The following is a 144179-nucleotide window of genomic DNA, read 5'->3' as shown; positions in this document are numbered from 1 at the left end:
TGAGAGTTTCTAGTGGCTGACAATTCTTGTACCTCTTCAAAATATTGTGCAAACTCAAAACTGTACTTTGGACAGGGCACCCAGCTGACAGTGCTTCGTACGTCTCCTTGGGTACTTTTGTTTCTTACTGTAAAATATTAATTCATTAAAGAATAAAATGCTGACATAAGCAATAAAATATACTAAAAGGCTGATCTAGGAAACAAGGTTAAAATTAATTACTATCTTGGCAAAAGGCAGCTAGAGTAATTGTTAAATTCACATCCATGTATATAAAGGAGGAAAAGAAGTCTCTATTACTAAGCACATTAATAAACTAAAAGTTATCTGGATTCTGTGTGAGATCAGAAAAGCAGGACAAAAAAAAAAAAAAGGATTGTTTAATTTTACTGCAGCCTCTAAACTTAAAAACATTGGTGATTCTGTCATATCATGAAAGGAACCACCACATGCATTCGTTAGTCTTACAGTCCTTCCTTGACATTCACTCTGTATATTGTGTTAGTTTAGCAGAAACTTTCAGTATGACCAACACAGCTGTTTTAACGCCTTTGCATTCCAATTTAAAATATACACAGGAAAATCAGAAAGGGGCAAAACTTTAGAATACATTCCATTATATTTGCCTGCGTGACTGGTGAGAAGAGGAGCTCTCTTCTATTTCTGGTATCCGTCATCTAAGAAAATCCTCACACATCTGCTAATAAAAAATAGGCTGATTTCTAGCTAAAATCAATACAGAATTCAAGGGTGGTTTAGAAGATAACAGAACACTAGCCAGATGAGAAGCTATAGCCTTTCAGGAAAGGCATGGTAGCTGCTTTTTCTTTCACTGTGTTCTTACCCAAGATAAACTTGTTGACAGTACCAGTCTCATTGTAGTAGTGAAGAAAAATTCAATTAATAGATTAAAAGTCACCTGTCCATTAATGCATTTGTTTTCTTGGAAGGGATCTGATGGTAGAGTTCAGGGGAACCTGGCATATATTTTTTAATATCATTATTAGAAAAAAAAAAAAGTATATCTTAGTGCTAGAGGACAGATGGGTATAATCCCATAAAATGGAGGAATTTTGCCTGCTCTGTGCTTGTCACTTCTTCAGTCTTCACCAAATACTTCAAAACAGGAGAAAATATCATATTGAACAAAGACATTTATTTGGTGTTCTGATTACAACTACCACTTACAGAGTCTCACAGGTGTTTCAAACAAAAAGGAGAACTGTTTTCTGAGAGAGTGTTTTTTACAAAAATGTCTTTATGTTTCAAATTCACAAGACATGAACAAAAGGGGTACTTTTTGATTCTCAGCTAAACGATTTAATGTCCCTCAATAACTCACATAAAGTCTTAACATTTGCTTCCCCACTGAGGGAGGAAATTTGAGTTGATTTCTCCTTTACACAAGTTCAGAAAACACAGAATAACAATCTTATCTATTTGGACTTCTGCCTGCAAGATTTTAGCAATTTTAACAGTAATTTTTAGCTGTGCTTACATTGAGCCATGGTGGTTTGGAACAGGAATCAAGCTGACTGTTACAATAAGAAAATGTTGTTTAGAAAGTACATTTGAAATAAAACAAAGGAAATCCAGAAATATTTTTTCTTCTCAATTATTTCTTTTTGTATCCATATTTTCTGTTTTAGTCATATTTAGGTTACTCTGTGTATCAGTGAGAAAGGTGATCAGTCTAACAGTTGCAATTGTTATTTTCATAAATAATTTTTGCCACATTTTTCCTGATCATTACAAAAGACTGTATAGGCCATTTTTGCTTTTAAAAGACTCAAGGAAATAAACAAAGATACAGGAAAAAAAGAGGAACATGGACAAGGTATGACTGGGGGAGCCCCTAGAAGAAAGAAGATCATATTTTGATTCTCAAAGTGAAACTCATAAGCTGGAGAGAATTTGCCGAATAAGGCACTAACTCTCTATTCAAAAACTGAAAGATAGACTAAAGGACAAATTAGAGCCTTAATTATGTATTTTAGGAGGAGGAGGATTGATTTGCATATCTGAATCAACATCTCCTGAGAAATGTGTATAGCAGGAATTCTTTCTTGTGGCTATGATAAAATTTTACCTTGAAAAGAACATCTAGTTTTGGGTTCCTAGTCACTTGAAGCTGACAAAACATTAATTATGGGAAAGTAGAAAATAGATTTTTTTAGGTTAAGCACCTGATCATAGTATGAATTATAGGAAGGAGGGTGCGTGGATGAGGGATTTCCAATTAGGCAGTTCAGAATTCTACAGAATTAAGTAAGGGATGAGAGTGAATATCAGGCTGTGTGATTACACTTCAGTCTGCTGGACTGTGAAATGGTAGGCTATATGATGGAAAGTGGCCTAAAAAAAAAAGGAAAAGTCATTTTCTGGAACACTTAACAGCCAGGCATTTGTTAAATCTCATGCTTCAGGTAGTATTTATAGGTTCATGACAAAGATGACATTTAGCACTTGAACAGATGAAATGAAAATATTTTTTTTGTTAAGCTTGAAAGAAAGGGAAATAGAAAGGGTGAAGGACTGCAAGGGAAGGATGAACAGAATCTTCCCTATGGTCCTGGTATTGTAGTGCTGTAGACATTACCTAGGTGAAGTAGCATACTGGATCTCCAGGGGCCAGTAGAGCTCTTTCAGGGGCGAGGAATCTTTCAGGAGTGGCTTTTCTGGGTACAGTAGGTTAGGAAATAGAAATTTTGTGCGAATAAGGAGAAGGAAGAGAAAACAAGCTCCTCAGACAATTATTATATGAAGCTCAGTGGTAATACTGTATTTTGAAAAAGGAACATATCTAACTGTTCTAGGTTAAAAAAAAAAAAAGTGCAATGGAAGGATTTGAGTCAGGGAAGCTTCACTAAGAAGGCTAAAGATGGTGTTTCAGGAAAGACAGGTCAAGGAAGATAGTGATGGTAGGAAATGTGAAGAAGAAAGGAACAAAGTACCTGATTGAATTATTGTTATTAAATCTGCCTTGTGAATAAGGCAGTTTAGCGTTAATTTGTCAGACTAATGTAACTGTTTAACAGAATAAACTGAAGGGAAGGAGAAGGATGGGGCAAGACCAAAGAAGAAGAGACCTCAAGTCAGATAAGTGTATTCTGGAAGAATATGTACTATGTCTACAATGCAGAATTCCCAGAGACTCTACTCAGTGTTTGCTGACTCTACTGTCACTGTTCTACTTGAAATGAACTGTGTGACTGACCAAATCTTTTTTTCAGAATTAAATTGCTTACAGAATGAACTAATCATTATGATTCCCTCTTACTCCTACAGTCTATCTCCCACTGTCATATCCAAATGCAAAGTGTGTCCATGAAGAAGAAAAAGGCAGGATAAGACTGAGAAGGATATAGAAGTGTTTATAAGAAATTGGCAAAAGATGTGGAGTCTGAAGGAAAAGGGAGAGTCAGTTCAAATGATAGTGACTGGATCTTACAATGTATTTCATGATTCCTGAAAACTGTGACGATATTGATGTCAAACTACAGGACCAGGCAATAAAGTGCTTTTCTAATTGCAGAGAAATAAGGGCCCAGGACTGTTGTGAGCAGTGCTGATGTTGCACTGTGAGGCTGTGCTCTGCCCATATCCAGTATTTAGTAACAATTCCGGGCAAGTGGAAATCATTCTAACAGTGTTATGCAAGTGGCAAGATTCTGGGAGTGTGACAAGGGTAAAAAAAAGAGGGATGTCTTTGGATTCAAATGAAGGATTCTTTTCCCAAGATGCCTCATTATTCATGCTCTATAAAATTAAGGTAGAATAGACCACAGCAGAATTGAATATAAAAAATAATTCCAGCTCTGTCTGGAACACATTCAGGTGAATATAATCTATAAGGACATTTGGTGAAAATGTCTGCATTTATCAAGCCCATCAAAACAATCCTGATCAATCTTCTCACACATAGATTTTCAGAGTGGTTATGGCAGATCTGGCTCAAAATGAATGGAGGAGAAATTTGGGAACAGGTGTTTTGACGTAGACAAAATACATTTTGGAGGAGTGACACAACAGTTCTATGTAAGAAGGAAATAAATACCAGATAATTCTTTTCAGATTCTGGGATAAAAAGAAAGGGAATTTTTGATGGCATCTAAATCAGTAGAATCTGATGATCCTCAGTGTGATTCTCAGATAGAAAAGAGCCAGGCAACATGGCACATTTAAGAACAGGTAAGCAGATTACTGTTGTGATGCCAAAGTGTGTTTATGCTTGAGAGAACAAACCTACTATGGTCTGACTCTGTCAAAAATTAATATATTGCTGAAGAAAAACAGTTTGTGATTGTAGTGTGATATCATCTATGCATTTCCTAACTGACAGCACTTATGGTGTAGAAAGTAGGATCCAGATACCAATTTAAGTTAAAGAGAAATGACCTGCATGTCTGGCCACATGAAAAATGGGAAAATACTATTTTTCTCATATTAGGTACAGGCAACCTAGTGTGGAACCTGAACTGTAACACTGGATCCAGGAAGCGAAAATAGAAAACCAAATGTTAAAATGCTAGTTCAATTGAAATTAATTATAAAGCTTCCACTAATTTGAGTTAAAATTCCATCCTCTGGTTTTAATTTCAGTCTGGTTTCTTATGCACTATTTAGACTCATTGAAGTTATATTTACCATGACATCTCCAAGCTGTCTACCATGCTGTCTGGCTCTTCAGATTTCACATATATACGCTGGATTCCAAGCAGACAGATGGGGAAAGAGGCGAGAAGGACATGATCAAACGAGCCTGAGAAAGAAAAGCACGAAAAACTATAAATGCTGAGATAATTCTGTAAAATCATCCAGTGAGGGTGTAAGAAAAGATAAATGGGAAGAATCTGAATTTAAAGGGTTATATCACAGAACGTTCCTGTAGCAGGGGAAACAGTCATACATAATGCACACATAGAACCACAAAATTCAAGCATTCATATTTCAGACACTGACAAACAGACATCTGCCAAGAGGAACTGTTGTCTATCATTGAACACTGTTTTTTTCTGATCTCAGTTGTTTTCTGTATTGCCATGACTTTATGCAAATAAAAAATTGGAGATAGTTTTAACAAGAAATTATGGAGCTGACAAGTCCTGTGACATTGGTATGCAAAACATGATGGAAGTACCGTTTGCCTCTTTTCATAGTCTAATAAACTTGTGCTTTGTGTCCTCTTTGACATAAAGAGAAGACACCAAGTACCTAGCACACTTTTTTTTTTCCTCAAGTAGAGTGGAAATGGTATTAGCAGTACAGAATCTAGCCTTCACAATTTCAGTACTTATTTTGCTCAATAGGTGTGTGGGATGTGGGATTTCTTACTCTATTACATGTTTGTGCTCTGGATATGAGCAAGATTTTGTGACAGGAACTAAGCTGACTGACTTTGGTAAGAAAACATGGCCTACTGTTTCCTTGCTAAATAAAAAAAATGCATTAGCTTTTGGTTCTTTTAGGAAACTTTGTACATTAAAGAATTTGTAGATTATAATTTTGGGGGGTAGTCAATTTGATTGCTTGTTTATTTTTATTTTTAAAATTGTAGGATAAGAAGAACAAGAGATTGAGGTGAAATAAGCCAAGAAATTCCAGAGAAAATCTTGACTCAGGACCTGAGGAGACAAACATGCACAAAAAGAGTTAAAGACAAAAGAGGATAAACGCAGTCTGCCCCCTGCTCATTGTATAGCTTAACAGAATAAACCAGATAACAAAATTCCTTTTTTCAGTTAGTACCTTAGCTTTAGTAAGCTCAGGTATTTGATCAGTATCAAGAAAAAAAAGCTTTGTACTTGTTCTGCACCTTTACCTTTAAAATTTGGAGCCACATTCTGTTCAAATAACACATTAATTTTGATTTAAATAGCTTATATATAATGGCATATTTAGTACATACTATGTTGGAAAGTTAACTAAAGTTTAATGTAAATATGATTGTCTTTTAGACTGAAGATCATGATCCTACTTACTCCATGCTATATGACACATTGAATCTTGAATTCAGCATCCAGTCTCTAACAAACAGATTCCTAAAAAAAATGCACATGATCTGATATTTAGATACATGAGGATGAAGGCTCTGGGCAATATCATGCTCATTTTCATGAGCATTTTTTGTGGAATCACAGAATGGTTTGGTTTGGAAGGGACCTCTAAAGATCACCTAGTCCAACCCATGTTTGTGATGTTTGTGATGGGGCTGATGCTTAGGTGCAAAGAGAGGAACAGAGTTCTGCTGTGTACACATCTATTTTAACTCATTCTAACCATACAGAAGACCACCATGCACAAAATGATGCCTTAAAGTTGACATTTATATAAATCCACTTCTCTACAATTATATTGTATATCTCATCATTTTTATGAGAACAAGGTAATGAGAATGAAAGGAAGGGTTTTAGACAAAAAGTGGGAAAGAACTCCAGGGAGATATTACACAAGACAATGAATGAAGTATTATCAAAATGTGTGGTATTTTCAAAGAAAATAGTAAAAAGGAAAACTAGGAAGAATAAGAAAATAAGAAAAATGAGAATGACCAAGCAAAGGAAAAAAGAAAAAGATGAAACTCAGAAAAAAGGGAAGAGAATCTAATTCATAGGTGAGGAGGAAGAGGAGTCAGCATGTGGTTCTTTAAATCTGTGTTTGTGGGCAACATTTCTGTGCAGTATAGAATGTAAAACCAAGGGATCACTAAGCTTGGAGAGTGTTTAGAGAGATCCTTTGTCTTCGCATCTCATTCAGCTATGACCTTGTAACACAATTTAAACAATTGGTAATTCAGAGGTTGCTTACTCAGGAATAAATGGAGAACAAAGTCATAGATTTTATGTATAGATGTATCATAAATAGAGGTAGGAATAACACAGGCCAAGATAGATAGGGGACTGCTTGTGGAGCTTTGGCAACAGAACATCTGGGAATGCAATAGTAAGGCAGAAGGAGTAGAAGACATAGAGTGGAAGCTATGAAGAGACCTTTTGTCTAGCACAGCCTTCAACAGAAGGGGGAAATATCTCTGACGGCCTAGGCAGAAAACAGCACCTCAGAATCAGAGCAGATGACATGCCAAAATGTACTTGAAAAAGTCTCTTGAAGGGAACAGCAGTTGAATTTTAGCAAAACAGGATGTGGTTTGACATTTATTCAAAAAAAAAAAAAAAAGTTTAGATAATGCATCAGCCTCTCCTAACACATTGTCACCCCATCCTGTCCGGATGAGGTACAGAGTGCAGCTCCCTGTTCACCATATTACAGTTGGACAGAATAGTGACACAAAAGGGCCTTATGAAAGCTGGTGGTTTGTTTCTTTTTTTTTAATCCCATGTTATCACACAATCTTCTTGTTAGTGAACTCTGCAGATGGCTTTTGCATGTGCAGCTGCTGTTTCTGTTGTGCGACACACATAAAACAGAAGATTTGTGGTTTTTGGAGAGTTGCTGATGTGCTGTTGCAAATTAAAATAGCAAACCGAACCACACTTTTTCTAAGTATCCCACAATGATAATACAAGGTGATAAAAATCATACACTTGTAGAAAAACATTGATGGGAGAGGACTTCTGGAGGTGTCTCAATACAAATTGCTGTTCAAAACAGTACTGACTCCAAAGCTAGATCATGTTGCTCAGAGCTTTGTTCAGCTTATTTCTGAATAACTTCAAGGACAGAGATCTGACAGCCTGTTTGAGAAATCCGTTCCAGTGTTGAAGCACCCTCAACAAGAAGTACTTTTTCATTACATCTAATCAGAGTTTATCACAGAATCACAGAATGTTAGAGATTGGAAGAGACCTCAAAAGATCATCTAGTCCAATCCCCCTGCCAGAGCAGGAACACCTAGATGAGGTTGCACAGGAAGGCATCTAGATGGGTTTTGAATGTCTCCAGAGAAGGAGACTCCACAACCTCCTTGGGTAGCCTGTTCCATCACCCTTACCATGAAGAAGTTTCTTATAAGCTTTAAATAGAACCTCCTGTGTTCTAGTTTATGCCCATGGCCTCTTGCCTTATCGTTGGTTGTCACTGAGAAGTGCCTGACTCCATCCTCATGACACTCACCCTTTGAGGTCACCCCTCAGTCTCCTCCAAGCTAAGGAGATCCAGCTTCCTCAGCCTTTCATCATAATGGAGATGCTCCACTTCCTTAATCATCTTTGTTGCCCTGCGCTGGACTCTCTCAAGCAGTTCCGTATCCTTCTGGAACTGAGGAGCCCAGAACTGGTCACAATATTCCAGATGCGGTCTCACCAGGGCAGAGTAACAATCAATTCCAGGAGCTCAGTAATAGTTTTAGGAAAAGAAATGGGCAAAAAAATCCAAGTATATCAGTCTGCTTGCAATCTCATCATACTGTCCCACAATAGCCACAAGTTTTTCTATGTTGTAGCTATAAACAGACAAATCTGCAAGTCCAATCGAATGCAGTCAGCCTGTAAGGTTGTCATAAATTTATTCCTCAAAGTTTCAAACTCCATTTTAGCTGTCATATTTATTGGATATTGTTTTCTCTTACTGGATCAAAGTCCTGTTTCAGTTCTATCAGTGTAGTATTTGCTTTATCGAAACATTGGCTGTTAACACTAGTGGAAATACAACATTCAAAATTTCCTTGGAGATTTCCCACTTGCAGCAAGCAGATCTGCACCATCCAAGCAGCTTCTTGTAGGACATGCAACTAAACAGAATTCTCAGAAAACGTTATTTGAGCTTACAAATTACTTAACAAATCTTGACCCAAGAGATGTATAGGACTCTCTGGCAACTACAAGAATTCATCTGTTAAAACTTTGTTCCAGATTTGGCATTCCATTGGTCTCAATAAACAGCCTTTCTTTCATTCTCTCCCATGACCTCAAAAACTAGCACGGTGAATTTACTGAGAAGTCTCCTACAACTAGTTACCACAGAATAAGTCTATTAAAAAAAAAAAAAAAAAAGTTTAATTTCATAGCTTCATTAGATCTATGGATCCACTGTCAATGCCTTTAAATTTCAACCCTCAGACTCCTTCATGCAGTATTACAGTTCTCTAGCAGTAACATTACTGGGGAGGGGAATAAAACCTCCCTCTCGCCCCCACCTGAGATGGCAGGATCTTCGGCCCAGCATGAAAACAAATCAGTTTGAACTCCACATCAAAATAACCTGGCTCCACTCCACACCCAAATTAGTACCAGTCTGACCCAGAGAAGCACTGAGCACTCTGACTTCTCAAAGCTGACCAATGTGAAAAGACCGATTTCAGCAAGGAGGTAAAATGATTAGCTCTCTCCCCAGATGTGCCAAAACCTAGGAAACAAGACAGAAGCAAAAAGAAACAACACAAACAATGCCTGATTCAAAGCCGAGAAGCAATGCAGTGCCACAACAAGGATGGATGACAACACTTCAGGAAAAAGAAAGACAGAGCGGGGGGAGTAAAGTCCCCCTTTCTCCGCTTAGCAACAGGCAAACAGGTTTTTTCCTTTTTTTTTTTTTTCTTCTTTCTCTTCTTGCAGCAGTTTAGATATAGCCAAGGCCACGCACATGGCGTAATTTCTGGTACGAAGTGGGAGGCTCTGGCAAACTCCTCGGTTACAATCAGCTGAGCTTATCTTGTAGCTTGACACAGGCCTGAAATTTATGTTCAAGCACAGGCCTGGGATATTTTGCTTTTTAGTTTTTCCATTTCATTCCAACCATAATACACTTTGTATGCAATTCCAATTAGCTCAACTGTTGTTACATTCCTCAGCTCCATTTACCTTTTACCATTTACAGATGTCAAAAAACAGTATATTAAGCATCAATCCATTATTCCATTTTCCTAGATCCAAATCAGCTCATATTCTAGCAACTTTTAATTACAACCTCACACAATACCAAGTTCACGTCCATCATAGCATTTAGGTGTGTGGTTGTTTTGTTTTGTTTTGTTTTGTTTTGTTTTGTTTTGTTTTCCAATGCAAATAAGAGTTTAACAATTTAAATTCTTTTCTGGTCTCAAAATTACTAGATAACAATATAAGCAATTACTCTAATGTACAAGGATGCATCCTAAGGGGGAGCGAGACGGAATTTTAGCAGTGGAACTGATTCCTGATTTGTAATTATCTCCCCGAACAAAATTCTTTTGGCACCAAATATAAATATACAAATTAAAATACTGAGCTCAGATATGAAAACCAAATACCAAGTTCAAATAGTTACAGTTACACTTATTCAAGACAGTATCTCAATTTTTGCATTGCACCTTCGAACTGCTTACTGCTCAGCCAGGTGGAGGTACCGCTGGGTCTCCTTGACAAAACAGATCAGTGCACGTGCTGGAGCCCAATCGGCACCCACCCCCCCACCTCCTTCAGCAAGCTGGACTGGGCAAGGCTTTTATTAGTGTCTCATCGGGGGTGCTACAACTGTTATTCCAAATCCAGGATTCTTTACTTGGTGTGCATACAAAAAAGCCAAATCCAGCACATCGAGATGAGATACAGCCTATGACAGAGTTGCGCAAGTCTGGATATTGGAATAAAGCTAGCATGCTAGAAAGAAAAATAACAGCTACTACACAGAAAATTTTACCATCACAATCATGCAGTAAAGAACTAAACTACTCATGATCTTCTGTATTATCACAAAATGCACATTTTGAGTCCACGGATTCTCATTATTTAACAGTCTATGAACTTACTGTACCATATAACAGACAAAGACCTATTAAACTGTAATATTCTTAAACAGATACCTACAAAGAAACCAAGTTTATAAGGAAAGCATCTTGCAGACTTCAGCAAGTTTTCTGACCTGTGTGTTATCAGTTAATTCTCAGCTTGTTGAAGTTCAAACCGTTCAGCCTGTAAAACTGACTGAAATGATTTAATGATCTCTTGTAGAGATTTATTTTGTCCTGCTCTTCTTGCCTTAAAAACATTAATTGCAACAAAGTGTTATACTTCAAGATTCTATTCTCTGGACACTTTTCCCAATCATTTACCTTATACCGCAGCCACCATTAATTACAATATTTCACAAGATCTTCCTTCCTCATATTTTCAAGTGCTTTCCTATGTTGTAAAACACCTCCCAAAAACAATTTCTTAGGAACATGACTGAAAACAGTCATTCCTGATCCCATCTCACAAGTAAAATCATGAGAAGCGGGGCGGGAAGTGGGGGGGGGAAGCACAGAAGCACAGGGCTTGCAGCCCTTGCAGCACTAGTGGGAAACATGGGGAGAAGATTTTTTTATGGTGTACTTATACCACAAAGAAACAATTCTAACAACAAGTAGTAAAACAATTAACTCACATTCCTGACAAGCTGCTTGATTTTCAGAAAGGCAATACACAGAAGCATGTAATATGTACTGTAAAACTCGCAGATAACATGTTGATAGCAAACATTAGCATTCTCTACTGCTAATTTCAACACCAGTGCTTCCTTAACTTCTAAGTTTTCATCCTGCTTTTTGATGGCCCCTTGAAGATGGTCAATAAATTGCATGTAATTCTCTTTGAGATGCTGATAATAGTTATAAATTATTTGGCTGCTTTGTTGGTTTCAGGCACCTCTATCATAGCTTGAAATGCAAGGTCTGTTGACTGCCTCAGGATTTCAGAAACTAATAGCGCCTGTAATTGTGATGTGTCAATTAGTGTCTCTTCCAAGAGTTGTGGGATACCTGCCCCATTCAACGAGTCCCCATCATTCTGTCCTAAATAATCTATAGCTGTTACATTGTCCAATTTTGCTTGAGTCTTTCATGGTTTTTATCCGATTTCGGGGCAACACGTACATATACTCTTTTTCCTGTTAACTTTTGAAGAAAATGCTGCAAACCCCCATCCTCATCTGAGTCATCAGATAACACGAACTTGAATGGTGCTGGAGAATCATTAGTAACAGAGGGGTTCAGAACAGTGCACATTCTCGCCAATACTTTCTAGCATCATAATTATTCGTATAACCTGAGTCCCCAGGTGCACCCCCTTTCCCAACACGATCAGCATGACCACATTGCTGACCGCTGGATTCACTTGCTATTAACTGATCTAATCTGTCACACAGTTCTGTTGCTCAGTTCTTATCCAGTGACTCCTTCTGCTCTCTCGTGGAAGTTGGAGGGTTAAAAGGTGGTAAAGGCAAATACAAGTTGGTAAAAGGACTGATAGTGCACTTGTTTACGACTTTAGCATTTTCAGCTTTCACAGGTTCTTTGGGCAAATTGTCCGACTACAATCCTTTCGACTTGTTGTTCTCACCAGGGTTGGGCAATGGTACAGGAGGCCACCCGCTGGGCATTTTTCCTCCCCACGCCCCAGACTACTGAACCATCAGGGGTGTCGAAGGCACAGCAGGGGATGGAATAAGGAGGGTATCAAAGACATGAACCAGGTAAACTTCACAGCGACTTTCAGGATACTTATCAGGCTGCATCGCTGCAAAAATTCCGGCAGCAGCAGACCGTTCAGCCTTAAGATCTTTTAAGGTGGTAATTATAAGCTTCCATGTAGTTACTAATGATTTAGCTTCTTTATCTCCATTGCTGACTTTATCCCATAATTTCTGCCTTATATCGTCCCAAAGTTCAAGTTTAAGTTTTGAGTCACTAATGCTCATAACAGTCTTTTCAGGTTTTAATTGCTTCAGTGTAGTAATTATCAGTTTCCAGGAGGTTACAAGGCCGAGAAGAAGTTTTTCACTACGATTGATTGCCTTCCACAACACAGTTCCCACTTATTCTCAAGTCTCTATTTGAAAAGCTCCTAACAGGTCAGCAGGAAACTCATTGCCTCTGTAGCAAAGTAATAGTCTTTTGAGGTTACTCTCCTCATACTTTACCCCTCTCTTAGAGAGAATATGTGAGAGGAACCGCAGTATTTCTTCTTCTTCTTTAAAAATATTCTGCCCCATCTCCTCTCGCCCCCAGCTTCTCATCTCTTTGGGTGTCCGTTCCAATGATATCGGATCCTTTATCCCTCCTCCATTGCTTCTGTAGCTATCAATCAGGAATCACGCAGCCTGCAGACTATGTCCCGGTCACGGTCCAGTCCTCAGGCACCTCTCCCATTTCCCAAGACTTAGCAGAGATGATGAAGAGTGGCCTAGCAATGACTTCAGCCAGCTCCCTCAGCACCCGTGGGTGCATCCCATGGACCCATGGATTTATGGAAGTCCAGATTGCTTAATTGGTCCCTAACCCAGTCCTCATCAACTAAGGCAAACTCCTCCATTTTCCTGAATTCCTCTAGGGCCTCAGGGGTACGGGACTCCTCAGCACAGTCTCTGGCAGAGTAGACAGAGACAAAGAAGGCATTCAGTAACTCTGCCTTCTCTATCTCCTGTCACCAGGGCACCCATCCCATTCATCAGTGGGCCTACATTGCCTCTAGTGTTAGTTTTATCTGCCATGTATTGGAAGAAGCTCTTTCTGTTGTCCTTGACCCCTCTAGCAAGGTTTAATTCTAAGGAGGCCTTAGCTTTCCTAGTTGCCTCCCTACACCCTCTAACAACAGCCTTATATTCTTCTCAAGAGGCCAGCTCCTCCTTCCATGATCTATAAACTCTCCTCTTCCACTTGAGCTTACCCAGCAGTTCCCTGTTTAACCAAGCAGGTCTCCTGGCTCCCAAACATGACTTCATACATGTCGAGATGCTCAGACCTTGAGCTTGGAAGAAGCAGTCCCTGAATGCTAGCCAACTATCTTGAGCCCCTTTACCTTCAAGTACCCTTGCCCACAGGATTTCCCCTAGCAATTGTTTGAAAAGGCCAAGATTGGCCCTACTGAAGTCCAGGTTGCAATTCTGCTTGATATTCTGATCCTGCCACATGAGATCCTGAACTCCATCATCTCATGGTCACTGCAACCAAGGCAGCCCTCAACCTTTACCATTTCAATCAGAGACTCCTTGTGAGTGAGGATGACATCCAGCAGTGCTCCTCTCCTAGGTGGCTCATCCACCAATTGCATCAGGAAGTTATCACCAATGCACTGGAGGAACCTCCTGGACTGTGGATGGCTGGCTGAGTAGTCCTCCCAGCAAATATCAGGCTAGTTAAGATCCCCCACAACAACCAGAGGCTGTGACTGCGAGGCTGCTCTCAGCTGCCTATAGAAGGCCTCATCAACTTCCTCATCAACAAGGCCTCATCAGCTTCCTCTGGTGACCTGTAATAGACACCCACAACAGTATCACCCCTGCCAGCCTGCCCCTTAATTCTCACCCAGACTCTCAACTTGCTCCTCATCTACCTCTGGACAGTACTCAATACATTGTAGTTGCTGTCTCACATAAAGAGCAACTCCATCACCTCGTCTGGCTGGCCTGTCTTTCCTGAGAAGGACATAGCCATCCATGACCACATTCCAGCCATATGAGCTGTCCCACCATGTCTCTGTAATTGCCACCATATCATAATCACCTGACCGAACATAGGTTTCTAATTCCTCCTGCTTATTCCACATGCTGCGTGCATTGGTGTACAGGCATTTCAGGGAGCGAGCTGAGTACACTGATTTCAACCTAGGGGGATGGAAGGCCTCCTGATCTTTATCAATTCTGGAGTGCTGCCCCACTGGTGCAAGGGCAGCTACAACCCCATTCCCCTTCAAATCTAGTTTGAAGCGCTCCAAATGAGCCCTGCTAATTCCTGTCCCAGCATCCTTTTTCCCCTGTGAGATAAACCTTTCCCATAAATCACTGTCCAGACTGGTGTCTTATAAAACCAGTCATTATCAAAGAATCCAAAACCCTGCCTGCAGCACCAGTCCTGTGGCAAATCATTGTCACCTGAAAATGGAAGGAGGGAAGAGAAAATCACTTGTGCCCCAGACTCTTTCACCAACTGTCCCAAGGCCTTGAAATCTTTCTTCATTCCCCTCAGACTACGGGATGCATTTTCCTCCTCACCTGTCTGTATGATCAGCAGTGGGTAGTAGTCTGTTGGGTGCACCAGGTTGGGGAGTGTACAGCAGCTTGTTCACACTGACTTCCACTGTGCCCCTCTAAGACTCCAACTCTGTTTAGGCAGACCTAGGTTTAGGGACCTACAAGAAAGCTGGAGAGGGAGTTTTTGCATGGACATGTAGTGATAAGACAAAGAACAATGTCTTTAAACTGAAAGAGGGTAGATTTAGATTAGATATAAGGAAGAAATTCTTCACCATGAGGGTGGTGAGACAGTGGAACAGGCTGCCTAGAGAAGCTGTGGATGTTCCATTCCCGGAAGCGTTCAAGGTCAGCTTGCATGGGGCTTTGAGGAAACTGGTCTAGGGGAAGGTGTCCATGACATGGCAGGGGGGTTTAAACTAGATGATCTTTAAGGTCGTTTCCAAACCAAATCATTCCATGATTCTACCATTCTATGATTCTATGGACATGCTAACTGCATTCTTCCTAATGCAACCAAAACTGTAATTAGCCTACACTGCTGAAAGGGCTTGCTGTTTATTCATATTCAATTACTTTTATACACAGCTCCTGCCTAGACAGTCAGATAATATTTAAAGAACTCAGAAAAAGGTTCTTTCACCTTTTCCCCAGGCGATATGCCTGTAATCCAGTAACTCCGTTCCCAATGAAGAAATGCTGCGTAGTAATCATAAATTGAAATTTTCCCTTGAAGATCAGTATGCTTATACTGCACATGTGGTAATATAGATACTCCTTTGCCATACAGCATTTACAATAAATCTGACATAATTCAGACTGGTGTAATAATAATCTCAGAATGTGGATGTTGTGTCTAATTATGGAATGTTCCCATTCTATGGTCTTCTTTTAAACCAGACCAGATCGGGTAGTGAGGTGGACTGCGAACTGGCTGAAGGAAAGAAGCCAGAGAGTCGTGGTCAATGGGGCAGAGTCTGGTTGGAGGCCTGTCTCTAGTGGAGTGCCTCAAGGGTCGGTGCTGGGGCCAGTAATGTTCAATATATTCATCAATGACTTGGATGAGGGACTAGAGTTTGCTGATGACAGCAAGCTAGGAGGAGTGGCTGACATGCCAGAAGGCTGTGCTGCCATCCAGCAGGACCTGGGCAGGCTAGAGAGCTGGGTGGGGAAAAATTTAATGAAATATAACAAGGGCAAATAAAGAGTATTGCATCTGGGCAGGAACAACGCCAGGTTCCAGTATAAGCTGGAGAATGACCCATTAGAGAGCAGTGTAGAGGAGAGGGGCCTGGGGATCCTGATGGACAGCAGGATGACCATGAGCCAGCCCTGTGCCCTTGTGGCCAAGAGGGCCAATGGCATCCTGAGGTGTATTAGAAGGGGGGTGGTTAGTAGGTCAAGAGAGGTTCTCCTTCCTCTCTACTCTGCCCTGGCGAGACAACACCTGGAATATTGTGTCCAGTTCTGGGCTCCTCAGTTCAAGAAGGACAGGGAACTGCTGGAGAGAGTCCAGCGTAGGGCAACCAAGATGATTAAGGGAGTGGAGCACCTCCCTTATGAGGAAAGACTGAGGGAGCTACGTCTCTTTAGTTTGGAGAAGAGGAGACTGAGGGGTGACCTTATTAATGTTTACAAATATACAAAGGGTGAGTGTCAAGAGGATGGAGCCAGGCTCTTCTCGGTGACAACCAATGGTAGGACAAGGGGTAATGGCTTTAAGCTGGAACATAAGAGGTTCCACTTAAACTTGAGAAGAAACTTCTTCTCAGTGAGGGTGACAGAGCACTGGAACAGGCTGCCCAGGGAGGTTGTGGAGTCTCCTGCTCTGGAGACATTCAAAACCTTCCTGGACATGTTCCTGTGTAGCCTCACCTAGGTGTTCCTGCTCTGGCAGGGGGATTGGACTAGATGATCTTTCGAGGTCCCTTCCAATCCCTAGCATTCTATGATTCTATGATTCTATGAAACCCTTCCAAAACCCCCTGACTGGAAACACATTGTCAACCTCATTGTCACTGTCATTATATAAGAACTAGCAAATTATGCATGTGACTTTTACACATGACAAGGACTTAGTGGTTTCTTGCTTTAGAACAATTTGTTGTGTTATCATCATGAAATGCTTATAGCAAAGTGTACCTCATCCTGTCACTAATCCCACTGCATCAATGACACTATCTGGGACAATGGTGCTGCTGCAAAGACACTGGTAGGTCTTTTTGTGTGAGACACAAGACTCTTCATGCCAAACCTGAAATATTCCATTAGGGAGAGCTATATAGTAAATAAGCTGCATATAGTAAATAAATTTCATTCATATCCTGCTTGTTCATCCCTCTACATTTTTGTCTTCAAAATATGTATGGTCTCTGGAGCATATTAGGACTTACCTGTTCATATTACGACTTACCTCAAAGTCAGAGAGAACAACAAAACTTTGAATGAAGACTATCACAAAGTTGCCTGGGAAGAAAAAAAAACCTCAGAACTCATCTGTAGAGAGAAGGAATAAACCAGATTAATATAGACTGTTTTGCTGCTTATTAAGCTGTGAAAGAGGTAAAAGTATGAGGCATAAAGAAATAGATGTGACACACACAGTGGTATGTGCTTCACTACACAGCAAGAAGTAAACTAGATAATCAGAATGATTTCTGAATAAATGGAAATCTACCTGTTATTTTTCTTGAATGTGAATTCAATCTAAGTTGGATACTAGTTTGTATTATCTCTCTTCCTTATGTCTTGCACGCACATGTAACTTTAAAAGACTTGTGTCTATGCACTTGCAGACCATGATAATGGTTGCTCTTCTGTCATTTTAATCTAATCTGTAGCATATTACTTCTATTTAGCTTCTATTCTTATATCATCTTTTGTTCAGGCCCCTTCTCATTGCTTTTGATAACCTTGGTTCTACAAATTTGTTGTGATTAAGGTAACCTTTCCAAGCACAGTGGCTTTCACTGCTTGATGAAAGAGAGGGATGAAAGTGCACATACAAGTCACTATCTGTAAAGTATTTCAGACCTAGACATATGCATATTTCAAGTAACTGTTCTGTGTCAGATAAGAAAATTACTTAGGGGACAATAATTTGTGGCTGTGAAGATTGCACTCTCCATTTCCTTTCTTTTATGTCTGCATTTGGTTAACAATTTTATTGATGATTTAGAGAATAAATGGCTGATCAGGAAAGAAGAGTTCAGCAATTAACCTTCACTTCAAAGACCTATTCTGCCTCTCTTGTTCCAGTTTATCAGCATATTCTGGTTTGTGAATAATCTGTTGTCTTACATGCCCTTTTTCTGTGCTGAAAGCAGCTTGCTTCTGAGGGAAGGTAGTGGAAAGAAGTTTATGTAAAGAAAACAACTTTGAAGTGTTATGTCCAAAGTGCTGGTACTGAAATAAATAGCTGAATGGTTCGCTTTCACAGACAAAATATCCAAATAGAAGTCTGTGAGGTTTAACTGTTTAGCTTTGTAACCAGTGTGAATGTCACCCTCTTGTTCCTGGTTTTACACCATCCCTTGAAACATTCAAGGCCAGGCTGAACAGGGCTCCATACAACCTGATATAGTTGAAGATGTCCCTGCTCACTGCAGGGGAATCGGACTATATGACCTTTGAAGATCTCTTCCAATACGAACTATTTGATGATTCTATGATTTTACTTCTAGGACTACTAAATGTGGGCAGTTGGAGGGAGAAACATCATTACATAATCATGGGACTGAATTTGTTGGGACTTTCCGATGAAGCTGTAAAAATAAAAATATCGAAATGTCTTGCTGTGACTCTGAGCCTAACATCACCTGGGTAATCATTTGCTCAAAGTTGTGATAGGCTTACTTCCTTCTCAGTGGGAATTAATGTCTGCAAAATGGGCTTCATGAATTTGGTATCCAGGAACATATGACAGCTACATCTGAGGGTATATAAAGTAACCATTTTGAAAAACTACAGCACTGCTATCTGTGGGACCAGACCACTGAACACTGCTACATCCTAACAAGCTGTTGTACAAAGCTGGACCATAATATTCAGATACTATATGCTCTATGTATATAGGATACATGTGAATACGTTTATAACCACGTACCACAAATTTACCATTCCCCACAAATGCCATGATTATGTTTTTAGTTAGTTATTTTGAGATTTTCATGTGACTGAAGCTATAAGCTGTGAAAAAAAGTATTATTAGCAAGGTTAATATTCACAAGAACAAAACATGCTGGGAACATCTTCAGTAAAGACAAATACATTTTCTAAGAAAAAAAAAATTACACCCACAATTTTAAAAAGTTAAGCAAAAATACTGCTTTTTCCCCTAACTATCATCCTGTCCGGTAAAAAAGCTGAAGATGAAATGTAGAAAACATCCCTTTTTATATATATATATTCCTCCAATTCATTCAAAAATCAGTGCCACATTTGCCACCTTCCTGTCATAGGTATCAAGAACATTTTACATAAGCGTTTACACCTTCCTGTCTGTAAACCAGCTGTTTCAGAATTGTGTTGTCATAGGATTTTTATTTGAAAAAGATCTGATGATTTAGTATTTAGCAATTTAGTATCATTTGCTTGTTCCATAACCTCTTCTCAAGTCAATTCAATTTCAGAAAACACATCCGCTGAGGACCAGTTACACAAAGAAGTATTTCAACATGAGTTTCAGCATGGATTTCATCTATTTCATAGCATCAACAGATGTTGATAAATAATTTAACTCATTTGCAGGGTTTTTTTTGAGTGCTACTGTTATTCAAGGCTGTGTAATAGGTCTCGTTTTGGGATATCCTCAACTCATTGATAGTGTGTCTGCTTCAGTATTACCTGTTCAATGTACCTGAGAATCATAGAAGTTTCAGCATAGCACAAGACTGTTAGGTCACCAGCAATATAGATCTGGTATCCTCTTCCCACTCAGTCCTAGAATTTCAATCCACATTCATTGAGATGGTTGCTTTTTTCATTTGAACCCATTCCAATACAGGTACCTGTTAAGACTTGAGAAATCAGGTAGCCCAATAGTGGTGGGGCTGCTGCAGCTCTCTGTCTCTAGGTTCACCCACTAGCAAGGCTGAGTGTGTATTCCCAATAGGCATACAAACACATACACAATATAAATATATGTATACACCAAGCCAACCACACAAACCAATACAAACAGAAACACTCATGCAAACGGAGATGCTACTAACAAACCTGGATGTATGAACCCCTGAGGCCTGCAGCCCCATGACGCTTCCCGGTACAGACCCCCCTCACTCACAGATACAAACCTCCACACAATCCTTCACACACGCATGTGCACGCCCGCCCACACACACACTGGATCTCAGTAATTGGCCTGGGACACTCAATCTGCCCTGCAACTGGCACTGAACTCCCCAGTCCTCCAGTTACCTCAGACACTCACAGACATACTGGAACCCACACAGGCAAATTAGATAGATTGGTGCCTTGGGTAATCATCAATCATCAATGACATTTAATAAGAACAAGTACCAGATTCTGCACCTGGGACAGAGGAATAACAGACACGAGTATAAATTGGGAGAGGAGTGACTGGAGAGTAGCCCTGCAGAAAGGGATGTGGGGGTGTTGGTTGACAATGTAAGTAAGTCAGCAGTGTGTGCCCTGACAGCCAAGAGGGCAAACCATAGCCTGGTGTGCATTAAAGACAGTATAACCAGTCAGGTGATTGTCCCACTGTATACCTTCATTACTGTGTGCCATTCTGAGTCCCACAATTTAAGAAGTATGCATCCAGAGGAGGGCAACAAAGCTGGTGAAACGGCTGCAAGACATGTCCTGTGAGGAGTGGCCAAGGACACCAGGTTTGTCTAGTTTGGAGAAAAGGAGGCTGAGGGGTGACCTCGTTACTCTCTACAGCTTCCTAAAGAGGGGATGTGGAAAGGGAGTTGCTGACCACTTCTGCCTGGGATGCAGTGACAGGATGTGTGGGAATGATTCAAAGCTTCTTCAGGGATGCTCAGTCTTGACATTAGGAAACATTTATTTACTGGGAGAGTGGTCAAACACTGGAACAGGCTTCCTAGAGAGGTGGTCAAGCCTGCAAGCCTGTCAGTGTTTAAGAAGCATTTGGACAATGCCCTTAATAACATGCTTTAACTTTTGGTGAGCCCTGAAGTGATCAGGCAGCTGGACTACATGATCGTTGTAAGTCCATTCCAACTCAAATTATTCCATTCCATTGCATTCCACTCTATTCTATATTCACTCTGGATCTCCCAGAAACTGGCCTTAGACATACAGTCTTCTTGCTAGTGTCACAAAAGTGATTTGGATCATTCATTGACCAAGGAGGAAAGGAACACAAGGGTAAAATGACAAAAGTTTTATTTCATAACAATGAGACAGATACACTGCCTCCACAAGGGAAGGCAAGGTGTCCATAAGGATGTTACAATATGTCTTGAAATGAAATACTGAGCATAATCATCCAATAACATAAGAAAATCACATTCACTTCCTTTGAAGTATCCTCAAGGATTCTGCTATGTGCTTCCCATGCAGTCTGGTTGTTAAAACATGACCTTCTGTGGTACAGATGTTCCTCTTCACTTGACAAATATGAATTAATGTTTGTTCTTCTTCTCTAGGGCATCCAGCTCATGTCTCCAGTTGCTTGGCTCTCTGACTTGTGGTATCCACTGCCAGCTGCTGCCACTCAAGACCTTCACTTACTCCATCTGATGGCGTCACAATCACATGGGCCCATAGGACTTGTGGTCTGACTCTAATTGTTGGCAATTACACCTCCAGTCACACAGAAGTGAGCGCCCACTTAACCACAAAACCAGTCAGTAATTGATTTTAATAAGACAAGACAGACTATGGCGATCAGACATTGGGCATGGCCAGGCAAGTACACGAACTGGCAATCTGTTTACATGTGACTGGTGTCTTTTGTCCCCTAATTCCTCTATTTTCCCATGCTTCTTCCTCCCCAAGCCACTGTGATCCCTCCTATTCCCCACCTTTAGTTCCTCCCTTAAACCAAGGAACCATAATCTGATCAAGTTTTGTACAATACTCAAATGCTTCTCTCCTGCATCCTATGTTGTCTCAGACCCATGTAGGTAGCAACACTTGTGTCTGCAAAGTGATGCAAAGAAGCTGTCTCCTTTACTCACTTGAGTGGCTTTCATGCCTGGACAATGGTCTAATCACCTTCCTATGACAGCTAAATGAGGAGCTAAATGAGTTTGTGCCAATTTCTCCCAAGGTTAGAGGTAGTTCTCCTGCCTCTCATTTTTCTTCTGGCTATGGGATTGTGGAGATGAGCCTTTAATCATTAATGTAACTGTATACAAACAGATCAAAATGAAATGTACATTTAAAAACTAGGAAATTTATCTGTTCTGCTAGTCTGGGATTGAAATAATGATGTCATACTGAGAATGAATTTTTAAAGCCTTGTTATCCATTCACAGATGGATTGTTTCGGCAATTTCTGTCAAATCTTTCACAGTGGCTGAACACAGCCCTTTTGCTTTTCCACTAGTAACAGTCTCCTACATTGGAATGCATCATAATGTTATATGGCTGTAGAATGAGTCATAACACTTTACTGACCATAGAAAACTAACATGCATAAAACATATCCACAAATCAAAATTATTCATTTTCCATGTGAGGAGTAAGAAGATCTGGGTCACCCAGTAGTCCACTAATCATTAGGTATGAGGCAACAGAAGGGTGGGAACCTGTGACAGGAGATGGTGGGAAACAGGATTCACTCCCTTTGGTGATACCTTCTCTGAAGTCTGCCAAGTTCTAACATGAAGCTGCATTTTCAATTCATTATATAATAATATTAACACAGCTTAAAATATGTCAGATATAATGTACACATTTCCATGTTCTCTAATTATAAAACATTAGGAATTCTTTCTTGTTGTCTGTACGAACTATGTAGTTGTAATTTCCTTGGTCTTTCTTGTGGCAGGTTGGACAACAGTAATGGGCCTCACCAAGTGATACTCCACACATTAGAGAAGTTACAAAAAGTATGCCCTTTATGATGACAGGAAAACAATCTGCCCTGCCTTCCTCTAGCTCATCAACAGCAGCAGATGATTAGAAAATGACACAGATCTAATTGCAAGATTTTTCAGTTCATACTGGAATGTCTTATGCCTCGAAGAGCGTATCAGCACGTATATGGAATAAGGTCATCTTCCTCTAGAGGTAAGAGCTGTAAAATTCCAGTATGCACATGAGCTTCCAAGAATATGTGTTTCAGAGACAGGGCCACAGTGTTTCATTTCAGTTTTCCATGTTTCTCTGGGGTTAAATTTGGGGTTTTCTAATAGTTGGGGGAATGAATTACAATAATTCCTTAAAGGGACAAGGAAGTCTTCTATGGAAGAGAGGAGAAAGGAGGGAGGGAGGAAGGAAGGAGGGAAGGAAGGAAGGAAGGAAGGAAGGAAGGAAGGAAGGAAGGAAGGAAGGAAGGAAGGAAGACTGGTCTGCATTGCTGCTCCTGCACAAAGAGGCTTGCCGCTATTTGTATGCAGAAAAAATCTCAGCTTCTAAGAAGGCTCTGAGGGAAAGAAGTTGGATGTCTGAAGTAACTAAAATGCTACCTACAGCAGAGCCTTTTAATTCATTATATAATAGAATTAAGGATTGGATCCTGACGAACATTGATGAGGGTGAAAGAGAAAGAAACTGGCCTACTGATTGAAGCTAGGTCTGTTCAGCTCCTCAGAGCTGAGTAAAGGAGGAGTTTTGTTTGGTTGTTTTTTTGTTTGTTTTCTGTCACAGACGTTGCAAATGCTTGGTAATACTGAAGGCTCCTGGCACAATAATGCACACCTATGTGCACTAAAACCTGTTATCTGAGCTCCCTGGACTCGTTGGAACCACTACATGCAAGATTGCCTCTGCACTCCTCCTGTTAGAGAACTGAATGTGTCCACCTGTAAAAGAAAGAAAGAGAGAAATGAAGATGGAAGAAGTAAAACAAAACAAAACAAAACACACATACACACACACAAACCCACACCATAAAAAAAAAAAAAAAAAGGAAAAGGTCTCATCACAGCTCATAACTCTCATAACTCTCATTTCTGCTCATACCTACAGTCAATGTCATGACAAAAAGGAGAAGCAATGGCTATCCAGGTATCTTCATTTCCCTCAACATCACTGACTTCAGATAATTAACCTTCCTTCAGCCAATGAAAACTACAGATCAGTTGAATCAAATATCATTTCAGACCTTCTGTGTCCTCCTGTCATTTGTGGTATCCTTATGCTTACCCCTTATGTGCTCTACAATTTCCATACAACACCTCTTACAAATTACTTCCTTTCTCCCCTCTTCTTTTTACTTTTCCTCTTCCCACTCAAGTAAAACTCATCATTTCTAAAGGTGTTTTCTGTAACAACTAAACAACCCTTTTGCATCAAGCCCTGCCAAGCTTCACAGTTGTCATCAGACTGTAGTTTTGTTTGTCTCCAGATAACAAAGCAACCTTTTAAAATTTCGCATTATTAGATCTTCAGACAACTACTTTTTGTCATCTTATAAATGCTTAGGAACACAAGAAAGTCTTGGACTTCCCCCATCACTTACTTTGTCCTACAAATCCTACCTTCTGTTCTTTCAAACACACATCAGTATGAGATTATACTGAAGGCTGAAGGCCTCCTTCAATTTGGCAAAACAAAACTAGAACAAACCATGTTCTCCTTGCTTAGTAGTTCATACTACGCTACTCAGGAGCCATGAGCATCCTGTCCTGCAGAACTCATGACTCCTTGGGCAGTTGATCCCAACTTCTCTTATGGTTTGCCTCCTCTTTCAACTACCAGCATCAAACATGCAGGCCTACCACTTCTTTGATTCTGCCTAGTACACCAGTTTGTATGTGCTTTAAAAAGGAGATCCAGTGGGAGAATGGACAGCGTTATGAGTGGAATAGTAAAAGAGAAAGTTTGGCATAAACCTAAGTCTTCTTGTCTATCAACAGAGCAACTATGTTGGTGACAGAGAAGACAAAACTGGAAAGAGCACAGAGAGGAGACAGATACATTGTTTCAGTCAGAAGAGGGCTAGATGGAGGCTTAGAGAGATATCCAAATAAGAAGACAAGGAAAGCGTAAGTTTAGTGACTTGCAATACTACAGGCTGAGATGTAGCAAGTATATATGCATGTCTTTCACTTAATCAATATCTAACATTCAAAATATGAATATTGAATATATTTACTGTCACTGAAGTTAAAAAAATACTTCTTTAAATTCCTTGACACTCTGCAAACAATTAAGCTTAGTAGTTTTGCTTCCTTACAATATACAAATAACATATAGCCAGTCAGTGAATAAAGTGAGGGTCACACACTAGCAGGTATAAGAAACGTAAGTTGCATTTTATGAGGTCAGTGGGACTATATGGGAGGGGAAGGAAGTCTTTCTGGCTGACAATATTTAAGGTACTTTTAATTAACCCTTATCGCTACATATTTGATCATGCATCCCAAATGAGCTTGTTACTGGAAAAAAAAGTAACTACTACTAGTACTATATAAGTCACAACCATCCATTTTTACACTCTTCAGATTATTAAAAAAAACCTATTACGTACTGGCTAAAATGAACTGGAAGTTGGTTCTGCAGTTGAACATGGAGAGGAATTGGGCTGAATCTGAATTACATTAATAACTTTTCCAAGTTTGATGAGTGTAATCTGTTTATCAGACTGCTGTGCAACAATGCACACAAACTCTATTATATTTCATAATTCTTATCACACCCTGAGAAAATAACTTATATGGTTAGTTACACTCACTTTAGAACATTTTGCTGGCAAAGAAGAAGGGAGTGATAAATAAGGATTAGGCCCACAAATACACATATTTATGGTGATGTTCTGTCAGTAACCAGGCTACTTCTTATAAGAGAAAAATATCTCACAAGCTAAAGTGATAGAGGGACCTAACATTTTAAAGGTTAACTAAACATATAATGGGTGCCTACTAACGAACTAACACTTTAAGGCTTAGCCACACAATAAGTGCTTAGTTTAGAGCTTTATGTAAACTTATGTTAAGAAAAACAGAACCCCATCGAATGCCAAGATAAGAAGTTTTACTGGACCTAGCTGTAAACTTGAGGAGACAAGATAAGGAAGATTTACAGCAAAAGGGGGCGCCAGTCTGGTTTCAATCGACTTGGCAGCTTGGGTTCCAGTCAATTCAACATAATGAGCCAAAGCTAAAAAGGTCACTGTGACGAAGATGAAGGAGCCTTCATCCAAAGACCCCCAAAGACCCCTCCTCAAGACCACCAGATGGCACTGCGCAGGCGCAACAGGGCAGGGTCAAGGAGGAGGCTATGGAAATGATTACTTGGGACTCATTTTAATAAGAAGTGGGGAAAGGTTATGAATATGTATAATCATTCCTGGGGTCATTATGAATATGTAACACCTTACTGTATTTAAACACACCTCATATTGTTAGAAGTTGCGCATGAATGGTGGAACGATCTCCCTTGCGCCTGACGTAGAAATAAACATACGTGCTTTATAACTTTGTGAGTTGTAAAGTTTTATGACTTGATAGGTTGTAAAGTTGTTTCCGCGTGTCAAAAGCGCACATGCAACTTTACTGCTCCATTTTTAAACTGGAGTGCCTTGACTTTTTCGTAGAGAAAGATAAAGGACTTTAAATTAACATTAATAGACATTCATAACTAAAATATACATAGGCTTCTCCATAGCTTTAACACTATTGACTTTTACAGATATAGGTGAAACCACAGAACAATTCTTATAATCTTTTCTTTACAAGCTTTTGAAGCTGTGTGTGGCAGATGCACACCCCTCCCCCCCCGCCCCGTCTCTCCCCCTCCCTTCCTTCTATATTGAAGATGCATACACATCTCCCTCCCCCTCTCCTGCAATGGGGTTAACAGCTTCTTTTGTTTGACCCCAGAGCCTGTTGGCCAGGGTCGTTAAGAGAGAGGAGGAGGGGGCGCAGAGGTGCCAAGGAGCCACTGGGCACCCACAGCCAGAGTGGAGGTGCTTAGAAGCTTCAAGGCACCCCACAGCCAGAGTGCAGGTGCAGAGAAGCTTCTGGAATGCCCACAGTCAGATCTGACAAGGCTTTAAAATTAGGAACCCCGCCGAGGCTGTGCCGGTTGTTGTGTGGACCTCTTGGAGCGCGGGCCAAAGGCTGTGACCAAGAGCCCTCCCCCTTAGGCAGGATGGCTGCCTAAGGTAATCTCCTGGGACAAGGATTCCCCCACCGAGTCACGTGGGTGAGTGATAAAACTTCTTAATAATTCCTTGCAGGATCGCGGGTGCTTATTCGGTGCTTAAATATAAGCATGTGTATTTTCTTTAATAATTCCTTGCCAGATTCAGATAAGTGTATACTTCTTCCGGAGTCAGGGATGGCTCTGGCATTGTTTTTGGTGAGCCACATGAATGCACACTGTGGATCTCCATTGTTACTATTTGCTGCACCTCAATAATTACCTCGACTGATATTCAAACCTGTATTTATGTCACTATTGGAGAGCTAAAATCCCATTTTCCACCGGCTAATCTGCTGCACCTTCTTTCCCGAAAAAAAGTTTGTTTTGGACCCTGTTTCCGTCTAAACTAACTTTGGGGTGCCTCGTGACAAGCTGTTTAAAAGAAGCTAAAGAAGAATCTGGTGGACAGTGTGATTATAGGAATGTACTTATAGTGACATACATGTGATGATAACACAGTTTTATTTTAATCAAACTCTGAACTTTTAACCTAGAACATTATATAAGCCAATAAGTTCTTATGTGCAGAAAAATATTAATATAAGAGATGTAAAATCAATTAATCTTATTTTTTATGCAGTTAAATAAGATGATTTATGAATGGCTAGGCTGAATTTTTACCACTGCTTTCTTATTATTCTTATTCACTACAGTTAAACTTGTATTCAGATACTCTAAAAGAGATCAGAGAACGAAGTTATTTATATTAAACAACCATTAGAGTGTAGACTTGTGAGAATGTTATTTAAAGCTTTGGGTTTTTTCTATTTGAAGACCTTCAACATAATTCTGTCTCTAAAATACTCTTATATATCATTTAACCTTTTTGCTTGCCTTGATCTGAGGGAAGATTTCAAGTATATCTAGAACAGAATGCATATAGAGCAGCATTAAGATATACCCAGTGTTTCAATGAACTATTAAATCTCTTTTCATGGTCCATTTGGATGTCTGAAATTTACAGGACAACATACCCTGTGATTTAAACTTTATTTCATGAGATCACTAAGAAATGCAACAAATATGACAAACAACGGCTCAATCCCCCTTTGTCTAGACTAGTCTATCACATGAATTCACTTATTCAGCATTCAGGCCATAAGGTTTCATAACTTTTAACTCATAACTCTTGGTTCATGCATCCATAAGGAATAAAACAGTGGAAATGATTACCTAGCCAATGGTGAGAGTGCTCAACTGATCTCTTCCAACAGTGCAGGCGTTCCCTGTGTCACACTGGGAAGCACGAACGCCTCAGTAGTTCAGCTGCTGTTTGATCTGCTGCAAAGGCTTTTTTTGAGTAAGCTGAAGTTTTTATACCTTGCAGCTTAGTCTATATTCTTTCTATAAGTTAGCAGATTCTAAAGAAACTGCCAGACAAAGATGATGGCTGCAGGAGCCAGCACTCTACAGGTGATAATGTCTGCATAATGACAGCCACCTGTCCCACCTACATGGTGTTCTCACTTTAACCTAATGGTGCTGCTCCCACTGTGCATCAAGCTTTAGCATTAGCTGAGTTAGCCAAAATCTGAGCAGAGTTGAGTGAACAGTCGCAATGTCTCAATAAGAATGTAAGAACAACCAGTTCCCTGTTCATTAATAAAATTCAGCACATTAATACAAGCAGCATGAGTCAAAAGATGTTGTTATATATATTTAAGTTAATTGTGAGCCAAACTTGTTTCCCTTAGAGCACGAACACACTAGGGGCTTAGCTTTCTGTGGATTTCTCACTGACCAGCATTCCTTAGACTGATTATTGTTGTTAATACCATTATTATTTTCCCTTTCTGACCTATTAAACTGTCTTTATCCTAACCCAGGAGGTTTACTTTTTTTTTTTCTTTTCTCCTGATTCTCTCCCCCATCCCACTAAGGGAAGGAGTGAGCAAATGGCTGTGTGTGGTGTTTAGCTGCCTGCTGGGTTAAACCACAACTGAGGTGGATAAACCACATTCCATATACCCCCAAACATGGAGATCTTAGAGAACTCTCTCAGGAAGGAGAAGGCAGCTTTACGTATTCCAGTGAAACACATTTTTGAACGTAAAATAATATTAAAAAATGCACAAAAGTTGTCAGAGATATTGGCAAAAATCAATAAAAAGCCCTGTGATTAACTCAGGATTTCTTTGGAACTTGGCAGTAATTGTCTTTGTGATCTGAAATAAAACTCCTGAGAAGACTTTGGAAACGATGGATTCCTTTTCCGGTCAACTTCCAGGATTAACAAAAGCCTGTATTCACCAGGAAGTAGTCTGAGGCCCCTACCTTCAGTGAGGACAGGAAGAGCCAGCTGAAATCGGCAGAGCTCTGCTCAGCTGGGTCAAGGGCAGCTTTTGTGCAAGAGCTGTGTGCACTTGGCTCAGTATGAGACTACAGGCACCAGTAACACACCCCTTGTGTCATTATGGATGAAGGTCCTTGTGCTCACTGTGAACTTACTCTTCTTACAACTAGCCATGACATCTTTGTGCAGAATACTCACGCTATCTGGTGCAACACAAACCACCAGAGCTGGGAAAGCTTCCTCATGGGCTAACTGCTGGTTCATATAAGCCAGGGGTATTAAACTCATTTTCACTGGGGGACACATCAGCCTTGTGGTCGCCTTCAAAGGGCCAAATGTGATTTTAAGACTATATTCCTACGTAAGAGTAGGAATTCCTACATTTATGCAGTCCTAAAATTACATTCGGCCCTTTGAAGGCAACCACGAGCCTGATGCGGTCCCCTGTGAGAATGAGTTTGACACCCCTGATATAAGTATTGCCACTTTCCAAGAAGCTGGACTGATGCTCCCTGAAGCTGAAAAATGAAACGTGAAGGCTAGCAGATCATCTGAGAGTGCTCATCTGGAAGAAGGAAGGAGAAAAAAGACAGAAGACATACCTCTTGGTCCAGACAGCTCAGTTCTGTTTTTATATTCAGCAACTGCAAAGAGGAACAGCAACATCCATGTCAGGATTTTCCTGTCCTGCAACAGCACTGATCTCAGCAAGAGATATTAGGCCCTTTGAAGCCACATGTTCTATCTGTTGCCTTGATTTTATTTTTTCTCCACAAACCTTTCCATTTTCCAATCTCTGAACATTCCATTATTGGCACAAATGTTGCTAAAGCAAGGCTCACAGATAGCCATGAACACAACAAACAGCTGTTCTGCCCACTCTTGGGTGAGGTCTGAAAACCACAACCACTCCCTAGCCCAGAACCCTGCTTACTGTCTGCCTAGAGAGGCCTCTGACTGTTCCATAGAGTATTTATCTTGTTCTGGAAGTCCTGCTTATATTCTTAAGACCATTGCTAAGGTGTTCCACTACAGAGTTGAAGAGATCAAAGGTGCCATGTCAGCTTGGTGCTTGACATCACCAGGAGGCCTCTAAGGCTTCCACATTCTTTTCAAATACAGTCTTGTATTTATCTGAAATGGTAGCCTTTTCTTGAAGCTATTTTTTTTCTCTGAAACTGAGAATAATTAGTCAAGGCTGCAAACTTTTGCAGTTACAGACAGAAATCTTTTAAGCACATCCATGTTCATCTTGTTGATCGTGAAACCAGAAAGCACCTCACTGCAAAGCAGGGTACATTAGCAACTGTAAGTATGCAACAGCTGTATCATAAATTTACATGCACAAATTCTAAATATATCTCTATATTAAAATATATCTATATAAAATACATAAGCATATTTATTTGGATACCCTGGCCAACATGCTGCAAAGCACAGCCACGAGTTCACCATTTTTGCTCCCTTTTCTACAGCTGTTTATTGTTCACACCTTGTGAAAACTGTTACTCTTTTTATGCAGGAAATGAGCTTCAGTGCATTGTGGGAACAGCAGGATGTGCAGTTCCAGCTAAAGGACCTTGGACAGGTTATACAGAAGTATGTTTTTTATGAGTGTAAGGAGTGATAGCCCAGGCCAGTGAGAATGATATCTCGGGTCAGAAAACTGCCCCCATATGTAGGATGTGTGAATGTTGGGCCTGGGCATGTGAATGAGTGGATTGGAACGCCGCCCACAAGATAACACAGTATCACAGTATGTTTGGGATTGGAAGGGACCTCAAAAGATCATCTAGTCCAATCCCCCTGCTGGAGCAGGAACGCCTAGGTGAGGTCGCACAGGAACATGTCCAGGTGGGTCTTGAATGTCTCCAGAGAAGGAGACTCCACAACCCCCCTGGGCAGCCTGTTCCAGTGCTCTGTCACCCTTACTGAGAAGAAGATTTTTCTCAAATTTAAGTGGAACCTCTTGTGTTCCAGCTTGATCCCATTACCCCTTGTCCTATCATTGTTTGCCACCGAGAAGAGCCTGGCTCCATCCTCATTGCACTCACCCTTTGTATATTTGTAAACATTAATAAGGTCACCCCTCAGTCTCCTCTTCTCCAAACTAAAGAGACCCAGCTCCCTCAGCCTTCCCTCATAAGAGAGGTGCATGGGAATGTGACTGAAAACAGTCACAATATGAGTGTGGTGTGTATGGGATAACATTTTTTGAAAAAACATCCAGGCTTATATCTGTAAATCTATAAATTGAGAACTGTTAATAAAAGTCAGCTCAGTCTGGCTCAGCTCTGCCTGGCTCTGCTCTCACTGCTAACAAGAACTCTGTGCCTGTGTGTCTCTGTTTGCATCTGTATGAATCGTTCTCATCACTGCAGTGCATAGTTTTGTATTAACAGTATTAGAGTTTCTTTGCTTTGTTGAGGTGTAATATTTTTATTAATAGATCAACTGTATTTTCAGAAGGAAACATGGAAGTTGAAGCCTGCATGAAAAGCAAGATTACAGTCATGACAGCTGTTCTCTCTGCCAGACACTTTGGAGCATACTGAAAGGATGCAAATGAAATCTAACTATGTACAGTTCTCAGAAGCATAACTGTCATTGATAGGCCTTGCAAAAGTATCTCCACAAGATCTCCCATAAGAGCTGCTGTATTTCTAGGATGACATCTCCCTGCTCTTATCTGTACAATGACTGAATTGTTGTCTCAGTAATGCTAAGGGGATCTAAGAAGGGTTTCAATCAGTGTCTGTATTTTGGCAAAGTAACATAGCCTTGTGTCATTGGAAAGACCTTTAGCTGGCATTTCCTGAATGACACTCTGCCTTTAAAATGCTCCCAAGAATCTTTTTGCACCAATCCCGTGGTCACTAAGTAGGAGAGAAAGCATTTAGATGAGCCAGCAGGAAAGTCAACATGAGAACAGGCAATTTGTAAATATGTTCCATGGAAGATCACTAGTGCTTTTTCTAACAGCAAATGCAAAGTAGAATCTGCAGGGTAATGGTGCATCTCACCCAGCAACACAACAAAAAGCAGCTCCCAGGTAGGCAGTATGCAGCATCTCCTAGTAACTGAATGCACCCTGGCACTTCAAGGAGACTCCAATGTTGCACTCTGGTTTTGCTTTAGAAATCAACATCACCTTCCTTCTGCACACCTCATGTGACTTTCTTTAAAAGGTGTCTCTCCTAAGTTACTGGCTCTGGATGTGGACTCCTGCTGCCCTCTAGTGCTATATATATATATATATGTGTGTATATATATATATATATTTTTTTTTTTTCTGTCTGCAAAGAAGTTAATATTGACACTAGCTGAAGGGGCTTTGAATCATGTGGCAGTGGTGCGCAACTTTGAACAGATTTCTATGCCTAGATCCCTTGTTTTTTAAAGTGTTTAGTCTAGTCTTCATGTATGCATTTATAGACCAATTAGTTAGCACAAAAGACCAAATCCTTATAGTATCACGTTGTTAAATTTGTTTTCACCTGAAGACAAAGTCTCAAAATGAACTTTGAGATTAATTTTTTCTATGGTTCTGACTGGTAGATCAAAACAAACCACACAATAATTAAGAAGAAGCTGATAAAATGTGGAAGTATTCTGACATCAGGCCTGTGAGAAACTGCAAGAGTCAACAGCGTGACAACAAGCGTTGGTGGAAAACTACAAGAAGCAAGCACTGTATGCCACTTGATACATCAAGGACAGAGGTATTGATACAGGATTGACACATCAAGGACAAAGGGGTAGCTCATGATAGACAAAAAGTGCTTTTATGGCAGTAACTTTGGTGGGAACACAAAATATATCGCTTATGTAATGACCAACTTACCCCAAAGTACGCACACCAGACTTTAAAGGCTGTACCTTCTAGAGATTGTTCAAAATGTGCAAAATGCAGGCACTGGGCGAGTGAATGTCATTCAAGGGTAATATAAAGGGGGAGCCAATTAACCCTTCTCAGGGAAAGAGAAGGTGGGGGCCAGGACCACATGCCCCATACAATCAAATAAATGCAAGCGGAAATTCATGGCCCATGATCTCCTCCCCACAACATCTGGAAGTGCAGCGGTGCACTTGGCCACCAGCCAATCAGTGACAATAATTACTACTATAGTAGTGCTTATTCCCACAGGAGTGTGGTGGCCTTTAGGACCTAGCATGCATGCTTTGTTAATAGGTCGATCATCTGCTACCAAATTGGGTTTGTTTGTCTTACCTGGAGTAATTGACTCTGATTATCAAGGTGAAATCAAAGTTATGGCATGGACACCCGTGCCACCTTGCTACATCTCTCAAGGTCAATGACTTGCTTAGTTAATATCCTTCTATAGTTCTACCCCTGCAGGGAAAGGGCACCAAGGAGATGGTAGCTTTGGAAGTGCAAGTCAGCCCCAGATTTTCTGGTCAAAAACTATTCAGGCAGCACAACCTGTGCTTACCTGTTCCATAGATGGTTGGAAGTTTCAGGATCTCCTAGATACTGGGGCTGATGTCTCTATCATTTGCAGCTCTGAATGGCCTGTTGAGTGGTCCACTGTCACTCCCGCATCCACTGTTATTGGAGTGGGTGGTATTCAACAGGCACATCGGAGTGCATATCTGTTAACTATACTTGGGCCTGAGGGGCAGCATGCACAAATTGCACCATTTACCATGCCTATACCATGTACTTTATGGGGTAGGGATGTATTAGGCCAGTTTGGCATTGTAGTACACATTGATTCTGAACAGCCAAAGTCTTTTTCCTATGGGTCATTTATCAGCTCTTCCAAACATCCATGCAGGATGTATGCAAATCGAAATGGACAACAGATATCCCAGTTTGGGTAGATCAATGGCCCCTAAAAAGGGAACGGCTGGAACAGCTACAGAAATTAGTTCAAGAACAGCTAGCTGCAGGACATATTTTTCCAATGTCAAGTCCTTAGAATACCCCAGTGATTTGTATTACAAAGAGAAATGGGAAATGGCTGCTTCTTTACCATATTGCTACATCCTGAGGATGCCCCCAGATTTGCATTTTCTGTTACTTCTCTTAATCAAGCAGAGCCTATGAAAAGATACTATTGGGCAATATTACCACAAGGGATGAGAAATAATCTAAACACTTGCCAGACAGTAGTTGCAGCAACCTTACAACCCGTAAGGAAGCTGTATCCCTCAGCTTGTAACTGTCATTATATGGATGATATTTTGGTTGCCATGACACAAGAACGGGAACTACAAGAAGTAATGCAAGACTTATGTAATGGTATACAAAAGGCTGGATTACAAATTGCACCAGAAAAAAATTAAAAAAACTGCTCCATGGAAATATTTGGGATGGCAAATAACAAAACAAGAAATCATTCCTCAGCCAGTAACTTTTAAATTCCATAATGTCATGACCATAAATGACTTACAAAAATTGCTAGGAGTCATAAATTGGCCCCCATCTATTTTGGGTATCACCACGGAAGAACTGCATCCACTTTTTATACTTTGAAAAGGAGACCCAAATTTATTATCAACTCGGGTTTTGGATGACAAAGCTCAGCATGCTATACAGAGAGTATCTGATGCTACTGAACAAAACCAGGGATGGCGACGCAATTTGCAACTGCCTATTTGGCTGGCACTCATAGCCAGTAAATTCCAACCATTTGCAGTACTGTTTCACTGGGACAAATCCTTAAGTGATTCTATAAGAGTGCTGGAATGGGTTTTTGTAGCTCACACACCAACAAAAACAGTTTGGACAATTAGCGAAATGTATGCAAAACTGAGGGATTGAAGGCATGGACTCAGTGCGGGTGAACCAAGAGACCCTTTATTTTGGCAAGGCACTTACATTTATAGTTAGTATCTGTTGTACACTCATTTAACTTTCTGATTTAATTGGCTTATGGCAGCTATCCATGCACTCAAAGTTATCTTACCATTGGTCTACTTAATCTTTCACGCGCTCTGGCAGTTTGGCTAACACATTGTAAATATCTTTTCTTGTACAAAAACATTCTGGTTTCTCATTCTATTTTGGTCAAGGTCATTCCAGTAACTCAAGATGACTGTCTGTAAGATAGTCCACAATTCCCCCTTTTTGTTTTTCAACTAGCCATAGACCTTTCATGTTGGCTAAAGTTACCCAAATATTCGTCTTTGGTTGAGAGGGAAGCCAAAAAGCATTGCTTATGTCCAACAATACTAAGATGATGCTTACTACACATTGCAATACTCACAACATTGACATGCTGTACAGATGATCAGAGAGGCTACATTACGTAGTCCCAAAGGGTTGGGACTGTCGAGGGTTAGATTGCAGGGTGACAATAAAACCCTGGCAGATGTATTGTTAACCCCCTCTCCCACCCACTTCCCCCTTTTGCGCCTTCCTCTCCCCGCTTTCCACTCAGGACAGGCGATCAGGAGGGAAAGAAGGACAGAGAGAAGAGAGTTGGAAAAAATTAAAGATGTTTTACTAATGCTACTAATAAGAATAGAGAAAATAACACAAAATATACAAAACCAATCTTGAAAGTCTCAGCAACTGCAGAGCCGGCACCCAAAGTCCTGGATTAGACTCTGCAGCCAACCAGAGCTGGATTCAGTCTCTCACTAGGCCTCAGTTCGCAGGGACGACTAGCAAGGTCCTCTCCTAATGTCGGCCATAGGGAAAAGGAAAAGGGACGAGATCCTCGTGATCTCCCACTTTTATATGAAGCATTCACGTGAATGGAATGTTATACACAGTTGGTCAGTTTCTTGGTCACTTGTTTCTCGTCGCCCCTCTCGCGAGATGTCCATCCATGCTTATCAATAAGTTTGCATTCCATTGCTAGGTTTACCAAAACATGTGTCTGGTTCTCCAGGAAAATGCAGCTAATATGAAGGCTTTAGCTGACAGGCAAATTCACTAAAAGAGAAACTTGTTTTTAACAAAACCAGGACATTCCACTCCTTATAATATGCCATTCACTGAATACTTAAACCTTATCAATACAATCTATCAATACAATCTAATTAATCACTACTACTATATGTATATATACATATGTACATATATACACAGGAGTAATTAATCAGTGGACCATCCTTTAAAAAGTTCATTAAGTTCATTTTGTCACGACAGTCTCCCAGGGCAGGAAAAATGGTACAAGTGCATCTCATGACCACTGTTTGTGGGTTAAAGACATCAACTTCGAAGAAGTTGTCAGGCGCCACTCGAAGAACCTAGCTTTGGTTTCATCATCACTGTCTTGATCTGAAAGACACTTATTAAATACTGTTAGTATGGCAATTCACATCCTGCAGTTCAGTATTGAATATTTTCACCTAAACTCAAATCCCCTTGAGGTACACACCGAACTTCTCCATCCTTAAGCATCACCCACCAGGTGCTGCCAGGTCCCTGGGCAAAAACAATCCCACGAATGGGCTTGCCTTTGCCTGAGGCAGGAGTAACCCAGACTACCTTTCCTAACAATTTTTTCATGTGTACTACAGGGACTTTATCTCCTTCTACAGTACGTAGAATTTCTGATTGGGCAGGCCCGGCTCGATTGGTTGATCCCCTGGTGTTGACCAACCAAGTGGCTTTTGCTAAATGTGAATCCCAGTTTTTAAAGGTTCCACCACCAAGTGCCTTTAGTGTAGTTTTTAGCAAACCATTGTACCTTTCAATTTTCCCAGAGGCTGGTGCATGATATGGAATATGATATACCCACTCAATGCCATGTTCTTTGGCCCAATTGTCTATAAGACTGTTTTTGAAATGAGTACCATTGTCTGATTCAATTCTTTCTGGCGTACCGTGTCGCCAAAGGACTTGCTTTTCAAGGCCCAAGATAGTATTTCGGGCTGTAGCATGAGGTACGGCATATGTTTCCAACCGTCCAGTGGTTGCTTCCACCAGTGTAAGTACATAACGCTTACCTTGACGTGTTTGTGGAAGTGTAATATAATCAATCTGCCAAGCTTCTCCATACTTATACTTTAACCATCGCCTCCCATTCCATACAGGCTTTAACCATTTCACTTGTTTGATTTCGGCGCAAGTTTCACATTCATGAATAACCTGTGAAATGGTGTCCATAGTTAAATCCACCCCTCGCTCGCGAGCCCATTTATATGTTGCATCTCTACCTTGATGCCCTGAAGCATCATGGGCCCACCGAGCTAGGAAAAGTTCACCTTTATGTTGCCAGTGCAAGTCCACCTCAGTTGCTTTAATCTTAGCAGCTTGATCCGCTTGTTGGTTGTTTAGATGTTCCTCGGTGGCTCGACTTTTAGGCACATGAGCATCTACATGACGAACTTTCACAGGCAGGCTCTCTAGCCGAGCAGCAATGTCTTGCCACAGTGTGGCAGCCCAAATGGGTTTACCTCTGTGCTGCCAGTTGCTTTTCTTCCATTGCTGTAGCCACCCCCACAAGGCATTTGCTACCATCCATGAGTCAGTATAGAGATAAAGTATTGGCCACTTCTCTCGTTCAGCAATGTCCAAAGCCAGCTGGATGGCTTTCACTTCTGCAAATTGACTAGATTCACCTTGTCCTTCAGTGGCTTCTGTAACTTGTCGTGTGGGACTCCACACAGCAGCTTTCCACCTTCGATGTTTTCCTACAAGATGACAGGATCCATCTGTGAACAGTGCATACTGCTTATCAGTCTCTGAAAGTGTATTATACGGTGGTGCTTCTTCAGCACGTTTTACTTCCTCATCTGGAGACATCCCAAAGTCTTTACTTTCTGGCCAGTCTGTAATCACTTCTAAGATCCCTGGGTGATTGGGATTTCCAATTTCAGCTCGTTGCGTGATCAGTGCAATCCATTTACTCCACGTAACTTCGGTCGCATGATGTGGAGAGGGAACCGTCCCTTTGAACATCCAGCTCAGCACCGGCAGTCGAGGTGCTAGGAGGAGCTGTGCTTCAGTACTGATCACTTCTGAAGCAGCTTGAACTCCTTCATATGCTGCTAGTATCTCTTTTTCAGTTGGAGTATAGTTGGCCTCAGATCCTTTGTATCCTGGACTCTAAAAACCTAAGGGTCAACCTCGGGTTTCTCCTGGTGCTTTCTGCCAGAGGCTCCAGGTAAGTCCATTATCTCCGGCTGCGGTGTAGAGAACATTTTTAACATCTAGTCCAGTCCGAACCGGTCCAAGGGCCACCGCATAAGTTATCTCACGCTTAATTTGTTCAAAGGCTTGTCGTTGTTCAGGGCCCCACTCAAATTGGTTCTTTTTCCGAGTCACTCGATAGAGAGGGCTCACAATCTGGCTGTAGTCGGGAATATGCATCCTCCAAAAACCTACAACGCCCAAGAAAGTCTGTGTCTCCTTTTTATTAGTAGGTGGAGACATTGCAGCAATTTTGCTGATCACATCCATTGGGATCTGACGACGGTCATCTTGCCATTTTATTCCTAAACACTGGATCTCTCATGCAGGTCCCTTGACCTTGCTTCGTTTTATGGCAAAACCAGCATCCAAAAGAATCTGAATTATTCTCTCACCTTTCTCGAAGACTTCTTTTGCTGTGTTGCCCCATACGATGATGTCATCAATATATTGCAAGTGTTCTGGAGCTTTACCTTGCTCCAGCGTGGTCTGGATCAGTCCATGGCAGATGGTAGGACTGTGTTTCCACCCCTGGGGCAAGCGATTCCACGTGTACAGGATGCCTCTCCAGGTGAAAGCAAACTGCGGCCTGCACTCTGCTGCTACAGGAACAGAGAAAAATGCATTAGCAATGTCAATTGTAGCATACCACTTAGCTGCCTTTGACTCCAGTTCAAATTGCAGTTCTAGCATGTCAGGCACAGCAGCACTCAGTGGTGGCGTAACTTCATTCAGGCCACGATAGTCCACAGTTAGTCTCCACTCGTCACTAGACTTACGCACTGGCCAGATTGGGCTGTTAAAAGGTGAGCAAGTCTTACTGATCACACCCTGGCTTTCCAATTGACGGATCAACTTCTGGATAGGAATCAAAGAGTCTCGACTGGTGCGATACTGCCGGCAATGCACTGTCGTGGTAGCAGTTGGCACCTGCTGATCGTCAACCATCAGCAGTCCTACAACAGAAGGATCATCTGAAAGACCAGGCAAATCAGACAGCTGTTCAATTTTCTCAGTGTCCACAGCTGCTATACCAAATGCCCTTTTGGGTCCTTAAAATACACTCTCCTGAGGTAGTCTATGCCAAGGATGCACGGAGCATCTGGACCAGTCACAATGGGATGCTTTTGCCAGTTTTTTCCAGTTAGGCTCATTTCAACCTCTACAACAGTCAGTTCCTGGGATCCCCCAGTCACTCCAACAATATTGATGGATTGCGTTCCTTTATAATTAGAAGGAATTATTGTGCACAGGCAAATTCACTAAAAGAGAAACTTGTTTTTAACAAAACCAGGACAGGACTAGTCCATTGTGGATCATCCCTCGTTGTCATCTATCTGAATGTCAGGTAGCAAATCCTTGTCACCACCAGGTGCCGCTTCTGCTTATTCAACTGTTGACTTCAGCTTCTTCAGGAACGATCTTCCACAATGCGCAGGCACCCACTGTGAACCTTAATCTATAACGACACAAGCATAACATTGACCACATGTTATCAATTGATGTGGCCCTTCCCATTGACCATTAACTAGTGATTTGACCATAACTAATGTAGGTTCTTTCTGATTTAGCATGTTTTAGGTCATACTTGTAAAGTATTTCATCACAGGGGGAATTAGGGCTGCACCACTTTGATATAAGTGATTCATCACATACAATGCTTTTGACAATCAGCTTTGTGGTGTTTCCCCTACTTCTCCCCCTTTTTGTTTTTACAAAAAAATTTCAGAATCAGATGCATGCGTTGGACCTTGACTATATACTCAGAATCACAAACCGAATTTAGAAGTTTCTCCTTAAAAACCTCCAAGTAATGTAAAGCTGTGCCAAGTTCTGCTATTGGGTTGAACCTTCAATAATTTTTAAGCATGATGCTAATTGTTATCTACACACCAGACCACTACAGCTTCATGAGACTTCCCAGAACCATCAACAAAAACTGTGCAAGCATGTGGGATCAGACCAAATACAAGTATGGTATGTGACCTGATGTCAAAGACTGCAGGTTCTGCAGCAATTTACATTTAGGCATGCCAAAAGCTGTATTGTTAAGAAAATCAGCTAGTGCAATTTACAAGGACATAGATTGCAAATTAAAAAAAAAAAATATCAAAATTAGACTTCACATATATGACAAAAGGATCATGGCTTATTAAGACTTAAATACATTCCCTGCATTTTTTGATCAGAGTAACAATCGGTATATCAGTCTGTTAGCAATCTCATCCTTCCATCCCACAATAGCCACAGGTTGTTTCTATGTTGTAACTATAAACAGACAAATCTGCAAGTCCAATCAAATGCAGTCAGCCTCTAAGGTTGTCATAAAATTATTCATTGAAGTCTTTAATTCCATTTTGTCTGTCATGTTTATTGGATATTGTTTTTCCTTACCAGATTGAAGTCCTTTTTCAGTTCTTTCAATGTAGTGTTGGCTTTACTGAAATTTTGGCTGCCAATACTGATAGAAATACAGCATTCAAAATTTTCTTGGAGATTTCTCGCTTGCAGCAAGCAGATCTGCACCATCCAAATAGCTTCTTGTAGGACATGCAACTAAACAGAATTCTCAGAAAATGTTATTTGAGCTTACAGATTACTTAACAAATCTGGACCTGAAAGATGTATAGGGCTTTCTGCAAATACAAGAATTCATCTGTTAAAACTTTGTTCCAAATTTGGCAGTTCATTGGTTTCAAAAAATGACCTTTCTTGCTTTCTTTCCCATGACCTCAAAAACTAGCATGATGAATTTACTTGGAAGTCTCTTACAACCAGTTACCAGAGAATAAATCTATTAAAAGTTTTTTGGTTTAATTTCCCAGCTTCATTAGAACCATGGATCTGCTAGGGATGCCTTTAAATTTCACCCTTAGACTCCTTCATTCAGTGTGTTCAGTCAGTTCTTCAGCAGCAATATTGCTGGTGTGTGTGGGGGCATAATAAAGCTCCCCTTTCATAGGCTTATTTGAGAACTAAATTAATTTTCCACAATGGAACATCACCTTTATGTCACTAGGATAATGCTAGCTTTAAATAGAGAGCACCCATTGCTTCAAAATACTTTCTGTAGCACTGGGAAGACCAGTAGTGTAGTAGTTAATGGTTATCCATAGTCACGTAGAATAATTAGTATCTTTGCAATGCTAGCAACACAGTAGATAGTTTCAAAATAATTTCTTTAGCAAGTTCAGTTCATTGAAGGAAATAAACCAATGCTGAACTGTGCAGTACTCATAAGTACCCTTAAACAGAGTTAATTTTTTCCCATGGAATGTGCAGAATTTTTATACACAATGCTTTTGTACCTCGCCTTCATATGAAGCATAATCTGGAGGACAGTGAAGCCTGACACCCCTGTCTTCAGGTTTTCTTATGCTTTGGGATGCCTGGATGTTAAGCAGCATGCTTTTCTATTCTCTAAGATGCCATTTCTGTCCACCGAGTAGCACTGTTCAATTACAGAAATGCACAGTAGCATCTTCTGGCCATAATACATATGTTTTCAACTAGAATTCCATGCTGGCTCGAAAGAACCAGAGAAATGCCAGAGCCTCCATTTCTGAGCCCCTGTATGCAGATTTAAGCACAAGGAAGATTGTATTACTCATTCTCAAACACCTCTGCTGGCTCTCTGTTCTCTTGAGATCCAGTTCTAAAGTACGTTCTCTTCTCCAAGTTCTTCCTCAATTCTTTTTGCCTATCTTTTTCACAGATCTTAGTTGTCATGGATTAACCCCAGCTACCAGTCAAGACCATGATAGCCATTCACTCACTTGCCATCACCCCCTAAGTGGGACAGGGGAGAGAACTGAAAGGGAAGGGAGAAACTTGTGGGTTGAGATAAAAACAATATAATAATAATAATAATAATAATAATAACAACAACAGCAATAATAACACTACTACTACTACTAAATGATACTCAGTGTAATCCCTCATGAAACTCCAGTCATGACAAACAGCCAGTCCCGGAAAGGCAACCAACCTGGTCCTGAACAGCTGATCCCAGAAAGAGAAAGCAAAAAGGCAAAAGGCAGAAAGGCCAAAGGACCAGCCGTAAACTGTCAGAATGACAAAAGTCCAAATTAACATCAAAATCCAAATGTAACAGAGCTCCTAAAAAGAAATAACCAAGCTAACTGGAAAACTTGAACTAATGGAACAGACTAGCCAGAAAAGCCAACTCCAATTATATATCAAGCATGACACTAATTGTAGGCAATATCTGATTGATCAACCTGGATGTCAGTTTAGGTGCTGTCATGTCTGTGTCCCTTCCATACCAATTTGCATCTGCAGCTGGATGGCCAAAGAAGTCCCTGGTCTCCCTGACAACAGCCAGGATATTAGTGAGTTCTCACATTCCTTTCATACCAAATCCCAAAGACTGGAAAGATACTAGAAGAAAATATTAACTCTGTCCTAGGGAAGAAGCAGCATTACCTCATTATTCTCATAGTGAATCTAAAACAAAAGACTGTGCTAGCTACTAAGTAGAAAAGATTCTAACTGTGCAGAAAATTAACTCAATTTCAGTCAAACCAGCACATTAGTTTTTTCTGTTCACAGCCTGGACTGTAGTACATACAAATAGGGGGATGAGAGGCTGGAGAGCAGCCTTGCAGAAAGGATCTGGGGGTCTGAGTTGAGGGCAAGCTGAACATGAGCCAACTGTGCGCCCTGGCAGCAAAAAGCATTGACCATGTCCTGGGGTGCATCAAGTGCAGCATAGCTAGTTTGTCAAGAGAGGTGATTGTTCCACTATACACTGCACTGTTGCAGTTTTGGGTGCCTCATTATAAGAAGGACATCAAACTATTAGAGTGTGTCCAGAGGAGGATGACCAAGATTGTGAAACGTCACTTGGTTTGTCTACCTTAGAGAACAGAAGGCTGAGCGGGGACCTCATTACAGTCTACAAATTCCCCTAGGGAGGCAGCGGAGGGCAAGGTGCTGACCTGCTCTCTCTGGTGACCAGTGACAGGACATGAGGAAATGGAATTAAACTACATCAGGGGAAGTTCAAACTGGACATTAGGAAAAGGTTCTTTACTGAGAAGGTGGTCTGCCACTGGAACAGGTTCCCCAGGGAAGAGGTCATGGTTCCAAGCCTGTCAGAGTTCAAGGAGCATCTGGAGGATGCTCTTAGTCATATGGTTTAGTTTTAGGTGGTCCTGCAAGGGGCACAGAGTTGGACTCAATGATCCTTATGGGTCCCTTCCAACTTGAGATATTCCATGATTCTATTATTCTAATAAACCCTCAGGAAAATAAGCAAGAGAGCTGAGAAGATTACAATAGATCATTCCCCACCGTGACAAACAGAAGCAGTTTTCAGTTGTTACTATTACCTTCTGCAAGAGAACTGCCAAATACATGGGAGTTTTATACTTTTCATATTACACTGTGGTTAAATCTGAGTAATTTCCCATCTCACACTCCCAGCATGTAGCAGATTTACTGAACAATGGCATTTCAACAATTTTTGGAGGGATTGTCAAGTTTAGCTTTGATTTCCTGTATAGTTTTTGAAGGACTTTCTTCCCTCATGTTTATGCTTGTTGGGAAGAGAACAGCTTCAGTTACAGACTGCAAGAGCAAGAGGCAGTGAAAACCCATCCCTATTATGGGATAATCAATATTAAAGGCATTATATTCTGGAGATTGGCATATCACAGAATCACAGAATCACAGAATGTTAGGGATTGGAAGGGACCTCGAAAGATCATCTAGTCCAATCCCCCCACCAGAGCAGGAACACCTAGATGAGGTTACACAGGAATGCATCCAGGTGGGCTTTGAATGTCTCCAGAGAAGGAGATTCCACAACCTCCCTGGGCAGCCTGTTTCAGTGTTTTGTCACCCTCACTGTGAAGAAGTTTCTTCTCAAATTTAAGTGGAACCTCCTGTCTTCCAATTTGTACCCACTGCCCCTTGTCCTATCGTTGGTTGTCAGTGAGAAGAGCCTGGCTCCATCCTCGTGACACTCACCCTTTACATATTTATAAACATTAATGAGGTCACCCCTCAGTCTCTTCCAAGCTAAAGAGACCCAGCTCCCTCAGCCTTTCCTCATAAGGGAGATGGTCCACTCCCTTATATTTGTGGATTTGCACTGGACTGTCTCAAGCAGTTCCCTGTCCTTCTTGAACTGAGGAACCCAGAACTGGACACAATATTCCAGATGTTGTCTCACCAGGGCAGAGTAGAGGGGGAGGAGAATCTCTCTTGACCTACTAACCACACTCCTTCTAATTCACCCCAGGATGCCATTGGCTTTCTCGGTCATAAGGGCACAGTGCTGGCTCATGGTCATCCTGCTGTACACCAGGACCCCCAGGTCACTTTCCCCTACACTGCTCTCTAATGGGTCATTCCCCAACTTATACTGGAACCTGGGGTTGTTCCTGCCCAGATGCAAGACTCTACACTTGCCCTTGTTATATTTCATTAAATTTTTCCCCGCCCAACACTCTAGCCTGTTAAGGTCTCACTGTCTCCAGACTGTTCAGGTCCACTTTAAACATATATCATTTGGCTTGCTGCTAAAAGGGACAGTCTTTTCTGTCCCTTCCCAACCTGCACATCCTCTGCCTTCCATACTCCAGTTGTAGCATTCATACAGCTCCATGAAGTCTCCTACTCATACTCCAGAATTTTACATATAACTTTAGCTGAAATTGTTTTCAGCGAGATCAGTTCCTTGATCTAGGTCACTGCACAAATCTTTGCTGCCAGCACAGGTAAGGTGATGAGGATACACAGCTGCAAGCAGAGGAAAGAGAGAGTAAGATTGTCTGTCTCAGTAGAGGCTTGTATTCTTGCGGAGTTGAAATGTTTGTGGGACCACAGCCTTAGAAGGAGCTCTCATTTTGCGCTATGGTGTTTTAAAGCTGTTTTCTACAAATATGTTGTCACCAGCAGGTTCCTGAGCATGCCAGTGTGTCCATGGGAGATGGAATGAGGCTTGTTCTGTTCATGAAACACTTTTTCTGCCAGCAGTTTTATGCATCTAGCTATTAATTTCCTTCTCTGAAGAGCTCAGGAAATACGTAAGTTAAACGGAGTGTTTCACAGTAAACAGAATTAATTGTTCTGACACTTCCCATGTTCTTTTTCTCTCAGAAACAAAAGAACATGCTGTGATACTGTGTGAAATAACTTTATTCTAATCCGAACTGGAGTTGTAGTTTGTCTTTTCCACTAATTTTTCCAGCCAAAAGCTAAGCTTATATTGTGGTCATTTTGTCTAACCCCTTACTGTAATCTTGTACAGTCTCAGAGACATTGTACTCTGACATAGAGTGGCGCAAGGTACCCAGATTGAGACCCAAAGAGAAAAAAGCCCATTGGTACCTTACATTCTCTTACAGAACCACAGCTCCCTTCCCTTTCAGCTTCTTGAGATTGTTTAACCTTCACCGCTTTGCCTTTTGACTCCAGTAACTTACTGTGCTTATTTTTCTGCTGGGCTTCTTAGAAGAGAAGAAGTTGTATGTTATGGGATTGTTTTAGCAATTTTGCCTAAATCCCAGGGTATTTAGGAAATGTAACTTCCCCTCCCATCTGCACAACTGTTGTTCTAATTGCTCTGCTTGAGCATAAGCATGCAACAGAAAACAGACCTTTTTGAAATATTAAGTAGCTTTCTGGAGTCACTCTACAGATGAGCAACAGTGACTTGAATCTAGCACAGATCTGCTCTAAGTATGGAATAATTCCAAACACTCTTATTGAAGCAACAAAACACTGTGATAATTGCAGTCTATTTGTCCCCTTCTTCCTCTCAAGTCAAACAGACAATATAGAAAAAAAGTACAGTGCTATTCCAACAAGCATTTGCAGTTCCTGTTCACAAATCCATCAGAAATTAGAAATCTTATGCTTGGTCAAGAAGCAGGGACATAGCACACCTCTAAAGGAAATGAGTGAAGCTTGGGACATGTATCAACAGAGATTAGCAGATAGAAAAGGCTAATCTCAGATGTTTGAAAGAATACAAAGATTGTGAGAGATGTATGTACCTTTATAAGAGATATACCTATACATTCATACTTTCTAGGGAGTTCATAGGATTTCAGTAATAACATACACAAGATAAATACACATCTCTCACTTATGGCTGTACATTTCTATTGCTAAGACGTGGCTGTGCGGTTCATGAATTTTATTTTTTCCTCCTTTTGCATCTTCAGAAAACCTGTAGTGTCTCATATCCCAGTAGTCTGCGAGTTAATGTACTAGGTCTGGGCATTTGAGTAAAAAAAGCCAGCAGCAAGTATTGAATTTACCCAGCTGGACTGCAGGTTGCTGACCGGGGGATCTCCAAAAACCACCAAAGCACCCAGGCAGAGGTACACAAGTGGGAACACAGGCACTGCAGATCTCAGTACTTGCTAGAAGATCTACAAGCCTGCTGGTTCCACCTGTATATCAGGGATTCATGCATGCGCAGTTTACAATGCTGCTTTGATCTTTGCCTGCAGTAGAGTAGAAATTTCAGGGATGTTCGATAAGGTGCCTTTTACAGGCCTATATTAACTAAACATAGAGGTTCTACTTGTGAAACACACAAGGCTAAAGAACAATTAGTGTGATATATGTGTTTTTCTGCTCTCTATCTGCAGTTCCTTTAATGTATTTACAATTCTTCTCCACACCAATCTTGGGTTATATTCCCACAAACTGATACACATACTCAGTAGTCATTAAAAATACAAGCGGGTGAATACTCAGCTTATGTACATAAGGGTTTTCCTCTCTCTGGTTTAGATTTATGTCCATTAAAGCTCAGGAAACTATGCTCTAAGCAGAAGTGAGTGATGGCAGAGAAGCAACAAAGCAGAGAACAAGTCTGCTCTCTAGGCAGAAACACACTGCTTATTTCAAGTGAGAACCAAAACACATAGGAAGTCTAGATATGGCATCCAGAAAGATATTATAAGGTTTTAATTTACTGATCTATGTGATGATTTTCCAGCAATCTGGGAAGGAAAATGTGCTATTTTAGACTTCTGAAGTGATAAATCTGCCATTGAAAAAATCTTGAAATTTTTATCCACTGAAAATAGTTCTACTTCAAAACTGCCTGTTAAACATGTCCTCTCATGTATAAATAGTACACTTCTTACTCTTCGCCTGCTATTCTATTTGCTGTTCCCAGCTTCTCCCTTTCTTCTTCATTCTCCTTTCCTTGTCTGTCTTCTATAGCTGCTGTGTGTGTATCTTGCTTTCTCTACCTCTGTCTCCCCGCTCTCTCTCTCACCCTATTTTTTCCTCTCTTTTTCCGTTGAAACTCTATTCCCCTTGGCTTAGCCTCACCCCTCTCTTTTATTCTCCCCAGCTATTCTTTCATGGGTGGTTTTCTTCACTTCGGCTTGTGTGCACATTCCAACTCTTTTCTTTTCAAGACTTAACATGTTTCACACAGTGAGATTACTTATGAAACAGATTATGCTTTGCTATTCTGACCATTGTTTTAATAAGTACACCTTCTTCTTTTGCTTTAAACATTATGAGATCTGTTTGTGTGTCTGGACCTTTGCAACTCACTATTGTGTAGAATTCTGTGTCTGTAAAATCATCTTTGTTTAAGTTGGAGCACATAATTGACTACATCAGTGTTGGAGACTTTTTAGTTCATGTACCTTTATTGGCAAAAAAAAAAAAAAAAGAGTATACACTCCCAATATGCATGTATTTACTTATTTATGAATTATATAAATGTACTACTGAAGTTCTAATATTTTTTTCCTACACCACAATGGGTCTTACACCTCACTGTAGTGATCACTGATCTATATCATGCATCCACACTGTTGCATAAGGTATACTGATTTTGTTACCTTTAAGATTGACCCGAGAATCTGATCTATCCATTGTAGTTTGGGATAGAGAGCTTTTGTTTCTTTATTTCTGCCATGTCTTGCCTGTGATTATTTACATTTTGTGAGCAGTGAATTTTTCTGGTATGATGTGGTAATCTGCTTAGTAGAGGAAGGTTTCAGAAACTGAAAAAATTTTTGAATGCATGCATTGCAAAATCCTGCAGCATTGAAGAAAGAACATTTAAACACTGCCTTAAAATTAATTCCTAGTAAAGGACTGAATGTCGTCTTGCCTTTCACCAAGTGCGATTTTAAACAGGGTTTGGATGTTGCATGAGCATGCATGTGTCCCTGTAGCACAGGAACTTTTCCGGAACTCCCCCATTCCGAGTAGCAGCTCACTCATTCTTGACCTTCATTCCACAAGAAGGCGGAGGTTTGGGGGGGAATATTCCATTACCATAGAGGGGAGGAAGTGTTTCTGCAGCTATTAACCAAAGCAGCTAGTTAACCTTTTTCCAGACCGCGGTGCAATGGTACAGTCCCACAGCTCCTTTCTAGGGACATAGGGCCACAGTACTGAAACGAGGAAGAATGGAAAACAAATGTGTAAAAATTTACTACCGAACTAAGTAAGGACCAGATTCCAAGAGGAGTTGAGCACCCTCAATTTCTCCTGAAGTCAGTTTATTTTAGAATAGAATGGGGGGGGAGGGGAGGAGGGGAAAAGAGGGGGAAAGAGAAGGAAAGAGGTCTGAAGAGGTCTGTTGTGACTAGTGTCTACAACCCCTACAACCCCCCACAGAGAAGATTAGGAAAGAAACTATACTGTCTGGGAAAATGTAGGTATTTCTGTTATTCTGCATATATATAGAACTGCTAGAAAAGGCTGTGCTGTGTAGAAACTAGCCCTAGCTTTTTGAGCTCTGATATGTATCACTATCTGCTGATAGTATTTTAAGCAGAACTTTATACATTTTATGATGGAGAGGGATGTCTAATGTGCATTTGTGCTTCTCTGTATGTACCAGTGTTTTACATTTAAGGGAATCATGGTCACTTTATTGTATGTAACATGAAGCTCATGCTTCAAACCAAAGTTACTTTGGCAGCAGAACCCCAAAATTCTCCTCTGTGCTGCGACATAAATATTTTCAAATTGTAAGCCCCTGAGTTTTGATATATTTTCCATTCTGTCCAAATGGGCACACTCTGCTTGCTCTGTAGCTTGCAGAACCTCAATTTTCTGCCACTTGTCTATGTAGCTCACTGAACAGTAGGTACAATCAGGGGGCTATGCAACATGTCCCATGCTCCAGCATTTCTCCATGTTCAGCCCAGTGACATTTGCAGATTGACTAGGTAGATTCTTGTTCTTCTAGTCGCAGGAGCCGGGAGTGACCCAGAAAGATGCTTCTAGTCCTTTGTTCCTACACTGGGAGCTGAGGTTGTCCTTTCAGGAGAACTGAAGAATCCTGGTTGATTCATCCACACCATTGCTGGTTGAGCTGAGGTGTGTTACTACCTAGAATCAAGGAAGCACCTGGGCTATGTGACATTCGATATTGAACATTTGGAAGTGGAGTGCAAGTAACCACATAACGAGGTAACTTTAAGCCACAACACAACAACAGCCACAAAACAACAGTAGGTGCCATATAGCAAAATGGATTTCAACAATGTCAAGAGAGACTGATCAAGGATGTTCATGCTGCTAATCCTGCACTGCCAGGATTCCTTTTGGCGTGAACCTAGCACGGAGCCTCAGCAGAAAAGACTCGAATCGTGGACGGAAGCCGGTGCCGCCCAGCGGAGCGGCTAAGGGAGGGGGATGGCTCTGCACCCGGCTCCATCCCTGCGAGCCCCCGCTGCAGCAGCCGGAGTCCGCGGCGGCAGGGAACGAGAGAGCGGAGACGGGGTGGGAGAGAGGATGGTGACAGCCGCAAAAGTGACAGGAGTGGCTAACCGCCGCCTGACAATGTGGAGCCTCAGAGCACAGACGCCCCCAACCCCCCAGCTACCCCCCATTTGCAGTAGCATGCTGCTTCGCTGGCCGGGCCTCTGCGAAAGAAAGCAGGTCGAGGAGGGAAGGGGGGGCTAGGGAGAGAAGGAGGGGCACGGCGAGAAGGGGAGGGAGGGGAGAGAGAAAGCGACCGAGCGAGAGGAGCCTGAAGAAAGGGACAAGGCGGATGTTAGGAAGCAGCAGGAGGAAAGACTCCTGCAGGAGAGGAATCCTTGTCGTTCCCAGAGAAGGGCCTGGAGAGGAGCGCAAGAATCGGGAGTGCTCGCAAGCATCCGACTTACTGAAGGCATCGGTTGAGGGCCAAGCCTGTGCCCGGGGAGCAAAGTTGCTGTATAGGTGCAAAGCGAGAGCGACCGGGCGCAGGCCTATCGAGATGGTCTTTGCCCATCTTTTCTGGTGCCAGGAGGCACGGCTTTAGCGGGAAGGGTTCCTGCGAAAACTGCCTGAGTAATGCTGGAAAGTGAAGGGGGTGTTTCTGGAGTCCTGCAAAAGGTATTGTAGCGGGTGAGCGGGCCGGTGGGGAAGTGCTTTGTGAGCCTGGCCAAAGAGGTCAGAGGAAGGGAGCCATGATTGGGGATATAGTTGGGTCTCTACCATCCAGGGTGGGAAGAGGGGGAAACAGGGAACAAATGAGTACTACTTTTGAAAGGGATTAAAATTCCTAAGGAATTTTTTTTTCCTCCTTTCCTGCTCTTCCTCTTTAACGGCTGTGTTAGTGGGACTTGGAGTGCTCAGAAGGACCCTGTCCTAAACCCCTGTCTCCTGTCAGATGCCATGTGTAGGCAAAGAGGGAAATGCTGTATGAAATTGGGTCACAGTTCTCAGCTCACAGAAATTACTATAAAACCCAGATATCTTCCACACATACGTGGTTTGTTTGGTCTGCTCCTATGCATATTTTTTTTCTTGCTCTAGCTACTTGAAGAGCCTTAGATAAATGGTGCTTTTGAGGTCCCTGAAGGGTTAGATGTATGCTGATGTACATTCCTGATTCTCGAGGAATGAAACAAGGAAGGCTTTGTGGCCTTCTCTGTGTGTAGGGTTGTTTAATGGGGACAGATGGCTGTATGAGTGCTTGTGGCAGAGAAGAGCTGTGTTAACCTATTTTTCAAGGAGATGATGCAAGTTACTCATGGTAAATAAATCTGAATGTGGGAGGGGCTGTTGTGAAGTGTAATTTTAAATTCACATTTCATGGATCCACTGAGATGATTTCACTTACTCTGAAGTTTTTCTTGCCATTGCCATGCTTGTTTGGCTGGGGAGAAGAGAGAATATCAGCTACCTCCCCTGTAAGTTCTAGAAATAAGAGGATAAAGATGTGGAAGCAAATCTCCCAAAGGGCATCCTTTCATTAGCAGTGATATCAAGTCATGCAGATTGATGTAAAATGGGAGTGAGAGGGCAAATTGAAACAACAAAGTCAAGACAGTGGGAATGAATAGATGCCACCAGACATATCTGTTACAGAGACAGGTCTGTAGCCTCACCTGGGATGAAGAAGGGAGGCTCCCTTCTTCGTTATGTGAGTTTTAATCAGAAACATGGAAACTGGAGGTGGGTGCATCTCTTGTTTAGTCACAGCTGATACACTGCCTCAAGCTGCTAATGCAAGATTTAGTGACTATTTTTAGGCCTTTCTTCATTCCCAGTTTGAAATAATTCCGATGCTGATGTTCATTGGGAGCAGGAAAGGAAGAGATAATCTACAATATAATAATCATTTTTTTTTTAATGTTAGCCAATCCCTGTGCTGAAAAAAAAGTGTTTTTCTCTAGAAGTTCATTCCCTTAATTCAACAGCTTGCACCATTTCATTTTAGTTTATTTTGCTAGTGTTTTGGCAAGTCGCAGATAACTGCATACAATCACATCCTTTACTGCCTTTTGCATGTATGTCCTCTTAACCAAATTGCACATGTGCAGTTTTTAATTCCTTGACTGGTATGTGTGCCCCTCTAGCCACTAAATGTTTTTTCTTGCCTTCTGAGTTCTATTTTACTTTCTTGCACTTGCGCTGAGCTGCACATAAGTGTTTGTATGGCCATGTGTTTTGATACTTGGAAATACTTCGGGACATTGGAGCTTGTATGAACCAGGATTGTATCCTTTCTACTTTAATCACTGAGACCCTGCAGAAAGGCATGTTTTCTTGCTTTATCCTGAGGTCTTCATCTCTTACAAGATGTTACCTGTGGCAAGAACAGCTTGGCTTATAGAAACTGATTTTGGAGAAGGCTGGGCAAGAGATGTCTCCTCTCTTTTGCCCATGGCTGCTACTGTCTTCAGCTTCTCTGTTTGACTTGCAGGCTGACCAGTGAAACAGTGAAAGTGCGTTCTGGCGGAAAGGCAGCTGGTAGCTCCAAGGAACCAGCTGTGTATTCTCCACTGTATTCCCATAGGGTGCCAGCAGATATGTCTGACAAGAGAGCTGATCCCCCCAATTCATTGAGAATTGTCTTCTTTATGCCTATACACATTCACTGTGTGGTGAAATTCTTTGTGGCCAGGTGCACAAATCTTCCCCTTCTCCCCTTTGCATGTGCCATATGCAGAGAATCATGTAAGAGATCACTATAGTTTCGCACGCCTTACCTTGTGAGCCTCCATTAAGATAGAGTTGCTCTGTGGTCAGCTTTTCTTCCCTGGATACCTGTACTATTATGAGATTATGCATGCTTTTCCTCTGACTTCAGGAATGCCTCTCTTTATAGGTCTGGTCCCCTTACTGTTTTAAAAAAGGAAAATTTGTATTTTGTTAGGAAGTTTTGTATCATCTTCCAGCAATACAGTTAATGTACTTTTTCCAGCTACTGACTCACAAATTCAGAAGTTTTTCAACTCTTTTCAACCTTATAATTTACCTTCTGCCTGTTACATATTGGGCTGGCCATCCCTCTTCTCTCCCTGTTTTCTCTCTTTGGCAACCATGCAGTGTCATGGACTACAAGGGTGTGCACAAATGTAGCTTATGTGGGTTTTATACATAGTTCCATAGATGATGTACAGCAGGAAACTACACCTCTGTTTCAAGTGGTGCTAACTGTGCTATATAAACAGACTCCCAAAAGGATAAACTCCTTAAATATTAATGTCAGCCATGGTACTCTGACATGTGAGCAGCAAAACTGCTGAGTAACAAAATGCCATTTCGTACTCTTCTTGCATTTGATTGATGCAAGGACTTTTAAACTTAGCAAAGAGAAGAACTACACTAGTACTTTCTTCTCAGAAGCACGTGGTACTTTCAAGAAATATTACTTTGCCACCAGGAATAGTATTTTGTTTTAAGTTTTAATACATGTGTTGTTTAAAAAAATAAATTTAAAAGTGTGTACTTTATGAAGGTACTGGCACAGTATTTTTACGGAAGATGCTGCCTTTCGTCTTAAAAAATCACCATGGAGCAGACTGATGTTCCTGTCGCAGGGGCTACTTGAAAATTGTTCTAGTGACGACTTCTGAAGCAGCTTTGGAAGTCAAGCACTTCTAGTTACTGGTTTCAATTTTCTGTGCCTCCAGAAGCCCCTGTGCATTCTACTACTCAGGCCTTGCTTGTCAAGAAAATTTTTATTCAAATGTTTCATGTGCACACACCCACACCCCCCCTCCATATGCATGCATACATGCACATGCCCATGTATGCACACAACAACAGTTAAAAAGGAGAAAAAAAGTAAAATCCTGGGCATAGAGAAGATGCTGGATATTATGAGAACATAGCTTATCCAGTCTGAAAACTGTAGCCTTACATATTAAGGCTGGATCCTTAAGGTCTTTAGTTAACCTCCACATGGGAATTCTTACCAGCCCAGACCTGTGTATTGACACATACATGACTTCATTTTCAGACAGACTCGCCCTTCCTCCCTCCCTCCCTTCTCCCTTCCTTCCCTCCCTTCTCCCCCTTCCCTTTTTCTCTTTCTTTCTTTCTTTCTCTTTCTTTCTTTCTTTCTTTCTTTCTTTCTTTCTTTCTTTCTTTCTTTCTTTCTCTCTCTCTTTCTTTCTTTCTCTCTCTCTCTCTCTTTCTTCTCTTTCTTCTCTTTCTTCTCTTTCTTCTCTTTCTTCTCCCCAAGCTTGCCAAGTAAATGACTCCTCTGTTGATTCTGCAGTTTCTAAGTGCAGTTTTTTTTTTCTCTGTGCCATGTCTCTGGAAAATATCCATTGTGTCTAAATCATATAATTAAACGCTGGAAGCTAGAGACTGAGAACTGCTGACTCTTCGTAACTTATTTCTGGCTTAGCATACTAACGTTTCTCCAAGTTACTATGAAGCTTTCAGAGGTCCCTAAATGACCTGATCTCTCTCCTATTTACTGTAAAATACTCACATGACATGAATCTGTTTAACCCTGCTGACCACTTCAGAGACGGTGTGTAGGATACAGATGACTGTGTGGAGGCATTTAGGATCAGGCTTACCACAGGTTCTCTCAGATCCTGAGGATGTCTACAAACGGAAACAGGATTCTGTGGCAGAACTTTCTTGCTAACTATTCTTTAAGAAGAGGGTGGTATATCACAAGAGGGATATTGTTGCTGAGATTTCTGGGCAGGTTTTAAATAATTTCAGTTTGGAAATTCAAATTTGACTTTTTATAAAACTGTTTACATTTCCAAATGTTAAGTTTTACTCACAGCTAGGATCTTTTTGATTCCAATAAGCAGAATTTGAAATGTTTTTTTGCACCAGGAAAATGTTTGAAAGTATTCCTTCTTGGTTTTGAGCCAAAAAGAAACTGCTGGAAGCACAGCTGGATTGGGATGCTTGCCTGCAGTTGTTTCCCAGATGGTTCCATCCCTTGCTAATGTCAGTAGGCTTTGAGCTGGTGCCAGTAGCAATGGGAATGCAAATATGTACTAGCATTTTCACTTTTCAGTGAGTTTGCTAATCCCATTTGGGATTTGCCATGTGTTGTTAATAAAGGGTCCATCATATCAGCAGTTGCCACTGCCATCATTATGGTATCAAGAAAGGAATAGTTCTGTTGAGGAATGTTCATTTAATTACTAGTGTCTTCTCCTCCAGTGTCTAAGTATGCTAGAAATTGATAAAGATGCAGTACAACATGATTAGAGAACAAATAGTGCTGATCTTAGTATGAATCAGTGGTCTACTCAAATCTAGAAGATAAATAGAGGCTTGATAGAGGGAATTTTCTGTCGTTTGCATGTGTCTTGGTGGTGTGTTCTGCTGGGACACACATGTGGAGTCAGATGCTGAGAAATAATTAGGTTTTTTTTTGGAGCCTTACTGTAGCACCTTTTTGCTTAGGCCTCAGGCTGAGCACCAGAAATACATTTGGTGAAATAATGTAATGGGAATGATGCATGACTTGTGTACTTTGCTTTAGTCAGAAGTCCTCCTACGCTGCATGGAAGAATTCTGTTCACAATTGCATGTTTCTCATGGATAATTTTACCCGTCTTGAATTTTAAGTGGCTCTGGATGGTCTCAGAGAGCTGAAGGTTCCTGCAACTAAGAATATCAAATTAGTGACTATATCCCTGTTACATGAAGAGAATGGCCTAAAAATAGTTTCCTAAGTAGATCCTTTTGATTCTGTCTAATTAATTACCCCCAAAACAATGTGTGTGGTGACAGGACATAAAGAAAATAAATCAGTCTTTGGAAACAGAGTAAAAATAAAAAAATTAAATTCTCTAAAAGAATCAAGCTAAAGCAAGTTTTACTGCCTTTAGTAAAATAATACCAACTGGACAACTCTAATTGAAAGAGTATCAATAGGCTCATGGAATTGTTGTACCTGTCTTGCTTCTCTTGACTGATAGTCTGTACCAGCCCACTGTGTCTAATAGCATTGTAAAGAGTTGTGTGAATAGAAATGAGAGTGGGAAGAGAGAACTTGACCAAAAACCTCAGAAAACTCTTCTAAAATGAGTTTTTAGATTATTCTTTTGAAAAAAGCTCTGCTTTCCCCCCACCCTCCCAGATCACAGCAGATCAGTCTAGTGTTTTCTGCTGTATTTTATCTGAACCTGCAGTGTTGAAATTCGACAATCCCAGATTTAGCACTAATGCAAATGCACATGTGCTGTTTGTATTTGCCTGTGTGAACTCTGCCACAATTGGGAGCTCAGTGAAAAGCAACAGAAGTGATTAGGAGACTATTGGGAATTTTGGACGTGTTATTAAGAAGAACTAGCTTAATGATGACCGAAAAAGGGTTGCTCTCGAGTTTCTGTAGTACCTGAGAGACTATTGATAGGGTCCTAGGCAATATAGCTAAAGTAAAAGGGCTGGCTCAAATTGCCCGAGGTAGATTATTTCAGGTTCAGTATTAAGGCGTGTTTTCTTCCAGCTAGCATCTAAGTAGGTTGTAGGAAGTCCTGGAAGCCCTATTACTTATGTCATTTAAAAATATAACTATGAAATCTTAAAGGCATATACAGACAAAAATCCTGGAGTTGCCTGGGGACTGTAGGCCAGATGTTGTCTAAATAAAGATGCCCATTGCCCTTTTTTAGTTCCTGTTATTACAGTCTCATCAGCAACTGGGGGAGGGACTACTTTCCTGACAGAAAATGCATCTTGGATCTGCTGTGTTATAAACAAAACTGGTTAGTATCCAAGGAAAGGAAGTTGTGTGTTGTACTTCCTCTGTTCTAGGTGCAATCCTTTGTATTTGAAGTTGGACGCGTCTGTAACAAGAGCAGTGAGCTCCAGCATCCACACTGAAATATAAATAAGCCTTTGAGGCATTATAGGAGTCAGGATTAGCTCTGAGATGTATGTGTTATTGTTTTAACCTCTGACATGAAAAGTAATACAAATGTGCATTACAAAGAGATGCTATGAGCCTGAAATATTTTTCTACTGTAACCTGCTTGGCCTTCCATTTTCCTCTTAGGACTTTTTCTGTTCTGCTGAAGGATTAGTGGCACATAATGTGCCTATTTCCTGAGGATGGAAACAATGAATTGGAAATGCAGGATGGAGGAGAAGGGAAGGACCTTAGAATGGAATTGGCTCCTTTGCAGGCACTGCCACTGGCAGGTTCAGATTTTTGATGGGGCTCCCTAACTCACACTACACACGGGCTTCATTATGATGTTTCACTTCACAGCTTGTCATTCCACCCAGTCATTCCCTTTCAAGTCATTTCTCTCTTCTTTGCAGCCTGGATCTCACTTCTCTTCTTCAAGCTGCCGTTTTTGTCTCATTGCTGTCTCAACTGTCTGCCAGACAAGACCCAATTTTGGGCAACTTGATTACCAAAATCAAAAGTGAGGGCCTGGTCTAAGCCTTGAACCAGCACGAATCATTAATGTTGTCCTCTAAATAAATATCTGTATCTCACTGATAAAAGACAAGTAGTGTTAAAGACCAAGTTGAATAGGAACCTCATATTCTCTGTTCCTGTTGCTCAGTTCAACCATTTTAACAGTGAGACCAAGGTACTATGAGGGAAGAAGACTGAGTCCGCATAAAGATTATGGATTTGGAGACTGGAAGAGAGCAAAACTGCAGAAATAATCTATTTTCTTAACATTTTCCTAGAATAAGTTTGAGGTGTCATAGTTCCTGCCTCTATATTCTTACTGTGATTTGAGAGATTGCTACCAAGGTAGCTCCCTAGTTGCTTGTTATTGCACAGTACAGTAACACTATCTGCAAAAATGGTTACAGACAGACAGTAGGTGTTGCTGTGCAGTTTTGTGGATCATGATCAGTGCAGTGCAGGATTATTTTGTAGTATTTTAGTGCCTAATGGGAGCATGAGACTCAAACCAATTGTGAGACAAACTGAACTCCCATTTAGACAAACAGTGGTCATGTAAGGATGAAAACTGGGTGACAGAACTCTTCTCTGAGCCATTTTCTCTCTCTCATAGCTTTCTAGTTCTGTGCATATATTTCCACATCAAATGCTCTAATTTATGAGCTGGAGCTAAAGCTTGTTTATTGTATAGCCTGTTGGTGCAGTTAGGAAAATTTAAGGGAATCAGCTTGACTGATGATAATTTAGTATTCCCACTTCCATTCAGGGAATATGTTATGTTGCAGGCCACTGTTAGGGCAAGTTTATAAAATCAAAAACTGAAATTTGCAATAGGTGTGGGGATATAATTGGATGGAAGCTAGCTGATAGTCAAATGCACAGATTGGGGCCGAAGGAGGAGGTTTGGATGGCAAGATCAGGTCAACTAACAAGACTGTGCTTCAGTGCATTTCTGCCTTGTTTTTTTTTTTTTTTTCTTTTTGAAGAAGCATTATTTCCTTGCTTCCCTTAAAAGGAATAAAAACAGTGATGATAAATGCTGCTAATAATTAAATAGTTTTAAAGGTTAATGTAGCCACTATATGTAAATGCATGCAGCCAGCAATTTAAGAACCAAGCTCTATGACACCCCAAGGCTATGAAACTGATTAAAATGGAAAAAAGTAGTTATAATTAACCCTAAATCATACAACACATTCTCTGAAAACCCAAGTTGCCTGCTTGAAGCCAGAAAGGAGGTTAATAAAAAGACCAGCACTTAAATGAAGATGTTTTAATATTATTAGTTCTTTCTATAGACTGTTTTGAAATGTTAGTTTCTCTCATGGAATGGAAGGCAATTTCAAAATGCAAGGAATTACCATAGAACAGGAATTATTTTCTTTTAACTGACTGTCAGTGCTTCCACTGCCTCCTAATGGACATCTTAAGTCTGGACACTGTGAATATGAATAGTATGCATTTTCTGCTTATGCTAAATATTCCTTACTGTAAAACTCTTATGAAGTCAAAAGCAAAATTAGAGATGAAAACAATAAGTATATTTTTTAAAAAATTAACACTCTTTAGTGCAGCCAAAGAAAGTCTTACTTGTTACTAAAGGGCTCGCAAACTTTTGTCCATAAATAACAGCTTGAGAAAATTATTCTCAGTTTGTATTTTGCCCTCCATTTTATGTTTTGAGTGTTTGTGTATAGATCTCAGTACAGAAAAGACATGGACCTGTTGGAGTGGGTCCAGGTGGCCTCCACCAATATGATCAGAGGGCTGGAACACCTCTCCTATGAGGACAGGGTAAGAGAGTTGGGGTTGTTCAACCTGGAGAAGAGAAGGCTTCAGGGAGACCTTTTTGTGGCCTTTCAGTACTTAAAAGGAGCCTATAAGAAGAATGGGAACAGACTTTCTAGCAGGGCCTCTTGTGATAGGACAAGGAGTAATGGTTTTAAACTAAGGGAGGGAAGATTCAGAGTAGACACGAGGAAGAATTTTTTTACAATGAGGGTGGTAAAACACTGGCACAGGTTGCCCGGAGAGGTGGTAGATGCCCCATCCCTGGAGACATTCAAGGCCAGGCTGGACAAGGCTCTGAGTAACCTGATCTTGTTGAAGATGCCTCTGCCCCTGCTCATTGGAGGTTGGACTACATGACCTTTGAAGGCCTCTTTCAGCCCAAACAATTCGATTATTAGTATAAATTTCCATTTTCTTAGGTTTATTCATATCTTACTTATGTAAACCACTCTCACTTTTCACCCCACCCAAGCTTTCAGGCCCTTTATTTCCTTTCCAATGTCCTGACAATGCCTTTAGTGCCCTTTCTCAGCTCTGTGCTTGGTTTAACTATGCAGATTTGCAGATGCTCTCACGGACTTGGTCAGCAAACGTCAAGGTTATTTGTCTGATTTGTGTCATTGCTTTTCTGGCCATTGCAAACACTGCACTTGGCCTCTATCATTTTCCGTCTGTCAGCAATCAGGTCTTGGTATATAATAAAACTTTAATTTCAGATAAAAAAGAAGCAAAATCAACATTTCTGAGTAGATGAGAACGTGATTTTACATAATACATCCTTTGTTTACTGATTGTGAAAAAGTTTTGGATAATCTGTAAGAAACAGATGATTATTCCAGCTAGAGGAAATCTCTTATGAAGTACAACACTGAGGAAGAATTCCTTTAAGATTAGTTATATATTAGCACCTAGAGCCTTTGTCTCAAAATTAAATTAATAAACTGAATGGACCATCAAAAATCCACAAGGCTTTGTTACAAATTCCACTCTTCTCTCAGATATTTTTGAATATTTTGGAGTCATTCAAAATAATCTCAAATCGCAACTGACGTTAGGTCTCCTGCAGGAACTGGGGGCTATGTGACTAATAGTTCTTCTTGCTGCCGCTGGTTTGCTCTAATTTCACAGAACTCAAAAGAAACAGCTGCATTCCATTCATGGAGAGGAAGAACCTCTCAGGGCCTCATCTTTGTTCAGGAGGCTTGTGCAGTGCCTGAACAATGCTAGTTTTTTTCTTAATCCTAAAGTCATGCCTGAATTCCTCTGGCAGAACCCAGACAGGTGCATGGTTCAGATAAATGCCTAACTGCTATTTGATGTCAGATTTTGCAGCTTCCCAAAGAACTCTTTTCCCTCACTTGTTTAGCTAAGAAACCAGGATGATGACGATTATATTCATCTGTCATATGGGAACCTTGAACATAATTAACTTTGAGTAATCCAGATACCATAGCGATGGTGCCAAAGTAAAAATTGTGATAGCGTTGTTGACTAACATAAGCAGATAACCTGGAGACTTCAATCTCTTCCATCTCTTGGAGCTAGGTACTAAAGCAAAGGTAATATATAACTGGTCTATTCTGACTGCTTTGGATCTTCACTGTTTGATATGGTTGAATCATTAAAAGACATTTGGATTCTCAGGAACTGTAATTCTTTTCAGATGCTCTATGATTTTCAGGATTTCCAAGGAATTGGAGATCATTCTACTCACCAAGGAAGTATATGCTGAAAAGTGGTTTTGAATCCTTTATGGAAGGTTTAGCATAAGAAGGATTGACAGCTGGTACATGGGTGGCAAGTCCTGTGCAGCTGGAAGAGGGAGAGGATGAGAAGGGGTATTTAAGGAAATCTGCTGAAGGATGCTGTGCAGTGAAGGTGTATTACTTTGCCATTGGATTTGGAGGAGAATGGAGGACAGTGAATTCTGTAGCAAGGAGTGGTAATCTGTCTGAAAGCAGTTTTGGAAGAAGTAACAAGATGAGAAGAGCATGGAAAGGTGTTTGTGTGGACAAGAGAAGAGTGTGGTTTAAAAGCTGGAATGGTTTGAGTTTTCTGTTTAAGTAGTTTGATGTGGGGAAGAAATAGTAGGCAAACTGAAGAATGAAATATTAGTGTCTTCAGGTGTAGTCACATTCTGCACACATCAAGTGCTGGGGGAAGGGGCAGGGCAGGGGTTAGCAATTTAGGGGCTTGGTACTCTTTAATTCAGAGAGGCTAGCACTTCCCTCCTAGTCTCCCTTAAATGCTTCCATAATGTTCTCTACAGTTCATTGTGGAGTAAGCATTTTTCATTGAGTTGTGGAAGAGGCAGAAAAAAAAAAAAACCAACAACAAAAAAACCCCACAACAACAACAACAGATTTGCCTTTTTTAACTGCTAAATCAAAACCAGCTTTTTGGTTCACCCACAATTTATCTCCTGGAAAAATAATTTTCCGGTGTAATCCAGACAAAGGCTGTATGATGCCTCATGAAGAGCAGTGCATGCATTGTTAGCGTATAAGGTCTACCAGGGTAAGCTGAACAGATGTTGTAAGAGAGATGTGCAGATAGGGAAGGAAGGAGAACAACTGGATACCATGGAGCTAGAAATTATTTTATGGCTGCTTCTTGGTAGCAGAGATTTTTTTAGTTATATCTGTTTTTTCTCCTTACACATTTCAAGACTTTAACCTGAGATTGAGCAGCCAGAGTTTGTTTGGGTTATATGTCCTGTTCTGCCACTTGTAAGTTATGTGATGTCGAGAAAGTCTGAAATGTGGGCTGTTTTAAAACCTTCTGTAAATGAGTGCAGTCCAATTAACTAAAATGAAAGTTTTCTTCAATTTATTTGACTCCTGTTGCTACATGTATTTGCCTTCTAAATTAATATTTAAAATGTTTAAAAGTCCCTATCAGGAGTTGGGTGATGTAAAAAAAAGGGGGTTTTAGGTGTTGTAATGTTATGGATTGACTGGCTGTCAAAATGTCTCCATGTAGAAGAGTCATGCAGGCTTGATTTCAGTGTCTTGTTTTTGGTAGCTCAGGCAGTATTCTTCAGCTTTGTTCCTAAAGAACTCTGCTATGTGCTTGGATAGTTATTTCTGTAAAGAAGGGGTTTCTGATCATTCAGCCTAGAATTTTCTCCTTTTTACAGTTATATCCACTGGTGTTTTTCTTCTGTGGTGTATACTTCCTTAATAAACCAGTATACAGTACCTGTGTTACATCCATCCTCCCATTTAGTCTTCATTTTTCGTCAGTTATACCAAACTGATTTTATTTTTGTTTTTTCCTCATAAATCAAAGTTTTTGCTTCTTCTTGAGGTCCCTTTAGTTTCTGTTTATTTTAGTGATGCCCAGGGTGCCTTTGGTTCATCTGTGTTTGGTGTTCTAGGTTCTTATTAGGGGCAGTGTAAGAGAGAACTATTCCATCCTGTCCAGTAGTTTCTCCACCTCTTTAGTAAAGCAAATCAGATTTCACTCCATTGCATTTTCTCATAGTCCCCAGGCTGTTTTTGTCTCTGCTACACTGAACTTGCTGAAATCCCCCATTGCTAGGTTTTCAGATAATTGCAGCAAGGCTGCCCATTTTAATTACAGCTCTTCTCTCCCTATGTCAGACAAGTTATTGAGACATTTCTCTATGTTGCCTGAGACATTTTTCTTTCTCCTTAGCTATGCTTCACTGTCTCACTGAAGACATTGAAGTGTTTTCAATGCTCTGTGCAAAGAGCACCTAAAGAAAAAAAAATAAACCGTAGTGGCTTTATGCATGTAACCTACATATTACTATCATATTTCTGTGGTGTGCTGAGGATTGGGCAGATGGAGCCAGGAATACCTTGCTTAGCAAAATTATTGTGCTGGATTGATCCAGTGCAGTGCTATTTTAGGCTACATACTGCTCCCTGAGTTTGAGATAAGACTTTCTGTCAGGTTCTGAATGGTGATGGTAGAGTTTTGTTTGGTTTTGTTGGGATTTTTCCCCACTTAAGGTAGTAGATTTGGATTTGTGTGCTTTTCCTGGCTGTAAAGCTGTCCCCCTATTTGACCTTAAATATTACAACGTTCGCTACCTCACCTATGACATATTAATGGGAAAAATACTGTTCAGCTTCAGCGGTGTTGTACAGCTGTATGCTGAAAGGGAAAAATGCCTATATCTGAAATGCAGTTCCATGTGTGTCAGCAGTGCAAATTTGTCATAAATGGTGAAAGCTCTCCTGTCACGACTACTGCCCTGCAGAATCCTGAGAACACAAAGTGTAATTATAAGAGACAGAATTTGGAAAGCATACAGGGAAAATGGAATGGAGACCTTCCAAAGGACATTGCCAAAGATGCAAAGGGTCAGGACTTAAGTAAGAGTACAGCCTATACTGTGGGACAGATTAACATCAATCTGGGAACTCTACCATCACTTATGCCACGAATGTCTCAAAATCTGTGTGTACTGTCAGTGTACAAAACAACCGGGACTGAAGTCTTGAGGGGTGGGAGGTATGGGTATGCGGTAAATACTGGGTCTGTTATCACACCTGTATCTTGGAAGCAGTAAACGCTGGAGTGGGTGTATAAAAACTTCCAGTTCTGTATTATTGTGTCGTCGTGACCTGATTTCTGTTTCTACCTTCTTCACTTTTTTTTTTTTTTTTAAACCAGTATTTCTGTGTGAAGGCCTCTGTACTCTAATTTGGAAAGATATTAAAACACTCCCAGAAATCTCTGACCATTTCAAGGGAGTGGTGTGTGTTTTTTGGAGATGATGGTATCTACAGAGAATCTTCATGGATTCTAATGCTGGCATCAGTGCAAGGAGTGTGACGGGAATGGGTTGGCTCTGGATGGTCTGCTTCTTTCACCTAGTCACGTCACTAGAAGGTAAGAAAAGATTTATATAATGTCATAACTTAACGAAATTTTTTCTAGTAAGAAAAAAAAAAAGTGTGCTCTCCACTATGTTTAACCTAGTCCAGATGAACATTTAAGCATGTCTTCCTCTTCGATGATTGATCCCTATCTCATGAGATGTAAATACATATTAGTAGTGTTTCTAGTGGGACAGGCAAACCCTCTTATGAAGGACCATTAATGAACATTTTCTATCTCAGAAGTGACAATCTCAAAGAATAAACCTTTTACCCTGGTAATAAGCTCCTTGTTTATTGATTGTGTGTGTTTGATTATTGTTGTGGTCCTGTTCTTGCATCATGTGGTTTGTTTTTTTTTTTTTTTTTGAAACAATCTGTTGATATTTACGCTGTTCTACAAAGCAGCATCCAGTGGGCTGAAGTCAGCCATTTTTGTCTCTGCCATGTGTCACAGGGGAGTAATTAGGGTTCTGTTTACTGCAGAACAGTTTTTAGATTTCTCAAAGTGAAGTGTGACTTAAAAGAGTTCACTGGCAGTATTACTCTATTATTTACTGCATGGGGGAAATATGCCAAGCCAAATGCTGCTTACTTTCTCTCCAGGTGCCTGTACTTGTTCATGAAGCAAACTTTCAGGCGTCTTCCCTCCCTGATAACCATTCACTCCAGAGTCTGTGCCCTGGAGCTCTGGAGGTAAACTTTCAGGCGAGGCCTGTATCCGTCACTGTGCAAACTTTCAGGATTCTTTCCTCCCTGATAACTGCTTGCTCTGGAGTCTGTATTTTAGAACTCCAGAGGCAAACTTTTAGGCAAGGCCTGATAGCCGTATGCAGAGCACACTTTCAAACAAACAACAAAATTCTCAGAAAAAAGAAGTTAATGGATCAGAATAGCAGGAGGGCTGGCTCCAGCTGAGTACCTGAGCAGAGGTCCACCCAAGCATAGAAAACTATAGACTTTTGTATTTTTACAAACCATATTTCACTTCGGGGTCTTCTTGCTTCTCATTGGATCTTTTTCTCTGATTCCACATGGGCCTTTGTGTTGTCAACTGTAGACACTGTTTATTGTCCATAGCCTTGCAGGTACTGTTTTGTGTAAATAAATCCTTTCCTCTCAGTGAAGTGCAAAATATGCCCTGTTTTGCTGATGTCTGTAATGTCTCCGTGTTAGCCTTGGATCGCTGTTTTTCCCAGTCAGTTCTGTTTTTCCCAGCTAAGTGCAAACTAGACCTTATCTTGCAAGTGTTCAGTGTAGTTTGTAGTTGCTTTTAGTAAATATGAGCAGAACTTTACAGCTTGTAATTTTAGCAAATCCACCTTACTAAGTAACATGAAGGGAGGCATACATGAAACATCATACAAGCTTATATCTCTAAATTCATTATGTTTAGTGTTCATCTACTTAAGCTAAATGATTAACATTAAACTTGAATTGGGCTCATCCACTGACCTGTTATTAGTAAAATCATTGCCATACAGCCCACTTATTTAGCAGGAAGAGCTCAAAGTGGGCTCATCTAGGCTGTTGTATTTATAGAATAATGTGGTTGACTCGTAGTCAAATTGCATACAGTAGGAAAGGTATGCACGAGACTCCTTGCGCCCACAAGTTACTGGTGTTCAGTGTGCTGTTCTGCTTCCTTTTGGGTCTCCTGGAAGGAGTTCTTAGTCTGGCTATGGCTCAGGCCCTGAACTCCCCTGGAGCCTGAACCAAACAGTTCTTGGTTTGGCTGGGGGAGGTCAAGTGCATCCACCACACCATCTGAACAACTTGCATCGTATAATAGACATGGAGAGAATGCTTTGCACTAACAAGAAGAGGCAGTTTGTGTTGAGCTAGCAGAGGAGAGGGAGCAGAGAGCAGTGAAGACAGGATAGAGAAAGGGTGAGCAGGGGAAAAGATAGGCCAAGAAAACTGGAGAAAAAAGGACAGATGATAGGAGGGAGGGTCATGAAAAGTGGGACGTAAGATGAGGGCTATGAACGAGAGAGAAGGGCAGAGGTATTGTAAACAATTATCTTGTTTGTTCCAAGAAGTCTCCTTGCAGCTACATGTGCTTGATGAACTGCACTGCTTTGTGATGAATGTTCATTTCCTACATACGTGAAAGCCTCTGAAAAAGGAGAGGAGGGAGAGAGGGAATCAAAGGGAGACAAGGAAGCAAAGACCTAGAGGGAAGGAAAGGCGAACAGCTTGACATCTAAGAAGAAGAGGGCAAAGACTGTGAAGAAAAAACATTGCTTTTTCTTCTTAATAATGAAGAGGAAAGCTTGTTAAATCACTGCTTCTCTTGATAGAAGAGGAATGGAGTGGGAGAGAGTTCAGACAGGAAAAAAATGATGTAAGATACAAATTCTTAAATCACTGCAAGTCTGTTAGTTGCTGACTGAAAAATGATTTTACAAAGTACTATGTTATTCCTTAGTATAATTGGTAGAGGAACTGAGACAGAAAAGCGAGAGAAAATGCCCATTCTCAGCAAATATGAAGTAACTCAGCGATGCCTGTAGGAACTAACATTTTTGGAATTCAGTGATCACTCCTGTAAGTTTGTAGAGATAAAAGAATTTTGAGGACACTGTGATACAACTTCACACATCACATGGGTGAATTGCCTGGATTAAAATAGGACAGTAAAATTCTGCCTATGCAGATGAAGCAGTAAAGGTGCCCATGAGCTGAATTTCAACACTCAATTCAGAGTCAGGGGAGTCAACACCTTGCATTGTGATGGTACTATATGGTTGTAGGATTGCACTCCAAAGCTAATTTAAATCTCAGAGGTATGTATTATTGTTGTGGTCAAAAGGCAAAGAAGAATTATACATTAGGGGAATGAAAGATAACTATATAGAAAGCTTTGCTTTGCTATAGAGTTATCTATAAGAAAAATAAATGCCTGTGTCCATTTTTTTGACTCATTATTGTATATAGTAGAAACTCGAAATTCAGGTTTCAGATTTAAGTTGAAAAATATAGGGAATATCCATTTTGGTCTTTAGTTTTTGTATGGTTTCTTAGAAGTTTTAGGTGGTGTCTAAAATATGTCTCGCCTCTACCTGAAGAGGATTGACTGAGCGGAAAAATTGATCAAGGTAATTTTTCTTCCAAGTGTTTCTCAGGCTTTTGGGTTAGATTTAAACAGTATGGATGTGAATCACTATTTGTCTCAAACTAGGCTTGGTTTGAAATTTTCTAATGGTGGAAAAACAGTGTTCATAAAATCTTAATGTGGATGGTTAAGGAAAGAAGGAGAAGCTGTAGAGATTAGAAGAAAAGTAGCCAAAGTATTTAAACCATCTTTCTATGCATTATGAAGAGAGTAAATACTTTTAATGCAGAATTATGATAGAAGAAAGGCAGTACTCTTTTAGAGGACCTAGCGGGACTTTAAACTCCTTCATGACTCAGAAGTAAAGAAGTTCTTGTACACAATTGAAAATGTTTTTGTTGTTGTTTTTAATGCATAAAAAGGAATTGTTAGGCTGAACTTATGTGATACAGATCTAGCATTTTGACACACTGATTTCACGAGGAATGATCGTGTCTGTCCAGAATTTTCCATAAACTACTTTTAGACTAGAAAAAAAACATGCGTGGGAAGCAGGAGGGAAAACTGTTTTAGAAACAGAAGACATTTGTAAACTTGTTATTTCAGCTTTATGAAATGAAACAAGATTGCACAAAAGTTTTCATTTGGATTGCATTTCCTGATGCTTATGACTCTGAAGAGTTTTTGAGGTTTTAGTTTGGGGAGCATTATTTTTGAGCTACATACTGGGTGAAAAATATATTTTTTTCCTTTTCCTCAAAAATATGTGAAGAAATACAAAGTAATCTTATTTCTGTGAGCATCTATATATATGTAAATACTGTATGCAGTTTATCGTTTCAGTTTTTTTAAGTTAACCTCTCTGATTATGAAAGTTAGTGAAGCACAGAATTTAAGAATGCCTGATGGGCGACGGTTGAAGTATCTGAGAGCAAGTGATAACTTGCTAATGAAATAGCTCTTACTAAGGCACAGAGTTGAATTTTCCATGGAATATTGATTCTGATTTGACTGAATAAAACTGTAAAACTTCAGTTGTAAACACAAGCAGTTTTAAAGGAACAATGTGCTCTTTATGTTAGTGGCTGCATTTATCTTATAACAAACTCTCCAGCCTGCAGAATGGCTGGACAGACAGCCTTTCTAAATATCTTTTGGAAGTTCAAGATATAGAGAGGATAATTCTTCTGCTTTGGTTGAAAATTTTTGTGTTCAGTGTCTCCTTGGCAAAAAGTGAATGTGCAGGAAAAAGGTTGTGTGGTCAGGCATTCTTATTTTTCTGCTATCTTTTCTATTAACTGTCATCTTAGATTGTTGTAAATAATGTATTGAGTGCTCAAATTGGCTGGATTTTGAAGTATAGGAAAGCTATATTTTCCTCAAAAGTAATGTTCAGAGTAAAAAATACAATTGCTTTTTGTTCTATTTTATATAAAGAATGTTATTTTACTGCAGGAAAAACAAACAAACAAACAAACAACAAACCAACAAACTTTACTTCAGTTGCTTGTGATTTGTGAGTTATTAAAATCCTAGCAAAGATTTTCTGTTATGTTCTTCCCAGTTCTTTCCTGATACTTCCCTGCATTCCAGAATCTTTACCACAGGCCTGGAAAGCCCAGAGCAGAGGAATTCTCGTTGACATCCGGAAGGTGAAAGGGACTGGGCTGGATATGCATCTTGTTTGTAAGGGGAGGGGTGTCTTAGTTATCCCATTGCTCGATCTCAGCAGCTCCACTTTATTTGCTCTCTCCCGTAATATTAGGTTGATGCAAAAGTAATTGTGTTTTTTGCATTGTTGAAATCGGCCATTTGATGTTGGAATACATTCTTAAATAACTGTGGTTGTGTTATATGTCCTTTTAATGCACTTTTCTCACTCTGTGTTTTTTTACTACTGACTTACTACTTGCAGTTTATTTTATGTTTACTTTAGACTATGGAAATTATGTTAGACAAAAAGCAAATCTGAGCGATTTTCTTATTTGAGTTTAAAATGGGTTGTAAAGCAGCAAAAACAACTCGCAACATCAACAATGCATTTGGCCTAGGAACTGCTAATGAATGTACAGTGCAATGGTGGTTCAAGAAGTTTCACAAAGGAGACAAGAGTCTTGAAGATAAGGAGCGCGGTGGCTGGCCATCCAAAGTTGACAATGACCAACTGAGAACAATCATCAAAACTGATCCTCTTAAAACTGCATGAGAAGTTGCTGAAGAGCTCATTGTCAACTCTTCTATGGTCATTCGGCATTTGAAGCAAATTGGAAAGGTGAAAAAGCTCAATAAGTGGGTGCCTCATGAGCTGACTGAAAATTTAAAAAAAATCATCATTTGACATGTTGTCTTTTCTTATTCTATGCAACAACAGTGAACCAAATCTCGATTGGATTGTAACATGCGACAAAAAGTGGATTTTATACAACAACCAGCAATGACCAGCTCAGGGGTTGGATCGAAAAGAACCTCCAAAGCACTTCCCAAAGCCAAACTTGCAATAAAAAAAGGTCATGATCACTGTTTGGTGTTCTGCCAGTCTGATCCACTCCAGCTTTCTGAATCCCAGCAAAACCATAACATCTGAGAAGTAGACTCAGCAAATCAATGAAATGCACTGAAAACTGGAACTCCTGCTGCCTGGCATTGGTCAACATAATGGGCCCAATTATTCTCCATTACAATGTCCAACCACACGTTGCACAGCCAGTGCTTCAAAAGCTCAACAAATTGGGCTACGCAGTTTTGCTTCATCCACAATATTCACCTGACCTCTCATCAGCTGACTGCCACTTCTTCAAGTATCTCAATAAGCTTTTGCAGGGAAAATGCTTCCACATTCAGCAGGATGCAGAAAATGCTTTCCAAGAGTTTGTCGAATCCCGAAGCACAGATTTTTATGCTACAGGAATAAACTTATTTTTCATTGGCAAAAAATGTGTTGATTGTAATTGTTATTATTTTGATAAATAAAGATGTGTTTGAGCCTATTTACAATTATTTAAAGTTTACATTCCAAGCCTGTGTTTACTTTTGCACCAACTTAGATTATTCTGTAGTCCCTGTACTAGGACATCCCCATTCCCAGGTACGAACCATGGCCCTGTGTTGAAACTATTCACAAGCTTCAGGCTGACTCTTGCTGCTTGGAGGACAGTTCGTGCTGCAACCAATACTGTTTATATTCAAAGCTAATTAAAACTTCAAAGAAAAGTAACAGCGCCCTTGTAATATATGATATATGAGACTTTCAGTATGTGTTTCAGTGAAACTTTGGAATACCCAAGCTCACTTAAAAATAGTCATTCATAAAGCTTAAAAGCTGTGCTACCTTGCAAATATCTCTGCATTTCCATATCCCAGACCATTTGGCTGTCATTTCTCTCTTTCACAGATGGTACATAACTTCTGATTTAGGTATGAGAATTCCTCTATGCGGATGACAACTTCAGTGTTCTGATAGTGTCAGCATTTTGCTCTGACATAGCGAGTAGTCAAAAAATATTATACTTCATGGAATTTGCTAAATACATATCCTATTGGCTCCAAATAGCTTTTTTATTAATTGCTTATCAGTACAGAAGTAATACAGGAGCATTCATTGCAGGAATGACTTCACAATATAGATTTATCCAAGACAAAAATAAAACTAATTAATCACATAGAGGTTGGGTTAGTATATATTCTCTTGTATTAGGAGGCTATAATAGTTTTCACTAGAGACTTGTGTAAAGGCCAAGTTGGAGTAAAAGCATTTGTTACTTCAGTTATACTTTTTAGAGTCAATAAGATCAACATTGAGAGAACTGTAAGGTGTTAGGTCCTACTGGTTTCGACATCTGTTTCTTATCTGGTGCTTTCTTCACTCTTGAATAGTGAACCTAGGCAGGTTGCTCTTTGATCTTGATTGCAGTAAAGGCCATCAGCAACCCCTGGAACAGTCCATTCCACTAAAGGTTGACCTGAAAAAGCTTTGACATAAACTTAATGTCTTGGCTTGAAAGAAAAGATTTAAGTTTTCCTTGGCTTGAGCCTTTACTCTAATTCTGAGCAGCACTAAAGGTAGTGCTTGATTCTACTTCAAATTAGTTTCTTGACAAATTTTATTTAACTGCTATTTGATTATATGATTCATTTTTTTTCTACCTGCCCACTTGCTTAAGGCTTGTAGGGAGTATGCAACCGGTCATCAATCTCTAATGCTTTGCTGAGTTGCAGCACTACCTGTGCAACAAAATGTGGACCTCTATCAGAGGACATCACAGTGGGTACTCCAAATCAGGGTATGATTTTATTTAACAAAGCTTTAGTTACTTTTCTGGCTTTTCTAGTTCAACAGGGCAATGCTTCTGCCAACCTTAGAAGGTATCTGTTAATACTAGCAAATACTGATACCCACGTTTTCTAGGTAGACTTTGGAGAAATATATTTGCTAATGTTGCCCTGGTACATTTCTTTTTCTAATTGTTCCTACTTGTACCCTATTTATACTATTAAGATTGTTTTCCAGACATGCTGCAAGGTATAGTTTACTGATGTTGTTTCACGCAGACACCCATCCAGAATCAGAGACATCACTCTCATATCTGTCTCTGTCTTTTCAGCAGCTTATGTTGCAGTATAGTCTGTCAATTTATTTCCAATTTCCTGATCAGTGTTTTCCTTTTCATGCTCCTTGAAATTCATGGTGGCAACTTTTCTAGTAATAGCACAGCTTCCAGCAATTAGAGGATCACGTTTAATCTGTTTTCCTTGTGCTGTTAATAAACTTTGTTCTTTTCAAATGGCTTCATGTGCATGCACCACTCCAAAAGCATACTTTGAATGAGTCCAAATATTAATCTTCTCTTTGTATAACTCTAAAGTTTGTGTGAGTGCACCTTTCTGGCCAGAAGTCCTGGGAGGCAAAGGTTTAACTTCGATTACCTTGTGGGTAGTTGTTACGGCATACCCAGCTTTGTGTACTCCTTGCTTTACAAAGCTACTTCCACTGGTGAACCGGGAGTCTTCATTGTCTTCCAGTGGCTGTTCCTTTAAATCCGGTCTTCCGAAGTAAACAGCTTCCATTGTTTCAATCGTGGGCCACAGGCTCTGAAACAGATCCACTAAGGAAAGAGGCTGGATTGACAATGTTAATAGTGACAATATTCACATCATCTTGTTCCACCAATACCACCTGGTATTCAGGAATCTTGAGGGAGATAACAATGATTACCTTTTTGTTCCGGTACTGTTGTGACTGTATGGGAACTAATACAGTCATTTTCTTTCCCATAGTGAATTTACCAGCCTCAAGTACAACAGCTGCCACGGCTCAAAGACATCCAGGCCAGCCTTTGCTCATTTCATTTAATTGCTTAGGGAAGCAGGCTACCACTCATTTATGAGGTCTTAATTGCTATGCTAGAACATTCAAAGCAATGCATTGCTCTGAGTGTGAGTACAACCAAAATGGCTTGGTGACATCTGGGAGATCAGGGCTGGTCACAGGATCTGTGTATATGTGACACCCGCAACTGGAGCGAGTGACCTTATATGAGTCTGTCATCTCTAGCCTATATCAAGCCAGTAAGTGGGTTGGGAAGCCAGTGGGAGATCAGAGAATCTAGGGGATGAATGAGATACCTGTTTGTATTTATGTGCCTCTGTGAGCAAGTCAGCTGGAGGAGCTATCTACTGAGGGGATCATGAAGTTCAGACCAGCTACTGGGGAGACCATAAATTCTGAGAGTTCTTTTAAAGACTAGTCAATATATTGTGTATCCCTGTGCAACTGCAGACAAGATGATCCAAGAGCCAGCTCCTGGTTTGGCTGAGTGTCTAAGGCCAGTTACTGGAGGGATCCATAGTGTGTGTGCCTGTGCACGTATGTGTAAGTGGAGTTCTGTGGAGTGCGGCAACGCTTCAGCAACTGGCTGCAGACCTTGGGGGCTCACATGTCCAAGTGCCAGCGACCTGAGAGAACAAGAATCCAGGGCCAGCTACTGGGTAGACTCATGCCTCAGACTGGTTAGTAGAGGATCCATGGTGTGCCTGTATGTATGTGTGAAGGGATGTACTACAAGCTTCTGGTGCTTATATATACAGGTGCCAGCAAATGAGGAGACCACAGATCCAGAGGTCAGCTACTGGAGACTGAATGTTTAAGAACAGTTCTTGCAGGGATCCATATTTTATATAGATACATATAAATTTCCCACTAACAGACCTTCATCCTGAGCAGCCTGAAAGGGGAGCAGGATGAGGCCATTGATGGTGCTGTTTCTGTTTGCATGACTGGTGAGTGTTTCTGTCTGTGTTGATCTTTGTAGCTGGCGATTTGTATATATGCAGTGCCTACATGTGTTTGTGTGTGTGCTTATTGGGAATACACACTCAACCTTGCTATTGGCTGGACCTGGGTACATGCAGCAGCCTTGTTTATGTGAGGTTACTGGATTTGGCAACCCCTAACGATATTTTTGCTCAAGACCAGAGAATGCTTTCTCTTTCCAGCACTCTTAGAGAGCATTCATTGTCTTCTTCATGTTCAAGGCATGATCATACAAGGCAGAATCAGCCCAGTAATATTTCAGTTGTTTTCCAAAAGTCTCTTAGGTCAGAGAGCTTTGCTGCTTGTGGCATTTAGCTGCAGACCAAAGTAAACTGAATATTACCTTATACCCTATTTGCCCTATCTACCAATATATGTGTACATTTGGATATATTCAGAATTTAACTGGACAAGACCTTGAGCAACCTACTGTAATTTAGCCTGGCCTTGAAATGAGTGTCGATAAAGATGACTTCTATACCTCCCTTCCATCTTGTTTCATTCTGTTTCTATGGTCTGGTGATTCCTAGCACCAGGTTCTAATCCCACAGGCGAAGGGATTCTTTCACTGTCTTCTCAGGATCAACTTTCTCTTCAGTGGCTATAAATTACCTAGACTTTTGTTCTTTAATTCCCTCTTGCACCACTCCATTATGAATACACTGAGGACAAGTGTTCTTCAGTCCAGAAAGCTGTTTGGTGATCTTTGCCTTCATGAAGGTTGTCCAAGGGTCAATCATCCTTGGGTGAATAGTCATCCTTTTGCATCAAGGGAACGTTTTGCCTGTAACAGAAGCACTGAAGTGTGTAGCGTGAAAGTATAGGCTAACCAAAATGGGCAATCATTAACATGCCTATTCTGAACAGCCTGATCTGTAATATTGTAGCAACTTCCAACCTCTGCCCAGTTGATCTTCATGCTGACATTATAGTATAGTGCAGGCCAAGAGATTGATTTGTGGTGTAAATATAAACTGGTAGTAGCATAAGTCTTTGCAAATTTTTTGACCCTTTCAAGGACAGAGGACACTGAAATGAGTGTGCAGTTTAGTTTGGGTGTGTTGTTTGTTTGTTTTGTTCTATTTTGGTGGTGTGTGTGTGTGATTTTTTGTTTGTTTATTTGTTTGTTTAGTTTATGGGAGAGAAATCTATTACAATCTCTTATCAGCTACTTTTCCTTGAACTAAAATCTTAATAAGAATCTTAATAAGAAATTGGAATCTCATTCTTCAAATATGTAATATTGAAACAGAAGTCAAAGAAGAAATGTAATCATTTTATGTGTTTAAAAGACTCCACATTGCTCCGGTATCTTGATTATTCCTAATTTTTAACCCAGAGTGGAATATTGTTCTGTTGATACTCTGAGGTTACTTCAGTAAGTGTTGTCTCTAGCAGTATCATTGACTGTCCTGTGTCTGGGTCCAATCTGATCTTAGAAGACCCTTGACTTTGAGCCAGATAGAAAGATTGTAAGCTATTTTTCTTCCAGGTTGGAAAAAAAATAGTGAGGGACTTCTGACCATAGTTCATCAAATGAGATTTATGCACAAAAAATTCTTGTGTACTTTTCTTATTTTTCTAATGCTTCCTGATATAAAATATTCACTGTGAGAAGGACAGTTCTGTTTGCTTCAGGCATGACTACATACCAGTGTACAGGTATAAGCCACTTTGTTGGTACTGAGGTAGAATTCCATGTCCTCAGTGTGCTGGGCCAGACTAGTATTCTGCTTTTCTTCAGTGCAGATAGCAATGATCTGTTCAGCTGAATTTACCAACCTGTGAAATGTTCATGTGCTTGATAAAGATTACCTTGCTCACTGGTGAAAAGCTGTATAGAGAATATGCTTTCTGATAGTCATGGAAGAGCCCAGGCTGCTGAGCAAGTCTTTTCTATTTTGTCTCTTCTCCATTCCTTTCTCACTTTCCATCTGCCTTCCCATGCCCTAATTACCTTTATTCTATTTTCACATAGGTTTTCCATGGGGTAGTTGCATTACATTAATACATTAGTAAATTGGAGACTCAGACCTGATTAGAAAATAAGTTCTTTGTTGGAAAATGACCTTGTTAATTATTCCAGCATATCAAAACCAGGTTTGGGAACCCAATGGCAGAGTACTGACATAACAGAGTGCAACCCGGCACTCTCTAAAAAAGAAAAAGAAAACTCACGGCAAGAAAGACATTGAGATAATGGGGAGAATTCAGAGAAGGACAACAAAGCTGTTGAAGAGTCTAGAGAACAAGTCTTATGAGGAGCAGCTGAGGGAACTGGGGCTGTGTAACCTGGAGAAAGGTGGCTCTCTACAACTATCACTCTCTACAACTACCTAAAAGGAGTGATAGGACAAGAGGAAATGGCCTTAAGTGGTGCCAGGGGAGGTTCAGATTGGATATTAAGAAATTTTTTTCATGGAAAGGGTTGTCAGGCATTGGAACAGGCTGCCCAGGGAAATGATGGAGTCACCATACCTGGAGGCAGTTAGAAGATGCATAGATGAGTTTCTTAGGGACATGGTTTAGTGCCAGAGATAGGTTAACTGTCGGACTTGATGATTCTGAGGGTTTCTTCCAACCAAAATGATGCTGTGATTATAACATCTGTGCAAGACTGTGCAATTGAGACAACAATGTGCATGGGAGAATGCCAAGTCCCTCTGCTGCCAGGACAGCCTAGAGGAAGACTATGCCTCAAGGAGGCATAGGCCTTTCTTAGATGTTTTGCTGCTCAGTGGAGCTCTCTAAGCTGAGCTATCCTCAAGTACTGAGCTGCTCAGCATTTCTAAGGTCTGTTAGGTAATTTTAGTGGGGTTGTGCTTTGGCTGTAACCAGTACTGGCAAGTCAGCCCAGGTATTTTGCACAGCTTTTAAAGCAAGGAACTGCATCGGCTCCTCAGGAAGATCTAAGAAATATTAATATATGATCTCCTGTAGGAGTATAGGAGACATAATTTCAGGGACACTGAAGAAACCTGAGGTCTTGATAAACTTGAACACTTGATCCTGGTTGCTTTCGGATAAGTCTAGTCTTTCTGCTGATTAATGTGGAGTGAATCCTCAGGAGCACTAATAGGGGCAGCAAAATCAGCAGTCCATTGGGTTTTGGGTTTTTCTGTTTGGGTTTTTGGGGGTTTTCCTTAAATGGTTGTGGTTTAACCCCAGTCCCCCATCACCAGCCAGCAACTAGAACCATGTGCTGCTTGCTCACCCCTTTCCCACATCTGGTGGGATGGGGAGGAGAATCAGGAAAAAGTAGTCAAAATTCATGAGCTAGGATAAGAACAGGTTAATGGAACAGTGAAAAGGGAAACTAAACTAAACAAAAAAACCCCAAAACCACAAACGAACAAAAAAACCCAATAGCAATAACAATAATGAAAGAACATAGAAAGCTAGGGATTCACAACACAATCTCTCACTATGTGGCAACATGGATGTGTGGCTTGTTTTCCAAGTAACTGTTCCTCTGAAAACAGTTCAGCTCACGCCGAAACCTGCCCCCTGTCTGGGACAGCAGCTCCTGGTTGAAACAGCAGCACTGAATTGTGATCTCCCAAAGAATATCCTGGCCTACCACACTCCTCAACAGTGAGACTTAGTGCCTCACCCCCTTACAGCCAGCCCCCAGTTTTAGATGGACCATTACCTTATATAGTATTGAATACCCTTTTTAGCTAGTTTTGGATCAGCTGTCCTGGCTGTGTTGTACCCTCAGCTTTCTGTGGAAAGATAACTCTATCTTGGTCGACGAAGCACATAAACAAAGCAACAAGATAGAAAAATGAAAATGACAATAAGCAAACAAGAGATTGACCTTCCAGAATTTAAGAAAAAGAAGTTAATTTGTATAGTATGTATCAACACATGTAAATACCTATTTGATGGAGTTGTTGTCTTTCCCTATGTCCTTACTATAAATTAAATGTGAACAGAAAAGTGCACATGCTTGCATGCTAGTAACTTCCAGGGTGGTCTCAGATCTTGACGTTCACTTCTGGAGAATACTATGTGTATAGCTTGTGCTTTGTACCTGAGCAGAGAATAACATCTCTAAGAGCAGTCAAGCCTGGTACCTGCCTCCAGTGGTAGATTTAATAACAAAGGAAATGCAGATAGTTGTTGGGATAAGTTAGGTCTGTGAAGTTCTGCATGTACACTACTCATGAGCAGTATGTTGCAAGAGACTATTTAATACCAATCTGATAAAACTGAGACTTGTACACAGGCTTGCAGCCTAGTGCCCAACTCCAGAACAAAGTGAATCCATTGCAGGATCCAACTGGGTCATCATCCTCAGCTCCCACAGAAAATTGGTTCCACAGCTGGAAACAAAAATATCTTGGCCTTGTGTCCACATTTACACCTATAAACAAAATGATCAACCATGATCCTCAGGAGACTAACATGCATTTATATAACTTATCTCTCTGTCCCACCCTTTCCTTTCTAAAAGAGAATGGCCTTACCTGTACTGCTCATTATGACAACTCTCCTCCACATTGTCAGTGTGTTTACAGTTTGACTGGGAAAGATTTTTGTCTGTCCAGAATATTGCCAAGCAACTTGCTAATCATGACTTAGCTTGATTATGTGCCCAGTGCCTCTGCTCCTGTCTTGGCCCTGCTTAATTTGTTAGCATGAACGTAGTCTGTCATATTTAATCTCAAAACATGAATTTATATTCTGTTTGTAAGCCCTCTACAGGATATATTTTGTGGTTTGGTTTCCTGTGTTTGTTTTTGTGTTGTTTTGTGGGGTTTTTTTGGTTGGTTGGTTGTTTTTGGTTTTGCAGGTTTTTTTTGTTTGTTCGTTCATTTGTGTGGGGACTTTTGTTTGTTTGTTTGTTTTTGTTTGTTTTATTTTTGTTTGGTTTTGGTTTGGTTTTGTTTTGTTTCTGGAGGCAGTCTTGTGAAGGACAGATAAGATTTTAGTCTGACTTTCTGACTTTTTTTTTTTTTTTTAATATATATATATGAAAAAACAGAAATACTTCTGGATACAACTGGAGAAACATCAGAGATTGGCTGGACCACCCACCCTTCTAATGGGGTAAGCATTTCTCTTGTCCTCTTGATTGCACCTCTGCTGGGAAGACATGCATGCAACTGATGAAGAAAGGGAAACTGTAACCAATGAGACTTTTAAAATGCATTTTGTACATATAACAATTTGAACATGGTATGTTATGCAAAGCCAGAATGTTCAACAGAAGGATACTGTGTGGGATACTATTGCCACCTCCTTATGCTTTTCTACCTTCCACTCATGAGGTCTCCAGCCATCCCTTCACACAGACTAGACTAGACTAGACTAGACTAGAATAGAATAGAACAGAATAGAAGTAGAATAATTTCAGTTGGAAGGCACCTACAACGATCATCTAGTCCAACTGCCTGACCACTTCAGGGCTCACCCAAAGTTAAAGTGTATTATTAAGGGCATTGTCCAAATGTCTCTTACACACTGACATGCATGGAGCATTGACCACCTCTCCAGGAAGCCCGTTTGAGTGTTTGACCTCCCTCTCAGTAAAGTAATGTTTCCTGATGTCAATTCTGAACAGGTCTCCTGTCACTCCCTAACAGCCTGTAGCCCTCCATCCTGGCACTCCAATTGTGTGACTCATTTCACCAAGTCTCACTAATACCAGCGATATCATGGCTCTGGGAACTGACCAATGCTTCCAGTTCATCCTTTCTGTTTTTCATACTGTATACATTGGTGTACAAGCATTTCAGATATGCTTCTGAGCCCTCCATGCTCTCAGGAGCAGCATAAGTGTTCCCACTAGCATTGCCACCCTCAGGTGATGCCCTGCCAGCCTTTGGCTTACCTTCAGCTCTCCTGTTGGTATCCCCTTCCCCCATCAATTCTAGATTTAAACTCTCTCAATTAGTCCTGCCAGCTTATGAGCAAAGATGCAATTCCCTCACTGGGACAGGTGGATCCTGTCAGGCCTCAGCATACCTTGTGCCTTGAAGACTCTTCCATGGTTATAAAACCAACATTTCGGTGGAGGCATCAGTCCTGAAGCCAGGTATTGATGTCTTAGGATCACCTGTTTCTTCCAAAGTCTTTCCCCATTACTGGGAAGACTGAGGAAAACACTACCTGTGCTCCTGAATTTTTTAGCATTCTTCCCAGGGCCCTGACATCTCTTTTGATCAACCTTAGACTTTTTGTTGCAACATCATCAGTACCCACCTGAAAGGGCTAAAGTGGATAATAGTCTGAAAGCTGTCTGGTGACATCACTAATCAGAGCCACAGGGAGGCATCAAACTACCCTGAAAAGAGGGTCAAGTCTGCAAATGGGTGCTTCTGTTTTGCACAGAATGGAATCACCGATGACCATAACTTGCTGCTTTTTCTTCTTGGCACTGGTCTTAATGCAGATCTTGTTGAGAAGATTTAGTTGATCTGACCTTGTCAAGAGTGCTTGCACTGGTTCCTCCTCTTCTATTTCATTATGCCTTTCATCTCTCATACCCAGGGTCTTGTACCTATTCTGTAAAGCTAGTTGAGAGGGTAAGGAGGGGTTTCTCTTACAGCTTCATGCAGTAGCCTGTTTCCACCTCTCCCTGTCCCTCCCTTGTGTGTTCCTGCTGGCACAAATCAGATCCTGGGCTTGCCCTCATAGTGGCCATCCTGATTTGGCTTGTGTGCATTGGCAATGACAGAGCACAGGTCCAACTGTGGTGAAGTTGGATAGGAGGGACTTCTGCTTTAATGTTTTATCCAAAGAACAGGGTCTTGTTTCTCTGTCTCATTTGTTTGTGTTGTGCATCTTGTCTCTGGAGATAAGAGAGGGGGAAACAGGAGAGAAGAAAGTGTGACTCTGATTTTAAGATTCTCAATACCATGTGACAGATTTGCATGAATTACATTTTCTGTCACAACAGTTCTTAGTTGCAGGCTTCAACAGCTCTTCTTTACAGGGTCATATTTGTCATGTCTAGAGCCCTACGCTGCACATGCCATCAGCAGGTTCAATGAAGAAGGCCTGTCCTATATTTTTGGTGCAGTTGAAGACTGAATCAATTTTTTTTTTTTTTTTTAACTATTTCTTCTTCCTTTTGTCTCCTATATATCCATTGTAGTGGGATGAGGTAAGTGTACTGGATGACAAGAAACGTCTGATCCGAACCTTTGATGTCTGTAACGTGGCTGAACCAGGTCAGAATAACTGGTTGCGCACTCACTTCATAGAGCGACGTGGAGCCCACCGAGTCCATGTCCGCCTCCGTTTCTCAGTGAGAGACTGTGCCAGCATGCGCATTGTAGCTTCTTCTTGCAAGGAGACTTTCACACTCTACTACCACCAGTCGGAGGCTGACTTAGCCTCTCAGGAATTGCCAGAGTGGCGTGAGGGCCCCTGGACCAAAGTGGACACTATTGCGGCTGATGAAAGCTTTTCCCAGGTGGACAGCACTGGGAAGGTGGTGAAGATGAATGTTAAAGTACGTAGCTTTGGGCCACTGACCAAGCATGGCTTCTACCTGGCCTTCCAGGACTCAGGAGCCTGCATGTCCCTGGTGGCAGTCCAAGTCTTTTTCTACAAGTGCCCAGCTGTTGTGAAAGGATTTGCCTCCTTCCCTGAAACTTTTGCTGGAGGGGAGAGAACCTCGCTGGTGGAGTCACCGGGGATATGTGTACCAAATGCTGAAGAGACAAGTACGACTGGATCTTCAGGTGTTCGGCTGCACTGTAATGGAGAAGGGGAGTGGATGGTGGCCATTGGACGATGCGCCTGCAAGGCTGGTTACCAGCCTATTGATGATGAACGAGTCTGCCAAGGTAAGAGACCTTTTTTCCCCACCTCTTAGGCAGACACTTCTTTGTTGGTGTTAGTAGTATTTGACATTTGCCAAAAGTTCACAGAGCTAGGATATTAAATAATTTTTCACAGAGAACGCTGATTGCAGCCTTTTCTGATACTTTTAGTGCCCCAGACTGCAGCTGGAGTGACTACTTCTTGGTGCTGAGAACATCGTTGGAAACCACACTCAGGCCTTAGTTCATGCTGCCACCACAGACAGCCTGTTGTGCTACATATACAAAATTATCAGGACTTGTAACTAGCCAGCTCTAACATAGTTCCACTACTTTACCAAGGGGCAAGAGCATTAAAGGAGAGACGCCACATGGAGCAAAGCTGAGCCTGGAGCTAATACACTCTACCATCCTAACTCGTTTTGGCCCTTTTTGCTGGTGCTGTTGGAACTAGTCATAAAAAAAAAAAAAGGGGAAAAGGCAGCAACCAGGGAACATATAGCAGGGTTCTATGAGGCTGACTTGGGAAGAAAAAACAGTTATAATGGCATTATCATTACCTCTAATGTGCTCTCTGCCCTGGGCTTCATGGTATTTTCTGTGAAATACTTGTAGGAATAAGTATTATTACGTGTCACTCAGTAATGACATTGGGCCAAAATCTGGCCAAGCGTGAACACCCAGTCTAATGTTATGACTGTCTTCCTTTGTCAAGCTGGAGACAATCCATTAGACCAAACTGCTTATGTTGGTTATATAATTTTCTTTACAATATTCTTCTGGTACTTTGTTGGTTTTAATCCACATCTACTCAAAATCTATCATCAGTGTAAAATGTTGCTGCACCACATGTAGTACCCTAAAAAATTAAATGTAATGTGGAACACAGTTTTGTCTGCAGACACAATTTTAAGATTGGATTGTAATTTATTCAAATAAGAGTTTGACTGGGACATTGAGAGTACAAATATTCTGATTAACACCAAGTGCAATGTGGATAGTTAATGGTTGTCAATGCTACTTTAAATTCCTGTTTCATGAAGTGATTGGGGTAATGCAAAATAACTTTATTAAAATAGAGTTCATTGTGCTGAAGGTGTATAAAACAATCAATAAAGGTAAGTGATTTTCATTTGTTTGAGCTTTGAGAATGATTAAAATGTGTCTGCGTTTTTATCCTGCTCTTTTCTGAGAGAAGTGTAACTACATCCATATAGTGCTGCTACTGAGACAGAAAGCTCAGACATAGAGCAGCTCTATAAGGCATTAGCTTTGCTGTGTGCATCAGTAGCATGATTACTTCAGTATCCAGGTAAAGTGCCAGTCAAGAATTCAGTATCAAATAATAGTTTAAGCACTCAAAAATGTGGAAATTAGGCTTGACAAATAAAAATAGGGATTTAAAAAAAAAAATTGTTTTCTTGAAGCGTTCAATGAAAGCTTATACTCCCTTGCAGCCCCATTATCATGGAAACTGTACATATATGAAAATGGTAAATATTTTAAAGAATAAATGAAATTATGGAAGTCTATCAAACTACAAAACACTGCTCCCATCATTTACTTGCTGATATTCCATAAGCAGCTTACAGTAGCCAAACACAACCATATGATGTGAAGCTGGTGAAGGGTCTAGAAACAAGTCTTATGAGGAGCAGCTGAGGGAACTGGCACTGCTTAGCCTGGAGAAGGGAGGCTGAGGAGATACCTTATTGCTCTTTACAACTATCTGAAAGGAGGTTATAGCATGGAGGGTTTTAGTCTCTTCTCCCAAGTAGCAAGTGATAGGATGAGAGAAGATGGCTTCAAGTGGTGCCAGGGGAGGTTCATATACGATATTAGGAAATTTTTTTCATGGAAAGGGTTGTCAGTTATTGAAACAGGCTGCCCAGGGAAGTGATGGAGTCACCATCCATGGAGGTGTTTAAAAGATGTGTAGGCGAGGTTTGTAGGGACATGGTTTAGTGCCAGTGTTTGACTCAGTGATCTTGAGGGTCTCTTCCAACAAAATGATTCTGTGTTTCTGTGATTCTGCCCACAAGCTTTCTCATCCTATTTTCTCAGTATGTCTTGCTGAGGAGGGGGAGTAAGAGAGTGGCTGGGTGAGCTTTTGGCTGTTTGCCAAGATTAATCCACCGCATGGCTTCTCCTTTCTTCTTTCGCTGGATGTTTCTGAGAGTATTGAGGAAGCAAAAGATCTGCCTTCTCTTCTGTAGGAGCTGTAATTGGCTCTTCCTCTGTAGGATGCAAGTATGTACAAAGAAGTCAGATGGAGAAGAGGATTCTATAAAATTGCCTATGACCTGTGGCTCTATGTAGTCCCTTCTGATTGCAAGATGAATCACATCTTTTTTATTGATAACTGCAGAAGCCAGTAACTGTGCACACAGCTGTTTGAGGGCTCATTTGGGAAGAATATTGCATGATTATTTTTGTGTTATTAAAAGATGTCCTTCCTCACCAGCCCGCATAAACTTTTTTCAGTATGTCAGGCTAAGGAAATGTCAAGATTTATGTTAAAGTATAAGCCTCAGTAGTCTGCTAGAAGTATGCATATACTATCAGTGAAAATAGAAGAAAATACACAATAAGCTTATCTCAAATTTTAATGGCTTAAAAGTTGCTTCCTTTAAAACCATACAATAAGTTACATTGCAGGGACCTGTGGAAGTCATCTGTTCCGACCCCATGCTCAAAGCAGGACCAAATTGGGTTCGGTCATTCAAGGCCTATTCTAGTCTAGTTTTCATTATTCATAAAGTTGAAGATTTCACAATGTCCCTGAGTAACTGTTCCAATGTTTGATGACTCCCATGATTAAATTTATTTTTCCTATATAGAAGATTGTAATTACATGTAATAAGATATTATTACAACTTCTGTCTGTTCTCCCATGTTCTTCCACTTTGTGCCTACACCTCTTTATTATCCCCCCATTTCGTGGCTGCCATAAGTTCCACCCCACCACAGCCTTATCTTCGGTGTATTTTTCTGCTCCTGAGTAAGAGCTTTAACTTAAAGGTAAACTCACTGTTGATAATAATGTTTGGTGTCTTGTGCTAGGTTACATATTTTTTTTCCTTACATTTTGCTCCTTTCACCAGCTTCTCCAGCCTTATGCTGCTACATGTACAAATATTTTTGTGCTTTTCAAGTAGTTTGCTTTTTTTTCTATATCTAGCTAATCATAGGTTTATTTCTTGGTGGAGTGGGGGTGGGAGGGAGTGTTTTATCTAAGAGTTACCTAGATTTTATTTTCTAGTGTGTCTTCTGCATGCTAGTTATGCCATTTTTCTTGCATTGTAACAACAATGTCTAAATTGTATTTCTACAATATGATCAATTATTAAATCCTTTCCATCATCCTACCCTCTGTAACTGCCGAACTCTGTCCCTCTTTGCAGTTGATTCAGCTCAGGGCTTACTCTAACAGTGCCTCCCATTATCTAGCTAAAGCAAGTGGCATAGTCCATACTGCATGCTGATCTTGCTTTGCCTAGAGTAATTTTCATTTGAGCTTTGCATAGCTCTGCACATCCAGTTTTCCCTAGGCCTCAAATTCGGTTATGTCCATTTATCCCTCCAAGTTTGAGTCCAATGACTGCTTTGACACTCTCTTCATTTTCAATACTTTTATGTCTAGTAATCATTCTTGCTGTCCCACAGTACACCTGGCAGCAGAACTCCCATATGAGAAAATGATTGCTTATCTCAGTCAAGAAGAGAGCAATTATGCTACTCTAAATGACTTCCTATGTCTCAGCTCAGTTCCAGATCATACCTGGGTACAAAATGTCAGAGTGTCACCTCTATCACATTCCCTGAGAACACTGCTGGGGGTACCTAAAGCTCTGTTGAAGTTTCCAGCTGCCCTTCATGGTCCTTCTCCCCTTGCTGTATTTTGTTTTGCTTGGAATGTTTTTTTGCTGCCCTTATTGTCCAAGTGAGCTTTTTGGTGACCTTTTCTCTCTCAACTTCTTTGGTTCTTGGTCTGTCCCCTCCTCATTTTCATTTTCTTCACACACAGCCCCCACTCCACGTTCCATTATTCCAGCACTTTTCTATGCCGGTTTTGATATTTGTTATTGTTACATGTCTGTCAGGAATTGTTCCTCTGTCCTCCCAAGTGGAACTTGTCTCCAGTGAGCAGTCGGGTCAATACAGGCAACACAAGGGCATGTATTTTAGAGGGTAGCTGAAGAAAACTGGGTCAGTGTCTTTGAGATGAGATGTACCCAGCTGTTGTGGCATTCTTACACGGTGTCAAGATATGAAAAGTGACTGAGAAAACCTGAGAGAAAAGCATTTGCACAATCTGAACTCTGCTTTCTCCTTTCTTAGTAACCTTGACTTGATGGAAAGTGGCAACTTGCTTTGCCCCCTGAGGTGCTAGCTCTGCAATCCTCTATTCTTGCATTGGATATTGTGAATGAGAGCTAAATCTGTGTTTTCTTGGAAAGTACTGGTGCCTGAGGGATGATCAAGTCATACTATCCCCAGTGACAAGGCTTGTGGTTTAACTTGTGTTCACAGAATCACAGAATGTCCTGAGTTGGAAGGGACCCACGAGGATCATCAATTCCAACTCATGTCCCTGCAAATGACAATTCCATAGTTCACACCGTGTGTCTGAGGGCATTGTCCAGTGTCTTCTTGAATACTTTCAGGCTTGGGGCTGTGACTACCTCCCTGGGGATCCTGTTTCAGTGCTTCACCACCCTCTGGGTGAAGAACTTTTTACTAATGTCTAAACTAAACCTCTGCTGGCACATCTTCCTGCCATTCTCTCGGCTTCTGTCATTGGTTGCCGAAGAGAAGAGACCAGCACTTGCCCCTCCTCCTTTCCTTGTAGGGAAGCTTTAGACTGTTAGGAGATCTCCCCTTAGTCTCCTCATCTCAAGGCTGAACAAACCAAGTGGATTTAGTCACTCCTCATACGGTTTCTTCTCCAAACCCTTCATCAACTTTGTAGACCTCTTCTGGACACTCTCCAGTAGCTTCATATATTTTTTATACTGTGGTGCCCAGAACGGCACACAGTACTCCAGGAAGGCCACACCAGTGCAGAGTAGACCGGGACAATCAGCTCCCTTTTCTGGCTGGCAATGCTGTGCTTGATGCACCCCAGGATATGGTTAGCCCTCTTGGCTGCCAAGGCACACTGCTGGCTCATGTTCAACTTGCCATCGACCAGAACCCCCAGATCCCTCTCTGCAGAACTGCCCCCAAGTCTGTATGTACAGCAAGGGTTGCCATGTCCCAGGTGCAATTTTAGGCACCTGCTGTTGTTAAACTTCATGTGGTTGGTGGTTGCCCATTTCTCCAGTTTATTCAGATCCCTCTACAGAGCCTCTCTGCCCTTGAGAGTGTCAACAGCTCCTCCCAATTTTGTGTTATCGACAGACTTACTAAGTATTCCCTCTAGTCTTATGTCCAAGGCATTTATAAAGACATTGAAGAGTGCTGGCCCTAAGATGGATCCCTGCAGAACCCCGTATGGACTGGTTGCCAGCCTGACATATCCCCATTCACTAGAACCCTCTGATCCCAACCCATCAGCCAGTTGCTCACTCACTGCATTATGTGTTTATCCATCTGTATGCTGGACATCTTGTTAAGGAGGGTACTGTGAGAGTCAGTATCAAAGGCTTTACTGAAATCCAAAAAGATCACATCGGCAGGACTCCTTCGGTCCACTAGGTGGATAACCTTCTCGTAGAACAAAATTAAATTTGTTAAGCAGTAAGAAGGGATTGTAAGGTACATGAAAACTGAAAAATCTCATAATGAGAGATGGAATCTGTCTGTGTGTGGAAAGACAACCCTAGGCTAACTTTAACTGCTGGAATAAAAGGAAGTGTCTTTTGCCTATTCTTCTTGCCCTCTGTGGGCTGAAGTCCTGAGTGCAGTGAGGTAGCATATCTTAGGGAATTTTGGAAAGAATAAAAGTGCTCATGGATGTAAGAAGTTCCTTGACTAGATGCAGAGGCAGAGTCAGGGCTTAGGTGGAAGCAGAATGCATGTGATAGCTGTATGGCCTGTGAAGGCCATTCTTTAGCTACATGGAGGCCAGTGAGTGTCTAATGTAGGCAGTCCAGCCTTATTTGCCAAAATTGCAAATGTTAAGTATAAGTTACTATGAATTTTAGGTCATAGTCTTTTTTTTTTTTTAAGGTGAGCTTTTAATTAGGAAGGTGGAGGAGATGTGAGTCATGTTTAATCACTGCAAACTGGCTTTGCTTGTGGTGTGCTGTATGATTTCATTTTGCTATTCTTCTTCTGGAAGTAGAAATACCCAAGGGCAGAAAGAGAGTTTCAAAGCATGATCCTTTGACCGTGTCTGCCATGCCTCCTAGAAATACCAGTATGAGTTTATAGATTTATGCAGTCATTTTTTTTTTCTCTAGACAATGCAAGAACAATCACTGCAGAGAGATCTTTCCTCCTAAGTTGCTCTGGATTCCACTCCATAGTTCTTTAGCTGTAATTTCTGTTGTCTGAGTTGAACTGGGCAGGTGAGTCTCTGCCTTATTGCTTTTCTTTACACTTTTTTCAGTCTCCTTTAAACTCTTTTCTTGTCCCCTCAGGGGAACTTCTGAACATCTGAAATGACATGTAGCCTAGTGTAAAGAACTTCCCATTCATTGTTCCCTGTCCACCCACAATCCTGTTGCTGTCCTCTTTGCATCCTTCCTTGAAGTATTTGTGTACATTCCTGAGGTGCCTGGAAGCCTTCTCTTCTCCAGGCTGAACGGTCCCCGGTGTCTCAGGCTCTCCTCCTAAGAAAGATGCTCTAATGTCTTAATCATCTTTGTGGCCCTTTGCTGGATTCTTTCCAGTATGTCCATGACTCTCTTGAACCGGAGAGCCCAGAACTGGACACATGACTCCAAGCGTGGCCCATACTATGTTCTCCAGGAGGATATTATGAGAGATAATGTTGAAAGCCTTACTTGAAGTCAAGGTAGTCACTATCTACTGCTCTTGCCTCATCTACCAAGCCAGTAATTTCATCATAGAAGATTGGTCAAGCCTGAGTTCCCCTTTGAGAATCCATGCTGGCTACTCACAGTTACCTTCGTGTCCTTCATGTGTGTGGAGGTTTCCAGGACTCATTTCTCTGCCATCTTCCCAGGGATCAAGGTGAGGCTGAGCTGTCTCCATTTCCCTGTGTCCTCTTTTTTGCCCTTCTTGGAGTGACATTAGTTTTCCTACAGTCCTCAGGCACCTCTTACAGTCTCCACAGTCGTTTAAAGATTATGAAAGGTGGCCTCAGAATGGCATCAGACAGCTCCCTCATGGACATATCCTATCAGGGCCCATAGAATTATGTAGGTCCAGTTTGCTTAAATATTCTTTCACCTGATCTTGCAGCAAGAGGAAGATCTTCCTTGTTCCAGACTTCCTCTTGGTCTTGCTAGTCAAGACTGATGTGAAGAAAATGTCCCTTATCAATTGCACCACGCAGCAGTGGGCCCACATTTTCTTTAGTCTTCCTTTAGCCACTTACGTACTTAGAGAAGCCCTTCTTGTTTTTGACATCCCTTACCAGTTTGTTTCCAGGTAGGCTCTGGCTTTCCTAACCATGTCTCTGCAGGCTTGGACAGTGCCTTCATGTTTCTCCTGGGTTACCTGTCTCTGCTTCCACCTTCTGTGTACTTCCTTTTTATGTCTTAGTTTAGCTGGAAGCATCCTGTTCAAACCTTCTTCCGTGCAGAGCCTTATCCCATGGGACTGCTCCAAGCAGATCCCCAAACAGGTCTGATCTGTTCTCCTGAAGTCCAGTGCTGCGAGTTTTCTTTTTACCCCGCTCTATCCTCTCAGGATCTTGAACTCCACTGTGTCATGGTCACTGCAGGCAAGGTTGCCGTCAGCCTTCACATTGCCAGTGAGCCCTCCCTAATTTGTGAGGATGAGGTCCATCAGGGCACCTCCCTCATTGCCTCCTATATTGCTTGGGTCAGGAGGTAGTCACTAGTGCTTTCTAGGAGCTTCCTGGATTGCTTATGCCGCACTGTCTTGCCCCTCCAGCAGACATTAGCGTGGTTGAAGTCCCCCTTGAGGATCAGTGCCTCCAAACATGAGGCTGTTTCCAGCTGTCAGCTCTCAACTCTATTCAGTTTTTCACATGTAAGCATCCAAGGCCATCTGAGACACCCTGGTATAGCCAAGACATCTACTCAGGACTTGCAGAAATGACACAGGAACAGCAGAAGACCCAGCACCTAATGGAGTGCTGGGTGGCTGAAAACTGATGGCACATATTAATAATGCCATCTGCATAACGGACAGAATGGAAACCAGGAGCAGCTGAATTTTTCCTTGGGTCTTTACTTTAGTGTGAGCCAAATTGCTCATTAGGTTCCACTGATTGGATTGACTGGCAATGGAACTGAGCAGCTTGTCATGGATATCTGCACAGAATATGGGCTGAATGTCACATACCAGAGATGTTCATGGGCTACTGAGAATACCACTTGACTGTGCTCTGCGTAAGTGGAGATTGACATGTACTGTTATACTAGTCTGCTCTCTTGATTTTTTCTTACACAGAGCCTTAAGATTCTTTCTCTCTGTCATGTGGTAACATAACTTTTGTTTGTTTGTTTGTTTTTTAATAGAAAACAAATTACCCATCACAGCCTGTGTTTTGTACTTGAGTAATCTTGTAAAAGTGACACATCTTTATAGAGACTTTAACTCACTGTTTGTATCCCACTTTCACCTATTTCTTTGGGTCACTGAGGAATATGTTAGCCAAAATGACATAAATTCCACCTCTTCTCCCAAAAGGGAGGAAGCATGTGAGGACAGAGAAGTATTAACTGAAATTTGTTTTCTTGCTGCAGTAGAATTTTATTTGTCCAGTTTACTCAGATGTAGTGTAGTGCTTATAAATGAGCCTGTGTGCCTGCTTTACATTCTGCTTATGTTAAATATGGGATAAGGCATTCAGTCTGCTACTTTGCTCTCAATGGCAAAATCTCTTCAGAAACAGGCCCGGTTCCTTCATAAATGTGATTAGGCACCTTTTTTTTTTTTTTTTTAAATTAATGTCTGCTGCTTGTGTTGAAAGTCTTTCTCAGAAGCCTGTTGCTTCAATTGGTAGAAACATTGTTCTTATTTAAACCCGTAATTTGCTGTAAAGTCACCTGTTTTCATGCTGACAGTGCTCTTCATCACAAACAAACAGTTTTTCGTTCACTGACTTTTACTGTTTTGGGATTACATTAAAGAATAGATGCTGCCTCAACGAGTTAGAAGGAGAATAGACAACAAGAAACCACCTAAGTGTGACAGCACAAAAAGCATAGCACATTGGGCAGTGCTATGGGAGGCAGCAGTAACCTGCCTTGCAAGTGGTGCAAGCATATAAAGGAAAGCAAGGTGCATTGATGAAGAAATTAGATTTTGTGAGGCAAATATGGGAAAATAGCTGTATGGATTTGATCTCTAGCATTTGTTAAGATTACCTTTTCCAAATCATTGTCTCTATAGTATTGTACTACATTTGTGGTATAAGTAAATAACATCGTTATGCATTAGCAGTTGCCATGTCCCTATACAAAGGTTTGCATTTTTGTTGTGTTGCGTGACTGGTTGGTTTCTACAAGCAGCTGTTGACTGCATCTGGTCACTTGGAGTGACTGTCCACAGCACTAATTAAATCTTGCATAGCCTTTTATGCAATACACTTGCTCTGCCTTGCATAAACTGGCTTTCTTTACTGACGTAGTAGTGCTGCTGGGATGTTCATTCCATTACATAAAACCTACAACCTTGCACTTTTGCTTAATACCTTTGTCGAGCTCATCAGCAGTGTGCGAACCCTTCACACTTCATCCCTGTATCCCCAGGCTCAACAGCAAGTTGCCGTTAGACTTCAAAGCACCATGTAAAATTAAAGATTTATTTTTAACACAATCATGTTTATTTTAAAATAAATGTTATTTACTAAATTTCAGAATTCCTTCTTCATTCACGGTTTTGTTTAGCTTTCTGTATGATCTGCAGTTTAGCTAGAAATTAATATACCTGAATTCTCTTAGCACTGCCCTTGCAGGGTAAATATGGTTTTTGTACTGCAGAGCTAAAGTGTGTATCCACTACAGATTTCCTTTTAGCATCACACAGACTTCAGGCATTATCATTATCTGTTCATTTTCACTATTATGACTAGAAGCAGCCATTGTTCCATTTCATGTCAGACTCTAGTCCTGGATTAAAAAAAAAGAACTATTCTCCAGAGTCTACCTTGAGAAGTGGAATGAATGTGGCATTAATTCTAAGCCTTGCCAAAAGCTTGAGAAGTGGTTTGATGTGAGAAAAAAACGGATGAGATAAAAAGACTTGTAAGAAAATAAAAACGCTCACATTCAGTTCAACATTCTCAGATTTGAAATAAATAAAGGGAGATCCCTGAAAGTGATAAGTTTTGGTTGAATGACTATGCAGTGAGGTGGATGAAAACTTCACATTCATAATACTCATAGTTTCAGTACAGATGCATTTGTCAAGGAATGTGAAAATTATATTCTACATCAACAACTGTTAGCAGAGCCTTAAACTGAAAGGGACATAATTCATAAAGTGAACAAAAGCTTACTTTTTTGGCCATAGCAACATAGGAACAGATCTTTCCATATGAGAATAATTTGATTTTCTGATGTATAAAGGCCTGAAGGCAAAAGCAGTTGCTCTTTTCTTACCTTCATGCATCATATGCAAATTTACAAACTCTTCTTCATTCCTTTCCATATGACAATGTATCACATGCTGGATGTTGTCATTTTCTCAGTGCTGGGAAGAATGAGTATTCTCCTATCTAATAGCTATCATTCAGAGTTACTGAAGTCCCTTTTGTGGTGTGACCTGTTGGAGGACTTGCCATTCTTAGAACAGCACATGTGGAGGTTACTCTGCAGCCAAGATACCTTCCGACAGAGAAGATGAAGTAATATAACTAGTGTAAAGCTTGATGAGACTCTTCAGAAGTTATTGGTTATTATGTCTGGACTACAGCTGTAATCTTTTCGGCTTTGTTAAGATTTGCTTCCCTGCAGTCCCGTAGTCCCATCAAAAATTCTACAATGGACTTTGAAAACCCAAAGCAAAGAGAATTGAACACATCTAAGAAGAGGGTTAGATAAACAAGTGACTGTTTTTCTGAAGTTGTTGATTTGCTAAGAAAGACGCATCAGTGTCCACTCAGCACCTATATGGGTTAGAAACATTTCCAAATATTTGTTATTGGAGGTGAAAGTCTATAAGTACAGTAAGTAGCAGCCAGATGGGCTAATTCTGCAGGTTCTGGTGTGGTATTCCATTTTGAATATTCATTAGATACCCTAATTTCATATTAGCACCCATATACAATATTCTTCTCTTACACATTTTCTTTTTTTAGGTAACTTTTTGCTATTCAATCCTTTGAATTTTTCTGCTTATGGTAATCACTAGGACAGTTGGAGTGTGTCCCATGTGTCTTTTGTAATCAAATGCTCATCTAGGGTCTATCTGAAACTTTCCCATTGCCTGTAATTGCATTTTATTGTGAAGTTAACTAACTGAATGTCACTCCACAAATGAACTTTTACCTCAGCTTGTTAGTCCATAAAATCTAAGAGAGCTATTTATTTGGAAAATCAGGTTTAGAAAACTTACATAAAAATTGTAAAAGATTTATCATAGAACTTCAGTGGAAGATCCAAGCACTTTCTGTTAAGTAATGCAGCATAGCTGCATAGCTTGCCAAACCTAGAATGTGCTAATCTCCCATATTGTTAATAAGTTATTATGTTTTAATTTTCTTTCACTTTGGGATGGATTTCTGTCCTTCTTTCAGTTTTTTGCATAGACAGGTTCCTGTGCATTTATAGATTAAATTTGACCAAATTAGGAGGCTTTTGTCCGTTATTGGTAAGCTTTCCAACTTATGGGAAAACAGTAGGACTGTCAATCTGTATGCCTGCTCCTAATTTTGATGCAAAATCAGCTATGGTAGCTTATATTACTTGAAGCAATGAAACTGTTGAAGGCAGCATAAAAAATCCATTTTTGTGGCTGTGTTGGGTTGGGAGGAGGAGGTGTGGGGAATACCTGTAACTGTTATGGCTCTTTCCAGACAGATCATGTTACTATGCTCTTTGGCTTCTCCAATACCAAGGCTCTTTGAGTGAGTAATGAGAAGACAATTATTTCAGGTGGCCAAAGCTGTCTCTGGACTGGTCCTCTTTCATCTGCCAGTGAATCAATTAAAAACCCCTTGTATGGAATAAAATAAGCTTTTTGAAATTATACCTTTAACAGTACATGCTCCATAAAGCAACAAAAACAGTAGTAGCTACTCTATGTAACAATTTCTCCCTACAGAGGCATGAGTTAAATGTAAATAAGTTTGCATTGTTTCTGGAATGTGAATTAATGAGTTTCCTACTTTTGCCTCTCATTTTTCTCCTTTCAGCCTGTCCCCTTGGTTTCTTTAAAGTGTCTGTGGGACATGACCCCTGCCTTCCATGCCCTGCCCACAGCCATGCTCCACTGCCAGGTTCCCGTGAATGTGTGTGTCAGAACCACTACTATCGATCTCCTATGGATAATTCTGATGCTCCCTGCACTGGTAAGTATTTGGATGGAGTGTTTGAAAACAAGAAGGGCAATTAATGAGAGAGAGTGTGCCTGAATAATTCAGAGGAGTTGCAATTCACCTCTTTTAATGATCTTTGAAATAACCCAAAACTTCCTTTTGCTCCTCCAGTTGACTACAGGGTATATCCATTCACTGAATGTAGATGAGAATGTTCCCACATGCTTTTTACAATGTTGATACATTGGTGAAACTGTGTTTTGAGAATACTGGAGTGTTGCAATGCTAGATGCTCAGAAATGAAAAAAGGTCTAATTTTAGATGACTCATGCAACCTTAAATAAGTCCATTGCATGTATGCATAAGGTACACTTTTAATGAGAGAATAATAGACTAATTTCTCGTGAAATGCTAAGCTCGTTTCATACAAGGGATAAATATTGTTCTTTGAAGGAGTTAACCAATATTTTCTTTATCACTGAAAGTGTGAAGAACATATTTACAGCACAGAATTCAAACTCTGCAAATTCTGTTTATGGGAAAATAATGGTTTCGTTGGCTTCCCTGTGGTTCTCATCCTTTATGACTTTTCACAGTCATTGATTATGAATAATAATAGGTCAAGAAAGAATAATTAGACACAGAAAATGAAATAAGGTTAATGTTAGGACTCAAAAATATAGTTTAAATGATATATCACATGTCGCCCTTGAACTTTGTGGAAGTGAAAGGGAAAAAAAGTGTCCTAAAGTATCTTGCAAACACTTTATGGCTCTGAAATTAAACACTCAAAAATCAGGAAATATCATTGTGGCTTTTTTCTGTAATCCTTTGCTTCCTATACTGCACAGAATCCATCTTCAACAGCATCAAGCAGTCTTTACTCCATAGGGATTATTTTTCCCAAGCAGTTGCCTTTGCATTGACTGTAATAAGACTCCTCAGGGAGAACTAACTATACTATACCACAATGCAAATACTGGGTGGCTCAGTTAAGATCACAAAATAAAATTTAATTCTGACATTTCCTGATGTACAAATGCTTCATCTTGTCAGTAATACATTTTTTAGAACAGTCGTCTGTGTGTAATTTTCCAACATAATTTATTTTTAACAGCATTGGAAATGTGACGCCCCAAGGAAATATAGCTATTGAAAATACTCAGGTGCTCCACCAGGGACCTAAATTTGCAGCTGGAGAGATTTCCTACAAAGACCTCATCCACTTGTACTAGTAGAGTTGTCATAATTTGCATTTATCAGCATTAGAGAAAAGGTTTTGCCCATAGTTTTCTTCAACATTTCTTGACTATAGATTATGAGAATTCTTGGATTTCATTACAGCCTTTGGAGGGAAATGTTCTGTAAATCATGTTTTCCTTGTCACTTCCTGTCCCTGAGCTCAGCCTCTCTATCCCTGCCATTCCAGTCTTGCTTTGTGTCTATGCCCAGGCTTAGCAGTGCAACACTGATGCTTATTTTTACCTATTTGAGCTTTTTACTTTCTAGCTCCAATGTCTTGTCCCATTCTCATAACCATGCCATCTTCTCACCGTGTGCTTTTTCCTTCTTGTCTCTGTGCCAGCAGGGGAAGTTTTTCAGCTGTCAGAGTTTACTCCTGATGCCATTCAGAAATCTGATAGCAGGAATAAGCATGGGGAAATGGGGTGTTCTGTTTGCATAACAGATGGCACAGGCTAACTGAAGGCTGAGGAAGTTCAGAGATACTAAGTGCCAAAGCAAAGAATTAGAGGTCTCAGTAGAGACAAATCCTTACTAAGCTTGTGCAAAATTTAAAATTTCAAAGGCTTAGAGTTGCCCTAAACACTGACTGTTCTTTTAGGGAAATTAAAAGTCACCCTTGAAACAAAGACCCTTCTTGTTAATTTTGTTTCTCTTAAATATTATAGTACAGGTACTCCTTCATGTCTCTAAATATGATGTAGGAAAGAATGTTTTTATTAACCTTATTCAGGGAAACAACTAAAGAAGAGTAAGAATGAGAAGACAAGCAACTTATTCTTCTGTTCTGTTCCCCATGCTTTATCTCTTTATCTTCTCCTCCACATCTCTGCTATTCTTTCAAGGGATTCTGATCTTTCATTCTGTCTTCTAGGTATCCCCTCTGCTCCTCGTGACCTTAGCTATGAAATTGTTGGCTCCAATGTGCTCCTGACTTGGCGGCTCCCCAAGGATCTGGGTGGCCGCAAGGATATTTTTTTCAATGTCATCTGCAAAGTGTGCCCAGCAGGATCCTCAGGGCCATGTGTGCGCTGTGGGGACAGAGTACAATTTGAACCACGCCAAGTGGGCCTGACAGAAAGTCGTGTGCAGGTCTCCAACCTCTTGGCCCGTGTGCACTACACCTTTGAGATCCAGGCTGTCAACTTGGTGACTGAACTGAGTCCAGAAGCGCCCCACTATGCCACCATCAATGTTAGCACCAGCCAGACAGGTGAGGACACCCCTGCATCTGTGTTCCAAAATTTCTACTTCTGTCTCTCATTTGTTTTGTTTTTATCTTTTGAATCCTGAAGCTTTGTTTTCTTGTGTGCTGTGCCTTTTTTATCTTGCCCTGCTTCATGGTGCGAGACAGGACATGCAATCTGGGTTTGATGGGGATTTTGTGAGCTTGCCACAGCAGCTCTTAGAGAGCATGTCTTCATTTCCTCTTCACCTTCTCTTTTTCCTAGTCTCCTTGATTTCATCTTTCCTAGCACTTTCTACCTTCTCAATTTTCTTTTTGTCTTTCTGTGTTTTGAGATACTCTGTTTTTCCATCCATTCTTGTTTCTATATACCACCTTCCATTTTCCTTGTCTCAGTTCATACTCAAGTGCACTATAACAAGTAGTATTGAGTGTTTCATCAAATCTCTCCACTCTTTCATTGCTGCACATCAAAGTAAGGAACTTGAAAACTGAGAGACATATAGGCATTGTGGGAAAGTGGGGGGGAATATGAGGTTGACAAAACATCTGCCACAGTGTATTGTCACCCTGCAATCAAACCTTGACAGTGTGTTGGGTGTCTCTCTTTAAGGTGCCTCTCTTGTTCGCTGAAACTGTTTCAGGGGAGGACAATTTTCTTAAAAAACACTGTGTACTGAATGGCTTCTTTTTGTGTTGTTTTTTTTTCTTGCTCTTCCTCAAGATCATTAGGAGTAAGCTTGAGATGAGCTGCCCTCAATTCGTAGTGACAGCTTACACTAACAAGGCCCTGCTTCCTCCGTCACGTGGCCTGTCTCGTCCACACCCGCTGACTTCAATGCCTTCAGCAACTTTTCACTTTAACATGGCTTATTGTTGTTGTTGGTGTTATTATAACTATTATTATTTTTTTACTATTATTATTATTATTCTACAATCAGAGATGGACATTTCAGAATCTTATGTTCTGAAGGAGACAAGGAGAGGACAGTAAGGCATAAAGGGTATAAAAAAAGCAAACTGGAGAAAGATAAGCTTTCAGAATAAATGGCCATAGCAAAAAAATTTCTCTCCGTTGAATTAAAGGTGACCAAAGAAAGACCTTCCAGCCCTTGCAGTTTCTGAATATTCTGCTTATTCATACATCAGTCAGAGTTCTCTCACTTCTTCCAGATACCCATCCAAAAAATTCTCTTCCCCACCCTCTGTCCCTTTGTTGGAGATATCTTAGGCAATATTCTGTGCTGGAACAGTTACACTTTTCTTCTTCTTTTTCCTCTGCTGCTACTTTGCTCTTCATCTTTGCTTCCAAAACACTGTTCATCTAAGAGCTGGCTTACTTCTAACAGTCTGCTAGCCCTGCTTCAAAGTATGATAGGATCCTTTGGTTACACAATCACATTTTTCTGTGGTAGCCTGATTATGATGTTCCTACTCTTCAGTGACTACCTGTTTGAAGACAGAATAAGAAGGGTTGGCACTGAAAAGCTTCCTTTAATATAGTAAGACTTAACCTTCTGTAGCAAAAAGCATGTGAAACCTGTTTGGATAGTAATAATAAAACCTGTTTGGATGGTAATAGTATGACACGCAAATAAGATATGCAAATTACCAGAAGGAAAACTGTCTGGACAAGAGAGAAGGGAGTTGAAGTGCTGAGGGTGAGTACTTAGAGAAGTGTCAAAATATATAGAAAGATGTTGGGAGGCTGTTGCAGATGGCATGAACTGCATGAGAAAAGGCTATTATGTAATTGTAGTGGCATTCTGCTTCTTCACAGATGGGAAACTGACACAAATAAAGCAAGCAACTTAAAATCCAATCATATTATTAAAAAAAAATCTGACTAAAATTTTAATGATTATTTTAACATCTTCAAGTGTACTCATCAGGTAAACAAATAATCTCAGGTGTCAGGACAGAAGTCAGGTTTTCATTTAAAGGATTGTGAAAAGTCTTTATCTGTGCATAGCTGTAACTTTTTTCCATTTTTTTCCCCTGCACCTTCCATTGAACCATGTAGTAATGTCTGTTGCCAGAGACATGCTACTGAACTTATTCATTCAGGCAGTTTTTACATTCATGGAAAGAAGAGGAAGGGATAAAAACAGTAGAGACTCAAATGCTGGAGGAAATCTATACAGACTTTTAAAAGCAAGTAGATTATTTATTTATTTATTTATTTATTTATTTTTTACTGAATCCAGACCTTATGGAGACTAATGGAGATATGTGAGGATAAAGGTTATGTGACCTAGGTTGCCTTGTACCTGTGAAAAGATACGTAGCAGCCTTCTGCATCAGCTGGATTCAGAGCAGTGGGACCTGGCAAAACCAAAAATCTGTAGAACTGCAGAAATGAAAGCTAGCCAATCTGAGGCATGTGTAAGAGGCTGCAGACCTGACAGAAAATTGTCACATGAAATGGTGTAAGAAGAGGAAAATAATTAAATGCCAAGTTTGATTATGAGATTATTAAAGGAAATGGATGAGTTGCTTGAAGATGTTGCCTTTTCCAAAGAGAGACAAAAGAGTCCAGTAGACTTATTTGCCAAGACCAGGGACACATGCAAGCCATTTTCTTGATCAAAACCGCAAAAGGAATACAGAGAGCTGTCAAAAGTTACATACTACTGTGTTTAGCCAGGTTAAAACAGGTGAAGCAAGTGGAGTGTGAGCTCTGTGTTCATTGTCCTCTGAACGAACTAGTTAAAGTAATTAAACTAATGAACATTAATTTTCAAAGTAACAACTGTTTGTTTATTTATGATCTAATTGCCAACACAGAGCACTTGGCAAATGCTTCTAAGAATTTAGCTATATTGTTTACTTCTTACCTACAAAACACAAAAATACTCTTAAGGTTTAATTTTCCCTTAGTGACATTTGTCAACTCTGCCATCATTAGCAGATTTACCCAGTTATGACTGGGATTTAATGAAAATTTCTATGGTCACTTCACAAAAAAAAAAAAAAAAAAAATCTGGTTTCTCTCTTTACTATGCCCTGTGTCTGCAGCATGAACAGAGAATTAAATGCGCTTATTTTCACATGCCAGGTTTCAGCAACTGGTTAAATGAATACTGAAACTTTTTGAACAAGTAGAAATAGGAGGTGCATAGTAAAACATGGCATCTTGTGGCATAAAAGATTTTTTCCTGTTTATTAGGCATGAGTGGAAACCATACACAAAAAGTAGTAATAACAGAAGTAAGGGAAGTGAAAGTAACTAACGAGTTTGCTTTTCTAAAGCACTCTCCATCCATGGGAAGTACAAGGTTATAACAGAAGACAACACAGGATATGTTTAAAGGTTTTTCAAGTATTTAGAGAAGGGGTTAGAACTAAACTGAAGTCTGTGGAAAAGACACAGGACATTTTCAAAATAAAGATATTAAATGCTAAAGAAGGGAATTTCCATACTGCATTCAGACTAATCTTCCTTGAAGATGATATGTGGGAAGATGTGTGCAACAAAGCTAGGGTCTAGAGGCATAGATGAATTTGATCAAACCATGTGAGATATGATGGGAGAGACACTGGATGGTTTCAGAAGCATATGGAGTAAGACAGAATGGGAAAAAAGTCCCAAAATAACTAGAAAGAAAACAGGCACTGGCAGGGTTTCATTTGAATCCAAATTAAGTGATAACCTCTGAGCCAGCTGTCTGAATTCCTGTTGTAGTCCACGGATGTCTAGTCAGTACTGCTCAGTGAATTGATTGAACCATCTGGTCAGAATCAGAAAATTACTTAACTCATAAGAGACCTCTGGAGGACATCTCTAATACCCCTGCTGAAGCAGGATCACCTCAAGGAGGCTGCCCAGGACTATGTCCAGACCAGCTTTTAATATCCCCAAGGAGGGAGACTCAACAACCCCTCTCGATAACCTGCTCCAGTGCTAAGTCACCATCATGGTAAAAAGTGTTTCCTTATGTTCAGAGGGAACCTCCTGTGTTTCAGTTTGTGCCCATTGCCTCTGGGCCTGTCATTGGGCACCACTGAAAAGAGCCTGGCTCTGGCTTCTTTACATCCTTCCTTGAAGTATTTGTGCATATTCATGAGACCCTTGGAAGCCTTCTCTTCTTCAGGCTGCATAGTCCCAGGTTTCTCAGGCTCTCTTCCTCTCATCTGAGACACCCTGGCGTAGCCAAAACATCTACTCAGGAGTGCAGAAATGGCACAGTAGAGGACCCTGCACCTACTGAAATGCTGGGTAGTTGAAAACTGATAGTACATATTAACATCAGAATGGATATGTTTTAACTAAAATACGAGTCAAACTTTGCTAATTGACTTCGAGTATTTCTTCTAGGTAGGGGAGATATTGTAGATTGGGAAGAAATGAGAAGGCTGGGAAGAATAACTGTTGGAGGTGGGAAGGAAAGGAATGAAAAGAGGTGAGGGGGCAGGAATTGAGGGGAGATTGAACTCTGATCATTATGCAAAATTTTCATTCGATACTAGAAGGAAGTAGGCTCTTCCCTGGCAGTGTAACTGTGTAGTTAGGTTTGCACCTCTCCCTGTGTGTGCTTTAAAGTTAAATTTTTCACAACACTAAAATGTCATGGAATCTGCCTTGATCAAATGTTAACTGGCCAGTTATCCCATTGTCCTCACATTATCATTTGAATTCAGTGTTCTTCATTTTTGTCTTAATTGCTACATATGGTCTTAATTGCTGCTGCCTTCCATCCTTGTCACAATATTGTCATTCGCAGGTGTAGTAGTTGTACAATCTTGTTTGAAAGAGAAGCAGTTGTAAGAAATGAAAGAGTAAGGATGAGTGAAAGCATTTTATTGTTTATACTCTTATATTTTTGTTTTATTTACATTTTTAACTGGTTCCCACTTGCCTGAGCTATTTGACACCCATTTCATTTGTGTCTTTCAGCATAACTGTATGTTGTTATTAAAAACAGTCTTTCTCTTTTTGACAATTATGAGGGAAGAAAATGCTATTCCACAGGTTTTGATGATTTGTCTGTGCTTTATTCCTCATATTGAGGAATTTTATGTCTGTGGTGTAAAACCAGTGGAGTTAGATGGCAGCTTTTCATTGGCGTGCTTTTTCTGGAAAATTTTAATGTTGCTGAAAATGTTACTTCCATTAGGAAAAGGAGGGATCCCTAGCTGCCTACCTGGAGGTTTCTTGGCAACATGACTTTTTGCTTGCAGAGGGAAAGCAAAACTTGAGAAGAGCATTGTGGACAGATACCTGTCAGACTGAAAGATCCTCTTTCAATTATCCTGAAATTTTTACTTGGAAATCTCTTCCTAAGGAGAAACTCATATTCTTTTTTCTTTTGCATAAACCTGGAGAGTGTACGTGTATGTATAAATTCATGGATGTTTTTTGAATAAGTGGATTTTAATTCTCCAGAAAGCTTCATGTGCATGTGGCTTTAACAGCCGTTCATCTCCCTTTCTGATCTGAGGACACTTTTTAGAAGAACTATCTACTTCAGGAAAGGGTCTGATATTAAATAGGTGTTTTGTACTTCTTCTGTCTTCAGAACATGTGAATGGTGCCTCTAGGAGCACAAAAAGAAGAAAAAACTACCCCACATAGTAGCTTGAATTGTTTCTCATTGTAATCTAATTTTAATTCAGTGATCAGTGTTTGAAATCATCAATTATATTATCTTCAAGATAAAATTTTGTTTCCCTCCTATTGATTTAGTGAGTTTCAGCTTAGAGAGAAGTAATTGCAATTACACAAGTCTCAGAGTCTTTAACTGACCTTCAAGCTTTTAGAATAGCCAATAGAAAGATTTCTAGGATTGGTACACACAAGTTTGTACTTGCTTTCTTGTTTAGATTCATGATTCCAAAGCCCTTTTTTATGTTTGATATCCAGATCCTGCTTTGTGTATGAAGGAAAGTGTATATTTTCCCACAGTAAGTAATATCTGACCTAGACTATAAGCACTTAATATCATAATGGAATCAAGAAAGCTAACAGATCCATCTGGGTTGTACACCAGGCTGGCCTGTTCAGAAAAAAACCCAGAAACTTAGCAAGCTATTTAAGAACAGACAGAAAAACTGTGTGTGAAGCTTCCACACTTACACAATTAACAGGGACCTTTAAGTGATGGTTCCAAGCAGCAGTGCTGGTTAGAAGCCCATTCAGGCTAGGCTTCTGTGGTTCAAAGGCCCAAACAGGGACTGGAAGTCTCAAATATAGTGGTAGTTTTGACATTTGAGCAACAGTCCTGACAGGGTTTGGCCTGAGATCCAGGAGCTAATCTGAACACAAGGCTGCATATCAGGCTGTTCCTTAATGCATCAGTGTCCTTATCTGCCTCCGTCTTCTGGTTTGCAACAGTGATCCAGTAGTGAAAGGCCTCCGTTGCTCTGATAGCCCATACTTGATTTTTTTCCCAAAGTAAAGAATTACTAACTGGGGGAGAAGCAGAAGAGAGATAGTGTGCTCTTCTTTTGCTCTGACCACTATTACATTGTTTGTCCAAGCATGATGCTAAGAAGAAGGCAGTGGCACTGAACACCTTGAACATCTTATATGCAAAAATTGCAGCTTTGAAGGTCAGAATGATGTTTCACTACAATATATATAATTTCATAATTCCTGTGCATGATCAGTTGGATGTGGATTTCTTCATTTTCTTTCTGTCCAAGTTGTCAGTGACTGTATCTCACAGTAGAGTTGCGTTGTGCCTGGATTTCTTCTGATTATTTTATAAAGTATTTAAAAAATGCAAATTAATGGCAATTAAAGGAAGAGCTGACATAAGTTATTAACTCATCGTATGAATATTAAATTATCTTTGTTGTTAAGCCTATCCCTTCACAATCTCTCCTTCCTCTCTTTTATTCTAGTCCCCTCTGCTGTCCCTATGATGCATCAGGTGAGTCGTACTACCAGTAGCATCACACTGTCATGGCCTCAGCCAGACCAGCCCAATGGGATCATCCTGGATTACCAACTACGCTACTTTGACAAGGTGAGCAGAAAGTGATGTAGTGCTGGTCGTTGTATAGCTGTTATGCAAAAAAGAACAGGGAAGTATTCTGTCTGGAGGTGCACCCCTGGATCGGGATTGATAACGTGGAGGAGAATGCTTCGATTATGAGGGAAGAATAAGCTGTAGCGAAACCAGAAGTTCATAATATATGCTTCATCTAACATCAGTCCATCTACATTTTCTAACTTGGAACCATGTAGGGACAATGCAAATAAAAAAAAGTGAAGACACTTGTAGCTAAGCTAAAAAGTTGTGGCTAACAATCTTGCTAGGTTGTTTAGTACCAGCTGACACAGTGGAAGGAGCTGAAGTTTCAAATGTATATATTGGAATTTGACTCACTGCAACATTCTGTAACGTTTTTATGGAGGGAACTCCTGTGTCCATATTTATGCCTGAACAGACATCTCTAAGAAATTTTGGGAGGACGAATGGACTCTTCCCTTCACTAAGTGGCAGGTATCAGTTACCTGTTTATGCGCTGGAATTACAGAATGGTAAATATTAAGTTGATCTCTATTCACATATTTCATGACTCCTAATGCAACTGATTTTACAAGAAGAGGCATTTAGGGCTATTGAGACAAGCTCCCATTCCATATTCTTGATCTTTCGCATAACTGTTTTTGCAGGATTGTGCAGGGCTACTTTTTTTCTATAAGCAAAGAGGCCTGCTATGTGTAATAACATGTCTAGCAGCTTCCTGGATACAGCATTACCTGTGTTCTTGCTCTAGATTGTCCTAGAAGAATATATGAGATTGTAGGAGAGAGCTTGTAGAAGGGAAAATTTCATGACAGGCTAGGGCTTTTTTATGGATATGCTTAGCAAGGGACCACAGGACAAGGTACTTTTATCTCTCACTTCTGTTTAAGTCAAGACTGAGGGCCTTTGACAGAGCTTTGTGAGAAGTCCAGGCCTAAGGTTATGAAAAGAAGCAGTGAAGAACAGTGAGTAGTATGCAAGGAAGTCAGGTCTGGAATAGCAGTTGGGAGGCTCTGTAATGAATTCAAAGAATATTGGGCTGACATGGAAATTAGCATTCTGTGTTGAGAAGAGACAGCATTGTGGGCAGAAGTCTCACATTCCTTTTTGGTCACTGACATTCACAGGCAGAAGACGAGGATAATTCATTCATCTTGACTAGTGAAACCAACATGGCCACTATATCAAATCTGAGCCCAGGCAAGATCTATGCCTTCCAAGTACGAGCTAGAACAGCTGTGGGCTATGGTGCATACAGTGGAAAGATGTATTTCCAGACTTTAATGGGAGGTAAGTGCTACCATTTTGTATTCATATCTGTACATAACCATCTTTCACTTGTGTATGCTTGTGAGTGTATTAGCTTATCTTTTGGAGGGCTACTACCAGACACTCCTACTGAAATTGGATTTCTGTATAATTTGCATATGCGGATTTGTTCACTCAAAGATGCTGTCAGAGTGTATTGTTTATAGTACCACTGTATTCCCCGGTCCTACTTGTTGTTGCCTCTGCACCTCTGACCAGCCAGAGCAGAGTGTGTCAGCAGATCTATCTTTAGGAGGGTGTTATAGTACATAGCACTACACACTGCTGTGGTTTGGCCTCCAGCTGTCACAGCATATCTTATGGCTGAATGCTCTGTAAAAGTCTAAAGACAGGTGGTACATGGGACATATACCCAGAAGCTTGTCTTCCAGCAGTATTACCATCCATTCATGCAAAGACCAGCATATTACCTTGTGATACTCTTTGGTCTGCATCAAAGCTACTCATGCCATCTATAAGTTAAATTAATAGGGAACAATGGGATCAAAGCCCCGGTGTAGAGCTAGCCTATACTTAAGAGGCTAGTCAGGTGTCAGTAGACCAGGGAAGGAAAAGTGGATTCTGAGGGAGCACTGGCTTTTCAGAAGTACGAAGGCACTGGAAAAGCACAGTGACTGAGGAGGTGAAGGGATAACCAAGTCAAGCATTTGTTGAACTGTCAGGACAAGGCTGGGAAGCAAAGGGCTGGTAGGGATGCAATTGTGGGTAAGAACTAGTGGAGTAGAAGGGAAACTCTAACAGTTCCTGTCCCCTGCATTTGTGTTTGTGTATGCATGTGTCTTCCTTGCTAGGGGAGCGCTCGGACGTGGTGCAGGACCGACTACCGCTTATCGTGGGCTCAGCACTCGGTGGTCTAGCCTTCTTGGTAATTGCTGGCATTTCCACCCTTGCCATCATCTTCAAGAGGTGAATTCCTTGACCTGCTCATGTGCACTGCAGACACTGGAACTTTCTTACCCCTGCTACATAACCCCATGCCAAGGGAAACAGCCTGATCTACATTTATCCAGATGTGCTTGAGATGCCATTTCCTAATTAAGGAAAAATTCTGCCCCATTACTGCTATCTCAGGAGCATCTCCTTTGGTAAACTACTCATGAATGTAGAACTGACTTTCAGATACAACAATAGAGTTAGAGCTCTTAGGTACAGGCCCCCAGTAAAGCTGATTTCTTTCCACAACAGAGCAGATTTTGAAGGTAGAACTCTGTTTTTACAGTCTTAGCAGTATTTAAAGAGATAAGCCTGAATAAAAGAATAATACACAATGTATTATTCTGTTGTCATTCTGTTAGAATGTCATTCTGTTAGAATTGTTATTCTGTTAGAATGACAGAATTAGTTATGTCAGTAAAGAAAAGTAACTTTTCATGATAGTGTCTTCAGAAGCTAATTGAATCAGTAGCTAGAAGGTCATGTGCTGAAACAGCAAAGCATTTAAGTTGACTCATCCATACATACAGCAGGGATGACACAGGATAACACAGAGTTTGATTTACAATCTGGTCTAATTAACATGATCTAGAAAAGACTGAAACTAGCATGAATTTTACATATCGGGGAAAAATATTAACACTGTTGGGAACAAAGTGACTTGAAAATAGAAGGTATGTTTAGAGCAAACCAGTAATAGGATGAAACTTATAAAACAAGAAGATCATGTGGGAAAAAAAAAAATGCCTGAATCACACACAGTTAAGACTATGAAATCTGAGAAACACCTATGCTAAGATGTATACTTACTGAAAGTTAAATGCATTTGTGCAATAAATATTACAATAAGAAGTACCATACCTTTTTTGTTCTGCACATGCAAAGGTGACATCATGGAACAGATTTCTGTCCATCTGGCTCTGTGTGGTTGGCTTTGAGTACCATACTTATGAAAATAGTAGAAGTAAATGCTGTTAAGAGACCAGGAAGAACAACAGAGAAGAATTAATCCTTGGGGAAAATGTATACAAATTAGGCATTAGAGTAAATGGCTCTGAGAATGTTTTTGAAAAACCTAAAAAGGCATCACGGAAGATGCTTTAGATTAGTATGGAAAAATAATAACTTGTTATAATTAAATGACATTAAAATGCAAATTTAGCCTGAACTTCCAACACAGTAAAGGTAAACTGCAATATTTTTTCTCAGGCTAGTACTGGAGACCCTATAATTTGTCATATCTAAAGTGGGGATGCAAACAATGCTGTAAAAAGTAGCACATTGAAAACAAGTATGCACTAGTTTTCAAGAGATGGGCAGGATCTTAATACCCATCTTCTGTCCCTAAATTGAAGGGTGTTCTGAGTCTTGCATTGAGAAGGCTATCTCAATATCCTATGAGGCACTCCTGTGTGTATTTTGACTTTCCTTTCCTTTATGTCCTGCAGTAAAAGGCAAGAGACTCCATACACTGATCGCCTGCAGCAGTATATTAGTGCACGAGGTAAGTGTTCTTGAGCAACCGATGGCAAGGTCCTCATGAACACCCATGTCTCTCAGGGTTTGATTCTGGTAATGTTTTGGGCTGTCTCCTCCACTGCAGGACTTGGAGTGAAGTATTACATTGATCCTTCAACCTATGAAGATCCCAATGAAGCTATTCGAGAATTTGCCAAAGAGATTGATGTGTCCTTCATCAAGATTGAGGAGGTCATTGGATCAGGTAGTGTGAGAATCTGCAGATTTTGAAGTGTCTTCTTGTTTACCTTGAGACCTGGCACACTGCTGGCCTGAGGTGGACCCAATCATGGTATATTAAGTGTCTCAGGAAACTTACCTTCATTTTTACCAAAATTCATCTTAACCTACTTGCATTTTGATGCTGACTCCAAACTGGGTTTAAAACAACCTTTGAAAACTCAGAGCTCCTAATTTGAACCCTGAAGATGTAGTCTCCAACCTGACTGAATTCAGAGCCTTCATCAACAACTCTACCTTAATCCAAACAGTCCTAGTAACCATATTTCCAAGCAGTGCCTGGAGTTTTCTACAGTAGAATGTTTTAGTACACCTGACTAAAATTCTTCGCTGTGTTTCCTTACTTGAGGTGTATTTCTTCCCTCCCTGACAGGTGAGTTTGGACAGGTGTGCTTTGGGCGCCTGAAACACCCAGGGAAGCGTGAATACACAGTAGCTATTAAGACCCTGAAGTCAGGTTACACAGATGAGCAGTGGCGGGAGTTCCTGAGCGAGGCCAGCATCATGGGGCAATTTGAGCATCCTAATGTCATCCATCTGGAGGGTGTGGTCACCAAGAACCGACCAGTCATGATTATCACAGAGTTCATGGAGAATGGATCACTGGATTCCTTCCTCAGGGTACCACAATCAGAGCCTCCTACAACTGTTACCTCTTCATCTTACTGTGTGCCAGTTTCAGATCTGATAATTTTGCCTGTTCTTCCTCTTCACTCCTGTCTCTATAAGTCCTCAGTTTCCCTGTTCAGGTGCAATAGAAATTACAGCAAATTACCGCAGTAAGTGGTTTGGGGCCAACATGGTGAAAATATTCCAAAAGCACACTCATAATACAAAATTTCTTCATTATTTTAGACTTCTCTAGCTCAAATAATTAGTGGTAAACAGCAATAAGCTATTTGTGTTTGTACGTAGCCTTCCAATTCCTTACGTACATGCTCCAAAGTCTGTTTTTCTACTAATGTTATTCAGACTTTATTCCACTGAAAGTTTTAAAGTTTCAACATTTTAATGTAATGAAACTGGTTATTTTTTGACTCAGTTTCCAGTTTCTAGTAATAAAACATAAATACAAACATTTTTATACTATAGATGCTTCACTTCTTTTTTTTTTTTTAATGATTCATATGCTAATTCAACCACAAATGCTTTAGCAGGTACATTTTGAAAAGCACATGTACCCATAGAAGCCATTGTGAAGGTCCTAAGACACTAAGAGCACATTTGTCTGGTCCCATGGTCCCATTCATTTAGCCATCTTAGTAGTTAATGAGACTAGGTGTAGGATGTTATAGGAGGATATGGCCACATGATGAGATTTGTCTTCATTTGAGATTCATTACCTTAAACCAACTCTCCTTTCTTATTTACTGTCCCTGCACCTTCAGATTTTGGCCAAAGTTAAGATCTATGTTCTCAAACTTCATAAATCCACCTTGTTACCTTGCTCTTTGTTAGTCTTCCCTTTTTGCTTTATGGTCTGTGGTCACAAAAGCCTATTTTTGCCTCCTTACTTACAGCAGAAGGAAGGACAGTTCAGTGTGTTACAGCTGGTGGGAATGCTACGGGGGATTGCAGCTGGCATGCGCTACCTTTCAGACATGAACTATGTTCATCGTGACCTGGCAGCACGGAACATCTTAGTCAACAGTAACCTTGTGTGCAAGGTGTCAGACTTTGGTTTGTCCCGTTTTCTGGAGGATGATGCTTCAAATCCCACTTATACTGGAGCCCTGGTGAGTTACCACTATGGAGTGCATTACTGCAGTGCTGCCAGGTGTTATTCTGTTCTCCTCCTTGATTTAGTGTACCCTTTTTAGTCCATCTTGAGACCAGAGAGATTAGTGGGGTAGAGCCTTCTGTTTTGTGGGCTACCTGTTCCAAAGCAGTAAAAACCAAAAATAACTGAATATCTGATCCACTCTGCCATGTGAAACAGAAACTCAGTGCCTTTTTTGTGGAATGATGGTGAATAGGACAAATCTCATAACCTGATATAGGTGTAATCTTTCCCCTTTCGTTAGCTTCTTACAGAAAGTATAAAGGACTGAAGGAGAGATTGATCCTGTACTACCACCCTTTGAGGAAAGAGGTATTTTTTTCCTACAGAAAAGATAACTGGCATAAGTATATTTATGGGCTTAAAACCAACTATCAAATCAACTTATTGCCTATGAAGTTCTGACATTTGTTATACATACGACAAAAAGGGCGAGTGTATAACAAGTGGGTTGAAACTACCCTTTGGTATGCGGGGGATGAGAATAATTCAGCCACTGAAAACTGAAACAAGTTTTCGACGTATGTTTTTTGAAGAACCAGCACCTGAATGATATTTTGTCTGGCAGATCATATCCACAGTCAGAGAGGTCAAGATGGAAAAAGGAAAGAGTTAATGCTAGCCACTCAGTGTATCTGTCCCTGGTGTTGCATGTTGTGATTGTTTAAATGGCCTTAGATTTCCAAATGTTTGTGACTTCAGGAGGGTTTTGCTATCTGCCACCTGTCAAATGCTGCAAAGAAGAGGTATAAAAGTTTAAATCTATAACATCATGGGATTTGTAGGAGCAAGGAGGCATGATTCTGTTTTCTCATACTATTGTCAATAGAACAAGGTGGAAACCTTGAACATAGTTTGAATTTAAACCAACAATGTCTACAAGACAGCATCAACTGGACTGGTACCCTATGCTCAGAGTTGAGTTGTGCTACAAGCATCTGATTCATTCAGTGATGTAATTTTCCCAAATAGTCCTTATCTCACTAACGTTCTGGTTGCTCTATGACCATTTTCTAGGGCTGCAAAATCCCCATTCGTTGGACTGCCCCTGAAGCTATCCAGTATCGCAAGTTCACCTCCTCCAGTGATGTCTGGAGCTATGGCATTGTCATGTGGGAGGTGATGTCCTATGGTGAGAGGCCTTACTGGGACATGTCCAATCAGGATGTAAGTATCATAAGTAGTGAAAATGTACATCTGCCTCTCTGCCCTATATCACTTAAAGTAGAAGAAAGTCATACACCACCAAGCGATTCAAGCCTGCCTTTTGTTTTCCTAGCTGTGATAGAACTCGGTTCTTCATTCCCTGCAGGTAATTAATGCCATTGATCAGGACTATCGCCTGCCACCACCCCCAGACTGTCCAACTGTTTTGCACCTGCTGATGCTTGACTGCTGGCAGAAGGAGCGGGTCCAGAGACCCAGATTCGAGCAAATAGTCAGTGCCCTAGATAAAATGATCCGCAAGCCATCTGCCCTGAAAGCCACTGGCACTGGGAGCAACAGGTGAGATAAGCATTTAGTGCAAAATAATAGGGCTTGTCTCTTGGTAGGCATAATGAGGAAAAGAAGCAGTAAATCAGGCTGTATAGTATTTTTTCCAACTCTCTCATCTGAGACTGGGAATAAATAGAAAGGAAAAAAATGAGAAGGAGGGTTGGAAGAACCTGATTCACTTAATGGGTGATGAGGAGTTGTGACTGCTGAATGTGAGGGGAGATAAATCTCTTGATGAGGTGCACTGAGGATAAACATGAGTGAGGGATATTAGGGGAAGAAGAGAGGAGCACATCCGAGTGCAGCTATCCAAGATATTCTGTGATCACACAATACTGTGTGATCACAAGCAGTGGTGAAGGAGGAGAAGAAGAGGGAAGAAAATATGTAGCTAAGACTATTTAGAATTGCAGCTTACATCGCATATTTTCCCAACTGCACTTTTCAGATGGAAGTCAGCAAAGAAGAAGTCTCTGGGGGAGTAAATGGCACCAAGATTAGATGGCTGTTGAGCTGCTGATGGAATTACTTCCTGCTGGCATTGAGGGTTTGTCCTCATTGTTACAAGCCTTGTCTCAGTGGAATGTACTCCACAGCTGAGGGAAGAGAAAAGTGCCTAGTCATGCCTAGTTTACTAAAAAAAGCACATAAAGAGAGCTATAGCTTTGAGATTCATATGATGGGGAAAAGAGCTAATACCATATATAAACAGTAATTTATTTGGCCTTTTACTACTGTACTTTAAGTGAAGGGTGTTGGAGCTGAAACAATGCACTCATTGTCTCACAGGTTACTTTCTGATCCAAGGAGTGCATCTAGGAAAAGGAGAGGTAATCACAAAGGTAAAAAGGTATAAGATCTCATCTCTGCCTCAGAAAATTCCCCACTGCAGCTCTTTGCCCTAATAGGGGCAAATTAATAGCCAGTAGGTCTAGACCCAGAAAATGTGGAAAGATCTGGGGCAACAAGAGAATGTGCCTGAGAGAGTATAAAACAAGAAGGAAGGATCAGTTTCTTGAGTTGGGTTAATTGTTTTCAGGCAGAAGAAGGAACATAGGTAGTCTAGAAACTGGGCATCAAGGTGAGACTCTAGGAATCAGGTAATGAAGGACAAATACCATTGTTCTCCCATTCTGTGCTCTTCAGAAGTTGCTTTCTCTCCTTCTCATAACTCTTAGCTTACTAGTGTGTTCAGCTGATGTTGATAACTTGTGTTTTTAGAACCTATCTCTTTTGCAGACCATCTCAGCCTCTCCTGAGCAACTGTCCTCCAGATTTCCCTTCACTCAGCAATGCCCATGAGTGGTTGGATGCTATCAAGATGGGCCGTTACAAGGAGAATTTTGACCAGGCTGGTCTGATTACATTTGATGTCATATCACGCATGACTCTGGAGTAAGTAGAGGAGCATAGAGAGGAAGAAAGCAGACACTCATTTTTGCATGCAGAAAGTGAAAGCAGTCTGAGAAATGTTTAATGAGGGCTATATGGAGAATACATAGACATGGAAAAGGAGAGGGAAGCAAGGGCAAAGCAGCTACTGTTTCTTGAATGATATGATGGCCTCTGTACATGGTCCATACCAGTGTACATTTGTAATCTATTTCTATAAGCACTAATATTCATCTTTTGTACCCTACAAAACATACTGCCAGAGACTGTCACATCAGAATGTTCATGATACCTACCACAGGTAATATTCACTTTTAAGGGGTTGTGTAGAACCAGCCATGTCATATACTGGGTTCAAGTGTTATGCAGAAGACTGGAGCCAGCAAAAGGAATATTCTTGTAATCATAGAATCATAGAATGGTTCAGGTTGGAAGGGACCTTTAAAGATCATCTAGTCCAACCTTGCTGCCATGGGCAGGGTCATTTTTCACTAGATCAGGTTGCTCAGAGGCCGATCCAACTTGGCTTTGAACACTTCTAATGATGGGACATCAACAACTTCTCTGGGCAACCTGTTCCAGTGCCCCACCACCCTCATCATAACAGTTTTTTTCCTTATATCCAATCTAAAGCTACCCTCTTTCAAATTAAAACCATTGGCCCTTGTCCTGTCACTAGAGGCCCTGTTAAAAAGTCTCTCTCCATCTTTCTTGGAAGCCCTTTTATAAATTGAAAGACCACAAAAAGGTCTTGCCAGAGCCTTCTTTTCTTCAGGTTGAACAACCCTAATTCTCTCAGCCTTTCTTCATAAGACAGGTGTTCCAGCCCTCTGATCATTTTCATGGCCCATTTCCACTACTTCTTTTAGTATCATACCTACCAAGCTCTGCTGATACTGTCTACACCCACAAATATTTGCCAGGCAAAAGCAGAAGCCTTGTCAACTGATTCTCAGACAATGATGATATCTGTACACATTGATTTGGTTCTACAGGCAAATGGTTCAGAACAAGAAGCTCATTTTAACACTTTCCACACCCTCTGTTCTCTTGCAGAGATATCCAGCGCATTGGCATCACCCTCGTTGGTCACCAGAAGAAGATTCTAAACAGCATCCAGCTCATGCGAGTCCATTTGAATCAGCTTGAACCAGTTGAAGTGTGATGTTTACATCATCCTTATTCCACTAGTTTCAACCTCTGGAAAGGTTCTGGGGAAATTCAGGGGAATTTTCACTGTAAGAAAAAGAGATGTCAGTATGCTACTTGAAGACTTAATGCACCCAGAGAGTGCACACAACATGTCCTGTTCCATGAACAAAACCAAAGCCTTGCCATGATTTGAAAGCAGAACTAAATAACTGGTGGCATTTAAATGTGGCTGATGCATGTACTGGGAACAGGATGGGGGAGGGAAAGTTATAACATGGGAAGGAGATGGATAGTAACTTTGACAGATCAGAATTACCTGTTGCCTCTTCTCTGCCAACAAAAGGTATCAGACAAATTTACAAAGCCATCTGCAGACTTAATCTGTGGCTGGGAGCCCAGCAAAGCTACAAAGACAGAATAAAGTCAACAGAAAGTGTTTTAACAAATGAATACTATCATGGTATGAGAGATTATTACTCAGGTGCAGATGAGCACCAATCTATCACTTGGTATGACAGCTTGGTGAGGAATTCAAATTCCCGTTAGTGCACAATAAGACATAAGTAAGCAATAAGAAAGCAATAAGACATATTACCTGGTAAAGAGGTTGAGGGTAAAGGGCTCCAAATTGTATGCTATTTTGTGTGCAGTTGAGTCAGCTCTGTGATCTAGGAGGGAAATTTAGCAATCCATTGTGCTGACACAAGGAACAGCAAGTGCCTCATGCTATACAGCTTTGTTTATGGGACTGCAACAGAACAGAACAATAAGGACTCCTAGAATACATCCTGCTGGATGTGCATGTGGAGACAGAAAACATAGATTCTGGTCCTTGCAAACCCATCTTGAGAGGAAAGGCATAGGCTCTGATATTCTGAAATCCTGAGCACCCAGAATGTCTGTTTTGTGCTCTTCTGTCCCCCTTACAGACATTGAAGAGTGTGACAGAAAAAAATATTAAGCCCTTTGATGCTGAAAAATACTTGCTCTTTTTCTCACCCCAGCCAGCAACATCAATTGACACAGTTAGTTGAATATTGTTTCTCAAGGAAATGCAGACCTTCAGTAGTCAGCTCCAAATAGACAACTGGAACAAAGGAGTTGAAACTCTTTCACGAGTTCTTGTCAGCAGTGATCAGGGAAGGGTACAGAATTGCACAGAATGTGTCCAGGTGGGTTTTGAATGTCTCCAGAGAAGGAGACTCCACAACCTATCTGGGCAACCTGTTCCAGTGCTCTGTCACCCTCAAGGTAAAGAAGTTTTTCCTTATATTCAGATGGAACCTCCTATGCTTCAGTCTGTGTCCATTGCCCCTCATCCTATCATTGGGCACCACTGAAAGGGGTCTGGTTCTATCCTCTTGACATCCACCCTTGAGTTATTTATTTATCATTTATGAGATCCCTTCTCAGTCTTCTCTTCTCCAGGCTGAACAGACTCAGCTGTCTCAGTCTCTACTCATAAGAAAGGTGCTCTAGGCCCCTAATCATCTTTGTAGCCCACTGCTGGACTCTCTCCAGTAATTCTCTGTCCTTAAACTGGGTAGCCCAGAACTGGACACAATACTCCAGCTGCAGCCTCACCAGGGCAGAGTAGAGGGGGAGGATAACCTCCCTCGAACTGCTGGTCACACTTTTCTTAATGCACCCCAGGATACCATTGGCCTTCCTGGCCTCAAGGGCACATTGTTGACTCATGGTCAACCTATTGTCCGCCAGAACTCCCAAGTCCTTCTCTGCAGTGCTGCTTTTCAGCAGGTCCGCCACTAACTTGTACTGGTGCCTGGGGTTGTTTCTTCCCAAGTGCAGGACCCTATAATTGCCCTTGTTGAACTTCATTAGGTTCTTCTTTGCTCAGTCCTCCAACCTGTCCAGGTCTCACTGAATGACAGCACAGCCTTCTGGTGTGTTGACCCTTCCTCACAGTTTGGTATCACCAGCAAATTTGCTGAGGCTACACTCAGTGTCTTCATCCAGGTCATTGATGAACAGGTTGAACAGGACTGGACATAACACTGACCCCTGGGGAACCCCACTAACTACAGGCCTCCAACCACACTTCGCACCATTGATCACAACCCTCTGAGCTCTGCCATCCAGCCAGTTTATGATCCATCTCACCATGCTTTCATCCAGCCCACACTTCCTGAGCTTACCTATGAAGAGGTTGTGAGAGACAGTGTCAAGAGCCTTGCTGAATCAAGGTATACAATGTCCACTGCTCCTCCCTTGTCTACCCAGCCAGTCGTACCATCATAGAAGGCTATCACGTTGGTCAAACATTATTACCCTTTGGTGAACCCATGCTGACTAGTCCTGATAACCTTCTTTTCATCCACATGCTTTGAGATGATGTCCAGAAGGAGCTGTTCTATCACCTTTCCTGGAATGGAGGTGAGGCTGACTGGCTTCTGGTTTGTAGTTTCCTGGGTCACCCTTCTTGCCCTTTTTGAACACTCAAGTGACGTTGGCTTTCTTCCAGTCCTCAGACACCTCTCCTGTTCTCTAAGACCTTTCAACAATGATGGAGAGTGGCTTTGCAATAACATCTGCCAACTCTCTCTGCACTTGTGGGTGCGTCCCACTGGGACCCATGGATTTGTGGATGTCCAGTTTGTCTAAACAATCTCTAACCTGATCTTCTTCAACCAAGGGAAAGTCTTCCTTTTGCCAGACTTTCTCTCCTGTCTCTAGCGTCTGGGATACCCGAGGGCCAGTTTTAGCAGTAAAGACTGAAGCAAAGAAGGCATTCAGCAACTCTGCCTTCTCTGCATCATGTGTCACCAGGGCACCCTCCTCATTCAGCAGCAGACCCACATTTTCCCTAACCTTCCTTTTGCTGCTGATATACTAGAAGAAGCCCTTCTTGTTGTCCTTGACATCCCTGGCCAGATTTGCTTCCAAGTGAAGCTTGGCCTTCCTGACCACATCCCTGCATACAGCCTTCTTGTATTCCTCCAGGGTGATCTGTCCCTTTTTCCACATTACATAAGCATCCTTCTTCCACCTGAGTTTTGGTACCCACGGGTCTCTTCAGTCCTTAAAAAACAAATAACAATATCCTTGTAATCAACTATGTTGTCTGGTAGAGGTGCATGAGAATGACCAGAATGACAGAGCTTATGTCTCCCTTCAGACAGACCAGTGTCTGCTTAAGGAAAGGTCTGCTTTGAGAATGAGCAGAGCTTCAGGACTGTATCTCTGTATCTATCTCTGTGCAGGTGTGTGAAAACATGAAACTGAGCTTGAGAGAAAAAGACATAAACTATACACTTGTCCATCTCACCAACACATGGGAAGGGAAATTGAAATGGCCTTGTTAAGCAAGGCCCTAGTGAAGATATTGCATGAAAAGACACCTTCTTTGTGTTTAGAGAGGAAATGATCCTAGCTGTTCTGATCTGTGCCCATCTGTTGGCTAACGGTGAGCTAGCCATCAACATACTGTATTTATTCTGTTGTCAAAGTTAGAATGTCTGCAGATAGATACCACTCCTGTATGGATTTAAGGATTTCCCCAAGCCAACCTAGCAAATGAAGACTGAGTAACCACATTTGATAGTTATTGAAGACTCCCATAAAATGATAGGAGGTCCTCCAAAGTATTTGTACTAGAATAGCCAACGAAGTTCAGAATCTTTATTACAGAGAACAGTTCCATTTGAGAAGAAAACATTATTCAACAGCACGGATACATTTGCACAATCTGCCCTTTTATTCTTCAGATCATTTTTATACTGACTTGCCTTTGGTATAACTTTCCACACACATCAGAATTTCATATTGCATAATTCCATTCACAGTTGAGGTTGCTGATTTTTTTCATAGTTGAATATAGAAAAGCTGAGGCTCTTGGGCACAAGAGAAAATGTTATCAAGTTTCACATTAGTTGTATTACTGCTGTAATGGGTGATGGCAAAGTCATTAACAGCTTTTGTTGGTATCATTATATTATATAGAGAGAGTTAACACCCAGGATTAAAGTTTGGTGGTTTTTTTTAACAGTTACCCATGGGTAACAGTTCCACTTTGGAACATGGACTAAAGACTACTTCCTTTTTTAATGAAGACCAAATTTCTGGAGCAAAGTTGTCTGAAAAATTTAACTTCCTTGTAATTCTGAAGTTTGGGTTCATGCTACTGATTAGACAGATTGATAGAGGAAGAAAAGAAGGACAAATGCAGAGACACCTAGCTAGCATGTCAGAAATAAAGGTATCATAGCAGTTTAGTCTATCAAAGTGTAATAGATGAGATTGTAACTGTTTTGTCTTGAGGATTCTTGACATTAACTCTCTTTTCCATTATTGCCTTCACTAAATAGATGGTTTCTTTTACCACAGCAATATGAAGAGCAGTTTCCCTTGCAGCACACAATTTCCTTGTTGTCTATCACACTATACCAAATGTGCCAGAAGCACTTCAACAGTTGGAAGCCCACAGCACAGCCACAGATATTTTATTAGTGAAAAACTGAGACATACTTGGGAAAATACAGGATATTCAAAGATTTCCATGGTAAGGAGTAGTGTATATCCATGGAACTAGGGAGATGAAGTATATGATTTCTTTAGTCTCTTGAAATTCTCAATTCAGACTCTCATCTCATTTAGATGTTAAGAGTCACTTTGTAGATGTTCTGCATCTTGTCCTGTGAGAAGGGCCACAGGATCTGGCCTGGTTTCTCATCCATGCAGTCTTTAATTTGTTTTGACCCAAAGGCAGATAACTACAATTATGAAATGTATTGCCACTCGGAATGAACAATACTCACTCTCAGCATTTCTCATTAAAATGTTTTACCACTTTGTTTATTCGACTCATGTTCATATTCATATTTTTACACATCAGTAATAGCTTTTATGTAAATACCTCAAGCACTTGGAAATGGTATTTCACCAAATTTTACATCAGCTGTTGTTTATGGCTCTGAAATAATTAATGATATTTTATAGATGGAGAAACTGAGGCATGGAGAAATGAAGAACTTTGTTCAGGGACAGGCAAATGACCATAGCTATGTTCCCCACATAAATCACTATGTTTTCTACATTTTTCAGTCTTTTTCTGAAATAGTAGGGTGAAATTCTCACACAGTACACAGAATTTATATGAAATCATTCTAAAAAAGTGACATCTTCCTTGAAAAAATCAGAGTTAGATGTAATGTTTACCCTGCAGTTTAGGCAAAACAACATAATCAGTACTTCTGCTTCTGAGGGCTACATGAATATACAAGAGTTTCAGATGCATTCTCCTCTCACTGAGCGTTTTTGGTCAGAGAGTAGGCTCCTAGTGCTGTCATGTCTCTTTGTAGCAACATCTGTGAGAATGAGATGTAAAAAGCATCATCTTCTGAATCCATACTGCTTTTTGCAGCACTGAAACATATATGTAGAGGTTATCACAAAGTGGTCCTGCTTAATTATCAGTCCAGAAAAATCAAATGGGAATGAGAAACGGAGAAAGACAGTTGAGAACAGGATATATTTCAATCACAAAATTATGGGGTTGTTTTAGGTCAGTGTATGTACACAGTTTAGGTACACGGGTGCTTTAGTTCACCTTAGGTACACAGTTTACTTTTCAGGGTGAAAGCAGAGTATCTGGAGGTGTCAAGTAACTGACTCAGGGAACAATAAAATATAACATCTTGGAGCAGGTCATTGTCACTGCCTGTTTGGTATCCTAAGTGCATCTCTAACATGGATGTGGATCGTTATTGCACTCAGCTTTTTTACCTGCTTGCAGTTCAGATATTATTTTATTGACAAGCTGAGCAGCATCCACATTGTCACAGAAAGCAGCCACATGAAGGGCTGTCTCCCTCACTGCACCTAGAGAGATAATAATAAATTAACTATCTCAGTTGCTGGATACCGACCATTCAGCTGTTTCCATGCCACCCTGGCAAGTTTATTCTCTGCTACCGCTACAGCCCTGTACCCATTAACCACACTTGCAGACCCCAGAAGTTTTCTTCTGAAAAGTATTTCAACCAAGGCTAGTACAAGAAGAGGCACTACCCCTCTCATGAATGCCACAGGCTTTACAAGCAACGAGTTTCTGAATAATTTGCAAATCATTATCTTTTGAGGCCTGGAGTAGTGGAGATTCACAGAGACTGGAAAAATAAAAATTGCCCATTCATCATCTTTAAATAACTAAAGTGGTTATAAGAAACATGTCACAAAGGAAATATAACTCTGAATTAGGTGGTAATTTAGCATTCCAGGGTTATTGCATATTTACTGTACCTGACTAGACTTTGTACAAGGTGTCAAATTACTTTCAAATCTTAGACTGCCAGGCCTCAACATTTTCTGGTAGGTGACATCTGAGATCCATGCAGAAATTGCACATATTCCCTGCATTATTTCTGGCTTTCTGTTCCCATTTCAAGTTCATCAGCCAGGCTCAAGTAGGCTGAATCATTGATTCTTGTCATAATACAAAATTCAGTAATCAAGTCCTTTCTTTCTGACAGATTGAAATACACTGGCAGAACACAAATCTGTCTCTTTGAGTCCCAGACCTCTGCTCTAACCAGGAAACACAGGTAGAAAAAGAATACTAATTAAATATTCAAACCTTTCTTATCCAGAATAGAGCTTCACTTGAATATGATACATAATGATCCCTCTGGAAAGTCTGAAAATAAATACATCATTGTTAACAGAAATTAATAATCTTAAAGAAAGATAAAGTTTGGCTGCATGCCCATTTTAATTATCTCTGATGCTGAGAGCCGCAGGGGTCCTGTCTGTATGTACCCAGACAGCTTATTCTGCCAAAAAGGAAAATTTAAAAAAAAAAAAAAAAAAGAATCCTCTTCTTCATCAGCTTAGTAACTTAAGTAAAACAAGGTGATACCCCAAGGAAATGCACTAACAACATCCTGCATCGTGCTTTTCATAAGGAGAGAATGAAAGCCCTCTACCTGCTTTTAATGAAATGGACTGTGCCTAAGAAAAAGAGAAGTCAAGCCTGAAGTTACTGATGAAGCATCTGAAAGGGGAATATTGGGGTAACAGAGAATCTTGCCAACATGTATTACACCACAGCTATACAGCATTGAAGAACTAAATTATGAAAAGGGCTGTGTCTCCATGCTGACCTGCATCTGCAAAATGGTATGCAGAAACCAAAGAAGAAAGAGCAGAAAGGATATGGAAGGGGACTAGAATATGCGTGAATATATCATCAACACTTGTTCAGCATTCAGTGGCACTGCATAACACTAGGTAGTGCTGTCAACTACTCATCTTTACCAACAGTCCAATACATGTTATATTAAAAATATGAGATAAAATGGTTGTAATAGTTCCATAATAGTTCAATGGGTAATACAAACAACTGCAGTTACAACCCAGGACCTCTGTTTTGCTGCCTCTCAATGCACAGTGAAACAAATGTATTATGGATGTGTGTTTGGATGCTAGTCTCAATGAAACATTGAAAGAAGACATAGGGCTCATCATTTACACTAAATTGATTGTGAAAAGTGAGCTCAGATCCTCCATAAGTATCCCAGAAAAAGATGGGAGAAATCTTTCTATCAAGCCTTGTATGCTCCTTTCATATGTTTCTCCTTGGTTTCCATGTGCTTCATAGAAAAGACGACTGCTCTGAAGTCTTTACAACTCCTCTCTATCTATAGAGACTGTGATATCTGTGGTGATTAGGAATAGGTAGCAATGTAGATGGCATTAACTAGCTCTCTGCTTCAGGAGCAGCATGGAATAGTTCAACAAAAAATAGCTTTTGTTCTTCAGTGAGTCACAGTGAAAATTCTGGGCTGAGATTGCAGCTGCAGAAAGTATGCATGATATGCAGAGACTGGAAAAGAAACAGTTCTCTCACAAACCACCATGTTAGGATTTCCCTTCAACCTGAAGTTAGTTGCCTGAACCAACTGTAGAAAGAACAGTTTGTTCACACAAGACATCTTTGAGTATTACTCAGTTTAGCAGGTTACTCGTGAACATTGATGAAGTCTTTGCAATTGCCATCACTTCCTGTCAGTTGTTACTCCTGGAGAAAGTCAAGAGTGAATGAAAGGCATTGGACTTGAATGTTTACAAAAGAGCTGTTAGTCTGGAAATCTGTGTTGTCCCTCTGTGCAAATTTTATTAAGGGAGAGATTCCAGTCTCCCAGGTTCTCAGTTGGAGTTCAGCAGTTCAAAATAAAATGTATCTAAGGAGAGTATCATCATTCTACAAAATAAGAATGCAAGTCCTAAGAGTGAGTCCCCATATTGCAGCTCTTCACCACACAGAATCTGCTCTGGACAGTTTCTGGTCAGGCAAATATCCAAAACATTCTTAAATCTCAGGTGCAGATATGCAGTAGATGCACTGGGCAGAACAAGATGCATGAAACACTTGGGACTGCTGGCTGAAATCCAGGGGAAGGAAGTGGCCCAAGGAACACTGTATTTTAGTATACATCCCAAGGGCAAGAGTGAGAAATTAGAGAGCTGAGAAGAGTTGGCTGGCTCTGCTGCTTAGGTTGCTTTTATTCTTTCTCCAGAATTGACTCTAAGCCATCCCTGAGAACATAGTAAAATCTCTGCCAAACTAACAGAATCCAAAACTAATTAACCTGTTGAAAACAAAGTCCCAACCTTTGCAATGGATCACATCACCTGCAATTATATATTATATATTATTTAGAATAATTTTTAAAGCAGTGCTGATCATCTGATTGGATATGTGCACATAAGGCTGTATAGTTGTACAGATCTGATAAACTTGTCTAACAAGAATCTGGAAGAGTGTATGTGTATTGACACACTGACCGTAAAGTGTCCAGGAGTTAAGAAAATACTTTCTTTTATTATGGAAGCTTATTTTTAGCACGCTAAAGCTTGTGCCAAAGGGATTAATCTATCTGGGAAAATAGAAGCCCATGACTGGAAAAGATAAAAATACATGGTTAATGAGCTAGGGTTCTTCAGTGTTTCTATTCCCACAGACATTTAACAAGCAACAGAAAGGCTGGTGCGTATTTTCATCCTTCAGTGAGCAAGGAAAATCACTTGATCAATCTGTAGACATGCAGCTGTTCAGGAAAGCTATTCTGATGATGAAAAATGCAAAGAGACAGATAGGAGAATAGATTGGGAATTATCCTAATACTAATGCATCTACCTAAATTTGCTAGTCATCAGTTTCCATGTGAAAGCTCAAGATTTAGGTTTTGGGCTTTTTTTTTTTTTAATTTATTTTTTTTAAGTAAGTATAACGAATTTGGTCTGAGACAAACAGCAATCTAGGCTATTTTGAATTTCACACTAAAATCTGCAAAGAATTTGCTGAGCTGAGAAATGTCTAGCATGACTCAACACAAAAATGATGATTACTTCAAATGCTTCTCTAAACTTGAAACTCTCAATCTTAGTTGTTATTCTAAGATCCCAGATAGTTCTGTGGTGAGGAGGATAGCCACTCTACTGCAGTGAAACTGAATTGACCACAAGGTAGCAGCAGAGATCTGAGTGAAAAGCAAGAAGGGCACAAGGAAATTAAACTGCCTGAACTCAAGACTTGTTCAATATATGTCTGTTTAGAGAAGATATTTATATATGTGGCAACCTCAATTAAATACAAACTACTTTAATTAGATATTAGTTCAAACTGCTACAAACATTAACTTAATGCCATCTAAAGTCTCATCCTTAGCTGAGCCATTGACACCTGGGTGGAAATCAGACCCTAAGTATAAAATGTGGACTGGCTTTATAAGGCTAGTTTTACAACCTTGGAATGCAGCTGCTACCTCTAAATGTCAGGGAGTTTGTCCATAAAAGTACATATCTTTTTCTCATTCCCAAGCCTGACTCAGAAAATAAGTCTCACCTGTTTGATGTGAAGATGCTACTTTATCAGATCTTAGAGATTGTGTAATAGAAGAAAAAAGGCAGCCTTTTTCCACTGCCTGATTTTATTCCATTTTCCTTAACTGTGCCATACCTTCAGCTCCTGGACCCCATGGTATAAATTCCTTCCCTGAGGATTACAAACATCATATCCAGGTAGTTATGTACAGTCAATGTTTGGTTAACTGTGTCAGTCAACTAGTCAACTGTGTTTAGTCAAACAAGTGCCATTCAGGTTTTCATTTTTGGTCTTATTTTGTGTTCATAACTAACATTTCAACAAAACGCAGCTGCTGAACTGTCTCTTACAGAAAGGTGACTGCCTGGCTTGCAAGAACTACAGGGTGTTTCAAAAAGATCAACCCAATTTGAAATCACTCTATCTCTACGACCATGAACCGCATGTGAATGAAACTCTTACCACTTGAAAGGACAGGGAATAGAGTTTCAAAAGATTACCACTGGATGTCTATCCCAATGCACAGACAGCCCCTAGCCTCAGTCATTTGCAAGATGGTGATGCTGCAACACAGGGTGTTAAGGGTTCATCTTCATGATGCATCCTGTACTACAAAGACTATGCAGATGTCCACAAGCTGTTTGTGTGTTTTGTCAAGATGAATATTCTCTATTTTTACTTACACATCTTGGGTGGAAGAAGTGCATACTGCTTAGATTTAAGCCATTTTCATGAAAAGAGGACTAACAGCTAAAGAGCAAGCTTTCCCCAAGAAGATCTGGAACATAGTGATACACCTTGGAAGAGAAGAATGTCTTGGTCTACATAATGATTTGTACTCTGAGGCACTCAAGAATCCTTCAAAAAGAGTTTTCAGTGAGGTTCCTTTCTCATTGCAAAAATCCTCTCATCTTTGAATAAAATGTGTCACGTGACTTCCATAACTGAGGTTGTTCTCAAGATTCTGAAGCCACAATAGAACTTCCCAGACAGCAGCAGAAGGGAATGAGACAGGTGATGCTGACTAATCATACAATGCATCAGCTGCTGCCTAACTTTCGACTGACTCACAATATGGTGAGTTATGGTTAGCAGACATGAACTCGTTCTAAATAGCAAAGTTTTCTGTGCAGACAATACCTATTGCTCTATGGCTAAGCTCTCCATTGGAATTATAGAATCATAGAATCACAGAATGGTTAGGGTTGGAAGGGACCTCTGGAGATCATCTAGTCCAACCCAGTTAATAGGAGTTTAGCTTTTCTGAAAGATCAGTTAGACATAAAGATAATCATTGTTGAAAATGCTCAGTCAAAACAGAAAATTATTTAATCTCTATTTGTAACATACAAAGGTTTTGGTATCCATGTCCTACATACTTACTGGACTGATGCTTTCCCTTGAAACAGAAATCTGCTTCAGAGGCAATAACAGGACAATGTGAACTGTTTTTGATTATTTTCTCAACCTGAGATGGTTACATGTTAGCAAATATTAAGCTTTGCTGATTTGTTAGATACTTTCTCTAACAATTGTGTGACATTTTATTCTGAATATATTTACAACAATTAGAAAAATTCCAGCAATTCTGAAATTAAAACTCCTGTGGTCAAATCAGATGTCTGAGACTCCCAGGAGAGAGTTTATATTTGCTACATCAGAGTCATGTTTCTAGTACAGAGTTAAGAAGTTGGATTCTATCCAAAAGAAAACTAATCTAGGCAAATCCCTCAGAGGTTCTGGGATGTGTTTACACTAATTTCTATTATAATCCTACATCTCTGATTGTCCTTGCTGAATATATATTAGTTTGCAATCAGCTGTGATCCAGGTGAGGCCCTGAGGCTTTTTGTATTCCCTTAGGGAGAGAGTGAACCTGTCCAAGATGCCAAAACCAACGAATTAATGTGTTTAGCCATTTCCTGAGGGGAATTAATACATGAACTCTCTTTCTTTCACATCACAGAAGTACTCAAATCAATGCTAGGAACTTGAAACCCACTGAATCCTGCCTTTCAGTGGAGATACAAAACAATCTTCAAAATGAATCATGGCTCCGAATACAGGTTGCATAGTCCTAAGACTTCCACATCTATGCTCTGTTTGTGCTGTAATTCCAAACAGCTGACCTATTAAGCTGACAGCAAATACAGCTGTTTTTCTCTCTGAGTAACTGAACGTGTTATTCTACTAAAGGACTTTAAACTGATGTCTCTGGTGTCTCTTCCTGTTTGTTTAGCTGAGCTAGCTGTAAATTCACCAAGGCATCACAGACTTCTTCACTCTTTCTTGTCCTGTTGTCTTCCTTTTTTTTTGATCTACTGCACACCAAGACTGATGCAGCATTTAGTCCTTTGTTTACATTAAAAAAAAAAAAAAAAAGAAAGAGAGAAACAGGTGAGTACTCCAAAAGCCAGCGCAATTTGACTAACTTACACCTGGAAATACAGGAAGGAAACAATGGGATTTTACCGATTTTGAAATAATGAGAAAAATAAGCTGATTGAGAAATTACAGCAACACGATCCAATCAAAATTTGGGCTGTCTTGAGTCCATCTTTTTCCCTTATACCAGTGCTGGTATTCATATCTTTGAGCAGAGAATTGATCTCAGGAGACAGTGACTGTGGTTCTGTGGGCTCCTGCCCAAAAAATGGCACAGGGCCCTGGCACTGCAGCAGCCTTCTTTTCGTTTATGCTACACAGGTATGGAACCCCATCCTTAGACGCAGCAGCAGATTGCATCAAAGTAGCACTGCTAGAAAAGGCAAAATCAGCAACTGTTATGAAGCAGAAGTTGCAAGCCTTATCTAAAATTAGCTTCTACTTTGTCTTGAATGAGAGTTATTTCAAAGAGTGGGTCCCACAGTGGTGAATCCACTCACAGATAAAACATAGGATGTTCTCTCATTGTCATACACAGAGTTGTGCCAAGAAACTTGAATTCTGTAACTTTCAAGGCTTTCAACCTTTATCATATCAGTAAAAGAGCATGTAAGAGTTATGGAACAGCAGACAACAATTGTCTTAGCCCCAGACACTGAAACTCAAAATAGTATAATAATCCACTGATCAATACCCATTAATAGCCAGGACAGAGGCCTGTGATGATGCATGTTTCAACTAGATGTGTACTGTGCAAGCAGTTCTTAGAAATGTAGAATCATAGAATGGTTTGGGTTGGATGAGATCTTAAAGGTCATCTAGTTCCACCCACTCTGTCCTAGGCAGGGACACTTTCTACTAGATCAGGTTGTTCAAAGCCCCATCCGACCTGGCCTTGAACACTTCCAGGGATGGGGCATCCACGACTTCTCTGGGCAGCCTGTTCCAGTGCTTCACCACCCTCATGGAGAAGAATTTCTTCCTTATATCTAATTGAGATCTAGCTTCTTTGAGTTTAAAGCCATTGCCCTTTGTCTTATCACTACAGGTCCGTGTAAAAAGTCCCTCTCCATCTTTCTTATAGGCCCCCTTTTAGGTACTAGAAGGCTGCAATAAGGTCTCCTCCGAGCCTTCTCTTTTCCAGGCTGAACGGGGTTGTTCTCAGCCTGTCTTCATAGGAGAGGTGGTCCAGCTCTCTGGTGACCTTTGTGGCCCTTCTCTGGACTCACTGCAACAGGTTAATGTCCTTCTTACGCTGGGGGCCCCAGAGCTGGATTCATTATTCTAGGTAGGGTGTCACAAGAGCGAAGGGCAAGAATCGCCTCCCTCAACTTGCTGGTCATGCTGCTTTTAATGCAGCCCAGGATACATCTGGCTTTCTGGGCTGCAAGTGCACATTCCTGGGTCATGTTGAGCTTCTTGCACAATATACTATCTGAACAGAGACAGAAATTCTTCGCTCGACTTATTCTCTTTTTGATATGTAGGTTATCACTGTTTTGTGCCATCTTATAGGAAGTAGCTTCATATGTGATTATCAAGCCAGCAAGGTACACACAACTAATTCAAAGAATTCAAAGTATAAGCAAAACACCTCATATGACTGACAATCTATGGTCATACCAGAGTTAACACACCGGTTAAGAAACTAAACCTCAGTTTCATCTGGATTAATGTTAGATGTCTTCTATAGAATTGTAGATTAGGTGCAGGTAAACTAGATTTCTAGATTATCATTAACTTCTGTCACATCAACAAATGAAGGTCAAGGTGTGATTCTTCTGTTCACTTATAGATGTCTTGTGTAGAATTAAATGAACTGTGTGCCATTTTGTAAAACAAGGGAGGATACACTGCAGTGGTAGAACACAGTGCAAAACAGTTTCAGCTACAACATCCAAAGAATTTAAAAGCTCTTCAGCTTACCAGCATAGTATTGACAGCCTATTCACAGTATGGAGAATTCTCCACCTCTCTTTTTACCCAGGGAAGAAGAAAGGACAATAACTAAGTGGGTTTTATCTCTACCATTTTGGCAGAAGGTGATGCTGTTACATTATAAGTTGAGATCCTGTTTAATTGTAGCTGTTCCTGCTTTCCTTTTTGTTCTCTTTCCTTTTCTTCTGCCCCTGTTCTCACCTAGACCAAGTTTGTGTTTGCTGCTTGTTTAATATTGTGTAATATTATAATAATTTAAGGCCAGAAGCAACCTGAAAGTCTATCTAATCTAACTTTCCATGTATCTTAGACACAATTCTCCACATATGAGGGATTTGGGTAGATATTTCTAGATAGAGTTTGTCCTCCAAAAAGTATTGGAGGTGAAGAATTCACTATTTCCTGAGGAAATTTGTTCCCTGGTTAATCAATGTCACTGTTACAGAAAATATCACTTATTACATTTAGAATTAACATTGACGTAAGATCCCAGTCATTGCTTCTTGTATATTTCATTCTCAGCTGCTTTACAGAGAGCTGTTGCAAACCTGGCATTTTCTCCTTAGGAAGATGTTTTTCAGTGGCAATGGTTCTGCCCCACACAGTCTGTTGCTACAGTTTCTTCCTTAATAGCTATAAAACTTGGGTTTCTTTGGCTATATTATTAAAAAACAAACAAACAAAACCCAAGACCCAAGTCTGACATCTATACTTATAGATCCAGGTTGCCAAAAAACCCCACAGTTTATTGTAAAACTGCTCTTCTTTAGTCTTTATTTTGTTTATTATTGAATCACTAATGTCATATTGAACAGCACTCATCTCTTTTTGCTGATCTCCATGTTATCCAGTTTCGCACTAGGCTTGCAGTGAAACCTGAAAGAGAATCCTGGAGCAAAAGAATGTGGTCTCATTTCACGTTCTCCCATATTCACAACAGACTGACTAAACAATAATGGGAGCAATGCCTTGGTCCTAAAGGATTCATGCACAGATACTATCTGCTGCCTTCTTACCTTACCTCTGGCTACAAGCAAGTGCTGTTCTAGAATTTTCATATTTTCCTATACCATCCATTCACCACTCCCCACAGTATGAACCCAAACTAGAAGTGGTTCTCTGTCCCTCTGGAATAAAATAGCTAATTCTAAAGAACAGCAGTTAGTGTTTACTTTCAATTAAGAGCCCTGTAATCTGTATGCATATCTGGTCAATTATGGTATCAATACACAGCGTTAATTCCTTCCTCTTTAGCTAGGTCACTGTAGATACTAAACTGAATTTTAAGCCTTTTTCTTCCCCCTTTAGAAAGGCTTTTCAATAGAGTCTAGAAAGGTTTAAACACACACAAAATAGAAGCATTTTTTGAGCTTGAATCATTTCAGTTATTACAACAAGGGCAAACAGGGCAAACAATGGACCTGATGTGCCTGAAGTTCTGCTTGTTGATGCCCTTTTGTTTAGCCAATGGAATAAATATTTCCATAAGCCTGCAGCAAAATTTCTTAAGAAAAAAATAAAAGGAAGAAAGAAGGATGGAAGACAGGGAGGAAGACAAGAAGGAAAAAAGGCCTTGAAAACAGATCATTAGAAGAGACACTGCTTTGATAGTATATCTGTTAAATAATTGTGACAGAATATATATCCGTTCTACACACCATTGTAATATCTTCAGATATCATGGGGATACATATAAATACACATATATAAACATATATATGTGTGCATATATACACATATATATGCATATATATAATATACATGTATACATATGATGTGCCTAAAACTATAGACATCTCCATTGCATGTATTAGAACGTGTCCATTTCTAAATAATAGCACAGTGCTGTTCCCAGTTAGCTATAGTGCTCACGTTATGTCTCTCTAGCCCCAAGGGCATACAAGTATTCAGAATCAGAACTTGCATGATAAAAATATGACTGATTCTTTTTTACATTAGCTCAAAATCAGTTTGGGAGTGTTTTCTCTCCGATTCCTGGGAATCAAATCAGTTAAGCAGTTTGTAGAGCTGTGGGTAGAAGAGGAGCTCGGCACAGGACTTTTTTTCTTCTGGAGCAGTTCTCTACTGTCATTTCTGTATCTGTGATTCAGACCACAAGTAGAGCAATTCTAAAATGATATAACAGCAGATTGAGACTCACGGATGTTTTCTTAATTTATTCCCATTCCCTATCACTACCCCTCACTACAGATAATCTCTCAGCACAGCACTGAAGCACAGCACTGTTCTATTTTATGTCTACGGTATGCTATTGCTGCAATACTGTTCAGCAAACACTAAGTTCACATGGGTCATGAAGAAAGGCGTTTTGTGACTTGGCAAAGATGTAGATCTGGTTCAGATACCTTGAATATAAGGGGTGCCTGAACCCAGTGAATTGCCTGATGACAATCCAAAATTTGTTAATTTACCAGATTTTTTGCTATACATTCTCTCCTCTGGCATAGCACAATCCTGATATTGTTCCACCTAAAAGGCAAAACACTTGTGAAGGACAGCAAAGTCTAGAAATGGCCAGGTAGCCTCTAATGCGAGTGAGTCGCATCATGTACCAACTCTCAATCACCTTCATCCTCTCACACTATACTCAGCACAGTCCTCAAAAAAAGGACTTGGTGCTTTCCACAACACACTGAATTTGGACAACACCTGAGCTATAAGCTGTGGGCAGAACATTTCCTTTTATGTTTCAGATGCCCAGATAACCCTTGAAAAGCATCCTTGGAATCTGACATGAAAAACGCTGTGAAAATCATTTGTTGTCATTTCCAATAAGCTTCTCTTTCTGCCAGTAAGCTTGTTCCCACATAAATAGAATGATGCAACAAAAAACCCCAGGAACACAGGCCTTCTTGTTTCATTTGTACTTTGCTTCAGGTACACTTGCTGTGCTGCTCATGGTCACCAAGCCAGTCACAGGGTTCAAGAGCAATTTAACTAGATCATGTGGCTCCTGCCTCAGAGTACTTATTAGATATCTTAAACATACCAGTTGTATGACACTGCCAGCCATTTATGCTGCTAAGGAATGTTCTGTGCTCCACTGAAATAATTGGTGATTCCATATGACTTCCTTCTTGGTCTCCTCATTCCCCAGAACATTAGAGGTTTTAGCAGAGAATCCTTGGATCCATCCTAGCTGAGATTCAGAAGTGATTTCTGTGAATACTTAAAGGTATTTAAGTATAAAAACTTACAGTTTACTCACAGATGTCACCCTAGTTGCAATTGTCCTGAAATTTACAGACTTCATGATCCTTTTGACTGAACATCAAAACAAAACAAAAACAAGAATACAGAAGTCTGTAATACAGGCAATTTTATGTTTATGCTTCCTTTCAGAGAACCCAAGTTTATATATCCCAGAGTTCCTGATATAAACTACAATAATATGCAGATAAAACATATTTTTCTCAGATAGTTTAAATATATTTCTAAAGCATATTTTGAATAAAATGAAGACCTCATCAAAATTGTTCTATTGGTCTATAGGAATAAAAAACTTGCTTATAGTTTTTGTAATCATTCATCATCTTGATAACAAAAAAGACTACAAGTGATTCTCTAATACTGGCATTATTTGCCACAGCAGGAGTTCTCTGGAAAGTGGTCTTCCAAAATCCATACAATTTCTACCCAGGAACAGTTTAAACATATATATGCTGACAGCTGAAGATGCTTTAGAAAGGGTCAACACTAACAAGTAATTTCAGCACATAATCTCTTGATGTATTAATACTTCCTGCTAGTCTTTCTGTTCCTCACTCTGAATATGCTTTGGTGACTCCATTGGTATGAAATTAAGCAAACCAAACTAGTTTCTTTCTCCTTTTGCTCCTTTCATTGTCTTGCTCCTCCAAACACACATACAAATATGTAATTTAGGAATTATCCATATAAAAGACTTAATTAGACTTACTGTCTTTGTAAAACCTTATGTAACAGCTGTTCTGCAAGAATCCATATAAACATTTGATTCCAGAACAACACAGATCTTTTTTCAGAGTAAATAAATATTGTTCTTTGGAAGTGTACACTGTTTTGCAAGAAAGGTAACATTAAATCACCAGGAGCCTTTTAGGAATAAGTGCCACACAGATCATTCATTAGTAGCTATTTTAGCCAAAGTCACTGAAAGGACAAGCTGTTACTTCATCCTTCCGGCTCTTAAGGAATAATGTAACAAGACAGATAGTATCTACTTGCTTTTTGCCCTCCTCCTCTCCACCTCAGCAGAAAACTGAATTGCCAGGACACTAAGGAGTTGAGGGTACTGGTGGATGAAAAATTGGACATGAGCTGGCAATATGCATTTACAGCCCAGAAAGCCAGTCATATCCTGGGCTACATCAAAAGGACCATGGCCAGCAGGTCAAGGAAGGTGATTCTGCCTCTCTACTCTGCTCTCATGACACCCTACCTGAGGTACTGTGTCCACCTCTGGAGTTCTCAACACAGGGAAAACAGGAACCTGTTGAAGAGGGTCCAGAGGAGGGTCACAAAATCAGAGGGATGGAACACCTCTCTTATGAAGAAAAGCTGGGATAGTTGGGGTTGTTCCACCCGGAGAACAGAAGGCTCCAGAAAAACGTTATTGCAGCCTTTCAGTACGTAAAAGGGAGTTTATAAGAAAGATGGGGACAAGCTTGTTAGTATGATCTGTTGTGATATGACAAACAGTAATGTTTTTTAACTAAAAGGGTAGATTAAGACTAGATACAAGGAAGAAATTTTTTACAACGAGGGTGGTGAAACACTGGAACGTGTTGCCCAGAGAGGTGGTAGTTACCTCATTCCCTGAAAACATTCAGGGTCATGTTGGACAGGGCTCTGAGCAACCTGGTTTAGTTGAAGATGTCCCTGCTTATTGCAGAGTGGGGGTGGAACAGATGACCTTTAAAGGTCCCTTCTAACCCAGACTATTCTGCGATTCTATATTCAGTTTATTATTGGAAATAATATACCTGAGGCAATTCTTTAGGGACTTTCCGGTAAACCTTGAAAAGGTAGCCTTTGTTTCAAAATAAAAGCCAAAAGTGAACAGATTACTTTCCAAGTTACTGACTGTGAATACGCTTTTACCTTCTTCAGAATCATATACAGGTATCAATAGAAATGGTACACTGGATTAGAAATTTGCTGCTCAGAACATGTATTCCCCTTTCTTCAGTTTTCTCAAAATCCAAATGTACCATTGAGTATTGTTTGGCCAGGATACACAATGACATGTAGTGAGGAGGAAACTTAGTGTTCCAGCACTGCATACTTCTGACATATTTGCTATGGAGAACTTCTGCCTCTTTCTTTTTCAAGGGATACATGTGACATTAGAAAAGAATGAAAAAAAAAATATATATATATATATTTGTAAGTGTTCTACCTTTCCATAATTACATGGGTAAAATGTTCTTCTGGTGTCTGGAGGAAAAAAATACATTGACAACAACAATGAAATCTTTTCTGCTAGAAGAGAAAAGTGAAAGTTATGAGCCTTGATTTTCAAACAGTTATAGAAACAAAAATTATATACGCACTGTGCTATATTATCACACCTACTGAAGTGTCATTTACTTTCCTAATGTACCATCAGTGTGGGTATACTTATACCAGTCCAGTTTCTGTATTTTCACCTTGCTTGTTTCCATTCTTCAATATTTCAGGTAGAGTTGTCTTCTTCTAGGAACTGGAAAAAACACTGAATAGATGCTGAAAGCAAGTTAGATTCATGGCATCTCAGTGTAGATCATGTTACCTGTTATACTGCAGTGCAAATTATCATCATGGAATTTCTAGCCCAAACTGAGGTATGAAGTTATATATTTCATGTTCATGTTACTGTTTACAACTGAGCATCTCATTTTTTTTTTCTATTTATTATGCAGGGGAGGTGTAGAGGTTTTGATTGCAGGGTGACAATAAAACTGTGGCAGATGTATTGTTAACCCCCTCTTCCCGCCCTTCTCCCCTTTTAGCCCCTCTCTCTCCCCGCTTCCCACTAAGGACAGATGATTGGGAGGGAAAGAAGGACAGAGAGAAGACAGTTGGAAATATTAAAAATGTTCTACTAATGCTACCAATAAAAATAGAGAAAATAATACAAAATATACAAAACCAGTCTTGAAAGTCCCAGCAACTTCTCAGGCAGGTATAGTGCCAGTACCTGAAGTCCTGGACTGGAGCCTGCAGCCAACTGGAACTGGATTCACTAGGCCTCAGTTCGCAGGAATGACTCACAAGGTCCTCTCCTAATGTCTGCCATAAGGAAAAGGGACGAGATCCTTGTGATCTCCCATTTTTATATTCAGTATCACGTGAATGCGGTGGTATACTCGGTTGGTCAGTTTCAGTCACTACTTCTTGTTGCCCCTCTTGCGGTATGTACATCCATGTCTATCAGTCCAGCAACCTTGCATACCATTGCTATGTCTACCAAAACATGTATCTGGCTTTCAGGAGAATGCAGCTAATAAGAAGGCTTTAGCTGACAGGCAAATTCACTAAAAGAGAAACTTGTTTTTAACAAAAGTAGGACAGGAGGAAATTGTAAATCAAAATTATAAGAAAATACCATTGCATACAGTCCCTTAGCATTACTACTGGACTCTACTGTAATTCCAGAGAGAAAATTTGCCTCTTTGGTCTCAGACACCACAGACACAGTCCAATTTTAAAACCAGTAAAAGAATAGTTTATTATTTCAGATCAATTTGAGGAAAACAATTCTAAGGAACAGTACTAAATACTCCTCTATTCTGGTCATAAAAATCAAAAACTTAGAAAGTTCCAAATAAAACTTGTGATCTTTCCTTACTGGACTGGAGTTATTTTCCAAAATATAACTAGTGATGGTTGGCTGGAAAAATAATATCTACTTCTCTATCTGTTCCAGGTATCTGTAACACTGAAGATAAGGATTTTTCTCACCTCTGATATATCTTGGTTTTAAAAGTCTTAGGGGTTGAGTTCTTTGAGAAATGTGTTGAAGGGGAAGGATCTTCATTAGAAGGAATCCAGATCATATGGTGTTATAAGGTACTTGTGTCTATAACACGTTAAATACTATTTTGTCCCAGAAGATTGAGCTTTAAGAAGCACTTGCATACTAAACTTCTGATGCATAAATGCAGCATAGAAGTGAATATGTATGAGGTTCTAATCAGGTTATTTTTAGTTAAGAAAACATATTTGAACATACAAATGTCTATGGAGTATATAACTGTCAAAACAAACAGTATCACACTTGAGCTATTTGATTTGGTACACTGGAGACTGTACCTTATCATATCTTTCAATTTAGTCACCTACACTGTGGCAGTGGAGTTTAAAAACATGTAACATATGATTCAGAGCAGGATTTGAATCAAAGTCTCAGGAAATGGCTATGACAACTCCTCCCAAGTATTCCATATTAAACTGCTTTCAGTGTCCCCAGGTGGAAATGTTAAAAAGATGGATAATGGCTAATTGTGGAAAAATCCTGTAGTTCAGTAATATGAGCAGTCTCCTGCAAGGAAAGACTCATCCCTACTTTGAATCAAGGATAGTGAATATTATAACCTGAGTTTCTCACATCACTGTGACAGGCTATCTACATGATTCTCATAAAGCTGTCCTTCAGCTTTTGTTGAAGTAGACCTGCTAAAGACATCTTTTTTGTAGAGTAGACCACAAAACTGTGTTTAAGTAGATTTTTTTCCCCATTTATTTCTATTCACATGTCTGTTTACTTGATGAAGTCGTCTACCAAAGGCCTTGGGAATTCAGGTAGGTCATCACTGACTGGAAGCTGGAAGCTAGCCAACATTATTGTACTTTACAAGAAGGTCATATAAAGGAAGATCCAGGAAACTACAGATCTGTTAGTCTAACCTCAGTACCCAGAACATTATGGAGAAAATAATCTAGGTGCTATTGAAAGGCATTTAAAGGACAATGCAGTAATCGGGCACAGTCAACAAGGGGTCACAAAGCAAAAGTTCTATCTAGCTAATTTGATATCCTTCTATGATAAGGTCGCCCACCTAGTGGAGGAAGGAAAGCCAGTAGATGCAATTTTTCTGGATTTTAGTAAGTCTTTTGATACTGTCTGTCACATCTGTCTGGACAAGTTGTCTAACAGTGAGATGAGCAAGTACACTGTGAAGTGTTTGAAGAACTACCTGAATGGCATGGCTTGTACTAAATGGGGCTATATCTGGCTGGTGACAAGTCATCACCAGTGTTCCTCAAGGATCAATTCTGGGGCCACTTCTGTTTGATATAATTACCAGTTATCTGGATGCAGGAGTTAAATGCACCATTAGCAAGTTTTCTGGTGATACCAGACTAGGAGATGCTGTTGACTCTTTTGAGGGACAAGAGGCCTTACAGAGGGTTCTGGGTAGATTGGAATATTGGGCAATCATCAACAGCTGAAATTTAAAATGAACAAATGCTAGATTCTGCACCTGAGATGGAATGACACCAGACACAAGTACAAACTGGAAGAGGAGTGGCTGGAGAGCAGCCCTGCAGAAAGGGATATGAGGGTTCTGGTCGACAGCAGCTCAATAGAGTCAGCAGTGTGTGCCCTGGCAGCCAGAAGGGCAAATCACACCCCAGAATACAGCAAACATAGTATAACCAGCTGGTCAAAGGAGGTGATTATCCTGCTGTATTCAGCATTGGTGTGGCCTTGCTTTGAATACTGTGTGCAGTTCTGGGCCCCACAATTTCAGAAGTATGTTAAGGTCCTGGAATGCATCCAGCAGAGGGCAACAAACCTGGTGAAAGGGCTAGAAGGTATGTCCTATGAGCAGTGGCCAAGGACACCAGGTTTGGTCTAGTTTGGATAAAAGAAGACTGAGGGGTGACCTCATTGCTCTCTGCAGCTTCCTGAGGAGGGAAAGTGGAGAGGGAGGTGCTGATATCTTCTCCCTGGGATCTAGTGGTAGGATGTCTGGGAATGGTTCAAAGCTGCAACAGGAGGGGTTCGGCATTGACATTAGGAAACATTTCTTTGCTGAGACGGTGGTCAAACAATGGAACAGTCTTCATAGAGAGGTAGCCATTGCCCCAAACCTGTCAGTGTTTAAAAGGCATTTGGACAATGCTCTTAATAACATGTTTAACTTTTGGTGAGCCCTGAAGTGATCAGGCAGTTAGGCTAGATGATGTATGTGCCTTCCAACTAGAATGACACTATTCTAATTTAAAAATAGAATCAAACTGGATTTCAAACATGAAAATACTCTTCAACTATTTGTGAAACCTCATGAGAAAACAGAGTAGGAGGTGAATACTCGTAGGAGGTGAATACTCGTCCAAAGGTCATCCGTTCTTGAACCCACTAGGACACGCTAACTGAAGTTGAAGGCATTGGACAGTATCACAGCTGTGGGCTGTTTGTGTTACATTCTAAACCTATAGATAAAGCTCTTACAAAAAGTCACCTTTAAGAATGCAGTCACTTATGGTAATGTCTACTTTCCTAATACTCTATTAGCAGTGCTGCATTCCTCAACATGTTATCTATGTAATCATCTAAAAGAATGTCCCAGACAGTTCTACATGAAATTCCAGTTCCTGCTAGGTGGTGGGGTGCTTTTTAGATATCTGAATAAACAACATTGGTGTAATATGGAACATGAATGGACCACTGATAGCACTTGGCCTTAACTACATCAGGAATGCATGCATTGTTGAAAAATGTTATGCATTATCTAACAATATATGCGTAATCTAATAATATATAATAATTTTTAAATGCATAGTCCAAATATAGAGGGTGTTTTAAAAATCTGAACCCAATTTCAAAGCACTAGTGATTTCATATTTGGTCCACCTTTTTGAAACACCCCATATGTAATAATTTAAAGAAATAAAAACCTTTGAAAGATCAACTCAGCTCTATTTTTAATGCAACCAAGAATTATGATATGTTACCCCATAGGTGCATATTATGTGCTAGGAAAAGAAAAAAAATTGAGACAGAATAATTTTTTAAAGTTTAAATAAAATGTATTGGTGTTACTAATTAAATGTACAAACTGATGCCAAATATTACTTAAATTTGGTTAAACTATAAGTTATTATATTTCTATGATGTAGATATTTTACCTTCAGTTTGAGACTTACCCTAAATTAAGGGAAATTTCAGTAGCTCTTTAAAGACTGGGAAATTTTTTACAGTGATTGTGTGAAACACTGGCCAAGGTTGCCCAGAGATGTTGTAAATGCTCCATCCCTGAAGACATTCAAGGCCAGGTTGGATGGGGCTCTGAGCAACCTGATCTAGTTGAAGATGTCCCTAGATGACCACTGAAAGTCCCTTCCAACCCAAACCATTGTATGACTCTATGAGACAGTCAAAGTTCTTAATCAGCATTGACCTACTAAGAGACATGAGTCAACCAAAAGGGAAGCTCTACCCTGCAGATATTTAGTTTGAAAATGGGGAAAGGTAATAAAAGTTATTCAAGGCCATGCACAATAGTTAAAATTCAGGGTTACATGATGCTTGTAACAATTTCCCTTTTTATTGTGTGAAACTAGGGTAACGTAGCCTTGGCTGTACTGTGACACAATGGCAGCTCACTAAGTGTTCTGTCAGGGAACACAGCCAGTGACACTTATGCAGAAAGATGCCAGGGGTTTTTTTAAATGCAAATATAAAGATCACATCCACTCATGAAGTACATAAGGCAATTTTGTCAGGGAGGTATGATGTAAACTAGCATAACAACATTGATAATAGGAGAATCTACAGTACCTTGAGAATCTGCTTTTCCTTGAGAATGCCATGAAACAAGTTCCTTGCATCTCCAGCTGCATTCAGTAGATTTATGCTACTAGCCATGGTATAAATGTAATCTACCTTAAGTACTATAAAACCCCATACTCTAGATTATTTCTTTTTACCTCACTATATCCTGTTCCAGAACTAAATTACACTTCCTGTAAAAAGCACTTTTCAAAATTTGATTTCTTCCATTATATGAAGAACAGGATCATCCTTCTCTTTGCATTCATTGACTTAGGAAGTCCTCCCTCTATGCACACACCCTCCCACTTAGCAGTTTCTAAACCAAACAATTCAACTTCATATCAAATAATTTCTTCATGCTTTAAATAAGTTTTTGTATTCATTCTTACATTCTTCTCATTTTTATGAGATGCAATAACCAAGGCTGAACACATGATTCCAGCAGAAAGTTGTTTCACTCATTTACAGAATGGGATAAAGTTTTCTGAAGGATGTTTGCTCTGTGACTGTTCACTTCTCCCATCAGCTTGTGGCTACTTCTAGCCCTAAGTATTGCAATATTCTCATTGTTATTGTCGTCCTACTTTTAAATAGGCTAAAATTTTAAAAAGGAAGTCATTAACAGTGAAAATATTCTAACATCTCACCTCTTTACTGTTTTCAGATGTGTTATATTAATTTCATTATTTTTTTTGAACAGTTCATTAATTCAGTGGTAGTGAACCTTTATAGTTTCTTGTTGCTAACCTTTTAGTTACTGTACAATTATTGGCCCTCTGGACTTTTGTTCTCAAGCCAAATTTTATTGCCTTCATGTTCAGGAATTCCTCAGGTTCAAGCCATCATGATTAAGCCAAATAGAATAAATAACTGGTCAAGCCAGTCCTGTGATTCACCTGTTTGGCCACCCACAGGAAATAATCATCAACATTGCAGTACTCAGTTTCCCCAAATACCTTGCAAGGGCAGAGTGCACAGCAGCTACTATGTTAGCAACGTGAATTTTTTTTTTACCTTGACAGAAGTTTTTTTCTCTTGCTGTATTTTGAACTGCCCAGCAGCAATTCAGCTTGATCATCCCCTCCTTCTCCTAGATGTCTTTTAAGGAGCACTGATGCTATGCCCCTGTGCTATGGATCCTGAAAATTTGTAGCAATTATCCTGCAAATAAGGATGAAATACTTTTCAGATAGCTAAAACTCAGAAGAACTAGTTTGCTATGCATTCACCAAGCACATGTCAGTGTTGAAGTGGTATTCCCCTTGCTAGCATACTTTCAGACTGTGTGGCTAACCCCCACCTCATTGCATGTCATTGTCAAAAGAGGATGACATCAAAAGCATGGCAGCAGACCAAGGTGGATCAACAGGTAGTATGTTGTGTCTTGGGTTCCAGCTGCACAACCATTTTGAGTGAGGTGCTCAGCCCCACCCTTGTCTCTGCCCCAGATAGGCATTCTTCTGTACCTCCTTGTGTTTGGGTTAGTTCTTGTTCAGTTCACAACATGTCAAGAACCCATCCAGCTGAAAACAAACTTTTTTCTCGGGTTTATAGCCTGCAACAAGCTCACTTCTTTGCCCCATTTCACAGCACAGCCACATTAGCACTAGTCCTGGCACAAGGAAGGTGATGAAGCAGAAAGTTTTGGACAGAGGGAGAAGATTTCTGCTTTCAGTGGCAGCCAAAGCACATAACATCAGTTTACTGTGACCACATAAATTAAGCTTTGTTGAAGAGGCTATACAATTTCGCATTGGCTGCCTTTCTACCTCCTAAGTATTTGCATGTGAATGGTAGAAGATTCCTATAATCTCTGTTTTACTCTCCTCCACAGTCACACAGTTTTAAAATGCTTTAAAATTTTGTCCCTCTTCAAAAACATTTCAGCATAGAAGAGACATATCACACAGTATATGTAATAAACATGGGTGTGACACATCACATTTCCGGTAGCAATTGGGCCAAAGTTCAAAGTATGGCTCCCTCACGACCACAAACTATTAATGATGGCAAAAGATTCCTATGATCTCTGTTGTGCTCTCCCTGACACTTTAGAGCTGCTGAATTCTCAGTTGTCAAATCACCTATGCCATTGTGCTGCAGTGTCCTTTACTTTGTTCTTTAGGCATGGTTCTGTGCCTTCCTCAGCAGAACTCAGCCAGCCACCTCCATCTCTTTCTCCCTCTCATGTGTGTCTGCAAATGTCACTTTCTCCCCCTGTTCCAGCTGGGATAAGCCAATCCAAGCAGGAAACAGCTGCTTCTGCAGAAAAGGTCAGAGTAGAAGAGTGACAGTGAGTTGCAACACTTGGCTGAGTCAAGCAACTTGGATGAGTTCCAGAGTCAGACAACCTGCTGAAGAGTTACTGAGTGAAAGAGGGCAAATACACACTGGTCTTCAAAACTACTTCCTGATTTAAAGAGAGGTGGCTTTCTTCAGAAGTTGTAAGAAGTCTATTGTGTTTCTCGAAGAGTCTTGTTTATATTCCATGCAGGACTTCCCGGGATGTATTTTCATGACGGTTTTTCTTTTTTTTTCTTTTTCTTTTTCTTTTTCTTTTTCTTTTTCTTTTTCTTTTTCTTTTTCTTTTTCTTTTTCTTTTTCTTTTTCTTTTTCTTTTTCTTTTTCTTTTTCTTTTTCTTTTTCTTTTTCTTTTTTTTTCTTTTTCTTTTTCTTTTTTTTTAAGAGAAACAGCAGAATTAGAAGTGCCGAAGATTATTGTTATAAATGAAGACAAGTCTTTGAGCCAATTAATTAATTTTATTGAGCAAGCGAATTTAAAGCAAGCAGTAATTAGGCAAAACAGCGCTGGGTGACCGGGAGAAGCTCAGTTCCACCACGGCACAAAACTCAACTTTTCGTATGTGCTTATATATGTTATACACTTGTTCACGCGCTGGGACACCCTGACGAGTTAGCTCCTGGTTGGCTAGTCGACAGTGAAAGATGTTGCTGGGTGTCGCTTGGTGTTTCTGCCTCTGGAGTTCTGTTATCTGTTACACCATCTGGGAGCTCTGTTATCTGTTGCACCATCCGGCCACTCTGTTATCTGTTGCACCATCCGGCCATTGGCTTGGTTGGGGTCCGGCATCCGGCCGTTGGCTTGGTTGGGGTCCGGCATCCGGCCGTTGGCTTAACTACTATTTTTTACAAAATATAATGAAACTTGCACAAACGCAATTACTTCTTACAACGATATGCATAATATGATTGAACCCTACTCGATTTGTTCAACAACCTTGACCATTATTTATTACAATTCCCCCCTTTCCTTTCAAGCATCTATTTGTTGATCAAATCGAGTTACCGCTTCTTGGGCTAGTAAGATCATTTCAGCTTCTTCATCAGCACCATATCTTTGTAGCAGCATAAGGTGTACCTGCTCTACACGGCTTTTAACTAGTCCTATAAGTCGATTTAGGATACATCACATCTTCTTGATGATATAATATCCTTGGAATAATGGTAACTGACATGCAATACTCTCGGGAACTGTTAAACACCTTTAAAGACACACATGGAGTATGTCCCCGGAACATATCCGTTTTGTTCCATTCGGGGGAATAATATATCTTGTGGTTTCATTAAGGCTCGGTATGATCTTACCACAAAGTGACTTCTTGGAATTTGGTACTTTACCTATACAAGTCCCTATCCCAGTTACAGGTTGCATAGTTATCCCTCTTTACTGCTTTTCCCAAAGACACTGAATAGGCGCAGACTCCTTCCTTGTGGTATACAGACGATTATCCCCTATAGCTTCATAAAAAGGTGGATTAACGTTATAACACAACCAGCAACCAGTGGTTAGGTTGGGTTGAGTATAGTTTAGGGTTTGATAAGTAGCCCGGATAATTTCCCACAGAGGATTCAAAGATTCTGAGGCTTCAGTATTCAGAGATTTCAAGGCTTCAGTGACAGTTTCCTCTCTTACTATTATATTCTCATTTTCTACTGTCTTTGTTTCCCTACCTAGAGGGGGAGGGGATTTTGCTACTGGATTGGGACCTATTGCTCGAAAGGTCGGTTTAACTTCTTCCTTCTTTATGATAAACATGCCTCCTCTGTCATTACCTGGCTGATAATACCGCATTCACCAGGTTTTTCCAACAAGCCATCCATTATGTTCAGGATTTGTTATGTTCATGACTATGTATTTACAGTTGCCATCGGGTTCTAGTTTCCCACGGCGAGCCAATTGCATCCCGCCCCCGAGTCACTTAGAGGAAATGCATCCTGAAGGTCCCCATTCAACCTTTAAAAACTTATCCACATTGGCCTGAGGAATCTGCCAATTTGAGGCAATTGTTTCACACCCCCAGTAAGCGCAATAATAGTGTCCTGGGGTATTACAAAATGAGGGCCCTGTGCTAGGGCACATATAAAACCCCATTTCGTTAAGGCATGGCTTAACCTGAACTAATTGGCATAAGGTTGGAGTAAAAGAGGGTGACCCTGATGTGGTTTGTTGTTGTATTATCGTTTGGTCCTCCCATCGATAGAGGGTCCATTTAAAAGGTTGATGGGAACTCCCTTGGTTTATTGCTATTATTACCGGTAAGGTAAGGAGGATTAGGGAGAGTGACCCAGCCCTTAGTTGGCTGAAAATCAGCCAGTGGAGGTTTATTTTGTTGAGGGTTGTTCTGCTTAATGGAGCTGCTTTATTTTAGAAGTTTTCGGAGGCACTTGCCAATCCCCACAAGGATACCCCTCTGCCTTGCCCTGGGCCTACTCTGTTGCTTCAGAGTAGCCGGGTAAGTTATCTTCTCGGCAGCAGTTGTAGTCTTCAGGGAACTGCCTCCTGAATTCTCTTCTTGTTCTGTCACAACCCACTTTCTAATACTCAACCCAATAGGGCTATTTTCGAATACAAGATTTTGGCCACTGTCCCGAATCCTCACAGGGTTTGGAACACTTCCTGTATCTTTTCTTACCAAAACGCTTCTTACAATTCCTCTTGGTTATTTCCCAAATGTCTGGACTTACAGTCCAAACAGAGGGTACCTGAATAGTTTTATTATACCCTATATCCCTAAGTTCTTCCTCTAATTGTGCAACAGTTTTGTACCAATCTCTTCTACAGTATTCGTAACTAGGATCCATGCTATGTTCTCGTCCAGTGATTATTAATATCCTAATGGTATCTAAGGTTTTTCCCCATCACTCATTACACCATCATTCAACATAAGGAAACTTTTTCCACTGCTGTATCCCGCACCCGTTACACACGCGACATACCCACGGATTGCATTGCTTACATACAGGACATGCGATGTGCGACTTCTATAATTCCTTACAATCGTCCATAAAAAGCCTGGTATCCAGGGCTATGCATCACGTGTCTGTTTCCTCTTGAAGGTCAGCTTCAACTCATCCGGTTTCCCGGCGACTTCCCAGTCTGTGTGCAGAACAGGACCCTTTACTCGACTAGGTGTGTTCAACCTCTTTCCGCGGTGCAGACTGCGGTATCTGTGGTGAGTAAAACAAGGAAAGGTCCCTCCCAGCGAGAGGTTAACGATGATTCCTTCCATGTTTTTATGAGTACTTGATCTCCTGGTTTAATACTATGTATTGCTATATCTAAAGGTGGTCTTTGAACCACCAGGCCTCGCTTTAACAGTTCTTGCCTCCTTTTCATGAGCTCTATAAGGTATTCTTGTAACATCTTTTCTTCCACTTTAGGGTGTTCTATTGGTTTCTCCAAATCATAGGGCACTCCATATAACATTTCAAAGGAGGGAAGTCCTGTATCAGCCCTCGATTGTGTCCTTATGTTCAAGAGGGCTAAGGGGAGGCACTTCACCCAGCTCATTTTGGTCTCTATCCTCCAAAGTTTGCTTTATTAAGGTCTCATGTATTAATCCTTTACCTTGAGAATTCATTAGGCCCCTCCCTTCCCAAATTTTTCCGAATGTGTGAACTACCCCAAATGCAT

At 40.4% G+C, this 144179-nt stretch overlaps 1 protein-coding gene across 2 annotated transcripts; it reads left to right on the top strand.

Annotated features, from left to right (window-relative positions):
* Positions 1-50368: 50368 nt before the first annotated feature.
* LOC308042769 (ephrin type-B receptor 5) lies at positions 50369-113328 on the top strand (the record flags this gene model as incomplete). Of its 2 annotated transcripts, XM_080348410.1 has the most annotated exons (17): positions 50369-50504; positions 64132-64350; positions 78696-78760; positions 80811-81507; positions 93947-94102; positions 96186-96524; positions 103344-103468; positions 104602-104764; positions 105595-105709; positions 107185-107240; positions 107340-107459; positions 107868-108115; positions 109015-109230; positions 110292-110441; positions 110587-110780; positions 112011-112166; positions 113220-113328. In XM_080348410.1, the coding sequence occupies exons 2-17, from the start codon at positions 64257-64259 to the stop codon at positions 113326-113328; spliced, it is 3003 nt and encodes a 1000-aa protein (XP_080204536.1). In that variant the 5' UTR covers positions 50369-50504; positions 64132-64256. The 2 variants fall into 2 exon arrangements, with proteins under 2 accessions (XP_080204536.1, XP_080204535.1); XM_080348409.1 differs by lacking the exon at positions 50369-50504 and having other exon boundaries at positions 63763-64350.
* Between the last annotated feature and the right edge of the window lie 30851 nt (positions 113329-144179).

Source organism: Nesoenas mayeri (genome assembly GCF_963082525.1).
Source record: "Nesoenas mayeri genome assembly, chromosome: 1".
Lineage (NCBI taxonomy): Eukaryota > Metazoa > Chordata > Aves > Columbiformes > Columbidae > Nesoenas > Nesoenas mayeri.
This window is presented reverse-complemented; position numbering and strand designations above follow the sequence as displayed.